At 41.6% G+C, this 103,791-nt stretch overlaps 7 protein-coding genes and 1 long non-coding RNA gene across 8 annotated transcripts; 3 read left to right on the forward strand and 5 right to left on the reverse strand.

Annotated features, from left to right (window-relative positions):
• Window positions 1–1,164: 1,164 nt before the first annotated feature.
• c15h21orf91 (chromosome 15 C21orf91 homolog) lies at window positions 1,165–16,741 on the reverse strand. The gene is made up of 5 exons (XM_062406770.1): window positions 16,623–16,741; window positions 14,780–14,910; window positions 6,239–6,730; window positions 5,101–5,163; window positions 1,165–3,704 (listed from the first exon to the last, which is right to left on the reverse strand). The coding sequence occupies exons 2-5, from the start codon at window positions 14,904–14,906 to the stop codon at window positions 3,529–3,531; spliced, it is 858 nt and encodes a 285-aa protein (XP_062262754.1). The 5' UTR covers window positions 14,907–14,910; window positions 16,623–16,741; the 3' UTR covers window positions 1,165–3,528.
• Window positions 16,742–23,638: 6,897 nt separating this feature from the next.
• ripk4 (receptor-interacting serine-threonine kinase 4) lies at window positions 23,639–32,588 on the reverse strand. Its single transcript, XM_062406250.1, has 8 exons — window positions 32,249–32,588; window positions 29,668–29,959; window positions 28,327–28,475; window positions 27,928–27,977; window positions 26,761–26,919; window positions 26,183–26,298; window positions 25,497–25,737; window positions 23,639–25,355 (listed from the first exon to the last, which is right to left on the reverse strand). Exons 1-8 carry the CDS (start codon window positions 32,428–32,430, stop codon window positions 24,106–24,108), a joined length of 2,439 nt encoding a protein of 812 aa, XP_062262234.1. The 5' UTR covers window positions 32,431–32,588; the 3' UTR covers window positions 23,639–24,105.
• Window positions 32,469–34,995, forward strand: LOC133969647 (uncharacterized). Its single transcript, XR_009924233.1, has 2 exons — window positions 32,469–32,882; window positions 34,553–34,995. It is a non-coding gene; the product is annotated as an uncharacterized LOC133969647 (long non-coding RNA).
• A 2,109-nt stretch (window positions 34,996–37,104) lies between these two features.
• On the reverse strand, window positions 37,105–55,863 carry prdm15 (PR domain containing 15). Its single transcript, XM_062406963.1, has 24 exons — window positions 55,765–55,863; window positions 55,195–55,234; window positions 54,751–54,844; window positions 53,598–53,751; window positions 53,018–53,170; window positions 52,836–52,938; window positions 52,668–52,751; window positions 52,244–52,438; window positions 51,233–51,424; window positions 49,592–49,686; window positions 49,422–49,509; window positions 49,114–49,281; window positions 48,022–48,116; window positions 47,759–47,890; window positions 46,650–46,796; window positions 46,211–46,374; window positions 45,208–45,287; window positions 43,820–43,939; window positions 43,585–43,716; window positions 43,397–43,480; window positions 40,355–40,530; window positions 40,162–40,242; window positions 39,285–39,506; window positions 37,105–38,159 (listed from the first exon to the last, which is right to left on the reverse strand). The coding sequence occupies exons 1-24, from the start codon at window positions 55,861–55,863 to the stop codon at window positions 37,623–37,625; spliced, it is 3,435 nt and encodes a 1,144-aa protein (XP_062262947.1). The 3' UTR covers window positions 37,105–37,622.
• A 1,940-nt stretch (window positions 55,864–57,803) lies between these two features.
• On the reverse strand, window positions 57,804–73,395 carry LOC133970128 (C2 domain-containing protein 2). The gene is made up of 13 exons (XM_062406964.1): window positions 72,619–73,395; window positions 72,118–72,213; window positions 70,643–70,762; window positions 68,315–68,416; window positions 67,804–67,920; window positions 65,555–65,663; window positions 63,566–63,674; window positions 63,419–63,480; window positions 63,195–63,310; window positions 62,918–63,086; window positions 61,430–61,671; window positions 60,914–61,181; window positions 57,804–59,918 (listed from the first exon to the last, which is right to left on the reverse strand). The coding sequence occupies exons 1-13, from the start codon at window positions 72,901–72,903 to the stop codon at window positions 59,698–59,700; spliced, it is 2,016 nt and encodes a 671-aa protein (XP_062262948.1). The 5' UTR covers window positions 72,904–73,395; the 3' UTR covers window positions 57,804–59,697.
• Window positions 73,396–73,426: 31 nt separating this feature from the next.
• Window positions 73,427–75,205, forward strand: atg101 (autophagy related 101). Its single transcript, XM_062406966.1, has 2 exons — window positions 73,427–74,185; window positions 74,275–75,205. The coding sequence occupies exons 1-2, from the start codon at window positions 73,934–73,936 to the stop codon at window positions 74,677–74,679; spliced, it is 657 nt and encodes a 218-aa protein (XP_062262950.1). The 5' UTR covers window positions 73,427–73,933; the 3' UTR covers window positions 74,680–75,205.
• Window positions 75,206–75,895: 690 nt separating this feature from the next.
• zbtb21 (zinc finger and BTB domain containing 21) lies at window positions 75,896–83,261 on the reverse strand. The gene is made up of 2 exons (XM_062406448.1): window positions 83,140–83,261; window positions 75,896–81,022 (listed from the first exon to the last, which is right to left on the reverse strand). The coding sequence occupies exon 2, from the start codon at window positions 81,018–81,020 to the stop codon at window positions 77,949–77,951; it is 3,072 nt and encodes a 1,023-aa protein (XP_062262432.1). The 5' UTR covers window positions 81,021–81,022; window positions 83,140–83,261; the 3' UTR covers window positions 75,896–77,948.
• Window positions 83,262–85,115: 1,854 nt separating this feature from the next.
• umodl1 (uromodulin-like 1) lies at window positions 85,116–102,772 on the forward strand. Its single transcript, XM_062406474.1, has 17 exons — window positions 85,116–85,191; window positions 85,450–85,692; window positions 85,969–86,127; window positions 86,623–86,750; window positions 87,024–87,210; window positions 89,344–89,484; window positions 91,073–91,258; window positions 91,861–92,118; window positions 95,447–95,559; window positions 95,661–95,871; window positions 96,442–96,579; window positions 96,656–98,052; window positions 98,153–98,292; window positions 98,472–98,708; window positions 100,940–101,096; window positions 101,380–101,464; window positions 101,925–102,772. Exons 1-17 carry the CDS (start codon window positions 85,116–85,118, stop codon window positions 102,110–102,112), a joined length of 4,044 nt encoding a protein of 1,347 aa, XP_062262458.1. The 3' UTR covers window positions 102,113–102,772.
• Window positions 102,773–103,791: the final 1,019 nt, after the last annotated feature.

Here is a 103,791-nt window from a genome sequence, read left to right on the forward strand (position 1 = left end):
TTTTGAAAAGAGGCATTATATTTTTATGATACGAATTACTTATCACATCTATTTAGTTTGTCTTGTCATTTGTCAATCATGTATTTTTAAAAGGATTTTGGACTTGAACATGTAATAAAGATTAAAAAATGGTTGCACCTGATGTTGATGTCATTTTATCATAAACTCATCTCCAGATAGTAATTATTGTTATGCATTAGTGTAAAGGGTGTGGGGTGGTTATTTCAGAGGCTATGCCATTCATGTAATTAATTAGCTAGTTTAACTTTTGGTTACCATCTGGGAAATTGTCAACTGGGTCAAATTCATCGAACACAAAAATTATAATATCTTGCTGCTTTGGTAGTCATATCTACACCATTCTATCAAATTTCAAATTTTTTAAAGTCACGATGTTGATATTTCGTTTTCTCAGGATATTTTAAAAGCTGTTTAATCCATGTGAAGTTTAGCCTTGTATTTTCATTGTTATTAAAACCCTTACCACATCCATTAGTTAACCACGCAACAAACACACAGGATCATTTGCTGTTAAACTTGTAAACCCTATTTGACCACAGGGAGGCACTAAACCTCTATGCCACAGTGCAGCAAGCAAACGCCTCATACATTTTTTTTCCATTGTAAAAAAACTTAAGTCAACCTTGGAGTCATAATCAGAAGAAATGATAGTGAAACCTAAAGTTTCCTGAATGTCTCTAGTCATTTTATGTTGACACTGTTGTCAGTAATTTTAGTAATAATTTCAGTTAGATCTTTAAGTCTACAGGGGTGTAGGGCCAATACCACACAATGTGGCTGATCTCTGAACATTATATTCCATCTTCGTGAACATTGGATATTAAATACTGTGTAGTCAATTACATTACATAAAATTAGCATCCATTAGGGGACGTTTTCGGGGTTCGACATCTTGCCCAAGGACACCTCGGCATGGATGGGGATTCGAGCCGCCGACCTTCCAGTTGGAGTACAATTGCCCTACCCCCTCAGTCACAGCCACCCGAATAATAATGTTTTAAAATAATAAAATACATAACATAATTTAAGCTGCTGCCTTATCTTTTAAATCACATTTTTGATAGGAATCAGTTTACTGAAGTAGCATCTTTCTTTTTCCATTCCACTATTGGGAAAATAACCTCATATCTGAGCAGGTTGTAAAAATATTTTTCACTTTATTGGAATATCTTTACAAAAATTACAAAGTCGCTTAAGCTTAAATCACACAACCTGTGTGATGTCCAAGAACACACACAATAAATATAATATAAAACTTCACACAACACAAATAAAAAGCCTTGTTCAACATTATAAAAACAAAAGATAAAAAAAAGTCAAGTGAGTCCAATAAAGAAGGAGGTGGAAGCCAGACAGGTATGTTTATATTTCCGGGAAAAGATCATGAAAAAACAGAGGCACAGGCCTAGGCATGTTTCCACTGTAAAAGAGAAAACAAACAGCATTCATATTGAAAGCACAAACAGAAAACACAACTGAAAACTTCTCGTCACACCAATTTCAACAGTGAACAAAGTGAAACCAAAACTGAACAATTTAAATCGAGGAAAAATGTTAAACTTGAAACCCTAATGGGCTCAAATACATTAAATCTCTTACAAAGAGAGCGCAAAGAGATATACTGACATAGCTGAGTTCTTCTATTTATCAACCTGTTTATAAACTTGTTTTACCTCCAGCTTATTATACACCGGTAGCTCTGACCTCCTCTGAGGAAAACTCAGATAACCAATAGTCTTTATCATAGTTTCAACTTAATAAGGCTTCTGATTTACTTGTCTTTCTTGCATAGGATTCCTGAATAATAAACTACTGTAAGCAGAACTTCAGGTTGTTAAAACCATCCCTACGTCCTTTTTTGTCTCCTTTTGTTAAAAAATAATAGAGTTGTGGAGGCACAGGAGACCAAACTGTCCTTTCTGTATTGCTGTGACCTCAGCTGGGATTCCTTCAATTTAGAAGAGAGGGCAACAAATGAGATCACTGAATATGAAAATACTCAACAAGATTTATAAATCAAATCATAAAATGCACACATTGTGTTCGGGAGAACAAATCGTTTCCACATCCACACCTTTTAGACTAAAACCTAAAGTTCATTATCATACAGTTTGGTATTTCAACTTCCTCTTATAATATGATCAATTATTCAAAGCTTAAAATTCAAACGCGAAACACCACAAAAACAGACTTTGGTTTTTTCAGCTGGGTTTCTCTCTCAATAGCTTCCTCTTTCACTAGTGCTTTTTCAGTGTAAAGCCAGACATGACTTGTGCTTAACAGCTATACCACGGACAACAAGCAGCTCTGCACTAAATGTCAAGTAAATATCACCAACAATAAAAGGTTTGATTAAAAAAATACCTCCTATCTTTGAGATTTGGGGAGGGTATGTTACTGATATTTCTATGTGCTGCTTGACAGAATTAGTTCATGGACAATCACAAAATAGTGAATAAACCCACAGTCAGAAACCTGCTCAGCTAGTAAAGTTAACATGACTCTGATGTGTTTTTGTTGCACAGGGGCATCAGGGTACTTTTGGGTGTTGTCTTATTCCTGCACTTTTCCAAATGTAACTTGATTTCAGTTGCCATCATCTTTGTGTCGCAATTTTTTTAGAATACTTCTTCAATTAAAAAAAAAGACATTTCATCTTTCTTAGTATGTATACTTATGTGCATTTTCTCCAGCATTCTCTCCAGCAGATGAAGTTCTCTACCATTGAACCTACCTGATCTATATCACATTTCAGAGGACCACTTTTCATAAAGTATCATGACAACTTTGGCAGTTGGAAGAGAACTTGTGTTTTCAGCCATGATATTGCTAAATTTTGCTTTAAAAAATACTAGTAATTAAACACTACTGCTGGCAGTGGCTGATGGTTAACATGATGGAAACCATCAACATAATGTTCTTCAGTATTCAAGTAGTCACCCACGCCTCGTTACAAAATACTGTAGCTCACTTCTGCAGAAAGCCACCAGATAACATTTGAAGGAGTGTTTCACAGTGCTGACATTAAATGAAAACTGAAATGGTTGACATCCAACTCATTAAAAGGAAGTAAAACCAACATAACATGTCAATGTAAAATTATGTAGACAAACCTTTTTTTTGTTTGATAAGATAAAAACCTTGAAAGTTATTCTTTAAAGACCATGTAAGTACATTTTCTGACCATGTGCAGTAGCCAGGACTCTGAGCCCCACCTGGTGTCAACATACATCAAAGGTATTTTTAGTTAAGTGATGTTCAGCTGTAAGTCCAGCAGCAAACTGCACCCCACCATTAATCCTTGTATCATCCACGAACCATGCAAACATAGGCCTTGTCAACCCAGCCCTTATTGTTGCTCTAATGCAGAGCTCACAGCTCAGTGTCACCAAAATGTCATAGCAGTCACTCAGTATAGATAGCGGATATTTCCACCTCATTGCAACCAGCATGCTGACGTGTCTGTCAGTTTCCTCCTAGCAGCAGAAAAGTATCAGGTTTGCCACCTCACTCCACAGGGCCGCTGCTGCTGCTGCTGGCTTTGACCCCGGCTCTGCTAATTTGCAGCCAGGGCAGTTTGGCACAGTTCTTAAAGAGCTGCTCGATGGCAATGTGCCGCACGTGCAGCTCTGACGCCAGCGAGTCTTTCTCTTGCACGGCCAAAGTCAGCCCCTCGAAGACCTCTGTGGGGAGACAGAGAGGAGGAAAATGGGATTCAGCATTTTCATTCTCACATAAGGTCAATTTATACACAGCCAAACAAATGGTGCGATCTGGAGACACACATAAGAGAAACAAACATGAAAGAGAAAAATCGATACTAGTGATTACTGAAGGAGCAGAAGCATGCAGTAGACACTGATCTGATTTCTCTCTTGCTACTGGCCAGAATGACCATTTGACTCATCTGATCACTCACACGGAAACCCTCAAATGACTGGGACATCGTGTGCCAACCCTCTCAGAACAACATTCCATGATGGAAATAGTACATGAGCTACCCAAGACCTTAGTGAGATAAAAATAAAACTACTGTTGATTCAAATAAATTGTTTCTAGCATAGCTGTTGTATGTTGTTGTATGTAGCAAATTGGGCTGCACCTCTCGCTTATTCTTTTATCTAAAATACAATTTAAAACTTCTCATTTATATTTATTTAATCATCTTATTCTCATCATTCTCTTAAACACAAATATGACGAAAACAAAGTATGCACTGCAAGTCATTATACCACAACAAAAAATAGCCCAGTCAGAACTGCTATTCTGCCTTACAGACCCATACAAAATGAGTTCCATTAAAGTAGAATGAATATATCAATCTACATTAGGCTGTCAAACAAACAAAATGAAAACCAAAGATAAGTTACTTTCTGGAGGAATATCAACACTGTGTAAAATCAAGGTTAGCAGTCTATCAAACATTTTAACAGGAACAGGAATTTCTTCTTTTCCTTATTTATTTAACTACATTACACATATAAACAATCTAAACAAATATGAAGAGATAAACAGCTTTAACTTTTATCTTTCTTCTCACTTTCTCTGAGTGAGAGATGTAAACTCTACCGTGAGCTGCCAGGATTTACTATCATTAAGTCAAGAAAAGCAGCGCAGGTTAAAATAAGACTGCTGTAAATGTGAGAAAAGTTTTGTTGTATATATAACGTATATAGCTAATAGATGATGTTGATTATGTTTTACCAGCCCTAGTAGCAAACAATGGGCTTGCCTGATGAATAATGGAGTCAGCAGACAGGTAGGGTGTGCATGAGCAAGCACACTGCACGATCCAACACAGCTGATGACATGGAAGGAGATAATGTGTTGACCAGAAGACTTCCATTGGGAATTTTGTCCCAGCATCATGGAGTCTGATGCTCTGAATCTATGAGCTCACACTCAGACTGTGTGCGTTGATTTAAAACACTCTTCACTAATGCAACTTTCATTTGGAGATTTCATAGAGATGAGATTTACAGAGCGCAGCAATTACATTTTTTTTAAGTTGAGAATATTGAACGTGTTAAACTCGTTAAGACGTTAAGAGTTCGATGAATGCCAGTATACGTCACTTACTTTGAATCTGCATCAGTAGCTGGGAATTCAGCTGATGGAGCTCGTCTACACTCATTCTGGTCACTAGAAAAAGGGGAGAAAAAAGCCTTTTTGTATTTGTATGAGAGGTAAAGACTCTATAGTGACGACTAAGCCACAAGTGACTTATCAATTAAAATGACAATGGTTACAGTCAACTCGTGTAACTTCTTAATGTCTCAACCTGTATAATATGGTACAACTTCGGGACTAATGCCTTGAATTTGTTCACAACCTTCTTAGAATTTGAGCATACAGGAATATTGTGAGAAATGTGTTACTACACGGAGGAGCTCCAAGAGAAGTTTGAGCTGTTTACGAAAAGAAAAGCATCATCACAGACTGGCACGGACTCTAACCAGCTATTTAAAAAGCATTAAGAAACCTGATGACATAATCATCAAAACATCTAAAATGATTGACTCATATATTTGTGCAGGTTTAAGATATTCAGAGCAGTGAGTGCGGTTGGTTATATGATGAGCTAAAGTAGATTTACACACAAATGCATGCAAACTGCATACCTGTCATCTTTTATTTTGATAGTAAAGAATTTATAAGTACAGTTTGGAAGGCTCTCTCACATGATCTGTAGTCCTAAGCAGATTTAGTAGTGATGAGACATGAGACAGCCCAGGACAAAATATCAAGGTTATAGGAAAATGTATTTCTCTCTGGAGATACCTCAAAGGAAGATAAAGGAAGGACCAGGTAAATGTGTCTCCTGGTGTTGTGTAACTGGTTTGTCTGCTGCCCTTTAAAGAAGAACTGCTCTAAAGCTTTAGAAATCTCAGGAGAGATCAGACAGAGTAGTTATCCTTTTCTGTGGTTGTATTGTGCATACCAGGGATATTCTATTAAAATTCAGAGAGGTCCAGATAGAGAAAATTTGCTCAAGCAAAGGGTCCAGAACATCATAATGTTCAACTACTGTTATGATACAGGGTCAATATATATTGAAATATTACAGGCATGTTAAAAGTTTGTAATGTGTTTAAAGTTTATTTTTTGCTTAACTAATTTTCAATTAACCATATCCAACAACTGTTTTTTCTCAGTCGTTCTCCATCTTCTACTAATCCTATCAAGTGAAAAGACAATTCATCTTAAATGGGCTCACGTTCAGCTCTGCTGGGACCCTGGTGGCCCCCTCCTGATGGCTGGTTGCGCCCATGCTGGCCTCTCCTGCCGTCACTGGTCCAAACCTTAGGTTGTGACTCCTGTAGGAGCCCAAGCTCCTCCACTGTGTGGCACTCCAACATCCCCATGGTGTAATCAGGCAGGCCCGTTGCTTTGCCCATGTCCCAGCAAGGCGTGTAGCGGGGGACCTGGGCATCTGACTGTGGCAGCAGCTTACAGTCACTCTGCTGGCTGTAACAAAGAAGCTTGGTCCCTCGTCTGCTGAGGCCATTGGTGGAGACAGAGTCTTTGTTCTGGGCATACTGGATGATGCGGTTCAGTTTCTGGCTGAGAGCCAGCTTCATGCCCTCGTAGGCACTTCGGGAGACCTTGGAACGTGACAACTTCTGGTTGGCGATGAGATGACATTTCTCAAAGCAGTCTCTGTGGCCACGTAGGGACTTTGAATGTAACAAGGTGGCAGAGGAGACACCTGCATTCACACAGACAAAAATCAGTACGTCAATATTGTCAAAGGCATAAGAGCAAACAAGATCTAGGATTCCTAATCCATATAAAAGTACCTAAATAGATGACAGAAAATTCAGCAGTGATCCCAAAAGCTGACCGATTGATCTTACCACCGCAAATAAATGTAAATGAGAATGAAAGCTCACTAAAACTGGCAAACTGACTTATCGCAATCTCTCTTTGAAAGCTGCTTAGTGTGCAATGGATTAGCCAGTAGTGTTGAGACAGTGGGTGGATAATACATCATCCCAGTCTCAACACAAACACATAAATCATAATTTTACTGAGCAACAAGGGGGGAAGGTGCAGAGAGTTGTCTCTGTTCACATTTATTTCAATTACAATCATTTCTAATTAACCTGTACTACTAAAACAACATAACATATAATTAACAGTTTGTAAAAGAGTTTCCACTTTGTCTTTTGTTTATCTACTGTAAGTACAGACACAGGATACAAGTATTCCCAATTCAACAGAGGACGAACCTTAGTCCCAAAAACAAAACAACCGTTCTCATTTAAAAGGGGAAACTGAAAAAGCTTCTTCAGTACTTGGGCTGATGTATGCTGACGGATCCAGCCAAAACTGGTCACACTGTTACCAATTTAGCCTGGACTGACAAAATGAAGACAGAGCAGGTGGACTAAAATTAAAACAAGCAAAAGTGGGTCAGATCAACAAAGGGAAGCTGAAGGTGAAAAGAGGATAAGAGTGAAAAGTGTGTATGACCGACAGTAAATAGGCCTAAAGTGAAAGTGTGCTGAATAGGGGTTTAGGATTCACGGCAGACATTTCTCATCAGACGGACGGACTTGTTGGAACCTGAGGTGAGGAGATTAGTCACCATTGTTCATCTAGATATAAGAGCTCACTTAGGTAGGTTTACCTCAAACGCCTCTTTTCAGCACATTACCAGAAGACAACATGGCCTGGTCCTAATGTCATCAGCCCAACACCACCTGACCACAGTACATACACAAAGCCTAACAATTAGTGTGGTCTACAAAGGATATGCTTAACCTTACAGACACAGCACACAAAGGGGAGTTCTGCCGATTTCTTTGAAGGAGTATTTCTTTTTTACTCCTGCAAGCATCATTAAACAAAATTGCTCAAGGGAGAGTTAAAGAGTTATTTCCTTTATCTAATTTGGGGTGTTACAAAAGAGAATGCCGTAGGTTGATTGTAAAGCCTGTTCGTGCAAACTCATTCTTTTTAGCTAAATAATTAAAATTGTCTTGGCATGTCATGTCTGTTCTCAGTTCAACTTTGCTGTACGACTTCTGTGTGTGCATACTGCCTAATGAATAGCCAATGAAATGCCTCTCTAGTAGCTGCAGGAGCTTTGTGCTTGTCATTCTATAATCTGATCAGTCTCTGTCTTTAGATCACCAAAACACACTGGCTACCACTTGCCTAGCAGGAAAATCATTGGCCCACAACCAGGGCAGTGCACTGCCAGCCAAAGACCTCCCTCACAGCTAAGCAGCTTAGCACTACTGCCTTTCATGGCTGCACACATACGTAAGTGCAGGCACACACACTATTCACTGGTGGAGAATCCACATTGTTCAGCAGTCTCAATGAGAGACATGGAGCACAGCAACCCTGACAACCAGTGAGCTTGTTCTTTCCTGCCCTTTCTAAGGAGGGAGTCCCGGAGTAGAATCCTGCTATTCAGTTATACAACTTACTAAGACACAGCATAGACACAAGTGCAGGTCTGACAGATTTTTTTTAATATATTCCTGAGCGCAATGAATAATTATACATCAATAGAAACAGGAGACCCCAATCCTCAGTCAAACCAGAAAAAAGTATGTTGAATGAACTCATACAAGAAATAATACTCCTGATGCTATGTTCATACTACGCTTATAAAAATCTGATATCTAACCAGGATCAATAAAATCTCTTATTTGAGGTGAAATTAAATATTTTAAAAAGGTGTGGAACAGCCAACCAAATCAGAAGTTGTAGTCCCAAAGGAAATCCGAGAATTTAGGCTCAGAAATTTTCAGAACTAGAGGAGCAGCATAACTCAGACACATTCATGACTTTGAGGTTAGATATTTATTTATGGTAACACAATTCAGAGAACTCTCCCAATATGACGCCATACAAATCCACAGGGTGAGATAGGACATCTCTCTGTTCCAACTACTTCTGCTCTCTATTTAGTGGTCGCGGTTTTCCAGTTTTTACTCAAACATCCTCTTTGTCAACTTGGTTTTGCCATCTAGGAAAAAGCTCTGCCTAAAGTTTCAAATTTGATTTATGCTACCAGATCATAATACACACACTGCTGTGCTTTACTATAAAGTGTTGTGAACAAAGTTACATGTTTTTATCATGCCTTGTGCAGCCATCTACAGACTTGTGGTTTTGCTCTGAACAGCATGCGAGTGTCAGGACTGTTTGTTGCACACTTCTGAGCTGACAGTTGAGAAATGGTACCAGTGTCAAGTGGGACAGGGGTCATCGTTGGTAAGGTGTCCAACAGATCAGCATGATAAAGCTTAGAGCAATATGTTGTTGGCAGCTGCACGGGCCAAGTTGGACACTGACATAGACCTCACACGGTCAACTCAGCAAGAAGTGAATTCAAAACCAGCTGTTGCCATTACAGAGTTGAAAAGTACAACACAACAGTCACTATCTACTACAGTCTGGAAGAATAACCCTACTCAGTTTTCCTTCGTTAAATTATAAGAACCGGACGGCACTGGCACAGTAGAGACACCGCCAGCACAGATCAAAAACTCCTGAGATTAATTTCGTAAATTCTAATGTCAGTGAGGTCAATGGACCCATGCAGTAGCAGGCAATTCTGAAACATGATTAGAGTAATAAAAGGAGGAATGAGCAACTGGATCAAGAAAAGAGAATCCTACACCACACACAGGAGAAAAATACTGTCAAAAAAAAAGGCAACGATCTTTGATAGCCATGTAGCCTGTTATATAAATATCATTCTTTAATTTATTCATTCTTTACATTTTTCCAAATCATTCCGAAAAAGAAAAATAAGTCAGTCATTTTATAATGAGAGACAGCATAGGAAACGACTGTGTTTGTTCTTGATTAGTTTCAATCTTAATATTGTAAAAAACATAATGAATAATTCTAATTACAATGAAAATAATCTTTTATGGAGTTTAAGCATAACTACCCAGACATTTATGAATATCTCTGTTGTAAACAAAAACAAATTATTCTGCAATTTAGAACTGACAAGTAACAGTATGTGCTTGTTTAAGCGCGCTTACTTTGTAAATAATTGATATTCTGCAAAGCATTTCATGAGCATGAGTGTTTGGAGAAAATATAATTTATAATTACAGCTATATTATCATTCCTTTTCCAGGATGATCATCTTCATTTTAACTTTATTGAAAGCAATCATTTATGTATAAGTCACACTTTTCTTCCCTGGTGTATCGTCCAGGGCAGGTATGTGTGGTATTGTAAACTGAACTGTAACAGAGCTATACTCCTCTCCTCTGCAGTGGCTGCTGTCGGACATTACAACCCTGAATGTCACTCTGGTAAGAAAAGTAGTGGCTAACATTGGCCAGATATCACATTCAGATGTTCACTATGTAGTTGAGTTAGTGTAGAACTTGAATAAACTCCATGAGTTTACTTATTTATATATACTGGGGGGGGGGTCAGCGGTGTGGACCATACAGTAGGTACAGAAAATATCAGGGATTTAACTGTGTTCAATTTCACAGCTACCGAGCCTTCCACACGCAGCAGCATATTTGGGCCTCTCTATACATCCCAGGGTGGATAGTTCACTGACAATGAACGAGCTGTTTACAATAGTCTCTGTAGAGCAACCACAATCAGCTGCAACTGCATCATTCCAGTCTCTGGCTGTAGGAACTTTCTGTTTTTGTTTCACTCCAACACACAGCTGAGCACATTATCAAGCCTCAGCAAATATTCAGTCTGCATTATGTAACAGATAAAAGAGGATTTACTGAACCGTGTCGCTCAGCACACGTCTTGTCTGAAAGACCACTGAAGGAACGTGTGAGAGGCTAAAAGGTCACAGTACTTTCTTACTATAGCTCCACATCACTTGTGTGTTTAACAAAGCACAACTCCAATCCAATGAGGCCAGTTCACCAACAGTTACAGTTCTGATATTAAATTCTTATTCACTGAGTAGCAACATCTAAACCTTTAAGTCTGATGAAACTAAGACACTTAATATTGATAAATAATCAAATACAATTTTGATGCTTTGAAAACTGCAAAGAGACCAGGACTTATAACTAACTGTACCAGCTAGTTTACTGTACGTTTCTGTAAACACACCGACTTCATTGGTGTTTCGACTGATATGAGTTTATACAGATAATAACCAAATTGTATGGGTCAAGTATTCCTTTATAAGACTTTTGCATATCAGGTATAGTATGTCTGACCAAGTCATATTTGAATCGCATATCCAACTAAATAAAGTCACACACACACACACACACACACACACACACACACACACACACACACACACACACACACACACACACACACACACACACACACACACACACACACACACACACACACACACACACACACACACACACACACACACACACACACACACACACACACACACACACACACACACACACACACACACACACAGACACAGACACACACACAGGAATCCCAAGCCTGGTTTGGAAAAGAGGTAAAGTTCTCTTAGCTACTTTGCAGAATTATCTGCAGTAGTGGGACTGCAGTAGCCCCTCTTGTTATCTGCTGAACTGTTTTGATGCTCAAGGCTGTAAAAACAGGACTAAGCTCAGATGGTGTGGGAAGAAAAAGAAAGGAAAAACCAGCTCTGAATGTGAGAAATCCCATGTTAGGCAGATGTTGAGCAATATATAAACAGGCACATTTCTACAGTATTTTGTGCTTTGTGAAGAAACCAGCACATACACAGGCCAAAGCAGTTTCCTCAGGAAACAACCACTTGGAGGGACAACAAACGCTGCACATCCTGAATGTTTATCCCGTTTCAAAAAGCCTTCTCTTTTACTTCTGTTGGTACTGTGGGCAAGTTAGAACCCCCCCACTTCATGTAGACCTACAAACAAAAGGTACGAAAAAAAGAAAGACACTTTAAAAAGGCAATCCACTAATTCCAAATATGAAATATAGTTTACTCGTCATGATTATTCCCTTAAAACTTTTGTTCAAGTATCACACCTCGTCCTTGCATTAACATTTGTTTTGGGTGATCAGATTGCAGTCTTAAAGAGCAATAGAGCTACATATAAGTAAAAGGCATAAACGGCCCCAAGATGCATTGAGGACAGATTGTAAATCAATATACCAAAATACATTCGTTGTCAGGGACACACTGTGACAACACTGAACACAAATGTTAATGACACTCTCTGACCGGCTGACCGGCTGACTGGCGCGGAGAAATGCGGGTCCGGACCCAATAATGGAAATTTAAATTTCGATTAATACAGCAACCCTACGACCATCTTCTTCTATTCTCTTTCTTTATGTCTGCTGTTTTGTGGAGCTGCACAGACAAGACAAGGATGTAATATGAGCAGGGCAGAATGATCAATGTGAAAACTGGAGAAACATTAATACCAGGTGTAAATGTAATCAATTGAAAATCACATCTAGATACAATCTGGATATGAGACGTGTTAATGCCAGGTGTAAAAAGAGTCTATGAAGCTAGATGTGGACAAACACCCTGATGTCATGACGGTTGAGTTCAGGTTGCGTTTGCAGGTGTGCAGACTGTGGAGAGGCGGTGGTCTAGTGGTAGAAACTTGGACTATGGGCAGAGAAGGTCTCTGGTTCGTCTCTGGTTCGACTCCACGGAGAGACAACAAAAGACGAACCTGGATTGATCTGTCCAAAAATCCAAGAATCTCCCTACCCTGTCTAGTGCCCCTGAGCAAGGCACTTTACTCCCCCAACATCTGCTCCCCGGTCGCCGTACATGGTCGCTCACTGCTCTGTGTGTCCTGCACACAGATGGGTTAAATGCAGAGGTTAAATTTGCCTGCCATTGCATGAGTGTGTTGTGCATGTCTGTGCATGTGTTTGGTATAAATAAAACATATCTTAATCTTGAAAGAGTGGAGTTTGAAAGAAGACTGTAATAAGTGTAGCAACAGTCAAATAAAGCAACTATTGAGTGACATTAGACTATAACAACTAGATAACCTTGGAGCTTGTCCCACACTCTAGATTAAAAACAGGCTCATTCAGCCATGTGTCTAAAACTGTAGGGAACCATTTTAATGCAAAGGCATACAAGGTCACACACGAAGATTCTGAATCAGTGATGACATTTCCTTAACAGTTTTGACCAATTTACTTGATCATTTAATTAAAATCATGCAGACAGAAATAAAGACAAAGGGCCATTATGCAAGACACAGCCATAATATGTGCATTGCAATATATTCTCCTTGTTAAAGAAACAAGAAGCAATTCTACCACAATTGCAGCTGATAAATATTCGAAACCAGCATAGATCAAGAAGGCCATGAATATTCAGTGGCAGGAATTTACCTTTGAGAGAGCATGACATGGTTTAGAACAGAAAGACACTGGGAGGTTGTGTGTGTCTGTGTTGTGTGCAACAGGAGATCATCCTTGCACTATATATTTTTTGTATTCTCCCTGTGTGGTGATTGGAATGCTTCTCTCTTCTCATTTAATGGAGGATTGCAAAGGATGAATGAGTGTTGCAGCAATAAAGTCTGCATGAGCAGTCAGCCGCCACACGGCCTGGCCCGAGGTTCATCAAGCCTAATGGAGGCACATGCAGCTTAGCAGGCCCCCCCTCCCACAAATGAAACGCTCAGCCGCATCAGATGCACAAGCTCGTCTGTGACCACCCCCGCACCCTCTTTCCCCCCCAGCCCCAACAGTTACATAACCTCCCCTTTATTGCCACATATGATACATCAACCCCGAGAAGCACATGACTCTACCGATACAGTATGAAGTCTTGTCTGAGAAAAGCTTTGGGGACACTTACGTAAAAGGCCAACGAGCTCATTGTGTCCTACCTGAACATAGCATCATGGCTGAAGCATTAAATGGAGCAACCCTTGTGGCATGTCAATATTTTCCTAAAAATTTTGACTGAATATATAAATAGTATAGGAAGATATAGCAAAGGGAAAATTCTACAAGGACCCAGAGAACTGTATGTGCAGGATACGGCTGCTGGGGGACGAAATGTGTAAACAAGTCAAACTAAGTCAACCGAACGAGATACTCCTCTTGGAGAACTCACACAATCATACACCAATAGCATGTGCACACTCACTGCCTCCTGCGGAAAATAGCTTATATATCTATGAGACAAGTGCTGAATAAGAGGCATATCCATCCCCTTCTGATTTCCATTCTTCTTCAAATAGGCCACCCATTAATTAAGGGATGAAAAAAACTTCAAACACACCCTTGAGTTGGAGTGGAACATCAAACAGTCGGATCACAGCGGCCGGCTGCAGCGAGGGCTTTTGTCCGACAGGCCCATTACCCCTTCACATACATGTTTTACGTTGGTACTGGAGAGGATAAAAGCTGTGTTTGTAGGCAGCAGTCGATTGAGACATCCACAAATCTGAGCGGCTCCTGGGCTCTGTTACAGCTCCTAGTGAGAGCACAAATCTGCCATGATGGGAAGTGATGATCAAAAATGTTTTTCCAGATGTGATTTACTCTGTGATCTAGATACCAGTACTGATCTATCCACTGAATACAGTTTAATGTGAAGGTTATGAACTGCTGGGGTTGAAGACAGATTTCAATTCTGAATCCCAACAGACAAACATGAGTGAAGATGTGGAATGTGTGTGTGTGTGCATATTCAGAAGTTAAAAGGATGGCGCGGTCATACAGTAGTTAAAAAGAGCAAGTTATTTTCCTTCTCGCCACTTTTATCTTCATTCAAGTGAGCAAACGACCAACATGTACCCTAGAGACTGTTTCTTACCTTCAATGCTGAGTTCAAAGCAGACATGGCAGAAAGATAAGGTCCCCGTCACCGTCTCTAGCTTGCAGACGCTGCAGATGTTGTCATCGTTCAGATCGATGTTCACAAACTGCTGCTCTTCATCCATGGTGCTTCAGGGGAAAAACAACAAGTGAACACAGCTAAACAACATGAGCATACACAACCACCAAGATCTGCTTTGCCAATTAGGTCATACTTTCAAATACACTTATTAAAAATGCAACTTTGGTGGTGCCAGTTGGGGGTAGGGGTTCATACTGTCTTTGGCACATAATACAGTAAATGAGACATGGCAGTGTCCCATTTTAGAGATTTATTTAAATTTTTGACATTTACTCCTTAACTGGAGGGAGAGATAGAGAAGAGGCGTCAGGAAAGAAGGTGGGAGAGAGGTCCCTGCCTTAAATTAAGATGTGGAAGTTGTGGGTATGAATTGTGACCATTCAGTTACCAGATGCTCTGTCTGTGTCCGCTCTATGTTTTCAGTCAGTGATGTTATGTATACCCCATGAGCTGATGAAATAGTGCAGCTAACTGCAGATTGAACCGATAGACTGCTTCTGATCACTGTAGCAACAAACATATCAAGAATTTAAACAAGATCTGACATCATCTGAGTTGATAAGAAATAATCAAAGAATCGGCAGTCACATCATAAAAACAGGAAGAATATATGTTTCAAGACTGGACTCACTTTTAAAATTGGTGCTAGCTAACTTTGGTTTGGACACAAACAGCCAGAAAGGATCCCTTTCAAAACATTTCGAATGTCTATATTGTCATGCTCCCTTAACAAGACTTCAGCAGATATTAACTCTTTGTTGTTTTGTATGTATTTATTCATTTTGACTGTCTGCTGTTTTCAGGTCTCTTTGAGAAGGCCTGAATAACTGACGATTTAAAAAAACAGCTGTCGGAAAAAGCATTTGATCAACTGTTTACCATCCACACCTGATAGAGACTGCTCAGATGTGGCTTCCCCCAGTAAACACTTTAGTGTTAGTGTGTCATTGTCAAGTCTGTATCATTCATCTTTTTCTGTCACGAATCAGAATATGCAACAATGCACCTACAATGCTGTCAATTGCATTTGTGAAACTAGGCATCCTAAGGCCTCCATCTGAAGTGTAAGGTCCACAAGTTCTGTCCTCCAACTTTAAGAGGTCAAAGTTAGTTGTAGAAGAAAAAGTTAATTTAAGTGGAAAAAGGTTTCACAAACAGAACACCTTGACACGCTCCGCTGTGAATGGCACAGATGACACAGGAAGGTTTCCTACTGCTGATGTTTTTGAGAAGGTGAAACCAAAACAATAAAAGGGAGTTTTTCAACTGTACGTAACTGGGTGTTATTGTCCTTACACGATATCTAAGAGATTATAGTAAAGACACAATTATACAGGGCTGGGTATACTATCAAAAAATAGTCGGTGGCTCAGGGGAATAACCATTGGGAATGAACACGGGGGGGTTCACAAGTGTAGTTAACCTTCGCCACTGCGTATATTTCTCATTGTCCCCAGTTCAACTGCCTCCAGGCCTGTTGAATGCTGCTTCGCCTATGAGCCCTCTGAAGTACACCTACATCCATGTGCTTAATGCTAACTAACAAGTACACGTGCAGCCTTTAATATATAAACTACTCTCAACTGTATTCCTGTCAACAAACGCTTGCTAACAAGAAGTTAAGCTAGCAGGAGAGTGGCATCCTCCTCCGACCGCTCGGGCTGATTCGTGACCGTTATTTGACGCTGACAAACCCCGTGGTGTGGAACCGGAGGACGGCGCCACCATGTTTGATGACAGCACTTCTAACGGAGCTCACCTTCGTGGTCGAGAGTTCCGTGGAACAGCTTCTTGTTGAGCGCGGACTCCTTTGGTCTCCTTCGCCTCAGTGGGCGCACACACAACACTCAGCGCCGCGCGTCCGCGTGAATCCACAGAGAAGCTACAGGAGGCTGTGAGCAGCTCAGCCGACTAAACCACTGACGGACCTGAGGGGTGATAGAAACCAGCCGCGGTCTAAATGCTCAACATCCCGCCCCCGATTAAACACAGAAAGCAGTACACGTTATTTACTATATTTAAATACACTAAATTATTTCATTTTAATTAGTTAATTTCCTTAAACCATCCACTTGTGGTATTAGTAGCCGCGTGAACACCACTACATTAAACCGAAGTAAATCCTCCTGGCGTCATCAAAACAGTTCCACATCAGAAGCAAAGGGAAGTTAATTGGTTTTGACTAAATTAATTTATAGTTACACAACAAAACAGCGGTAACAGTTTGTCTTTGGTTTATATAAAACATGAAGCCACAGGCTTTCATTGTTGTACTTGAACATAACATGGAACCACACGTGGGGGATTCCCGGTGAAGCCCTGAGAGGAACCGCCATTAATAGCTTTAGGAGAAATTGAGGAAATCAGCATTCAAAGTAAGATCTCTTCTTTGTCTCTCCAATATATAACTGAACTCATTTCAGGATCATTGTGGGATTTGCTCCTACTTCTTAGATTAAGCTCCTGAGAAATATCCGTGGTCCTGTCTTATTTAAGATCATACAGTGCTCCCCTGTCTGTCTCCCTCCACTCATCTTTATTTGTGTCAAATGATTATATTCTTTAGATAAATGATCCAAAACAAAACTTGATTGGCTTAAAATGAGTCTATGCAATATCTGAAAGTGCCTCTATGATCAAATTCTATACTCGTTACTCTGTCAAATGCTGGCCATCAAAGGTCTGTTAACACAGATAAACGTCAAAGCGGTTCATACACTTCACAAAGGCAGTACTACATGTGGGACATTGTCAGAGGTTGTCATCCATCCAATAAGGATTTATGCTGACTCTCCTGGCTCAAGTGACAACACAAAGGGATCACAGGCTTTACATTTATTTTTATATGTTATATATCCTGTATTATAAACTCAAAATGACATATTCTAATGATAAGTGAGAGGCAATTTTATTAGGCCATCCATATTATTTGAAAGCAAATGCATCTGTATGCACTCACACAGTGAGGCCATTTTTGTCAGGCACTGTGCAAGCTATGCAAACCACTGAGCAACTGTCATGTAAATTGCATAGCCACAGTATAAGCTCTGGTATGGCTGTGGGCATCATTACTAACAAGTCAGGTACAGTTTCATACAGTTTGGTTTATTCTGTGAATATTATGTATGTTCTGTGTCATGTGCTGGTGTGTGTTAGGGCAGTCTAACAGACAATAAGACAATAAGAACATTCTGCAACTGCGCTTTTTCAGTTTTTCTTGAATGTTTAGACATGCAAAGAAAAATAGCTCCTCACATGATTTCACATATTTTAATAACGTTTGTTGTTGTTAATTTACACAAAAAAATGCAATTGATGATTGTTTTTTAAATTTGTTCTGTCACCATAATACTCAGAGCTGTATGTAACTTGGTAACAACAATCCCCTGGATATAGACTAAGCAGTTACAAAGACTTTGAGCCATCTCCTGGCCAAATAGCAGTAGTACAACTGCTACCAAAACTGCTGTTATGTTTCATAAACATAAGGACTCATAACAATGATTATAGACCTCAAATAAACCTGTTTGTTTAAAGGTTTGTCACAAAGAAAAACGTAATCTCTTTCTCTGTGCATTGGATCCACCTCAACATGCTAACAAAATTACAGCCGTCTATGAAAACATACACCATACTGCGATACCCCACAGGTTACACACTCTAAATGTTGTGCACTCACTTGGCCTGCTGTACGTCCTGGAGCAGCAAGCAAAAACTGAGATGCTTGTCAGGCCTTGTGTCCACAATATGCCCCACAGGCCCTTTGCCTTGGCAGCTGTACACCCTCTTTCATTGTGTTTTAATTGCTCAGTTACACAGAGGCCTTGTGTGTGCGGTATGCCAGAATTAAGATGCTATCAAAAGAGTTTGCAGTTAATAAATACGCTAATGGGAGTCTAACTGGACGTCTGAGCAGTAAAACGACTCGCAGAAGTCATGCTGCCAACAGAACTCACAAACAAACCACTGCCTGGTTTGAGTGCTTACTTGTGGCTATAAACACGGACAGTCATAGAACACAATGCTGCGTCTACAGATCAGCCTTCATTTGTAATCGCAATCACGTCAATTTATTTCAAAGGAATTGAATCAAGTTTGCCAAGAGTGATGTCACCTTGAGACAAATCCAGACATGTCCCCAAGCTGCTCCATTAACACACAGCAGGGACACATGTTGACACAGTGGCTGTACACACTGGTTATTGTCTGGTGACAGAGGCTTGGTTCTGCTGCTCAGATACTTTTCTCTCACTGTGGATGTTAACCTCAACACATCCAGTTTTAATTCTCACCCTAAGACTTTCAGGAAACTACTTTTCCCTCTTCATGAACTTCAACCAAAGGGCAATTAGAAAAAATGCGATGAGTAATTTGTTATGGGCTGGGTAAGCTCATCTCTAAATCTACAGTATAATAATAATATCAAATGTTTTCCTCTACTTAATGGATTTAATCTAGCTGCCCTTCATTTCGGTTCAATCATCTACTTTCTGTGACATGGCAAATGGTATGTTCACCTTCAGTTAACCATAAATCTTCCAGGCTTCCTCGTCAATGTTGAGTGTGCCCACATACATATTTTAACCCCGAGGCCGTGCGCATGTTGCTGCTTGCCTAATATCTTGAGAGACGCAGGCTCAGATCTTGTCCAGCAAGTTCTGCGAGGTTAACAACAGGGGAGAGGGAGAAAAGTGTGGGTAGAAAAACAACACTCATGAGCATGAGCTCGATTCTCTCAACATCCAGTCACAGAGTGGAGAACAGATGTTACTGTGTGGCAGTTTGTTTCCTCTCAGATCATCTGTAAATGAAACCTAAATGAGTAAAGGGGGTTGGGGATGAAACAAAAGAGACACAATTGGTCTGAAATATTTGTCATTTTAGAGCTCATGGCCATTGATAATCCTTCTGTATTTAATACTATACTGATCATCTTGATAAGGGCCTTGCATCAACTCTGTAAATGTTCACTGGTTGTGCTTTGTCATTGGCCTGACAGAGCAGTGAGCTGTGACTCAGCCAAACTGAAAAGGCCCTAACATAATCAAACAAAGGGGAAACCAGACGCCTTGTCTGACAAGAAGGAAGAAATCTTTGAGACACTCATCGATCACTGATCTGTCCAGATAACCGGCCACACTGACTGAGGAGTGGCTGAGTCTAGCAATGGACTATATATGGATATAGCAACATGTTTGATGCTGCAACATTGAGAAGAAAGCTGTAAAGGTTATTAAGTCAGTTAAATTATTGCTTCTTTTTTTTTTAGATTGAAATAATCTTACAGTTTACACCTCATAACTGCTTGACCCTTGTAAGAGTTTGTGGAAGAGAGTGTTGAAGAGTACTCACCAACTCTCTTTTATGAACTTCCATCTACCTGCTCATCAATCCATGCATAAACCCATCCATACCTGTATCGCTTTGAGGTCCAAATCCCAGCTGACAGTTGACTTGAGGCTGGCTACACCCTGGACAGTTGGCCAGTTTCTTGCAACCTATATATTAAAATATTTTTTTTTAATAAATCGTCATTATTGTTTGTACACCAACATCCACTTATGGCTTCTCAAATTATACGATGAGTTACAGTTACAAAATACACTTAAGTCTGCTTACAACTGCAGTATGTGTATGTTATAATGCTAAAAACATGATTTAATGTAATCTTAGGAATGTTTTTTTTATTATTACTTTTTCCTAGGACTGGAATAATGTGTATACAATTATGTAGAGACCCCTTGAAAATGTATCCCATAAGAACTGCAATATTTCTGAAATGTAGTGGAGCATAAAATGGAAAAACTCAAGTGAAATACAAGGAACCTCAGAACTGCTCTGAAGTGCAGTGCCTCAGTGAACTTATCTACTTTCCTCCTAGAATTCCTAGTTTGAGATTGATTTAGAAAACATGTTACTTCTCGTTTTCATACTAGCTGTCTTAGATTGGCGTGAAAACTAACAACACTTTTAGTAAGTGAGTTCACAGCCATCCCAAATGAAATAACCTTTCTGGACTGTGATGGATATTTGAATCTTTGAATGTCAAATATGCTCCCAGAAAACTGACAGACCTGTATTTTCTATTACTGACTAAAATAAACTCATTCATTTTGTAAGGAATGAAAATATGGGCGGTGTTCTAGGGGGTAGAGTAGTCGTTCTCCAACAAGAAGGTTGCCGGTTCAATCCCACTCTTCCCCATCTGCATGCCGAAGTGTCCTTGGCAAGATACTGAACCCCCTTAATGGGCCCTCACAAATGTGGAGTGTACTAATTGTAAGTCGCTTTGGACAAAAGCATCAGCCAAATGACATGTAATGTAATGTAATGTAAAATGATCCTAAGTACTACCACTCTACAGTTTACAGGCCAGAGGTTTGGACAGCAGGTTACGTCCCATCCGATCAGAGAAAGAAAACAGGCAATCAGAGCTTCATGTCAGAGCTGGAGGTGACGCCTGTTGGGCTCCTCCTCAGCATAAAGGAGTCACGGCCCCCCGGCCGGTTTCCTTCCCTGGAGCTCCTATGACTCATGTGATGGTAGGGACTGAATTCATCCATCAGTTTACACTGTGAGGTGCCAGCTGAACTCTGAATTCAAGAGAGCCGGAGAGGGGAGTAGAGGAAATGACTCATGTCTGTACAGTGCAGTGGTTAACTCTAGAGATATATGTACACCACAGGTTTACAGTGGGTTGAGATATCGCTATTTCTCAACAAGAGCCATAGATTCAGTCATAAAGAGGACTCGTTCCCATTTTTCTGAAAATGACACGATGTTACACAGCCACAAGACTCTTTTGAGAGGAACAGATGAAAAACTAGTGTTGTCCAAAACTTTAAGAAGTGATGCAGACTGGAAAGCGAGAGTGTATGGTCAAAAAAGTTGGAAGCCAGTCTCTGCAAGCTGGCACATCAAATTAAAATAAGTTATCCCCGTTAATGAAACAAAACATTGATTTCACAAGTTTAAACAAAGAGACTCATACATTATACAACATACTGATGAGAACACGTCTGAACTTCCTGGCACTGATGAAGGAATCATTAACCGCAAAAGTAAAGAATGCACACAGTGAGAGTATGTATAAATTGATGTAAACACACTGACCAAGGGCTCACTACCTAAAATATTAGAAAGGTGTGTTAAAGAGGGCTCACATACTCTTGGTAAGGTAGCTACCTGGAAAGTAGATGTCAGTATTTTTTTATTTATAAACTGAAATCAGAGTTTTTTTTAACAGTACCTGTGAGGTTCCCCAGGACTTAGTCTTTGGCCCATTTATGTCATAAATTTAGCCTGCACCTAAAGGTCTGTAGAAGTAATTTCTCTGCTGAGACATGAAGTACTGGTAGTGTTTGATGTTTTTCCACTTCGTTTGTGTCATTTTTGTCCTGTTAACCGAACATGAACTAACCTGTGGGATAATCATGTTTTTTTGGGGTTTTACTGTAGGTACAGATCATCTTATCTGTTTGTTGTGTCAGAGTAAAAAAACAGAAATCTGGTGATTTAAATGATAAAGACAATTGTAGCCCAGAGGGAAGAAAAACTCACACACATCACTCCGTGTTACTGCTGAACATGAAGCTAACACAACTGTCTTTCAAAGACAACAGCAGTCTTTACAGGGACATAGAAGCTGCGATTGGGCAACAAGCGCACATTATCTTCCCCAGAGCCGGAGCTGAGACAGATCACCCGGCAACAGGCATGGAAAGAGCCCTGTGTACACAAAACAGAGGCCTCAGATTACACACTTTTCACCACTCATTTTCCGGGTCTCAGCAAACACTGGCTATAAAAACAGGACAATTACAACAGCAGCAGCCGCACTATGTTTCTCAGGTTACCAGAAGCCGAGCCCTTGAGGCGTCGGGGGTGGCACGTTGGCTTTAGAAAGTGATGAAAACCTTAAGTGGTCTGAGGAATTAGCCAACAGGCGGGAATTGTAAGTAGAACTTCAGCGCCCCTTCTCAATCATCCATCATCTCACAGCCTGCGATCCCCCTTGGGGGCCGTTCCCATGGTCTGTGCCAACCTGAGCACGCTCCGTGGGAGCCGGAGTAGAGACATAAAGATAATAACAGAACAGGTGAAGCTGCAGATGCAGACATGCCAAGTCTGGTCGACATCAAGGCCGATAAATCCTGCACACATGCAGGTGGAGCAGAGACACTTACGACAAGAAAACACTCTCCCACAAGCCTGCTGCAACATGAGGTGATGGAAGAAAACTTGTGCTTACTTTGGACAAGTACAACATTAAATAAAGGAAGAAGACAAAAATAACAGTTCAGGATTGTGGCTCTCAGTGTCAGGCTTGAACTCAAATCGCTTCAGCATCTTGTTGAAAGAGTTGGTTCCTTAAATAAAATACGAATATAAAACTAGAAAACCTGATGATAAAAGTTGCAAAGCAATTTATAGCTGTATAGCTTTTTGAGTGTTATAGATCTGAGAGCAAAGAAGTTTGCCTATCACGTTCAGAAAAGGATCTTATCTGAACATTTCCTTGGAAAGGATGTGTACTGTGAACATACTTTTCATTTTTACGTCAGCTTTAAAACAATTGGGTGTGATGTTTTATCTCACAAAATCTTTTCCTACATATTTGGGGCCTTAAACAACATTTTGTTATCATGGTTATATTTTGAGATTTTATAGCTCAAACTTGATGTTACTCTTTTACTCATATCTGGAAAGAAAACAACTTTAGTTTATTAAGTTTTAAATAACGTTGCGAAAAAATCAACAAGGTCAAACAAAATAAAAGGTTTTATATGTTTTAATGGATGATGAAGCACCGATATGTAACAGGTACAGAACACTGAAGTCCAAAGTTGTTTTTTTTTATGCAAACGCTGCGATGATCTACAGCTTTCGTGACCAAAGCTTGTGTTCTGATAAACGTAAGTCACAGGGATAACCATCTGCAGAGCAGTGTAGAAAAAGCTTTCCTGATCATGTCTCTGATACACATGCTTGTTACATCAAATAGGCTTGTTATGTAAAAAAGTATACAAAAAAACTAAAGTCAAAACAAAGTATTTAAAGTCTATTTACAGTGTACATATTTACATTTAAGTTTTTTGGAGACTGCTCAAAGGGCCTCTAAATCCAAAAATCTCCCTTAAAATTGGACAAACAATCTCTCCCTTGCTCTGAGACATCAGTGGAGAACAGAAATGACACATGAGATAGATGTGAGCGCAGATGTGACAGTGTCTTTGCTCCGGTTAGCAGGATGCTGTCGCACACTGTGAGCTGGTAGGTTGTGGACAGTCTTTATTGCTGTGTTCAGTCAGTTTCAGGATGACAACCTTTCTCTGGAGCAGCTTAGCATCCAGTGGGACGGACTCTTCAGCTACTGGCAACACTGTGCTCTCTGTAACTAAGTCCTGACAGTCCTGTGGTAACAGCATAGTAATGATATCCGAGTAGCCGCCCTGCACGGCCAGGTGTAGTGGGCTGAGCCCCTGTTTGTCTGACAGAGCGCCACCATCAGGACAGTGAAGGAGCAGCTCTCTCAGGACTTCACAGTGTCCGTTCTCTGCTGCCAGGTGGCAAGGAGTGCGTAGGGCGCTGGTGGACCTGTAGGGGTCTGCCCCCTCTTCTATCAACATCTTGACAGTGGCCAGGTGGCCCTGCTGGGAGGCGAGATGGAGGGGAGTGTGTCCGTGGGCGTTCGGGGCTTGGATATCTGCCTGGTGTTTGATCAGGAGGCGAGAGGTGCTGGTGTGACCCGTCTCTGCCGCCACATGTAGCGGAGTGTTTGACCAATCGGCAAGAATGTGAACGTTTGCTCCTAATTCAATCAGGATCCGTGCCACTCGGTACTGCCCCCTTTTGGATGCCAGATGCAGCGGCGTACGGCCGTCTGTGGTCTGCCCGTCCACCTCAGCAAAGGCCTGCTTGACCAGCAGCTTGACGATACCCAGATGTCCTTGCCAGGCAGCCAAGTGTAGCGATGTCCAGTTGTCCTTGCCCTTGATTTGAACATCAGCACCTCGACTCAGCAGCACTCGGATAACATTCTCCTGACCATGTTGGCAAGCAACATGAGCCGGGGTGCGTCCCTGGCCATCGGTCTCGTTGATCGCCGCCCCCCGGTCCAGCAGCAGGCGTGTGATGGCCTCGTCCCCATTCTGGGCAGCCCAATGCAAAGCTGTGTACTGGTCTTCATCTTTGGCATTGATGTTGGTGCTGCGGCGTCCGAGCAGAAGCTCTGCCAGGGGCTTCAGGTGCTTCTCAGTGGCCAGGTGGAGGGGTGTGGAGCCACGGGCATTGGCGAGGTTGGGATTGGCATTGTTCATGAGGAGGAACTTGAGGGCCTCTTCATTGTTCATGGTGATGGAGTGGTGGAGGAGACTTCCTCCTCCCTCGAGGAGAAGGTCGACATCCTGAGGCTGGAGGATCTTCATCAGCTTGGCAGTGTCTTTTGTCCTGATGGCCTCACACAGCTTCCGCTTCTGGACCTCAGCAGAATCTGAACAGCGAGGAGGAAGGAAATTAGAACCATTATTAGCTGTGGTTCTTTCTTGCGTTTATTCTGATAATCAGGATTGCCCAGCCCTTTGATGTTCAATCATATTATATTTCCAGTTGTAGGTCTGTAATCAGCTCTTACCATATGTGCTTTCTTTTTCAAATGACAACGTGATAGAGTCTTGAGAGGAGAAGGCTGAATCTGCAGAGGAGATACCAGACAGTCTCTTGCAGGTGTTCTCTTTGCTGTGGCAGCCATCTTCCTTCACTCGATCAAAGCTCCTGGAGATCCCAGAATCCACCTGGCTCAGAAGCTCTGACAGGCTATAATCTTTTTCCGGCAACATGGCAGACTTTGGACGCACTGGCTTGTTGTCTTTAACCTGTGGAGCAAAGAACCTGATTAGTTTATTTGAACAAGCTGTTCTTTGACACACATCACATTCCATGACATCCACACTTAGGTATGTGACTGCCTCTCACATCCAGAGCCACTTACTGTGAGATGGATAGTGAATCATTTGCTACCTAAATTAGTTCAGGCCCAGATGAACACATACAGAAGTTGAAAACAGTGGCGGTAGCTATCACCTTTCATAAGCGATTTGTTCCAGGTCACGTACGCAACAACGAACGCCACGTAGATGACCAAGCAGACCACAAGTACAACCATCCCATCAGTCCACATTCCTCATCTGTTGTGTAATTGTTGTTCAAGATCAAACATTTACACAACATATGACTTATAAAGTCAAGTCTAGAGATAAGCCTGTCATAGTCTGGGTGGGTAATTATACGTTAATGAGTAATGCTGCATTGTCATCGTACCTGATCACTAGTGAGTGCATTGTGGGATTCAGACTCTGGCTCGGATGTAGACAGGGTTGGGGTCCTCGGCTCCTCTTGAGGTTTGGAGCAGAGCTCCTCGGCTTCAGATGTGATTTCTATAAGGACGACAGCTCTGGGTCAGGTTTCAGTTATGGCAGGGATGGGATAAGTGAATGCAAAAGGGAAGAACAAGCAGCATTAAAAGTAGGGGGTAGGAGAAAACTTCAATTTAACAGATGGCTGCACTTTTTCTTCTCAGCAGTCTGTGTTACCCAAGAGTGTGTAGTTAAATGAATAGGTTAGATTAACATAGGGATTTGCTTGAAGTGATCATGATAGTAGAACGTTTAAGAGGCATATCTTACAATTAAGAGAGAAATCCAACAGTTTCTCTCTTTATCAAATTTAATATAAACCTTTGCATGTACTCTTTTTTTGTTGTGTGTGTTTGATTGGCAAGCCTATATTTTACTACTGATTAGATGTGTTTATTATGATAAAAGATAGTAAGAAGGAAATTAGCTCTTTTGTCATTTGTTTAATTTATTTACTTTTGTGAGTACAGAACAACAACTCACCCTGGAAGCTGGGTCTGGACGCTGGGTTAATGGCCCAGCAGCGCTGCATGAGGCTCAGGAAACCTGCACAGGCCGTAGGTCGACAGCGTGGCACCGCAGCAAGGTCTGGACGCACCCCCTTAACCACCTTCACCATGATCTGCAGGATGTTATTGTCTCCTGGGGAACAGAAAAAAAATAGGTCCACTTTTCAGTTTCATCAATAACAAGCCAGCTTTTATATTTAATCAACCTCGGATCTGATCTTATGTTCTAAAAAAGAATATGTTTGAAGGCAAATACAACTAATTTTTGAATCATAACCTGACTTGTTGCAGGACATGACGATGTAACCTAAGGTGCTAGTTGGCGCCAGTACTCCTACAGATAGTCATGCATGGTTTTATCGTCATCTTCCTGTGTGCTCAGATAAGGAAGCTGTTTCCCATGGGAGCAGAAAGGTAAAAGCTCTCTGAGCTCCTGCTCTGACCTCTTTCTATCTTACTGTGGGATCAGCAGAGTCAATGAGTCAGAACAAACAGATAGAGGCTTAAATCACAAACACTTCCTCAGCTTTTGAAACCATAATACCCAGGTGGAGGAGGAGAATGGGAAGGGACGGCAACCAGGCTATTTCTCACTTTTTAATTATGCCCGAATCCACATGGGCAGAGCAAACCTGGCAACCCTCAGGCACTGGTCTTCAAAAGAGCCAAACTCCTTGAAGCAAACTACTACCTGATATGCCTGGGAATAAAAATAAACTGTGGCCCAGTCCACCTGACTGCTCTGGAATTGAGTAAACACAAAGTGCAGCTCTTGTAAACACACACAACTTGTGTAGATGTAGTGTTCCCCTTAGTCTACTGGAAATTAGGAAAGCTTATTCCAGTAACTTATTTTGTTTACACTCAAGTAGCAGAGTGGTCCGTTTATTACTATTGGATGGACTGGCATTATGTACTGTACATACCCAAGTGAAATAATTCAGTGGTCAATCCATGAGACATTCATAAATGATAATATTGTTAATATGGACTTACAGTTATCATTTTGAAAGAGCGTCTGTATTTTCCCATTTAGCATTTGTTCGAATGTTTTACAACTTTATTTTCTTGTAGTATCCCATCAACCTTAAAGGACACTATTAATTTTCACACAGGATTCCAGTGAGCACATAGGTCTTACCTTGGTAGGGTTTCTTCTGTGTGAGGACTCCCCAGATGACGATGGAGAAACTGGAATGGGGGCAAAATAAAATTAAAAGTTGTCAGAAAAGAAAAATATCAAAGAGTAGAGTTGTTGCAAATATGGCACCTGAGGAAGTGCTGTTAGATGTAAGTGAGCGGTTAAATCGATTCAACGGAGAATATTGAAATAACTCCTATGCTAATTTGTTCAATGCACAGTTAATAATTTATTATTCACTGCTGAGATTTGATGGATTACAGTGAATGGTATGAGTCAGGGCTTAACTGATCATACAGGAGGAGCAGGAGAAATCCAGCCAGACAGCTAACACCGATCCCAAACTATAACCTACATTGAAATAAAAAAGTTTCAAAGCAAAATGCTGAAGAGGCCAACCTGTAGACGTCGTGCTTGGTGTCTGACACCCTGTCCTTCTCGATGATACTCTCAGGTGGCAGGTAGGCGATGGTGCCGCAGAAGCCATCTCTGCTGATGTCATCAGCCCGTGACAGGCCGTTCCAGCGGGCCAGGCCAAAATCTGAAATCTGAGAAAGAAAGTAATGAGATAAGACCCTCAAGAAGAACAAACCCGCTGCCTTTCTCATGAAGCTCCGTGACCTTGATGACTAAGTTTACCCGCTGAATATGACAGGCTGCTAAGCTCTTATTATGTTCACTCAGAGGTAGGATGGGAGCAACATGGCCATGTCCCGGCCTGTAGGAGAGGAGAGGCCTGTCACGTTTGTGTTGAAGGAGTGCACACCCACACACTCACCAAGCACGCAGTCACAGAGGGAGGTTTAAAAGGAGCAGAATTAATCCTGTATGGACAGGCCCAGGTGAGGTGTTTACATCCAGGCATTAGACTCAGATATGACAGTTCTCACCCATCGCTCTCAGTACTGTGGAGCTGCTCAGAGGTTGGACAGTGGCTGAGAGACATCTGTCTGCCCAGAGCGTGTGCAGGGTTTCATTTCAACATGAACGAAAAGCAGAGGCAAAGCACCTCACGGTTGAACCCCCTATAACCAAGACTTTCAATAACATGCAGCTGTGATCTGACTTGATTTGAAACGACATCAGTACACATGATATGTGATCTCAATGGAATAATTGTTGATCAATTTTCTTAAATATTGTTACGGCCATAGAAAAACCTGCTGTTCTCATGAAATCATCTGACATTAGCCCAAAATGTATTTTATTACAACAGAAGGATTAAGACCCTTTTTTAATAAAAGATACGAATTAACTAGCTGTATTATGTATCTGTTCTTTACTTAAGTTGATTTATTTTAGGGTAATTTTTACTCTTGCACATAAGCAAATATCTGTACTTTCTGCTCCATTACATTTTTACAAAGCACCAAGTTTGTTTAAATTTTTTTTAGAAGTAATCAATGATGAGATCTGGATCATGCAGCTAAAATAAGTCCTGTGTCCTGCAGCAGTAAAAACCCTGGTGAAGAAGAAACACCTGACATGGATTCTGCTACCACCTGGACCATTGCATTGGGGAATAGGCTACATTCAAGAATTACTTTAGGTTTTACTTTAGGTTCATCAAAAAGCAAGTACTCACTTACTGTTACTCAAGAAAAGTTAATGTACTTTTACCTGATACATTTATGTGTATATTTATTTATTATATATATGTACTTGTACTTTTACTTAAGTTTGCGTACTTCCCCCACCACTGGTGTTCGCACTATTAATTTGACAAAATAGACCCTCTACCTTGACATGATAGTGGGCGTCCAGCAGGATGTTGGCGGGCTTCAGGTCCAGGTGGAGCAGTGGTGGATTCATGCAGTGGAGGAAGTTCATCCCCACTGCAGTCTCATGGATGATGCGGAAGCGGAGCTCCCAAGGCAGCGGCTCAGTGGCCAGCAGGGTCTCCAGGGAGCCGGTCTCCATGTACTCCATGACGAGGCCTTGAGGATCCTCACAGATCCCATAGACAGGAAGGATGTACCGGAACTTGGCCGCCTCCATCTTCCTCGCCTCCTCCAGTAGCTCTGCGCGCTCCCTATGTAAAACGTGATGTAAATGATTATGTTATATTGTGACTTATCATTGCGTCTATGTTGCATTTGTATTGGCCCCATGAGTCCGGCCTCTTTGCCGGAGCATCCAAGCAATTTTAAGTGCAGCTGAAACATTACACATTCCATAGTGAGCAGATTTATCAAAACTCTCCTCATTAAAGATTTACCAAAAGCTTCTGAGGACACGCTCTGCTCAGTGGGCTGTTACACTTGGCACAGCGTTTGTCCTAACCCAAATTCCTGAACATTGCACATCGTCCTTACTGAGCTGCCAGCTATGCAGAACGTTCACTATTAACTGTGGCCGCTGTGAAAATGTGACCTCTGAGGACGTCTATAATTAATTTACAAATCCAAGCATGTGGATCGCGCTCCGCCACTGCCCGGCGGCTCATCCGGGGCCTTGAGGACATTCTGGTCGAGCCTGGAATGCTTATGGAGAGCTCTCGTCCTCTGTTGCACAACCTTTGCACAGCTCCCTTTATCAGTGCGCCGGCCCTGCTGACATACCTCAAACACAACTGAGCAGGTCATTCATGAGCTCAGTGCACATGTCTCCTGCTTAAAAAAAATGCAAACTCTATAATGAGGGCAAATGAGAGCAAGATTAATCACTAATGATTGTACTCATAAGGAATGTGCTTCAAAGGCAGCAATAGGTGGGCACGACTGGGGATTCAGTGTTATCCACCATCAGTAAAAGGAAATTAGATGCACCTAAAGAGACTTCATGTGGCTCAGAGGACACTATTATGTGCTCAGTGTATCAGGTTACTAAGAGAGCCCTGCTCTGTTGGAAGGAGCCTGCCTATAATTATCCTTTATCATCTGTACAGGCGAAGGAGGTACAAGCCCCCGAATCCACCAGGAGAGAATAATCAAATATGATGTAAGAGAATGGGCGAGCACTTGTTTGCTAGATCCATCATCTAATCCAAAGGGCTCCTCGTCAGCTCCTCCGGACCAAACAATGTCCCTGCTTCAACAGAGAGGCCCTGTAAGACCGGTTATACAGCTTGTCTGCAACCCGGCAGACAAAGGTGGCTTTGAGCTACTGCTGTGGATGCTATGCGTGGGTCAATGCAGACTTCAGTCAAATGATTGTTTATGCACTTTGCAGGTGTTTGGAGGAGATAACATCTTTTGGTTCAGGTTCAGCGGATGCATTTAGTTGCACTACGGGTTTTGGGGGGAGGGTGTCATTCCTCTTTTTTCTTGGGCAATGCCGAAGGGAAGTTAGTGTCTGTTGATGAGTTTGTCATGTTCTGGTGACGGTGACTCGGCGAGTTGTCATAATGTGCCGTTAATCCAACGCTGAAAGGAGAAGTCACGAATTACAAATTCAGAGAGCTGTCTCAATCTCTGGTAAGGCAGGTGCAGCCCTGCCGGTTCCTTCATGTCTCTACATTCCACTACATTCTCAGGGTATTTGTGAGGTAACATTTACAATGTCTCACTGATGAACCCCAGTGTTTGTTTGTGTGTGTGTATGTGTGTGGTTGTGTATATAGACTCAGACTCTACATGAGTGGAAACTTCCACTGACAGACAGGTGTTGGCAGGTAAAGCTTCCTCAGAGGTTGGCACCAGTCACTCAAACAGCAGGGACACACTTGTCCACCCTCACACCACACAGAGCATAAATAAGATTCACTGATAAGCAGCCGAACTGTAGGGGTGTCTGATCTAACACCTCGCTGCCCTCAATGAAAAGGACATTTATTCACATCAGCCCCTCCCTGAGGCGTCTGCATTATAATGTCTCTGTCGATTTGGGGAAAGCAGCGGAGAACCTCTCATGTTTGGCCTGGTTGGAATATGTAAACAAGTGGGTCCCTGAGCAATGTGGCTGTACTTCTGCCCCCAGGGATGAGTTAGCATGTTAGTGCTCCCTGCAGTTCAACTTAACGGTGTGTCTAAAAATCGAAAGGCGGCCGGCTGTGTGCTGCCCAGGCTCCTCTCCAGCTGCTGTGTGAGCCCTGACTGGCAGCCGGTGAGTCACACTTCTCCCTGGTGCTCACCTTTAAAAAGGACTCTGAGGCACTGAGGGACTTTTTTTATAAGACACAATCTGACGTCTCTCTATCTACTGTTTAGTCATTAACACAGTCATCACCATGATCAGGCTGAAAGACAAGAAGTTAGATTGTTAAGGAAGCCGACACAGAAGTGAAGCAGCCTGTGAACTCAATTCTCTCCCACTACTTGAAGTCAGTCCGGCTCCACATCTGTACAAAGATAATCCACGAGGCTTAACAGCTGTTACTTACTTTTCATCCATATGAAGGCAGGGAGGGCACTTGATAGCCAGACATGTTTTCCACTGTACATGCCGGACTTTGTATACTTGTCCAAATCCACCTGAGCCAATCTTCTCCCAGCTGCCAAACTCGGAGGAATCAAAGGTCCTCAACAGTCCCATATTCCAGTTGGGAGACTCCGGGACGTCCATATCGGTGCTGAGAGACCCACCACCTGGGCAAACTCCTGTTTTACTCGTCTCCAAGGCTCAGTGTGGGGAAGTGAGCACACACAGCGACCTGCCTGCTTGTGAGCTCTTCCTTGTTTTTCCCCTGGTCTAGCTCAATGTGGCCTCTCCCTCTCTTCAGGTGAAAAGAGGGGCTGGGCCTGGTGCAGTGACATCACTTCCTGGTTTGGAAACTCAGGGAAGAGGTGGAAAAAGGTGGTGACATTATGCTTTTCAGACAATCGTTCTTGCAGGTGCCCTGAAGTGCCCAGCTTTCTCATGTTTCTAGGCACAAAGAGCAGAGGATAATCTTCACCACGAGCCGGACACCATGAGCCCAGGAATGTGTCGCTTCATAAACACACCTTTGTCCTACTGTAGACCATTATCCAACCGAGCCCCCTGGGGCAGGACGAGGGAAGACGTTCTAACAACAGGTTGGTTATGTGATATTGACTAAATGGTTTAGAAAACCGTGGACTCGTGTTTTCAGCACAAATCTATTCATGAGAGGAAGGATATCATGCCATCATGCATGTCATAGGCTCAGTTATACCAGTGACACATCTGTGTCTTCAAATTGTGTGTGTGTGTGGGGGGGGTTAGTTGAAATTAGCCCAGTTGTTTACTTTTCTTGGAGGATTTTATCAGTGCAATCGCCGTTGTAACTTTTAAATAGATAACTAAAATACATCACCATTTGAGCCTTAGTCATGCTAAATCTTTTTTAAGTTATAACAATTATTTAATACTGGCTAATGTGTAACACTAAAATAGAAATCTTAAGCCCCTCCACTACTTAATATTTACATACTTGAGGAAATCCCATTATATTGATAAAAAAGAGTAAAACCCTTTTATGAGACACAAGCTTCTGCTTAACTGTGCCTAAACCTGTGGAAAAAAACATGAAAGAAATACCAAAACAGGGTAAAACTAGTTAAATTATTGAATGATATTTCCAAAGTTAGAGGCACAAATATATATTCATATTTTTTTTCTCTACGCTTTACCTTTTAGACTCTTTTCTTTCCTCATGTTGTAGTTGTATCAGGTGTACATGTTCAACTTTGAATGAGCAAACTGATTGTTACGAAATCCAAATAAATGCCGTTTAAATAGCTTGTAGCCTTTTCTAGCTAAATTGTAAGTATATAATTATAGTAAAATATGTTTTCAGAGTCAGTTGCAGTTTTTTTACCGATGATGAATGTTTATATCCTGAACATACCGCAGTTTAAATTCAGAGTCAGGAGCAGAGTTACAGCCCTGCAGCAGATAAAGGTTCGGCTCAAGGACACGTCTCTTGCACAATGAGCCTTGCAGCCGCTGTTAATGATTTATTTTTCACTTATCATAAAACAGCAGATTTATGTAGGTTAAACCAGACTTGTCTCAGACATAAACACAATGAGGCCGGTCCCTCGAAATGCGTCATTCGCATAGTTCAGAGAGCACTATACCTCAAACTGATATGAAATATGAAATGATGCAATACTACATTAGCCCCTATGTGACAGAAATCATCCTGTAATTAAAACACATCAAAAATGCTCCATAACTGTATGGCCCTTGCCCCCAAATTCGCTGACATATTAATATTAGTTTTTGTAATTGGTTAATTTATTTCTCATTCAATCATTATTTTTAATAATTTATTTATTTTCTTACCCTTTGATTTGGATGTATATGGTGTGGATTTGTGAGTACATGTGTGGTAATTTTTTTTACTGCATGGTGTAAGTTCCTCTTTGTTTTTTGAGTTTCCCTTTGTGGCTGTTACCAAATAAAAACCATATCATGAAAAAGGAAATACCAACACAGTTCACTTTCTTAAAATATTCTCCCTGAGTCACAAGAGACACAACACTGATAGCACACAAAACAAATAGGGAAATATTTCAGCCACTCTGTTGATCTTACCTTAGCCCTGCAACCCCCCCCCCCCCCCCCCCCTGAAGCCTGATATTTAAATTTGTGACTTCTTGGTACCCTGATGCAAAAAGGCACAAGTCTCAGCACAGCACAACAAACATAATATATATTTTTTCTCTCTCTTTCTGGAGAAACGCACCTGACAACCCTCTATTTACCTCTGCTTCAACAGCATAACACATGATCTCATCACATCGCCCTGCTCCACCCTGCTCCCCAGATTTAATTAGGAAACTGGAAGGACGAGGTATAAAGTCAAAGTATAAATAGTTTGTCACTGGGAACGCTGTGGAGACAACGCAGGGATCTTATTGGATGGCGTGGCACCTGGCTCCATGTCAGCCTGCAGGATTTTGCCACCGCAGCAGGGATGAGTGTTTGTGCCCCGAGGGCTGCAGCTCTGAGGTGGAAGCTGAAAGACAGTGTGGAGCCCATCAAGGTGACAGTCCTCCCCTCATGTAACGTGTAAATGTATTCTCTGGGGTAGCGTCACGCCCGCTCTTCATTAGAATGACAAAAGGAGCTTTTATCAGTGTGCTAGTAACATCGGCTTCTTTAGATCTGCTTCACTGCTCTGATTTAAAACAAGATAATAAATCAGGACTGTCCATTTTCCTCCGCTGTGTGAAAAATGTTTTTTTTGGGGTTTTAAATTCAAACGGGCTTTAGAGGCCTGAGATACTTTGTAATGCATCCGTGAGCACAAGGTATTGACCAAGCTCTGTCAACAAAGACATTGAATAATTAATAATACAAATACTAAAAATTATGATAATAAATAAACTTATAAACTATCAGTCCATTTATCGTGAGATGTTTAAAAACGATCATATCTTGGTTTTCCGAGTGTTCTTCAGTGAGTCTCAGCTTGTGACAATTTTTTAGCTGCCAGTAACTCAGGTACATGATGCCTCATATTTTCATACTGGATCCAGTGCAAAGCCTTCACAGTGTATTCAGTTCTCTCCATCCTTCAGGTGAATGTAGAATGCGATAGTTTGTCTGAGTGTTCAAATCACTATTGCTATGACCTCATGTAGTTCTCATACTGTGTCACATCAGGTGTAAAGAATTATGGGTGAACAGTTTTTATAAAAAATCTTGTTTTGATGAACTGGGCTTATGAGGAACTACATATCAATTAGTTGACTAAATCAATTGTGAATATTCAGAAGTACTTATAGCACTAAAGTGCGTGATGACGCTAGACTATATCGCCATCTGTTGGTAGTTTCATGTTAATACGTTCAACTCTGTAAATTGGATAAAACTTGATTAATGTTTGACAGCATCAGTGTTAATTTTGGCAGCTATTTTTGATTTAGTCTTAGTCTTTTGGTCATTTTAATCCTTCTTAGTTTTAGTCTAGTTTTAGTCGACGAAAACTAATTCCATTTTAGTCTAGTTTTAGTCACATTTAATAGCCACATTAAACTCCTTTTCTATTAAAACATATAGCTGCAGCCTAATAGCTTAAAAATATATATTTAATTTTAAATGTGAAAACACACACAGACACAGTCACTCGCCCGCTCCTGATACTTCATGACGGCCTGATACGATGATGTTTTAAAAATGATTGTGACTTAGTCAACCACCAACATTTTCGTCTCGTCTCGTCAACGAAAGTTAAAATAGATTTCGTCATCGTTTTTATTTTCAAAGATTCGTCTTCGTCTCGTCTTCGTCATGGAAAAAAGGTCGTTAACGAATATATTTCGTCATAGTCTTCGTCAACGAAATTAACACTGGACAGCATTTAGGAAAATATGTGCATAAATATGAGTTGAAATCATAAATGTTGGTAAAATAAGGTGCTGGTACCCGAACCCAGAGTGGGAGCTGTATCCACAGGAGGGGAGCCTGGTAGCTTAAGGTTCTACCTCCCCTCTTACAGAGCACCTGTATTTTGCGAGCGAAGCGATCTATTAGGATAATATGGGGATATATGAGCTGTTTTATTTTCAAGGGTTTTCGTAAATCTTTCTTTTTATATGATATTATATTTTACAAAAGCCTTGAAACCTCAACGCACTGCAGTCACATGAATTGAATGCAAAACAGACTAAACTCAAGGAAATGTTTACTACCAGCCATCTTCAATATCCTCAGTGACAAAGTAGTACTGAAGCCACATTAATGATTGCCCCAGCTCAATGCGTTTCACCTGTGCCCAGTTATCTCTGCCTCTCGTTGTAGATTTAGACTCCACACTCTGCTGTTTGTTCTGGTTCCCTGGTGTATCCCTATACAGTTTTTTTATTTGTTCCTGTTCTTAAGTTTCTCCCCGCTTTACAGCCTGAGCTTTGTTTTTGGAAGTTTTGAGGTTCTCTTCACTGCCCATAGAGACTGTGAGTGTGACTAAGTGATCAAATAACATATTATTTTCTGCATTGCCTGCATTTTGGGTTCTCTAAACATCTTCCACCCAACAGTGTCATAACACGACAAGCAGGTTATGTTTTTACCCCATTAGATGGGACGGGTATATATGGGTGTGTGGAAGTTTCTGCATATTGATTGGCTTTAAGGGGACTGTTTGGCCTTGGTTGAGGTGAACTCACTGTGATGCAGTCATGAAGTGCTGGCCTGTCAGATCTGATCAGCTGAAAAGCAGATGCTCATAAATGGACCCACAGAAACCAGGTGAAACCTCGCTGCTGAGGGAATGTGAGCCCTGTTGACCTGAATTTATCTGAAGACACACGACAAGAACCATTTCAAAGAGGTTTTTTTTTTTTTGTTTAAAAATAGTACAGTACAAAAATGATTCCAGTATTTTTTTCCCAGACAATTAAACAATAACTAGTTACAGCATTTAAAAATAAAGACTTTTGGGAACATGACCACCATCATTTATCACTTCACCTGGTGTTTTCATTTTACTGTAACGTTGGGTCTTTTCATGATTCAGTTTTCGAGCAGCAGATTCATCTAGACGACATGCACGTGTTTATAAAGGCTGATAAGGCATTTGAGAACTCAACATGTTGCTTTGGTTTGAAATGTAAATATTCCAGAGGAGTGTCATGAAAGTCATCTGGGTGAAGGTACCGTCTCAATCTTTTTCATAATATGTTAATAACAGTCACTATGTTTTGTCAGTATACAAAAGAAAAAAGTGTATATTCATTCACTTCCATGAAGCTGGAGAGGCATCTGGTGACAGTTCAGTCATAAAATCGACTCTACTATATAACAATGTTGGGGAGCGTGAGGCGACCAGCACCTCTAGTCTCTGCTCAGTAGCCGAACATCTGCTGTGCTGAGCTGCTCTGGTGCTGGGGGGTGGGCGGTTGGCTCTGTCCGGGTCGACCCGGCTGATGATTCTGGTTCTGGGCCTCCAGACCCTCCCCCTGAGTTCCCTCCAACACAGGGCTGACCTGGCTGCCCTCAGCTGCCGGTACAGGCCTCCAGGGCAGAGTCGGCGCCTCCAGCTGGTGGCCCATGGGATTGACCAGAGTAGTGAGGTTGATGAAGTGGGTGACTGACTGAGCCGCTGCGCCTCCACCGGGGCCCACCGTTTCTGGGTTGAGTTCGGCGGGACGGTTGTGGAGCATGGCGGCGCCGCTGACGGTGTCGAAGGTGACGGTGAGGATGGAGTTGTCCAGCGTGAGGGGCCGGTCGCTGGCTGTCAGATGGCCCACAGCTACAGGCTGCAGGCTGGTGAACTGGGCAGGGGCTTGACTGGTGATGGGCGTGACTGTGATGTTGGTCAGCCCCACTGAGCTGTTGGGGGAGGCAGCTGATTGAGCGCTGGGGTCGGTAAGAACCACCACCTGAAACCGCAGGAGCAGAACAATTAGAGTAACAACGTAAGAAGAGCGACTCATCTGCTGCCTGAAAATGGTTGTTCGTTTTAATTTGTTTCTATGTCCTTAAATGATCAGTATCATTTTTCCAGGGCTAGATGATTTTAAAAAAAATTAAAATTACTTTCAAACAAGCGGAATGTCCATGTAAACAAGTCAACCATGATGTTGTACTGGTTACATCATGTGGATCTGTCAACCAAACATTGTGTGTAAGGGGGCGTCGACCTGATCACTCAAAGTTACCACCCTCACTCGACCATCCAGCTGAGTCTGGACAGTATCTCTCTGAGATGACGGAGATTCACATCTAAATCCTACATGACATCCCATTACTTTAAATGTCACTACACATTTATTATCCAATGATATATATTTATCTTCTTCCCTCAGATATGCTGCATTAATAACCATCATGATTGTTTAATTAATTTGCTATAAAGATTCTACATAGCTTAAAGTAAGTGTTCTGCCAAATTATTAGATCACAGGTTCTATATTATCAGCCATTTAAGGGACTTTTTATTGTAGTTAGATAATTGATAATATTCAATAGTTGAAAATGATCATTTCTGACCATCAAAAGATTATCCATCTCATCTAGACACCTATGTGAACACAAGAGTAGTTTTACTCTTGTGTTCACATAGGTGTCTATGCCTCCATTTTAACCTTGGCTTTACTTTTGAACTAAATTGTATTGACTCTGATTTGATTGCTGAGTTTAATTTTAATTATTCATGTATCTATTTATGATCTATTTAAAGGTGTCCTTGGGTGTATAGATAGGCACCATGACATAGTATGTATTATTCAAAAGAGATACTAGTAGCAAAGAGAGTGAAAGCAATATTTTACTACTAATGTAAATCTAGCTTCTTTAGATTTGTATTTATTCTGCTTTCCATCAGCAGTGTGTAGTCGACTTCTTTCTCTGGCTCTTCAACAATAGCAGGCTCGGCCCCTAGTTTCACTTCTAATCAGGCCACCTGCCTTTTCAGAGGTCATTTGTTCTGGTTTTAGAAAGAAACGTATGTGAAATGTGATTGTAAATAAAAAGCATCAACTATTTCAGTAGATCTTCATGTGTACCTGCTGGATGCTCTGCACAGCAGAGCTGGTCTCAGTTTCTTCACCGACGATGACGGTGTTGTATTCCGGCAAAGTTTCATGTCTCGGCTCAGTGAAGTCCACAAACTCATCGGACTCCGAGAGCTCCGGCTCAACTGGAACCCTCTGCTTCTTCTTGGGGTGTCGTAAATGTCGGATGGGCCTTTCCTGACACATGCTGTCCTTCTCCAGGGTCAGAGTGGGCTGAGGAAAGAGATTCAAACATTAATGATGTTTATTCAGTGAAACGTGTCATGGAAATGAGATCTTATTCAATGTCTTTCTACAAACGTACATATCACACAGGATGCCCATCGAAACAAAAGGTCCCTGTTTTCCTCTGATTATGCAAATAAAATCTCAACTGATTTTCATTACATTAACACTAACCCAATACAATTTGGAGTGGATCTTGACGGCTGGGCAGATCCAGGATTTAAAAAAAAACCCATAACATTGTGAGATGTTTTTCAACTTTTTCATTTATTTCGCAAAGAATTTTTCAAGGATCTTAATGAAAAACAAAATCTGGCATGTTTACAGGACTGAGATCTATGAGTGTGTGTAATTTGGTGCAGATCCAGATAGAGTTAATTTAAATGTGGTCTCATTAAGGGACTGTTGAGCCACGGTGCAGGTAGGTGCTCTACCTAGTCCCATTCTTTAGATATAGTAAGTAAACTGTTAATCTGAAAAGCTCATGTCAAACATAAACTGGCTTCTCCATGATCAAGATGCTGAAGTTTCCTGTTTTCACACTGCAACAGTTTGTCAGAGCTGCTCCATTATCGTGTTTCACTGTGGAGTGCGGAGGGACGTATGCTGCATCATTAAAGAAGCCTACATATTTAACTCCCACCTGCGAGATGCTGATAGACGAATCATTGATTGTCGAAGTTTCCTGAAGTTCATCAAACTCATCCAGTCTCATCGACGCCACCTGGAGGCAAAACGAAAAACAGTGGCAGTTGAACTGGTTTGCTTTGAGGATTTGACAACAAGCTACTGGCCTGAGTGGTCACAGACTTGGGCCGTGTGCTCACAGGACTCACCTCAGGGTGTTTACGTCGCAGGTGGCGGTTCATGGATGCTCGGGTGGACACCTTTGTCCCGCAGAGGTGGCACGACTGGGCCTCCACCTTCTCATGGGTCAGGTGCACGTGTTTCTGCAGCATGTACTCTGTCAAGTACTTCTTATCACAGGTCGCACACGTCCACGTCTTCCCCACTGCAGGGAGAAAGAGGTCAGTAGGGTCAGTCCAGCATACTGAACTCACTAATGTAAACACTAACATCAGATGTAAACTTCTCAAATTAAACCACAGGATATGTGATGACAGACCAGAGATGCATGATGTCATATTTTGACTGATGGGAAAGTGAAAGTAATTATGAAGCTTCAAAATTTAGCCTCGAAGGAAGAGTTCAACATTTTGGCAAATACCTTATGTGTCATGAAAAAGATGATACACACAGGACGTGGAAAAACACACGACCCAAATCAGGGAGGAACACGGAGGCTAACGTATTAAAAAATGTTTTACACTGTACACCAATTAAAAAGACAAGATGTGTTATTTAGTGAACATTAGAGTTGCTGTTAAAAGTTTAGTCTGTTTCCACGGTTATAGACTTTGCGTGAAGCTAGGTTACTTGCTGTAGCTTCATGTAGGGTGCTCCGAATGATCACTATGTAAACAGTATATGTTCATATCTAATAAACCAGAAATACATCATTACAGTACAGATATAAGATTAGGAACAATTTGAACATTAACCTGCTTGGTAAGAAAAAAAAAACATTTGACTGCCATGAAGCAAGTGACAAAGACATGGAAACAACCCAACCCACCAAAACTTTCTTCATGGCTATCAACAATAGATATATTTTGGACATTGCTAAATTTACTGCAAATTAGATACCACATAACAAAATGGAGTAAAACTTACCCTAGATATAGACTTAGTAAAATAGCAATAAAAAATGAATAGGTAATCAGGGAAACGGGTGCCTTCCATGTTTTTAATTTTTTTGTTGGTTGGTTGGTTAATTTAGTTTTTGCTGTGTAAATAAGTGAATGAATGCATTGAAGACTATAATGGAATCATTGCAAAAAGTAATTAAAAAATAATTATAATTTTTTATATCTGACTATACAAGAATTTACATTTCCAAATGTCAACATCCCTTTAAGCTGCTTGAATTAGATAAGAAAAAAGCGATATTTTTAAAATTTAAATTCCTGTCAGTTGTTTAAAATTAAATTTATATTCTTCATCAATCTTTAATTATTTTTCTTTAATTCTTCAGGTAGCTAGCTGCAGTTTTCATCTTTGGCTAATTTGAGCTGTTTTCAGTTTTAATTAACTTTCCTGGTGATTTTTACAGAAAGATAATTACATGAATTTGTTTTGTATATTATATTTTTTCCCCTCTCTGGTTTCTAACAAAACCATCTTCCGTTTCCAAATGTTCAGGGTTTTATAGTGCAGTGATTCTCAAATGGGGGTACGCGTACCCCTGGGGGTACTTGAAGGTACTCCAGGGGGTACTTGGGATTTTTTTTTTTTATATTTAAAATTAGCATCCATCAAAAATCCTTGAAAAATTGTTACTTAACAAATATTCATACAAGTGTGAGTTTATGAACTAAATTTTATATTCAGTAGGCTTTTCAATTTAATTATCCTAAAAAACAGAATCTCCCCCATACCGATGGTTTGACCCAACCTGCAACCCAACATGTCATCGCCTGTCATCACCTGCCTTGAAAACTTCAACAATGGAGTCGAGTTGAAGTGCAGCAGCAATACTGCTGAAACACGGAGGGAAAAGTACCACAGAAGGCGAAACCAGAGCAGAGAGCCTTCCCTAAACAACACCGTGAGAGCTTGTGCCTCTTCGGAGGGGCGCTAAAACGTAAAAGTTTTCCGTTGGGAAGTTAATGATTCATAACAAGAAGTCCGCGTCTCTACCGGTACCCTTTCAAAATATTGAAATATTTCTTATTATGTAATACAAAAGCGGAAATGAAATTGTATGACCTTAAAGCGAACAAATATTTCACAATAAAATAACAAAAAGACACTTCACCGATATTAACATTAACATAGATTGGGTTATTTACACTTTTTGTTTTTTTCTGTGGGAAAAGATTAGCCAACAGTGGCATTAAGCCACCACATCTTCAGCGGTATCTCCAGACAAAACATGAAAGTCATGTTGCTAAGCCACCTGAGTTTTTTAAGAGGAAACTTTCTGAATTCAGGTCATCTCAAGACACGATGCGAAAAGCCTCCCAGAAGCAAGCGGAAACAAGCTACCTGTCAGTATTCTTTTCGATCCTTAAAGGAGATATTTTAAGATGATAATAATTAAAAGAATATGTTTTGAGCTAATCTTTTATTTAAAACCAAGTTAATGATTTATTTTTTGGGAAGGAGTATTTAGCTATAATTAAGTTCATGAGTTCAGTTTTTACATTACATTACATTACATTACTATTATTATTATGTCATTTAGCTGACGCTTTTATCCAAAGCGACTTACATTTTTAGAACACTCAGCATTTATGAGGGTTTGAGAGCATATCTTTATTATGATCCCAAAAGAGGTCACTTTAAGTTGATAATTATTTTGATGTGCACAAATCTTTATTTATATTGAGGTAATAATAAAAGTCTAGTTATTTTTATATCTTTTTATTTCCAAATAGTTCAAGAGAGACCACTACAAATGAGCAATGTTATGGAAATTGATGGAGTTTTAAATTTGAATGTGTCTAGTTACAAGGATTAATAAATCACATTACATCTTTCTTTCAACCAAAAATGCTTTGCGCTGGTCAGGGGGTACTCGGCAGAATTTTTTCTTCAAAGGGGGTACGTCACTGAAAAAAGGTTGAGAACCACTGTTATAGTGAACAGGGCCTTTAATTTCTGACTGCTGGTCTTGTATTTTATGTATTCACTTCTGCCTCTGAACATGACGACATTAAAGAACCAAATTACTGGCTCCCATGTTCTGCTTGTTGCTAGTTTATATAAGTAACCGAGTTGTGTGTACCGGCCCAAATTCTACATGAGTAACTTGCCTGTGTGGATGAGCTTGTGTGTTTCTAGAGTGGTCCTCTCGCTGAACGTCTTCCCACACAGCTCACACATGAAGTCCTTCACACCTGCAGGCACAACAATGACAACAAAGTTACATTACATATTTTTTGTGAATATATAGATATAAAGAAATCCATTTCTTTCGAATCTGTAACACATTTGGACTCACCCGTATGTCTCTTGTAGTGTTTCAGCATGTTGACCTTTTGGGCAAACTTGCGGTTACACGCCTTACACTCATACTCTTTGATGCCCTTATGAAGCTTCATGTGGTGCCTCAGAGCGTGTTTAGTCTTCATGCCTGCACAGGAAAAAAAACATTTCCTCAATATGACAAGGAACCAACATCCACTACTCCACGCCGATTCTGGCGTTTACACAGTAAGGTCATGAGAGACCCTCACCTTTCCCACATTCAGCACACAGGAAGTCCCGGATGTCGTCATGAACCCTGAGGTGCTCCTTCAGCATGTCCTTCCTTGCGAATGATTTGTTGCACTTGTCACAGCCGTGGCTCTTTACCCCTGAATGATCACATAAACACAAAACACGCACATTTAATCATCATATGAAACGATAACTTGTTACATTGCGTGTCCACATGTAACTCTGCTTGTTTTATAATTGTCAAAATATATGTACAAATTGTTTTTAAAATTCATCCAAAATATCATCCTTTTTCTTTAAATTAAACCTTTTTTTCACTCTGGCAATTTGCTGCAGTTACTAAACAACATCAGGGTGTAGCCCAGAGTGAACTCACTGACTAAACCATCACTACTCTTTAGATCACACAGTACAGAACGCTGCAGCCAAAGGCTCTAGATCAGGAGGAAAGATCCCAACTGGGACCCACAATGCTTGGGACACACACCCGGTCTGATCAACCTGCGGGGGGACTGCCTAAGAAGAGGGTTTCTTGTGATTAAAAGGCCGAAGCCCCCTATGAAACTAAGTTACACAACTGAATTTATATCCCCAACATCCGCTGGTGACTGCTAACACCTTCTTACAACTACTGGTAGCCAGGAACTAAAATTGTGCAGGAAAACTTCAGACATACAAGGGATTTTCGCCATCTTGTCCTATGTTCTTAAACCTGCTTGCTTCCCCCAGAGCATTTAGGGAATTGAAGTTCTAAAACTCAGGAAAAGTTTACAAGTTTTAGAAGAAGTAAGAGGTAGGTTGTTTCATTCATAACAATAATGCTAAGGCTCAGAATGTCTCATCAATATGGGGGTAACGTCCCTGGAAAAAATCTACTTAATCCATCCAGTCAGTTCCATCCATACAGTGCATGTATGTGCAGCACTTTCTCTATCACACATCACTACCAGGCCCAGCTGCAAGGGATAATTTGGGGTTCAGTCTTTTGCCTCTTGACACTTCAACAGGCAGAATGGGAGAGACTGGGATCAAACTGCCAACCTTCTGGTTTGTGTACGACCTGTTCCACTTCCTGAGCCAAATCCAGTGAATGACAGCTGAGCAAAAGGCCTCAGTCTCACAGGGTCACAGGGACTGGGGGAGTTATACGTATGTTTAGCAGTTTTTGAAAAGGAGTATGATAAATTCTTGTTTGGTAGTTTTCCCTAGTCTTGATGAGGGTTAAGGGCAGAGGAGTCACACCTTGTTAATCCCATGAGACAAACTGTGATTTGTGAATATGGGCTATACAAATAAAATGTAATGATGGCAGTAGTAGCTACAGGCCACCAAGGGGATGGCTTTGTTCAAATATCTACCATAGAAAAGTGAACATTGTGCAGAGAGTTCTCAGAATGCTGCTCACCTGTGTGGATGATCTTGTGTCGTTCCAGGTTACCGATGCTATTGAAGATTCGGCCACAGATTTCACATGGGTGGATGTACCTTTAGGATGGATGGAAAGATTTGACAGCTCGTTAATTTGCTTTTCTTTAAACAACAAGGTTCATTGTGTAGAATTTAGTGATATCTAGTGGTGAAGTTGCAGGCTCTACAATGCATTCCCTATGACTTCCGGGAGGGTTCGCACAAATGTGATTTCGTCAAGTAAAATTTTTCTCTGAGATGTATTGCAGTAGGAGTATAAAGTACCATGAAGTACTGAAGTACAGTACTTGTTCACACATACTTAAAGTATGTAGCCTAAGGAACAATCCTTGTCTTATGTTGCCATCTAGTGGATATTTTGTGATCTGCACTGCAAGCTGAAATAAGTAGAAGGCGATGCCTACATTCATTTCTGTGTTTAATAACAGAGAGCTAGAAAATGGATATTCTTGATTTGCTGAACCTTAAATAAAATGTTATCTGATGACTCACCTATTTTATCAATGGCAAAACAGGTTTCTTCATATTCAAAGGTACTGATGGATGACATTTTATCTGTTGACCACAGTAATTTTAGAACCAAATTAATTTGAATGAAGACCTGTCTACAAAATTACTATACAGTATCTAGCCTCAGGAACAATCCTTGCCTTGTGGTTAATGGTGGTATTGCTATGTGAGGTGACCAGAATTTGTTTTACGTAATGCAATGAGACAACGTCTATCTGGGTTTATTTACGAATTAAACCCAAGCCATCGTAACAATTGCCCTCCCGGGGCCGCCACTGATATATCTAGATATCTTTATATACATGTATCTATCGTTTTGTACAGTCAGCACAGAACAGAGCTCTGCTGACATTCTTGTCTCTATCATTATCAAGTATTTCAGCCTTGATTCGACGGAGCTAAACTAACACAACTGGAACATATGTTCATATGTCCAGAACATATGAGCTGAGGGATGCTTTCTCTCTTACTTCTGCACTGAAGGGTCGGGCAGCTGCTCTCTGTGTATGACCAGGTGAGCGTTGTACGTGGCTTTCAGGGCGAAGCGTCGGTTGCAGATCGCACAGCCATACCCTCTCTCCTTGTGCTGCTCCATGATGTGCTTCAGGTACTCCCTCCCCTTGGCAAACGACAGCTAGAGACGCACATACAGAAGCTCACGTGTTTGTCTGTGGTTGTTAGTGACAAGTAAAGATATGTGCGCATCCATGATGGAGGTTACACACTGCAAGTTTATACTACATCATCTGCTCTTAGCTGAGGCCACCTGTCGCCATAAGATAACTTGTGAAGGTGTAAACATTGCATTTTTTTTGTGTTTTCCATACCAACCCTCTGGATATTGTGTTAGTAAGCGGCTTCAGATAAAGAGTCTGCAGATGTCTAGATGCCTTTTAAGACGAGACCTACCTGACATTTCTTGCAGTTGTACTTGTGATGCTCAGGATCGTCCTCATCCTCATCATCTTCTTCATCTGTGTCGTCGCTGTCTCCTGCCGAGATGCCGATTTTCTTGATGAAGACTTCTCTCTCCTGCTCGTCCATTAAGGCGATGTCCTGAAAAACAAAAAGCAGCTCTTTACAATGATTAAAGTCAAAGGCAGCTAGGATCCAGAGGGCTCTGGGTGATTTAATGAAGCACGTATCCAAGGTGCTAATTGAAAACCTAGGTGACATATATGCTCTCATCTACCACTATTTTCATCTTGCAGAGTGAATTATACAGTGCATTGGTTATCATGCCTTATAATGTATGAATGTTTAAAAGCTACAGTAGCTTGTCTGGGATAGTTTTCAGCTTGTGAGTCTGTGTGTGTGTCATTATGGTCAAATGTGATCACAGCCATGTTACAGAAGTGGTTTGGAGTACTTTGGCAGGTGTTCACATCGACTGTGTGTGTGTGTCTGACAGACTTTGTCATCGCAACAGAATGGCAAGAGTTCAAAGATGGGTGTGGTCAAACCCATGATTACTGAGTACTGTCATATTGTATTAATGACTTGAATGTCAACATATCTCTATAAGGATGTATGTCTAGCTGTTCCACCTTAGTATTGTGAACAGTTTCCTACAGTTTAACTGCAGAGGAGCTGCTAAATAGAGCAAAGCAAATTGCCCAGAACAACAAAACAGCACAGAAAAGTGGAACACTTCTTCATTTAAAATGTACCACAAAATAAACAAAACCAGGATCCAGTCGGTGTTGGTGACACAACAATATCATGTGCATCTCTAATGCATTTGTGCAGAATTGACACCAGTGTCTCTCTTTTCTCCTGTAAACCCTGGGTTGAATATTAGCGTGTGACTGAACAGAGAGCTGCACTGACAGCTGCTGATGAGACAGGAGAGGCATCCCATGAAAATGTGATGCATCAGTATGACCATGCTGATGACCACAGCACAAAGGACGGCAGTATGTGCAGTTAAACATCTTCTGTGTTGTTACATGTTTCCCTGCGGGTCCCGGTTCAGCTACAGACTGAGCCTGCAGCAGGACTCAGGATCACTGCCTCACCTTGAAGTGAACGTGGATGTGATCTCGCAGGACGTCCACGCGGAAGAACTTGCGGCCGCAGATCTCACAGGTGTACTTCTTATCGCCGTGGGTCAACAGGTGCTTGTTCATGTTGCTCCTGCAGGAGAACACCTGCGCACACAAACGCACACATGCACACACTTTATGCACGTCACTGCACCTGTGGTCACCTGGACTCTGTGTGAAGTCAGTTGGCCTGCTGCTGTCAGGACCATGAGACTGCTGCTGTGCAGAGTGCTCACCTTGCCACAGATGGGACAGGGTGACGGCTCCTTCCTGTACTTGGTCCCTTCTTCCCCGTTGGCCTCCAGGTCCTCTCTCTTCAGGTGCTTTGGTCCTGTCCAGGTGCAACACGGTTGTCGTTAAGCAAAGAGCTTGATATAGAAGAAATATGGTGACGTGCTTTCTGCTACTAATACATCAGTATTTTGTTCTGTGCACCCGTCTGTGAAAACTACATTTTCTTCAGTAAAATTGGATAGGTATTTTTATATCCAGTCCCATGTTTTTCTCAAAGAAGTTCCACAATTTAATTAATTAGTATTAATTAGAGTAATTAAGGAGGATAAATATCGAATTAGCTTTTGTGAAGGCACAACTGGTGCAGTGCTCAAGGGTGTGGAACAAATTGATGGCAGAAAAAAGGTACCCCAGATTCACATCTCTTTCTGCCACAATAAGGAAAAGGGTTTTTCCATTTTCCAGTTTCAATAGGTATAAAATATCAATTCTGATGTATGATGATGTTTTTGCAGGATCACTGATAAATCCGTCTGCATTGCTTCATAACATAATATGATCTGTTGCCCACAGCTGCTTTACACTGTGTGAAAATCTACAGTTCATTAAATGCTGCATTGTGAAAGCAGCAGGACAAACACTTTATGTTTTGAAATCCATTATGATCTCATTACATTCCATGTAACTACTGAGCTTCTTTAAATCTGTGCCATGGCAATGTGAGGCACAGTATAATTATGACTATGAGCATACAGGATAATTGTGATCACCTAACTATTTTCAATAATTTTTATCCAGATTGTACATGTCAACTGTTGAAGACATCCCACACGATCTGCCCCAGGCTGCAGCTCTGTGTGTTCACATGTAGCCCTGCACCATCCAGAAAACAATATATTTTCCTGGAGAAGTGTCTTTATGTTTATTTAGTCATTGTAACCATGCTCCTCTGTGATTGGCCAACATGTTGCACAGTGCTGAGACCATGATGAAACTCAACACAAAGTCAATATTTCAACAATTCCTCCAGATAACAAAGCAGCGTATGAAGTAACCTGTGAAAGGGCCTCGCTCCCTGCCTGTGTGCGACTCACCCACACCGTGCCTCCTGTGGTGCTCCTGCATCACGTCTTTGCGGTAGAACATCTTGTTGCAGATCTCACAGGAGTACAGCTTCTCGCCGTGCTTCTTCTTGTGCTTGGAGAGGTTGCTGTTGGTGGAGAAGAACCGCGAGCAGATGTCACACTGGAACGTCTTGTCATCTGGAGAGAGAGGAAGATGACATCCATGAAAACCTAACATGATAAGACCTGGTGGCAGTGAGATCATTTCAATGGGGGACAAAAAAAGCAGGGGTGTGATATTAAAATCCAGATAAAACAAATTCTAGAATTTGTGCTACCTGTCCTGCAGTTGTGGAACTTTAAGGCATTTTCCAGGCGGAAGGATTTCTCACACGTGTGGCATTTGTATTTGTAATCCTGGTCGGGCTGTTGGGTTCACATGAAAAGAAGATATTAGCCGGCGCTGGGAGTAAAAACCCTCGAGGTGGCAGGTTGGCGTGTCACTCACCATGTTCTTGCTGTGCTTGTAAGAGATGTGCTGCTTCAGACTCTCCTTGCGGCTGAACAACTTGTCACATTCATCACACTTGAACAGTTTATCACCTGCGGGGGTATACAAGAGAGACAATTAAACACTTTGCTCCCAAGAAACATTTATTAGCCTGGGAACCGATGTAACTGGGGCACGGTCTGGTTTTGGACCGTGTGTGTGTGTGTGTGTGTTTGAGAACGTACAAAATAACTTAGATGAAAGAGGAGATAATAATATAAGAATAATAATACGTGACATCATCTTGACATTATATTGGTTACGTCCAATAAGATTTGAAACATAATCGACATCTTATTCAGACTAACCACTGAATGTCAATATAGCTGTCTTCAGAAAGGGGGGATGGAGAATAGGAAATATTCCTACTCCCTGTTCAGGGAATGTCAGTTCAGTGGACTTCCCATTACAAACTCCTGGTAACGTAAACAAATTGGATACCTGTTGCTGCTACTGTGGAAAGATAACGCTACACTGGGTCTGATCCAATAAAACACAGATTATATGGCCTTCTGAAACTAAAACTGATACCATTAGTAGATCTGTTGTTTTTGAATGAATGTAACTTGTGAAAAAAAAATCATTTGATTATTTTACAAGATGTAAGTTGTCATTCTGAATTTTTTTTTTATGTTCTAGTGTAATGAATGAGGGCTGTGCTGAAGCATGTGACAAGTAGCTAATGTTAAACTTTATATTGAATTAAATTACACAGCTGTGCTAATATAAGCTTGCTAAAGCATTTTTCAATGTTTTAACCACATGTAAATAATTATACCGTAAGTTACAACAGTAATTACATACATATGTAAACTCCTTTGGGATCTACATAATAATGTGAGCTTCGATCGTGTAATGGCTGATCCACAATTCTTTTTAGCGCACCATTGAGGCGCGTTGACTGATTGGTATTTTTTCTTGTCAGCTTCTTGCTAACGGATGAACTGTTCTTCCCTGTAGTTCCCTTTGAACTGAGCATGATTGCTCTCTATGGTTTGATATGTCACTAAAGATGGCTGCATACCCTGCACAGTCCACTTCGCACTACTGAGCAATAGGAGCGCAACCTTTTTCTAGGTCTCATTCATTCACAATCTTTTACTCTCCCCACCTTTTTTTATCAGCTGGCTATTGGATGTTTACAGTCATCCAATCAGATTTGGTCATGCTCTCACTCAGCCAATCATTTTGTTGCAGTCAAACTTTAATCTATTCTCCTCTCTTTCCCGGAGTTATTCATCTCAACATATCCACAACATTTTGTTGGTCTCATCAACCAGCATCACTATCTAGTGCCCAGGGTTTTTTCCTTTACTATGCAGTCACACCCCCTTTCAATCTTGATTACATCACAAGGTGCCTAAGAGCCAAAATACTCACATATACTGTTTATCACATCAATTTCATTTCTTATTGTGCATGTAGATAAATCTTCAAATGAAGTCTTACTGGTAATGATGAAATTTTAAAAGCTGACTAGGATAAATACATCGTCTCTCCACAGCTTTTCATTTAAATTGTGTAATTTTGCAGAAAAATAATTGTATAAATTTAACACTCTTTCGAAAGCTAACGTTGGCTTTTCAGATCTCCGCGTACCATGAGATCGGATGTGCCTGTTGAGGTTGCTGCTGTTCTGGAAGACCTTATTGCAGAGGGAGCAGCGGTACACCCTCTTGTGCTCTCGGACTTTGTGTCTCTTCTGCACAGCTGCGCTCTCTGGTGCACGCACAGCCGCTGCTGCTGCCCCTGAGGCCGCCGGCTCGGACCTTTCCACCGGGAGCTTCACATCTGCACACATCAGGCAAAGAGAAATGTGTCATCCTCAGGTGATATGATGTTTACCATGTACACATTCTTAGCTTAGTGTGTCAGCATGCCAACATGTATTATTAGCACTGAACCCAAAGAGCAGCTGATACATAACTAGTCTTGCAGCTATTTGGTTCATAAACCTGCTGCCTCTTCTTCCATTCCAGGCAGGGATTTGCAACATTTTCCCAGAATGCCCTTCACCAGCCTCCACAGAATGTGCCTGAGCCTGCTGAAACTTGCTCAGCTCAGAATGATGTCATATACAACACATGTAAATTGACAGTGATGGTGATAGTGTAGAGAACGCGAGGGAACAACTCATAGGGAATAAAGTAGGAGCTGCGTGTGTTACATTAACCATAGTGGAAGAACTATTTACTTGTGGCGATCAGCGTTGATATTGTGGCTACAAACAAATAAATGTACGGACATTGAGGTTCATAAAAATAAGTTTGATTCGTTGTGAAGCTGTAACTGCCAGTCGGTTCTTTATGGCCCAAGATGCAGGAGTGATGGAATCTCCGGATGCATCTGGGTGCGTTCAGACCTGAAATTAGCTCTGACCACTTGTGATCGGATCACACAGGGCAGATGTTTAAACCAGATTTATAGAAGCTTGCTCTTTCATGGGCAAACACAAATCCTGTTGTTTACAGATTTCAGATCCATTACCACTGTTCAAACATCTCTCAACATTACACCAGACACGTTTTCTAATAAACTGCTCCAAAATATATAAAAATAATATACTGTAATTCCTAAATTGTTTCCTCAAACCAGGCCGTTTGCTCTCACCTTTGTTTTTGCCTGCCCCCGGCCGGCGCCCCTTAGGTCTCCTTCCTCTGCGGCCCAGTTTGGGGACCCGCTGTACAGCGGGGGGACGGGTCTCCCCCTCTTCAGGCCCCACCAGGCTCTCTTCTATGGGCAGGTGCTGGTCGTCTGGGGGCTCACCTACTGTGTTCACCTCGTCGAGGTGACTCAGCGTGTTGCCTGAGATAAACAGAAGCAATAGAGGATTCAGAAGGAGAAACCCTGACACAGCATTTCCTCAGGTGAGGTGTTCCGAAGGTCAGATTTTTGCTCCTATTGAGTCAGTATGGAGGACACACAATCAATTGCAACTGAAAGCTTGATAGAGATAGAATTTCCCTAAATGTAATTGAAATAAGAGTAAATATTTCTAAGAAGCAGTGACTTAAGTGATGAATGTTATGCTGACCTATGTTGGGCTTTTCAGCCACTGACGGCACGTGAGCTCCACTATTCTCCGAGGTCTCTGAGTTAGCAGATAAAGACGTCACATCTGAGGAGAGGAAACAAAAACTATAAGATACTTTTCACACTATTGCCTCACTAATCAACCAACAAGGGCTGTAACACCATCTACCTTGTGCAAGTGGCTGAAGTGGAGGCCTCAGCATGGGCTTCTCCAACTTCTTGGCATAGAAAGCTCCATACCAGACCCTCAGCTCTGTGCCTGGAAGCACATCCTGGGAAACAGACAGCAGAGGGGAACGTCAGAACCACTTCCTGTTAGAAACGACCCAGGTTCAGGACAGACACATGTACCTGGGAGGTGTTGAAGTACAGGTCATCGTCCTGCTGGTAAGCCGTCAGGTTCTGGTGGTGGTGGTCGGCCGCAGGACGCACCAGCATCATCCAGTTGCAGTCTTCTTCACAGCTGGAGTCAAAACACACCACCAGGCCATCCCTCTGGAAGATCTGTGCATTGTGGGGAGGGAGGACGTTAATATAGCAACAATCACGATTGACACAGAGGGGCAAATTATATGTCCAAAATCCATGAACAACTCCAGATTGAGTAAGATGGACATCAAAGTTGTTCATTGTTTACTGTTAACTTTGAAAAATGTGCTTGAAAATTATTCCGAAACTATTTAGTTTTTTGGGAGCTTTTCTAAAGAACACCATTTTTCAAAAACTCTAACAAACGGTCTCATTTACTATTAGAATTGTAAGTGACTACTTAATTAGACAGGACAGGGCTACTTCAGGGACCAATCAGATTTTAGCGCCTCATTGGCACCATCCCTTGATCCGCTACTGTAATAACAGCTATTCACGTAAAATAAAACAAGCACAAAATGTGTCCACTCTACAAGTACACTCAGGGTTCATCAGGCTCCACCTTCAGAGGAAACGCTCCTTCCTTCTCCAGGTGGTGGACCCTCTTCGCCTCAAAGGGGCCAAACCGGGTCCTCTTGACCAGCCGCCGCAGGACGAACACGCCCTCCTCCCCGTCATCCACCTCTCTGATCTCCAGGCTGTTTGGTAGAGATGACCTGATCCAAGACGGGGACAGTAAACGTGTTATGAAATGTCAATAACATCAAAAATTATGTTCTCAGTAGTACTTCACATGGTGTTGTGTGAACACACATGCTCCATGATATTTTCTGCACCATTTCAAAATAAAATATTTTATGATATGATATAAATGTAGCAGTTGTAGGGCGGAACTTAGAGAGCCAGGAAGTGACACACTCAAATTATCCCTCTGGAAGGTCTAACAACATGACACTTGTAAAGGCTTTTTATTCCCTCCTCTCCCTCTTCATCACATTAAGCTCTCATCAATATATGTTACAGACTTAACTTCTATCCAGGAGTCCTTGAGCTTTATCGCTGCAGATCCAGGATCACGGCTGCTGCCAGATCGTGGATTGTGATCATGGATAATGATTACAATCAGATTGCTTAGATATACAATCTGCCTACTCACATATACTATAATACTGGTAATACCTCCATCCTTACAATTATCATAACTGCTTCCTTTATCTCTTGTCCTTTTGCTTTTGTTTACATTCTTTAACCATTGATACACCTCTTCATTTATTGAAGACACTTCTTATGAATGTTATATTGATTAATTAATGTTGATGTGCTCAGTTACATGCAACCTTTATTGCACTTCTGTCCATCCTTGGAGAGAGAGCCCTCACTTGTGTTTCTATCATAAGTTTCTACATTTATTTCCTTGTTTGTATTGTTTCTCCTTTATCTTTTTTAAGGGTTGAGGGCAGAGGGTGTTGCACCTTGTTTAGCCCTATGAGGCATATTTGTGATTATAGAATATGACCAATACGCATCAAATTCGATTGATTTTCAAACCCCAGAGCCCATCCATCAGCCTCCTGGAGGAGGTCCGAGGTCTGCATCATGTTTGAGGACATCCGAGCAGGCCTGATGTCAGTACCAGACATTTTTTGAATATTATAGCTTCTATGGATGGGTGATGTCAATAGTTTGGTTGCACTTATGAGCTGCAACTCACTCACCGAGCTCGGCTGAGGACGAAGGAGTCCTGGACGGTCACCAGTGGTCCCAGCTCAGGACACTCTGTGTCATGGTACTGGCCACATTCCTCGCACCCTGTGAACACACATCACACCTGTCATCACAGCCTGCAGGTCACACACACACATACAACCACATACACAGATCAAATCAAATTCATTCTTTCAGGACAATCCTAGGAAGGCCAAATCACTACAGTTTTAAGAACACCTGTGTGTTGTTGTTGTTTTTTTAAACTATGACATTCAAGCTAATTTCAAACCAGTTTAACCAGCAGAGGAAGTGCACACCCCTGGTGATTGACAGGACACAGGGCGAATATCCTCAGGTACTTGGCAGTGCACATCATAATCTGACACACACACACGCAGGCACACACAAACACACACACACACACACAGAATGACAGTTGGATTCATACTCACAGATGAACTCATCTGGTGTTTGCTCAGCCATCACTGGAACCTACACACAGGAGAAGCTGCTTTATAAGTGCTCATGAAAAGGGATCAGGACAGTGGAGGTGTGCAGTGATACGAAGGAACTACTTTCGACTGGATCTAACTGAACTTCAGAGCCTGTTTAACCGGGGACACCTGAATGCATCGGGCCGCTGTCACCACACAGCAGCGCGTTACAATAACACCAAGTGTTTTTTCTGGTGCGCGGGCCACACAGCTGGAGCTTGCATGTTAACGCGCGCAGTCCGTGCAGGAGACGGGATCCGGGATTTGAATCGCTCCCAAACTGTAGCCGGGTTTTAACTCCGATCTGAGCGGCTTCGCTGCACTGTAACAAAGAACAGGCGGCATGGCGGATGGACCGGAGACGCAAACCTCCAAACCGGAGTCGAGGCTCTTCAGCGGGCAGCGGAGCGCGGTGGAGGCGGCCCAGGAAGCCGGGGAGCGGATAGGACGAAGCGGCTGCAGCTTCTCTACAGGACCGCGGCTGAGTTCGGGAGCAAAGCGACGCGTATTGAGAGGAAAAGCCTTTACCTTCCCTGCAGGAGACCCTTCATTTATCCAGTCCTGACTCCGGGTTCCAATCCGCTCCAGAGACGGCGCAGGACCGGAAACCAGCCGCGCCCAGTGCATTATGGGGGCTGTAGTCTCACAATTCAAGATATGTTAACAGCCGTAGATAACAGCGGCATCAAACTTGAATTTGGCAATAACCGATTGTATAATAATGATAAATAATACTAATGTTAATAAATAAACAATTCAATTATGAATAACATGAACAATAATACATGTACTTAATTTATACAGCACCTTTCAAAACAGATTCAAGATTCTTATATATCAGTGTTATTATAGTGATAACAATTCCTTCCTTTAATGTTATTTGTTTGAGCAGTGGTAGGTATTGGCTTCACTGACACAATATAGATTAACCCTAAATCTTGACTGATTACAGTAAAAGTTATATTAGGGTTGTTATATCAGTGTCATAGAGACCTCCAGAAAGTTGATCCTTGAGTTGTTGAGATATCATTATTTATCTGAAGTGACATCATTCATAAGTCCTTACAAAGTTGAACAGCAGTTAGTGATCAGTGCATCGCCAGGCACATGCAAACTACTTATGTACTAGTTTGCTCCCAGGTCAATGGATAGTATCCTCAAAGACATGTGTGCATTTTTTATTTTAACAAAATGTTATAGGGTTCATTTTTAAATTCACTGTAGCTGTTACATCCACTGATAATTATTATGAGGATAACATATAGTTTAGATAACTATGCAGCAGGCAAAAAGAGCTTGAAAACAATATTGGGACAATTTCTCTGTGACGTTATGTTTAAGGACTTATGACCAGTCAAAGTCACATGGGTTTCTCATTTGATTAAATCAGCAAGCCTAATATCACGATCTGTAACGGTGCGCCCCAAAAAGTGATGATTTTACACAGTGACCTGAGCAAAGGCTTCCTAAATTCAAGCCATTGATCTTCCTTAAACTGGCTGACCTCACTGTACAGCACATTAAGAATGGAAGCATTCTCCAGATCCCTCACTTTAAAATATATATTACATTAATATGAACATACTCCACTACAGATAAAAGCCATGTATTCAAAATCTGGTAATCTCTGTAAAGCTGTATAAGTATTACCAGCAACATGCACTTCCATAATGTTATGTATGATGAGACCACAATCCATGATGTATCAATGTGTAAGCACCATGTCTGTTGAGGTGGAAAAAAGTCAAACCAAAATTCACCCTCAGTAAAACCATCACTCTTATGAATCCACTTCTGACTGTGACTTAGTCAAATGCATTAGGAATATTTCAAACAAAAATGTCAATAACTGTTTCAGACTATAGATTTCTATTTCTCAGGAGTCAATACATGTCAAACAATTTTGTTTATTGATATTAGGGTTGGTTTGTTTTTATTGGGCTATGAATGCAATTGTTAATTAGCTGACGGTCATATTACTTTCTGCATGCTACATGACAAAATCCTGTCTAAAAATAAGTTCTTGAAGTTGATGTCTTTATCTTTAAAAAATATTAAATTATGTAATTAGCTGCATTAGAATTATATGAAAATGTTTCTATGACACATGGTCTCTGTTTATTGATTAGAAAATACAATTTTGGGAATAAATAAAAAAACTAAAATAAATACATTTCTTTCTTCACTACTTGTTTTTGAAGATGTTCGTATAAATGTTGTGGACTAGAGTATAAGTCCCTCGGAAATGTACCGGAGCAGAAGCATCATACCATCAAATAAAGATAGTTGAAAACACGAGTACCTCAAAAAATGCATTTGTTCTTTTTTGACCAGCAGAGTGGGACAATGTTGACTCTTTATGAATGTAAAGCAACTGTAAATTAACAGGAGCAAAAGAGCATATCAACATGTAGTGATTTACATTAGCACAGGGCTGACTCCACCACAATCTGTTATTGCTGAAAATGTAAATAACTCGATATGTATAATAGCTGCAATCCCTGCAGAGAAGTGACTGAGGCTCTGCACCAACATTGAGGTCTCTGTGCACAAAAAACAGATGCCAGTGAAGAAAACATCAGGAAGCAGTTTATTAATCACAGACAGCCCTACTGAAAGCTGAACTGCACCCACAGCTTGCACGAAGCAACGGCTCGGAAGCCGAGCATGATTAAAATGACCCGTTTTATTTTGATAGGATGTTAATCAGCCTGAATCTTAGCTTTTATATATTTCTATGAACAGAATATGGTCGAGGATGGAGAGCAGGCGATGAGATGTCTGCCTTGTAAATACAAAGACACAACTGTGTCCGCAGGAGAGAGCAGTCATGGTCAGTGTTTTTAATTCTCAAGTCATCTTCTTGATGACAACACTCCATTAACAGATATGTGCATAGGCTTTTTGATTATAGACATTGCTGATGGAACTCGGCGGCGCGCTATTCCAACAGCTCGCTGCCGTCCCTCAGCTTTCTGCTGTTCGATGGTGCATCCAGCCTTAAGACCAGAAAGTGACACTGAGCCCAAGTGTAGACAACATCTGTAAGGCAATCTGTTGATTCGGATTCTGAGCACATTACCTTACTGAAGAAACAGTAGTACAGGATGTGCAGAAATGTCTTCAATGGAAAAACATACAATCATTAGCTGGATTAAAAAAAAAAGAAAAACAAAAGGAGTCAAATCAATCTGGTTGCTCCCAAACATGCTCACACTATCTCTTGTTCACGTGTTCAAAGTTACATCTTCTAAAAAAATTGAGAGATAAAGAATAAAGATTTCATTCAGATGAAAACCTGGATTGAAGAGCGTAGAATGAGTTTGATTAGTGCGTAACGCGGCAAGTGTGGCCAAATGGAGCATCACAGTCCACAGATAAAGGTTCATTCTGTTCCCTTTTACAATCCTGCTGATAAGAGAAGTGTACAGGAGGAATCATTTGGGAAGACAGACAAAAGTTGCATATATCATAATTTTTTTTTACTGCAGAGGGAGGAAACATAAAAAGCTCATATATAAATTTAAAGTTTTCTTTAGATGGGTGGTGGTGAACAATCAAACGGCCTCTGCATAAGATAATCATATTTAACTTATGACTGGTTTGATATGTTTAGTTAACACAAGGCTTCTGTTTTTATTGATAACTTTGTAGAACGTATATGCTTATAACTTTTATATGCAAATGACATACAGCTTTTAATTATTGATTTGGAATAAAACAAGAATTTTATATGATTTAGTAAAAAGAAAATGTTTGATTTAAATACCCTACTTCATAGTTTTAGTGTCAATAAGTAGTTCTATCACTATCTCCCACTTGCACTAGTCATGCAGTGAACAGATCAACTCCCTTTGTGAATGTTTTCAACACGACTCAGACCTAAAGAGGAGTCTCTAACACAAGAGCAGCTCTTGTCATTGCACTTTAAATAAAAGGTTTTCTAAAATTGTGCAAATCATACAAACACCGCTCGGCTCTTCGTCTTTGGTCCTGTTGGTCCACCGTAGGAGACGGTACGGTTTACAGCAGGGAGAGCTAACTCTCTATCTTCATTGAGGTAAAGAGCGATGGCCCGCACCAGTCCCGTCTGTCCGTAACAAGGCCGTAAAAGCACTTAAAACGATTTCAAAGTTTTGCATAAAATCAGATAAACAGAAACATGCAAAATGATATCCTCTGAAATGCCATCAATCCAGGGCAGGATACAGTCATCCACACATGCACACAATTGCTTTTGGTGGAACATCTGCTTCTTGTAAGAAGCACTTATGCAGGATATGGCAGTAAAAATGGATATTTTTCCATCTGCACAGCTCTCCCATTCACAATGCAGGAGCCCCAGTATGCAGGTTGGGCATTAGGGGGAGTTGGTTAGCCAGGAAGTTTGCCGATGCAAGTTTTAGATGGGGTGGTAATGGTTGTTGTGGGAGTGACTGAGGTGAGAAGAGAGTGGAGGGGTCACGCATGTGGCTCCCCACCGGAGGTAAAGCCGTTGGCTTTGCTCTTGTTCTTACTCTTGCGGCTGAGCATGCGGCTGAGTGTGGCTGTTCGGCTGGCACGCTCCACTGCGGCCGGAGACTCTAGGTAGACCAGGTCATTGTGGGACTGGCTCATCCCCGGGTCCTTGCGCTGGTGGCGGCGCCGGAAAAAGAGCTTGGCACTCTTCCGTAGGAAACTGCCTGTAGAAGAGAAGCAGAGGACATTCAAGATACCTCAAGACAAGTGCTGCATTTCAATCTGTGTACTTACTCATACTTATGCAGAGGTGCGTTCACAATGACAACATTAGCTGAGCTATGAATAGCTGGTATGTGCACTAAAAGCAGTCAAAAGAGAGCGTAGGAACAATAAACACTTCTCACCCTTTATACCTACTTTGAATTTACTGAATGGTTTAATTGTTGAATTGTTTTCTTTAACCTAGAATGTGCCCTTTATATATAATTACTATATATTTACATGGGTCATCTCTACGGAGCTGCCATGTTTTTAACAGTCCTTCAGACTGGACAAACTAAACACCTTTTGAGTTTTTATGACAACTGAAGGTTTCCACTGGTTCTGTTTCATGTTTGGAAAGGGAGGTTGAGGGGTATTCACTGCAACATGCAACTTGACCACTAGATGTCACTAAATTCTACACACCGAACCTTTAAGTAGGCAAGAATGGACAAACAAACACTGACTCTAGAGAAGGCAGAGGAGTTTTTATGTTACCTGGAGGTCACCATAGATTCTCCAACACATTTTCAAGGGGAGGGGTGTTCAGGTGGTTATAATGCGCAACAATACAAACAAATGAGACACACTGAACCTCTACAATATTCTACACTACTGCTAGCAGAAGCGACACATAACTAGAGTACCAGAATACTGCAGGTAACTTGTGAAGTAACTTACTCATCCACACATGTGTGCTTAGCACTGCATTCCTCTAAGATGGCAGTGAAGTTCAGAAAGGAAGTTATATCAGAGTAGGAAGGAAAAAGAGAAAGAACCAAAAAGCAAACCTCATCACAACAAAAATATTTGAGTTTTGCCTATAAGTTAATGTTTTCTGAGGATATTCAGTAAATATCTACAGTATAGAACACTAATACAAAGACTGACAATGGACCATCTCCATGCACAGTCACACATGGCTCATCAATGAGTCCCCCCTGTGCCCTCTTACCTCTAGTCTTCTTGCAGTTGGCCTCAGACACACACATGGATAGCGAGCTGTGGTCCATTTCTTCTCCGGTCTGGCTCTCCCACTCCTCTGGGGGCCGGCCTATTCCACTGGGCCCCTCCTGGGGCTCCGACACCTCGGGAGTGCTACTGGTCCCTGATGCAATCGCCACGGTCACATCCTGAGTGGAGCTGCTCTCTGACATTGAGGCGTCCATCGCAGCAGCGTAGCCCGCCATCAGAGCCAGCTCATCATCCTGGGACATGGGTGTCTGGAAGCATATTCATCTATTTTTAGAATCAAGTTCTAGTAATTTCGTGATCAACCACACAGGAGGCTAGGACAATGGCTTAAAAAGCATTTCTGTAAACTGGCAATCCTCAGCTTCTATGCAGTTCCATATTATTTAAAACCCTGTTTATGAAACAAGTGACACGCTTCTACTAAAATAAAATAAGTTTAACAGTACGAAGCACCAGTAAAGAGTTGCTGAGATCTGGTTGGTGAGTTAATCCTTACTTTGGCGATGCCAGAGATGATGATGGTACTCTTCTTCACCGGGGACTTGAGCTTTTGCTTAGCCGACTGGTGGAGTTGTCTGATGGCGGCCTCGGCCACCGGGTCTGTGCCGTTGAGCATCAGCAGCTCGGTGTCAGATGAGGACAGGGCCTTGCTGACGGTGGTCCCCAACATAGACACCTCCTCTGAAACACGCCGCTGAGACAACTTGGGCTTGATGATCACAGGTTTCTGCGCAGGATCTGAGTGGAAGTGAAGATTTGTTTAACATTTCACAGTGTGCATTGCAGAGGTAAAAAGAAAAGAAAACTCACAGTAATGATTTCCGAATCCATAAACCTGTGCAGCTAAATTATGTTTAACATTATTATTTTAACCTGGTCTTCAATGGAAAAGCCCTATACACAAAATCATTCTATTGTCGAGATCAGCACATTTAAATGTCTGTCATCATGCTAAGACCAAATTGCTGAACCTGAGATGAAGTAGTATTCATAAGGTGTTAAGGATCACGGACACAGTTCTATTTACCACTTGGACATGTTATCTAAAATAGAAATTGTAGGCACTTTAAACGTATTCAGTGATAGAACTGCTCTAACAGTGTATTTGAACATTTGAACAAGTAATCAAGTAAAAGGTACATCATGCGTAACTGTCCCATCACTGTATGCTCTACATTGTTTTGGTTTCCAGGGCACTTGGTCACAGCTCCAGCTGGAATTTATACAGATAATAAGATTCATGCACTGTACTGAGGCTCAGTGGTGCTTTGAGCTAAATCCTAATATGTGCACAGTGGTGATGTTTAATATGTTAAACAATGTTAAACTTGTGCTGATCAGCATGACACACAAAGTGAGCCAGAGGCTGAGGGGAGTGTTATATATAATGTTATGTTATACAGATATTTCTATGGTAACCATGGTACTGAGCAATTTCAAATTTATGGCATAAGACTCAAAGTTTTCACAAAATGGAGGAGCCACCAACAAATCCATCCAGTGAGGGATGGCATGGATAAAAATTGGTTTTATTGATTGGAATGGTGATTCAATTTCAAGGGTTATTGATACAAATTATTTAATTTAAATACTGATATGAATATATTTACTCTGAATTAAGTCGATTCACGTGGAACAGTTTTGATTGTTTAGAGAAGCTCATTTAAAAAGGGACAATTATATTTCCAATGCTCAGTGATATTAAAGCATCATCATATTGTATATAAACAGGAGTAACAGGCTTGTTGCCAATTACAGTGACTCTACAACAGATCTAGTAGGTGCTAAGACTTGAATGTTGGAATTTCAAATTTGATCTATTGTTTTGATACAGCGACTCACATCCATGGAAATCTGAACAAAGAATCTCAGTGCACTATTTAGATTTTAATCTCCTGAAACTGCTCAAAACAAGCAGTACTAGAATCCAACTGAATAAATAAAAGAGGTGCTTCTGCGTCAGGAGTGTGGAGTGTCACTGTACCCATGTTGAGTCCAAGTGGGAGTAGTCGACCTGGCTTGCTCTTCACTGCAGTGACGGTGGTGACCACAGTGCCACAGGGCATGACCGTTCGGTCCATCTCCACCCTCTTATTAGAGGCCGGGGTCGGCGGGTGCCAGGACCTCACCTCGCTGGGCTCCAGGTAGGTAAACTGAGGAATATAATTCAACACATTGAATACTGTAACAAACTGTGAGTGAAAACCTGAGATGCAGAAACAGAATCTAACTCTTTGTATTAACTAGGATGCGGGTGTTACCTCTGTAGTCAATGATCCAGTCACCGTATCTTTGGTCATGAGTGCAAATGTTTGCTGTCCTTTGGGATGTTTTTTCACGAGATCAAAAGGCACTGACACCTGACCTAGTAAGGAATCTGACAGACAAAAACCACCGGATTTAGTTGGGTAGTGCCAAAGCACATGACAGTCAAAGCTTGTGAACAAAATTACTTTGTAATCAATAGGACTGAGTTTTTCCTTACTCTGAGGTTCTCCATCATTCATCAGCTGAATAATGAGCTCTTTTGATCGTCCATTCAATTCACTGGTGAGATAGAAAAATAAAAACCATTTGTATTAAAACAAAAGACGAACTCCATCTCAAAGACCGTGGTGGTTTGCAGACTTACAAGATAAATGGCTGGTCCCAGGCAGGATTGGTCGTGTTCTTCAAAACAGACGTGTTAAACTTCTGTGGAGGATCATCTAACTGCAGTACACACAGAGGATTCATGCTGCCTACAAACACGACAAAAACAGCTCAGTTTGCATCACAGGAGACAAACAGTGTGTGTTTGTCTGAGAACGAACTGGAAATTCCGTTAGTTGGAATCATGACAAAGTCTTTTGACAGTTGATTAAACCAAATCTGCTTTTGCATGATTACATTTTGCTACGGTCACTTCCACAGCTTCACTTTAATGGACAGAGGGAAATTCCACCCACACTGCGTTTGATGAACTGTGCACATGTGCAGAAGTGAACTTTATCAGCCACAGGCACTTTCTCCTAAAAGACAGGAGGTGTCAACTGAAGCCAAGTATAGAGGAAGGAAAACAGAGTGTGATGCTGTGTCATGTCTCTGCTGCACAGTATCGAGCAGAATACTTAAGAAGACACTGACTCATAGTTAGAGGATGACTCATCACAGTAACTAACAAAACAAAGTTGTTGTAAAAGACAAAAATTAAATAGCCTCTTATCAGCTGAAAACATATTTTTCTCTTGTGTCATGGCCGACAACACGAAGTTCCCTTTTGTCCGTAGTACCACCATGCTGGGTGAGGTGACACTGATGTGAATGTATTATGAACATGATCTGCTTTGACCAGTAGATTACCAACTCTTACCCATAACCCTTAAAATGCAACGTTAACTCGTAAACTACAGGCAGAAATGACCCTTCCCACAGGCAAGCAGGATGAAGTCATCTGATCCATGTTTGACTTGTTTGTCGTTTTAGTACTGCATGCTAATATCTACAACACTGAGGAGACATTACAAACTAGACATGCAGGGTAAACATTCCTCTTAAAAACATTTAACAGCACAATGGAAGTATTTACAAGGTGTTAAGGATCACTGACAGTTATATTTACCACCTGGACATGTTATCTAGATTATAAATTGTAGGCACTTTAAACGTATTAAGGGATAGATTTTGTTAAACTGTATTTGAACAGTTAAATAGATGTAATCAAGTTTCCGGTACATATTGCAGAACTGTCCCATCATTCTATGATCTGAATTGTTTTGGTTTGCAGGGTGTTTGGTCCCAGCTCCAGCTGGAATGTATACACATAATAAGATTCATACACTGTACTGAGGCTTAATGGTGCTTTGAGCTAAATCCTAATATGTGCACCAGAGACTGAGGGGAGTGTTATTTATAATGTTATGTTATATGGACATTTCTTTGTTAACCATGATACTGAACAATTTCAATTTAATGGCTTTAGACTCAAAGTTTTCACCAAAAAGGAGGAGCCACCAACAAATCCATCCAGTGAGCGATGTTACTGGCATGGATACAAATTGGTTTTAATCGGTTCCATGTTTGACATTTGTTTGTAGTTTTAGTACTGCAAGCTAATATCTACAACACTCAGGAGACATTACAATCTAATCATGCAGGCAAAATATTTATCTTAAAAAACATTTTACAGCACAATGGAAGTATTTATAAAGGTATTTATAACTGGTCTAGCAGTGTATTTGAACAGTTCAAAAGATGTACACCTGAAATGATCTGCCGTACCATTACAGGAATATTTACATTGATAAAACAGTTGACGCTGGAATTTGTTTTCCTGGCTTTGACTCCGATTTAACAAATGCATCTTTTCTTTACGTCTCTAAAACCATTTATCTAAATCCAGATGTAATGAATGACAGCGCTAAACATTTTGGTAAATACACTTATTAGTGGAGAGATGATGGCGTGAATAAAATTGTATCCACGCCATTGTGTCTTTTTAACCCATTCCTTCTCAGTCAGGTCATTGTGACCTTACTGATATGTAGGTTTGTGGAAGCTGACTCAGTGAGCTCATGACACTAAGTCACATTTCCAGCTTACAGTTTAATTTGAATCTAAATGAAGAGGACAAACATCCAACCTGCAGCATCTTCCTCCTGTTTGAGCATCACACGGATGTTTTTCACCAGCAGCTTCCAGTCATGGGCACGGGGGGGTTTTGGGGGCGAAACCACTTTGTTCTGGGCTTCCTATTGAAGAAACATTAGTAGGTGAAGAAGCAAATCACAATGTTGATTTACTGACTGCACCTGCAGCAATGAAAGCAAAACACTCCCAGGTTTCACCACAGAGCTGTAACATACATCATGGGGAAAACAAAGGTCTTGAAAAGTAAATCACAAAAACTGATTTGTCTGTTTATTTGCTGACATTATACTTCAATTGCCTATTCCTGCAATTGACTCATATGGTCGTTGTTGTTCAATTTAAATTTCATGATGCAAGTTCTGTTTATTCCTCTCACTGCAGCCGTTGACACCTGTTTTGTCCTGGGGGGAGGCAGCGCCTTTTTGTAATTTCAAGGGCTCCACACAATTTACTGAACAGCCATATGTGTAAACACTGCGCGGCTCTTTTTAAAGAAAAGGTGGACGCTGCGCTGCCTTTTAAGAGCAGCCTCTGTTTTCCCACTGCAGTGTTTGTATCCACAGGTTTTTGTGTAAAAAGGGCGGATAAAAAGCTTTTGTGAACACGCCGTTAGGCTAAATTAATATTTGAGTTTGAGTGTTTACCTTTAAACTAGTCTTTTCTACATCTCATGTTTTCATACAGCTGCTGGGCTCATGGCGTCACAACCCGTACCATCGTTTTCTTTTAGATCTTCTACACTGATCTCATACATGGCCTCTGTTTTGTTTTTGTTCTCTCTTGCTTTGAGAGTTGGATTTGACAAACACTTCTAACTTGACTCAACATGACAATGAAGAGTGTATGCATAGTCTTCACTGTCGAATAAATAAAAATATATATATATATGGGCACGGGCGGTGGACCAGGACCGCAGTGGTGGCTTGTGATGGGTCCTCCTGGTGGGCGGCGGTGGACGGTGACTGAGGACTGAAGTGGCGTCTGGTCTGGATGGTGGATCGTGGTCTAGATGGTTGCTGAGCATGGACTGTGCTTCATCAATGCTGCTAGAGACTTTGATTGTTGCTGATGTTCTCCTGCACGTGGCATCTATTGCACTTCTGTCCGTCCTGGGAGAGGGATCCCTCACATGTGGCTCTCTCTGAGGTTTCTACATATTTTTACCCTGTTAAAAGGGTTTTTTGTAGTTTTTCCTTACTCTTGCTGAGGGTTAAGGACAGAGGATGTCACACCCTGTTAAAGCCCTATGAGATGAATTGTAATTTGTGAATATGGGCTATACAAATAAAATTTGATTGATTGATTGATATATATATATATAGCATTAGTTGATACAAAATTAGGAAATATAACGTGCTGACAGAATGAACTATATTCATGATTTGAATTTGATTTACATAATGTGGATGATTTACATTTTTTATCTTGAAATAGAGAAGATATTAAGTTCAGACCAAATTTGAAAAAAAGCAGATGTGTTGATTAGACCACACTGAGATAAATGGTCTCAACCTGCTGACTGAGGTGTCTAGTCATTCAGTATAATAAAACTTTAAAATCACATCAGGAGGTGGTTAACACTGCAACACATAGAACACACATTTCATGGTAAAAAAAAATCTAAAATGAAACTATTTGCATGATTAGGGAGATTTGGACTCTGGTGAGTTCCGATACACATGATTTTTTTTACATTTAATGAAAAAAATAAGATAATCTACAGTTGTGACCTGAGACTCAGTACTCAGTCATTATCTTTACCTCCTTAACATCACATTGTATTTTTATACATAAAATAAATGTGTTTCACATTAAAACTGAGCAGCTACTCCAAGAATACCAACTCCAGTTTATGAACATGATGCATGGTCAAATTAGAAACACATGACTTGACATCGTGCACCGCATTAAAAATGTTTCTCATGTGAATTTTGCTGAGGTTTCTTAACACAAACTGTCACAATGTTTAATTTGTCAAACTTATACACTTTTGGGAAGAGAGAATAACTAAGCAGGTCTAAAATATTTGTAATAATACTCGAGAAGAATCACAACTCTGATTCATGTTAATTCAACTGTAGACCTGTGAGGAAGTATACTGTAGGTTATAGGCTGGTTTTCACCTTGCAGCAAACAATGACCTGGAATAACAGACATACAGTACAAACACACACACCCTCATTGCATTCTTGTGTGGCTGCTGTTAAGACGTCATGCATCAGGCATGACTCCTCCACTCACCTTGATCTCTGAGGCCTGAGCGGGCCTGCAGTTCAGCAACACAGAGGGGCGCGTCACCGATAACAGCTGCCTCAGCTGCTCCTTAATGGCTGCTACACTAGAAGTGTTGGCATTGTCCTGACAGAGAGAGATGGTGATATTATATGAGTCACACATATATATTTTTTTTTTAACTGATTGTGGAGGAACGGAGAATATAATTCCTCCGTGCCGGCGAAAAACACAATTTCCACCTGACTTTGACTGTTAAATTTGTATTACCATTATTTTAACCAGACGGATCCTAAGAATGTTTTAATTTACGATAATTCAAATCATAGGCCAGACTACTTTAAAGATTGTCTCCAAAAAAAACACAGGTTCTGATAGGACTGTATCCTTCACCAGAACTGAAGATGAGTGAGGTTTTGGACTAATGAAGGATACAAACTTCAGTGATAACACACAATGTAATATCTATATCAGATTGTGATATAGATATTGTCAAACTTATAGAGGGCACTGAAATTACCTGGCTGAAAGTGGGCGTCACCTGCAGCTCCCCAGTCTCCAGGTTAGACACTCCCCAGCTCACCTTGATCTCATCTTCAGCCTCCTGCATCTGTAGATCAAGCTGGAGAACACAGTACAATAACTATGAGATGAAATAGATTTTCAAGATATTAAGCAATGCACCAAACATGATGGGTTTCATTATGTGCACTAAAAACAAACCACTTAAATGGCAGGGTTTACAGAAACTTAAGGTTTATTGTTGCTGATTAAACCGTTAACATGTGGACTTGGATTTATCACCTTAAAATAAATCATAGTCTGTTGTTGTGTTATGTCATTTGATGAGGAAATATCCAAATACCAAACAGGCATTAAACTGTCACCACTGCACCAGTTCATACACATTTGAAATAAGTCATCCCAGTGGATTATAGTTGTTAATTTGTTGAATAACTTCCAAGGACGTAACGTTTGTTGGTTTGATTAAAGCAAGATTACGACTACTGTACGGATTATCATAAAAACTCTGAGGAAGGAAGCAGTACGGGTCAGAGAAGGACACACTCAATTTTGGTGCAGAACTGGATCAGGGAACAGATATTGGCATTTTCCAAGATTTTCACGGTTTTCCGGAGAATAGTTCAATAATCTTGATGACAAAAATAATTAGACATTTTAGGGAAATTAAATGTATGAAATTTGGTGCAGCTTGATTGTTTCTTAAGAAACGGTTGGGGCCTGGTGAAGGTAGATGCTTTGCTCAGTGCCATTCTATTATGAATCTGCCTTATGTCTCTGAAATCATGTTCTGCATACAACGTTTAATAATAATAAAACTTTGAAAAAAACACTGCTGCAATTGTCCAAACCATACAGTCTACAGCAGGCATATTACATCAACGTCACAAACCCAAAACGGATTTCCTAGAGAAGGTCAACAACACGAACATAAACACCAGGCTCATCTGAGAGAGAATGACCAAGGAAGAGTGTAAAGAGATAGAAAACAGAGTGGGCAATCCTGCCACAACATGCCTGGATTCCAGTGTAAGACTGAACAGCTCCTTAAATGATGCCAAACAAAGACCAGACACCAGATACAAATAACACTCACAAGACATCACAGGCTGCGTTGATAAGAACTGGATCAAAGAGAATTAACTCTCCATCCACATGAATTGAAGATCAGAAATAGTTTATGAAGGTTACTGCCTTCACTTAAGATATGGTCCTTTTGTGTTGTGGACTCATACAACAAATATGTAAATACAGCATTTACAAGTCAGACGAGTACTGCATTAGCACGACAAGTGTGTGTCCCTCATCACATGAAGTGGGCCATGTGGTGCAGGAGTGTGTTAAAGGACACAAGTACAGGGCATACTGGAAACGTGTGGGGCTTATGCTGCACATGTCACTCCACTCATAACATAATGAGCCAGGAGCATTCTAGCCTGGACCTCTGTGGAAAGCTAACAAATGTACCAGTGGATGGAAGGAGGCGTTTGAAAAGGCTTTCTGACTTTTCCAGACTAAAATGGAAACAACGAGAGTGAACAGGGGACAAGCGGCTTCCTTTATGTTCCTCTGACAACAACTGATCCACAACCAAAACAAAAACGCTCCCACTCTAATCCTGACTTAGGCTTTGTAGCCTCTCACTCTGGTTGTATTTATGGCACAATGAGCTAAAGAGTTGTTACAAGCACCTTATTAGTGTAAAAATAGCCTTAATACAATTGGGTTAACTTGTATAGCTGCTTGTATCCATACATTTAACACTGGACCTAAGAAGTAAAGGTAGGTTAAAAGACAACCACAACCTAATACGCTGTATTCATTAAATGTCCAAACACATCCAAGTCCAAGGAGGGAAGAGTGTCAGTGAAGACCGGACTTTTTTCTGAAGAAATGAGGGCTGTGTGATTTGAAGATGGTATATCAAATAAATGTCTACAATCTCTGGAAAGCAACAAAGGGCCATTAGTGTTCGTGACATAATTCTAAAGCTTCACCAAATCCCGTAAAAGACCTACTGACAATGTAGAAGGAGACAAAGTGGACCTTACTGGAAAGGGGCCGTGGAGTGATTTAAATGACGTCTTCAGGACATTTGCCAAGAACAGAAAGATGCCAAACAATTTAATCTTATGCTGGTGCCAGCAAACATCCAGTGCCGGGCAGCAGCACATCATGTCTAATAAAATCTAACATTAAACTAAACCATAATGACTGCCTGAAGGATGTAACTCTTTTCTTCTGAAGCTTCAGTGACAAGTATTGCACGAATACATTTTTTGTTTGCTTTCTTCATATTCTTTACTTAAATATGTAGAGCATTTACCTGCAGCTCAAGTGGAGCTATACACACTGTGTATGTACGAGGATCTGCTGTAGCCATGGCTGACAATGCCGCACATAGAGAGAACTGAAGCTTCTCCCCAACAACACTGCAGCAAGAGGCCTGTTGGGAAGACAAGGTGAGACATTAGTGTTATGTAAATCTACTGACAATGCAAGAGCTACAGCAGGGCCAGCATTTGCACTAAGTTGAACCATGTGTTGACTTATGCATGTAAAACAGGACTCAAATGGAAAGGGAAAAAAATTCGCTGCACAGGTACTGTGTGTAAAGACTCACTGATAAACATTTACGTAACCGTGTGTGTAGATTGTTACACAAGAAACACATGTATGACATAAGCAGACAGAGATAAAAGCAGTGAAAGCACAAGAAATCCAAATGGGGGAGAACATCTGTGCTGGCTTCTCAACAGATTCAATAATGTGTGAGAACAATAGATCACTTTCACTGCAATGGAACACAACTTTCACAGAGTAAATTACCACACAATGGTACAGTCCCCGCTCAGTAGAAACACATTCATTCAGTGCATGCTTTCTGATTTCAGGGTAGAGGGAATGGGTTGGTCCGGTTTGGTGTAAATCACTGTAATGGGAAACCAAGACATAAACATAGGTGCTGCGGCATTCCTGTCTGCCTGTTCCTCCTTAGTGCTGAGCTTGACAGATATATAAGCTTCTTAAAGCACACACACACACAAGACAGCAAGTCGGTAAAAATAAGCCTCTGTTCATTAAACTCCCCACATTCATCGACAGAACACCTGCTATTTTGCACCATATCATGGTGATCACAATGGAAGAGCTGAGTTTGCACTGAGAGCTCAGCACAGCCCACCCCACGCCAGTGACAGAGCAATTTGTCCCTATCTAACCTCGCTAAAAAAATGAAAGCCTGATGGTGGCAGTTTGCTTTACGCACATTCTGCCGCATGTTGGCACATAATGTGTTTACTGTTAAAAACTAAATGCAAGCATTGTGTGGACTCTTTCATTTGCATCTCGGTTTATGTAATGAGCATGTGGACCCCAGAAAAGAAATCACAGCATATTATCTTGCCAACTGGATAATATTGGGGGTAATGTCTGTACCCAAGTTAATGAGTTAGTGTTGATCTGATGCAGGCCATAATGCAGCACTGGTTGCAGAGTAGTTCCCTCTGAAATGAATTAGGGGATAGCATATTGATGTGAGGGACAGGCTTTGTCAACAGCACAAACAAGGAAATAAAAAATCTATAAAGTGTCTGCAGCTATGATCCACCTCCACAGTGAAGCGACCATGGAAGACAAATGATGATTTTTCCAAACACGACATACTCACTCAACAAGAGCACAGCCGATCTAGTTAGCTCCCAGAACCGTATATCGATTGATGACACACAACGACCATAAGCATGAAGCGAAAAGCCCTGCGCTGCATTCGTTACACACTGACGTTAAGAGTAAGTGTACCTGGCTCCTTGAAGACTTTTTGAAGCTGGACACACGGCTGACAGTGAGCTCTGACGCTTCAACGTCATCCTCTTCAAATGTCAACAGAACAGCACCCTGGTGAGGAGGGAGAAGATAGACAGACAGACAGATTAGAACAACAACAACATATCACACAACTCCTAGATCATGGCAATTACGTTGGTGCCAATGAATCAGCATTGATCTGGGCTGTAATGAATCCCATTGGCATCTGCAGTGAGTGTTATCCCACGGACTAATTCTGAGAAACAGAAAATGAAACTGCATGCGATCCATGTGGTGGTTCTAATGGTGCATTGAACATTGGACAGAGGGTTACAGGGCTGATGTGTCCTATGTTGAAGGATGGTGTTGACATTTGAAGTCCTTAGAGGCTAAATGTATGAGTGTAGATGGGGGTGATCTGTTTGCAGGCACTTCCTCAAACAATGTGCTGCCTTTCATCAAGTCACCTGTGGTGGATCAGGTCATGAGACTCACCCCACGCTTCCTCGACTCCTCGTTCAGAGCCCCGCACCACGCTCCTCTCCATTGACTCTTCCAGCTCCTCAGCGACAGCGCCCATTGCAGCAGCGCGGCGGCTTCCTCCTCCGTCGCCGCATTGCCCCCGGCTGTCCTCCGCTTGTGTCCCCCGGCCCTTTGTTGGAAGTACTGGACAAAATACAGCACCAGAGTGACCAGGGACGCGGCGAACAGCGTGACCATGCACAGCCACTGCGGATCCTCGAAACCGAAACGTGAAGTGGCGCCTTCCAAGTCGGACATTCTTGGCTGGATGAAAAACGACGAGCTGAGCTTAACACACCTCCTCTGAGAGACAACCTGGAAACCTCATAGTATGAACGTGCTCCTGGTCACTGAGGGCAAACTGAGCGCAGCTCCGCTCTCAACTCCCTGTACACGCTGTGATCATTGTCCCCCATGTTGCAGAGGTGGAAAGCGGCTACACGGCAACACACAGCGTCCGCAGGGACCCGGTGCAAAGGTTTCTAAAGGTAAACTCACAGCCACCCGCAGAGGAACATCCCGTCCTCCACTCATTGAATGTGCTCGTTAGCTTAGGGAGCTAATCTTCGCCTCACCTCGCTTTAACTAGCTGTTCCTCGTTAGCCGATAAAGTTTACCCCGCACAAAGAAAACGAACTATTTCCAAAGTTCAGCGGCTGAGTTCCAGCGGACAGCATCCAGACAGAGAGAGACGAGCCCCGGGAAAGCATCCCGGGAGCTGAGAGGGCAGTCGCGGCCGCTGGACTCGGTCTGACTGGAATGAAGTTGCCTATTCGAAACGGATATGTGGCACAAACTGTAACTCCCAGAATGCACCGCGAAGGATGCCAAAGTTTGTTGTTATTCGGGTAGAAGCTTGAACCGAGACTAACCCATTGTGAAATTAGCCCTTCAATTGACTTGCTTTAATGTGGAATAATATCTAGTATTTTATTTGTTCGATTAATTACCGCGTATAGAAAAAGGAACTATAACGACTATTTAGAGCTACGCGGCGTGCCGTAGATCGGGTGACGTCATTGTTAGCCCGTCATGTTTGTAGCAAACAGCTAGCTACCTGCTGCTGCTATGTACCTGCTATAACTGCTCAGAAATAACAGTAAGATCGAATTCCCTTTCATACGTTGTATGTCATTTAGAGCTATTCTGTATTTGAGTCCCTCGTAATACGTTGTGGAGAGACGGGGCCGTCCGTCAGGAGAGGTAAACAACTAGCCAAGCTGCGCTCAGTAGCCACCATCTCCTTTTCGTTTCGTCGCTTGTAAATGGAAACATCTCCTGTTCCGCAATGAACTGTCGCTCAGAGGTTCTGGAGGTGACAGTGGAGTCGAGGCAGGTAGAGGAAGCCATGCTGGGTTTGCTGCACACCATCTTAATGCACCGCAGCACCGGGAAGTTTCACTACAAGAAGGAGGGCACCTACTCCATCGGTACAGTGGGCACACTTGACTTCGACTGTGACTTCATCGACTTCACCTTTGTGCGGGTGTCCTCAGAGGAGCTGGACAGGGTGATCAGGAAGACTGTGTCAGAATTCAAGGTGACTGGTGATTGTGAGATGCTGTTGTTAGCTATACTCCATGTCTAGACCTGTAATCTCATGCTTTAATAACAATGTTTTGGTTACAGGATGCTTTGAGCAACTCTGGCAGCGACGGCATGGGGCAAATCTCCCTGGAGTTCTACCAGAAGAAGAAATCTCGCTGGCCCTTTTCTGACGAGTGTATTCCCTGGGAGGTGTGGAGCATCAAGGTCAACGTGGTCAACCTCGCCAACGAGCAGGAGAGACAGATCTGCAGGGAGAAAGTGGGCGAGAAGCTGGGGGAGAAGGTGATCAACGTGGTTGAGGTCATAAATCGCCACGAGTACTTGCCGAAGATGCCCACTCAGTCGGAAGTGGATAATGTTTTTGACACCAGTCTCAAAGATGTTCAGCCGTACCTTTACAAAATCACATTTCAGATCACTGACACTCTGGGCACCTCCGTAAGCACCACGATGAGGAGGCTGATTAAAGACACCCTGGCCCTGTGAGGATGCTCCCACACAGAGAAGAGAAATTTACGGATGACTTCCAATACTCAAAAAATATCTGTAGTAGCCTCTGTCATCTCTTCATGTAAAACAAATAATCCGTTTTTTTAGCTCCACCCCTGCTACAGTGAAAGTGTCATAACTTTTCAGACTTCTCTGCCATGACTCTGGTATTGATTGTACCTCAATATTCTTAATTACACAATGTCTATTTAAGGATAATTCGTTGTAACAAACTTTGTTTTCAAATTATCTTTACTTACCACCATATAGAAATGCAACTCGAGCACATTGCTGAATAACACACTATATATATATATAACAGGATATAATATGAAATCTGTAAATTATTGTAAATTTCTGACATAAATGTTGATTGTAACGAAATGGTATTTACTGTCAATAGGCAAGTCTCTGTCAAACTTAAGTCTGCCTCTGTAAATTCTGTCAAAACCTTTGCGACTAGAGCAACTACTGGTAAATATTAATTCACAAGATTCATACAATAATAAAAAATGTAATCTGACCTCTGTGTGTGTGTGAGTGTGTGTCTGAAAAACATATGGATGAGATGGGGACACATTTCCTCTGTTATGTGAAAACTTCCTTCCTAACTTTTTCATGGAGAGTGTGACCTTACACATGGGTAGGACAGGATTTCCAGTTGGCCAGTTTTCCATATTAAAGCAAACACTTCCTAAGTTCACTCCCAAATTTTCCAGCCAGTAATTGTCACAGTGGACCAGAGCGTGATAAAAACATCTTGAGGCTCGGGGTTGTCTGCCAACAGGATGATGTGTGTGCATTTTCACATTATTAGTTCTACTCCTGGATTAATAAACAAAGGACCATTTGCCTCACACTCATGAAACTGACAACTGGGTGATAATTGTCCGTGTTAACTAGTTTGTAAAAGGAAGATGAAAGCTTTAAAATATATTTAACTGAAAGTTATGTATTATCGTGATCACAGATAAAATGTTGGGACAGAAAAAGGCATTTCTGGGACATTTTAGAGTCAGAACATTTGTAGGAGAAGCCCCGGACTGTTTGAAATGCAACAAAGATTAATATCATTGAGTTATTGAAGATCTAACAAACATGGATAAAGGATGTCAGAATACGATCTACATTAGCTGAGGTGCCTGGTTACATAGACCTGAGGTAAAGTGAACACTTGAAGCTAAATGATTCAAACACAACATACGGTTGCACATGGTTTCTCCATTGTTACTCTTTATTACAGAAATTAAGCACAAAAACTGTAGAAAAACCTAAGCACAAAACGACTGCAAAATCTCCAAAAGCAACAATAATGCAACCGATGCTGATACAAATAGAACAGTAATCATTATTGCAGTGAGAGCACAGGAATACTAAAAAGATAAAACTTTTCTTTACTAACAAAATTGGTACAAAATCGCAGATACAAACACTTCCATAAACACAATTCTAGTCGTTTCTGTGAAACCTTAAAAGTGTTTCTCACAGGAAATTAAGAGCACTATTTCGCAATACAGAATCTCTCCAATGAATTAAACATCAAAATGCAGCTAGAGTGACTCATTTAGAGGAAAAACAATAGAACAAATTTTGTTGAGCAATCAACATCTTCCAAATATAATTAATCTTAATAATTTAAGACAATCAGTCAAGCTAAAGCGAAAGCAGAATATACTAGTACGCAAATACAACTGTGGAACAACTGGAATACAATCAAAACATAATCTTTAGTAATAAACCTTTAGGAAGCAGAAACATTCTCTCACCGTTAAAGAAAAGAAAAAAGATCAGCCTCTCCCTTCTCCACTATACCACCAATAATCGAAATGCCTGAGTTGTAAGTCGTCTGTTGTGCTTTCATGTGAAACAATATCGACGAAGCATTTGAAAATTTGCATAAGGCCACCAAAGCATTGTAAAGCTCGGTTCATTACCACCTGTTCGATTGCACAAATCTATCAGTGTATGAGTATTTACATAACACTGCTAATGCTGCACTGGGGCAGGAGACTTTATTGAAGCAGGAGCAGAATTTAATATACACATATTAATATTAGAAGTTTCATATTCATTAACTGAGTTCAACCATATGTTATATTATGATACTGCAGTGTGCTTTTATCAAAGATGTCTGAAAGTTTGCCCGCTGCGGATATTTCAGATTTCTAGAAGGTGAAGTGATGAGCCAAATACTTGAATGATGTAATGTAGTATTTAGGATACTATCAAATCAACCCTGCCCATTCTCTTCCCATTCTCTTCACTGGAAGATATGACCCCTTTTTTTAAAATCAGCTGGTCTGAGCATCTTCTTTTTTTTAATTTACACTTGATTTTCTTCAGCAACATTTGGAAACATACGTATTTACCTGTGGAGAAAAAAAAAAAATGTTCTAAAATCTCATGACCGTTGATTGCACTGACTTAATCATTTGTAAAAAAAATGATTCACCAGCCTGACAATGAGGAAGATACAGTGACCTTTCAGAACTGAGTGTAAGCAATTAATCAGGGCTGCATACTGAGAAGCAATGTTTGAAACCAGAGGTGTCTGAGGTGATTCTGATGTGCCAACTGTGTGTTAGAACATCTTTTTTTATACTGAAGGTCAATCAGTCTGAGGCTCAAATATGAGACAACAAATTTCAGAGGAATGCTAAGTATGAAGAAAGAAAACACATACTGCTGGGCCTTTTAACTTAAGCAGCCTAAAACCTCTATAGCTACAAGTTTGGATTAAACAACCCCATATAACAAGTGTTAAACAAAGTGCATATTTAGTACATTGTTGAGGCCACCAATATTACCTAAAGGGGTGTGACTCACATCAATAGATAGATCTGACACAAAAGCAGAAAAGCACTAATATTTAATTCAACTGCCAGCTCCAAAACTTTAAAGCACTTTTTTCACACTCTGAGACAACAGTGTATGTAGTTGTACCTCCGTTTGCCGACTGGTGCAACTCTGTACCTTGTTATCTCAAAACACCTAGGTAGATAAATACTAGTGTACAACTAAAAGAGGTTTTAAACAGATCATTTTGAAAGTAAAATAAACCATTTATGATCATTTCATCTCACACAGGGATCTAGCACTTGATTGCACATTCACGTTTACACCTCTAATGAGCATGGCCACTTTAACATATGACATTGGAGGCAAGCGAAAAAGCTATACATTCAAAGTCTTCCTTTTGTAGGCTGAGGTGTGTTTATTCAGATATTCTGTATCGTCTCTCATGAAAATGCACCGCCACACCTGGTCTACATGTGATTGTGACTCTGCTCATGGCTCCAGAGACTAAAGGCCGTCTTGAAGGTCCTGTGACAGAGTTTACACATGTACTGCCTCTTAAACGTCAGGGCAGAGAGAGACGGTGCGTGGTAAAAGAGTGTGTCCGATTCCTGAGTGCCACCTGGGTTCTCCATGCTGTCTGACCTTGACAGAGGGCTGTGGCTGCTGGGTTGCCGTTCTAGTTCGGGTCTCTTCGTCTTGCTTGCTGATGAGCTGCAGGGCTCTGGGCTGCTGGAATCCTCGGCTATCTCTGCAGCAGCTGGCGCCGGCGGCTGCGTGGATTTCAGCACGGTGGCCTGTGGAGAGTGGCGCTCAGGGTTTTGAGGAGTCATGGGAGGGGAGGGAGACAGGGGCGAGGGGTGTCTGTCGAACTCTTTGGCTCCAGGTTCGTTTGCAGTGGACATGTGGGACTGGAAGTGGCTCCAAAGGCGGAAATTGGTCCTGAAGGCTTTGTTGCAGATGTGACAGATGAATGGTTTGATGTGGCATAGCAGCTCCTGGTGTCGTTCCAGGTCTTTGCGAGAGCTGAAAAGATTTCCGCATTTCTCGCATGGCCACACACCAGGCTCCTCAAACCCACTTTTGGCAGCTTCTGTATTTTCCATCTCACTCACAGCCTCCTCTAAAGGCTCCTCCTTCACCACCAGTTCGCCATGTTGACCCATGCTCAGGTCCTCAGGCACATAGGATGACGAGTCTTCTGAATCATACATGTATGGCCCTGAGGAGTCACTATAACCAATGTTCTCTCTCGAGCTCCCAGTTGCCAGAGGCTCATCACTATAATGCTCCTCTCTGAGCATCTCCGACGCCTCCTCACTGTTCTCCTCGTGCTGTAAGTGAATCTGGTCCTTCACCGTCATAATATTGTGGTTGTGGACCTCCACCTGGTGGCGCCATATGCTGAAGGAGGATTTGAAGGTCCGCATACACTCCAGGCACGTCAGTTTCTTGTACTTACAGTGAGTCTCGTGGTCCCTCTTCACAGTTGGACTTGAGAATCGGAGGCCACAGTACGGGCATACAGTTGCATGTCGACAGCCCCTCTCATGATCGCCCTGTTCAAAGAGTGATGACAGCTTCATATTACAGAGTCTACAGGAGTAAACACCAGTGTCTGTGTTCTTCTGCTGAGTGATCTCATCCTGTTCCTGGTAGAGGATGCTCTCACTTGCTGTGTCCTGGTCAGACTTGTCTGTCGGATGTGTTCTTAAATGCTGTCTGTACTGAGACTGGAACACAAACACTTTCCCACAGTAAGGACAAATGTAGCTGGGCCTCAATCTCTTCTTGTTAAGTACCGGAGACTGGAAGCCCTGCTTATTCCTCTTTAACTTCCAAAGCAAAGCTTTCTTTATTTCTCTCTCCCGCACAATATCTATCAACTTCTTTTGAAATTTCTCATCCAGTACAGAGGAGCTGGAGGACGAGGCTGGGTTTTGTACGACACCATGCTGAGTTTGGCAGTGTGTCCACACTTTGAAGTTTGTATGAAAGCGCTTGTGGCAGATGTCGCAAGCATACGGCTTTTCGGGATTGTGATACATATTTACATGTCGATGTAGTCCAGCACTAGACCTGAAAACTTTCAGACAGTTCCAGCATTTGAAAATCTTGTTGTTAAACAGCTCTGCACTGTTCTCAATAGATTCACTGCTGACACTCTGAGGTACTGTTTCTGACATGTTCTCATCAGGTGGGAGGGTATGTTCTTTAAAAAGTTTGTTCTTCTTGAAAGGATATCTTCTGTTGTCTGGCCTCTCCTTCCTTTTCCCCAGATGATTGAAGTCTATCCTGGATCCTTGGTCATAGTTGGTTTGTAAGTCTTTAAGATTGACTGGCAAAGAATCTCCCACTGTGATCCGGATTATGTCCATGGGGTCGCCGAGTGGACTGCTTGGCTCAGCTTTCACACTGACCTCTCTTTCTACCTGAGTTTCTTCATCACACGTGCTGGGGTACTTTGACCTGAGAACCAGAGGGGATGCTTTTTTTGAATTACCATTTTGAGCAGATGTTTCTGGCCCACACACTTTTGATGCCATTTTAACAACCGACTGTTCTCGATTCTGCAGCTCCTTCAGCTCCAGAGTGGGGGAGAAGACTGGAACAGGGCTGTCCATGGATAATGATCTTCGGAGTAGGCTTTTTATCAGTGGCCCGCTCCTGTCAATGGTCTGGCTTGGCTCACTGGTTTGACCCTCAAAGGGCACTTTGGTGTGGTAGAGCTGGTCCTGGTCCTTATTCTCCTCTTTAGTACCTGGGTCAATGCCAGACTGCATCCTTACGTGCTGCATTTCAGCATCACTGAAAGAGACAGATGATGTCAGCTGAGGCCTCACAAATGTGATGTGTGATGAATTCCCTTTTAATATGGAGGAGTAAGGATTGGTGGACTTCCTCTCAGCAGCTTCCCTCTGATCAGTGGATTTCCTTTTGATGGATTCAGATTTCCTGACTGATTCGTGCGAGTTGTGTTCTGATGGTGGGTGAGCAGCCCCCCGAGTGGAGTGGGGAGATAATGATCTCTCTGATGTTTTTTTCTGATAATTTGAGCGAGAGGGATGGGTTGTGTCATTCCGCACCCGACGCACAATGACGCTCCTTGTTTGGACATCATTCTCATCCCCTTCAGAGAACGAAAGCCTTTTTCTAGACACACAGTACGATGCATGGGGTCGTGCTGACACAATGTTGGTGAGGAAAGGGATTCCGAGGCTGTAGCCCAGCTCTTGAATGGCTGCAAGGCTGCCTTTGTCCACAAAGAGTGAGGAGGAGTAAATGTAATTCAGAACCATCTCGAAGGCATCGGGCTCACAGAAGTCCAGGTTTACAACCTTCTGTGACTCTGCATCCATCCGTGTGAACAAGGACTGGAAATACTCACTGCAGGCAGCCAGAACACACTTATGGGCCTGGTACCTCTGGTCTGCCACGACCAGGACTACATCGCACATCTTGCCCCGTAGTCGCTGCTCATTGAGAACCCCAAACACTGAGAGGGCATGGGAGGGGTTACTGTAATGCACTAGGCTCTCCATGGCTGAAAAAAAAAAGGGGAAAAGTATTTTATTTGAATGCAGGAATGGAAATAAAGATTATCATTTAGTTTGCACTTGACATATTTGTTGTACATTTTCCCAAAGACAAGCATCTCCAGATGATTAACTTGTGGAGCTGATCGGTCAGACATCAAAAAGAATGTGTTCCACAAAAACATTTTTCCAATTTTTAATCATAATTTTTTTTATTGACATTGTAAAGAATGTCCTAATAAAACAGATTAAATTATAGGTTTTATCTCTAGTAGTACTTGTTTATGATGATCACTAGAAGTCAGATGAAACTGTTTCTTTACCCATACAAGGTGCACAATGACACACAACGAAAATCACAGTTACACTGAGTATGTTTATGGGCCCTGCATCAGGTTGGTAGTCAGAGTGCATGGAAATTGAACTCTATCAAATCAGCTTCCATAACTAATGCAGTAAGTTTACATTTAAAGTAAAGGCTTTTCACCGCTGACTGTTTGTTTAGTCTCCCCCAGCTTATCACCCCCTGTTGACATCAACAGGCTTTCACACCCCGCCAAACACAACCTGCACTAATATTATTTTAGAATACAGGACAAGATGGTGAATGTCCGTTGGAACAGATCGTAAAGACTATATATAAGACATATAATATAAGTCACTTTACTCTATTCTCCTAAGGTTAACTGCACCCTCACTACTTCAACTTGTATTGAATTGAAGAAGATTATCTTTTACATGTTTTGCTTATTTCATATTTGTATCATATTGTTGCTCATATCCTATATTTGTATGTTTTCTGTAGAAAATCTTTAAAGCAGGTACAATTTGATTTGATGATTGACACTTTTGTAATTTCGTTGTGAATCTTGAATACCCCCCTGTGTCTACTGCTGTTAAGCAAAGCATTCTAGTGTTTTAATATGATGTATATTGTAAAGGCAACATAGTCATTATCATTATTTTAATATTCCGGACATTACTGCAACATGCACAGAGTTACCACCTTAAGAGGTGCGCCTGACTAAAAGTAATGCAGTCTAACGCAACAGTCATGCAATACCTCTTCTCCTTGAGGAATATCATAGTGATAACCTAGAGAGTAGTCTGTTTTGCCGTAAGAACATTCATATGGATAAGGTCATACTGGGAATGGCATTAGATTTAGGTTAATATACCTAATAAACTGGTAATAACACATTATTTATTTATTTATTCAAATTGTTGCATTGATTTGTACACAACACAAGTCACAACATAACAAGTACTGGGCGACATGGTCACAAACAGATATTACACTGAGAGGCACCTATTGGGTGTTTACTTTAGAACTCAAATGTACTCTCTTTTCTATTATTTATTTTTTTCCACACATAAAGCACGTTTATTTTGAAAACTGTGACCGGAAGACATGTTGACAACAGTGTCAGTTTCTGTGATCGGTTCATTCATTCAGCAAAAACAAACAAGCAGCCTGTGGCCTCTCTCTCTTTCCTCTCTCCGCGTGAACCCAACTCGCAGAGCAGCGGTGATGGCGAGAGCCGCGTCAGACATGAGGAAGTCGAGTCAGGCTTTCAGCGTTAGGTCATCCATGAGACGTGGCTCCGCTTCTCAGGACATATGACTTCTCCAGCCCGAGATGTGGCAGCGAGGTTGGGAGAACAGCCCGGCACTTGTGAGCTTTTAACGGCCACGGAGCCGCCTTCTCTGCCTTCACGTTACGCTGAACGGCTGTCTGATCGGTGAGAACGGGGGAAAAGTTGAGCGCGTTCCCTCGTTGAACACACAGCGCGCGGAGCTGACTGACTGCGGGCACGCGGAGGAGCTGAGTGGGGCGGGGGGGGGGGGGGGGGGATTGAATTAGCCGTTAAGCCCTGCTGGAAGTGGAGGTTTCTCTCCAGGTTGCCTGGGTTCAGCTCAGAGTCCGCTGCTCCTCGCGCGGGTCCGTCGCTGGCTAACAGGTTGTATGCGCTCAGGTTTACCAGCAGCAGCAGCACAACCCCCCCCCCCCTCCAGTTACGTCAGGGAGGAAAAGGAAAGAAGCTTCTTCTTCTCAGCGCTCCGTCAAACTGCGCTCCCCCCCGGCCGCGTCAACCCTTAAGTTCCCCGGTGTGTCCGCACTTACCCTGCACGTCGTGAACACGCTCTTTCCTCCGCGCCGCCGCCACTTTCTTCACTGTTGTGGAGCTTTCTGCGCACTGGTCGTGATTCCATCCATCTTGAATTTGACGTCATCCCACACCAGGGATGAGGTCATCGCAGTGAACGCTCGTCACGTGCGCCGCGATGTGATAGGCTGCTCGGGGAGCAGGAGGCGGGACTAACGGAGGAGTCGACACTGGAGCTCGTTTAAAGGGATAGGTCGTGTTTTTGATTTAAACCGTCACTCATCTGGTTTTAACCAACCTATTTATGAAGGGAAAAGGAAACTTACTGTTAGAATTATGTAAAGTTGTATTACGTTGTCCTCGTTCCTGCAACACATCTTGTACTTGACTGTTCCTTTGAGATTATTTGTACCAATACTTCAAATAAAGTGTTACCTGTATAACTATATTTTTCTTGATGCTAAATCACATGTTAGACCAATCTGCCCAAGAGTGGAGAGTCAAATTACAACTTCTCGCTGGGAAATAATGTTTGTAATATTAAAATACTGGACTATTTTCAGTATTTTTTATTGTCATGATCCTAACTTAAAGTCTTGTTTTCTTGATTGATTGATTATTGGTAGATTAATAACCTTTGTGCATGATATTACTCTTCATTATAATTTTTTACTCTCTGTCTCTCTCTCTCGCTTTATATGTGCATATGCACATGTATATGTATGTGTATATAGTTTGAAATTGTGTAAGCTGTGAGTTGCAGGTATAATACCGGTGTAACTACATGCCCCCCCCCCCCCCCCCCCACCCCAATGAAACTTGATAGGTCGAGACTGAGATGAAGTCCCTCTAGCATGGTAGTAGATTTGTGTCATTATTGGCATCCAGTGGGGATTTGTTGCCATGTTTATTTGGCCTACAGGTCTCATCCTGGAAAGCAAGTGTTATCAGTACCTGACAACAGTCTTGTGGCCCAGTCAGCAGCAGCACTTGAATGCACCAGCCCTCATGATCTTTATTTTCATAGAACAACGTTTATTTATTTATTTGTTGTGCAACCATTCAATCTGTCCTGACCTTAGATTACTTCTGCCTGTAGCCCTGCACCTCCCTACATCTACATGCTCCAGTGCATCAGCTACCCAGTCACCATGGCACGACAAAGTACAATTAGGCACACTTTCACACCTCATTACTATTTAATTAATCAGTGATTATATTAATCACTGCCACTACAAAGGATACAAATATGCTAGAAACGTAATACAGAACCGTAGAGGACCTGTTATGTTATTTTTAATCAAACATGCACATAGGCATACACATTGATGATGACGTGATGACAGAATCTTGATTCTGCTCCTTCATATCATGACAATGAAGACATGTGGGAAAATGGCAGGGAAGTTCTCACTCCTCCTTACTTGACATTAATGGCTGACACAGGCTGTTAGTGCCAGCAGCATAGCGAGCACTGCCATGGTTACCTGTGTGGAAACCAAGTCATTAGGGACTTTGACTCCTCCCATGCCTCATCTCGGTCTCCCTGGCATCATAAACATGTTTACTGGCCATAATACTGCGAAAATCTATAAAATGACAACTTGTTCATACTACAAAAGAGAAAAAAGCCTTTTTCATTTGTACACATCATGTGAACCAAAGGCTTTTTCACTCTGATATACAGATATACACTAATTATTGAAATTATGGCAAAGTAGGATATTAAATTGTTTATATGCTTTCAAAAAATGAATGCAATTTCATAGCAAATAACTCCAGATATTAATACATATTAAATACTTACCCACTGGCTGCCATGATTTTGTTGTCCATCAGGGACTGATGGTGCAGCGAGGGGAGGAGGAAGACAGAGCCACAGAGGATTTGGTCTTTGAGTACACCCTGAACAGTTAGTTAGCGACATCTCAAAGAGAAACATGCACGTACAATGTGGTCGTTAAATATAGTTCTGAGATTCTGATCTGTGAAAATGAGTTGGACGTTCTCCATCTGGTTGGCGGCGGCTCTGATGGCTCTATGTAGAGGACAAGACATTGGCTATGAAGGTAGGCCTCTATGCAGAGGACAGATTAACATGTAACTAATGCATCATCATAAAATATTATGCTGTGTAACTATACTAGTAGTATGTATACATTTTGCTTTACCCATACAATTCATTTTTAACATATAGTTAGGCATGTGATGTAATACTTTCTGAATGAGTCAAAATCAAGGTGGAGTGTTAAAGAGATAAGATGTCGTTAGGCAGCCAGAGGCTAACTACTAAGGAAGTTAAATTGACAAAATAAACTTTATTCCAGGAAATAGTCTGTCTCCATCTGGCTACCATCTTTGTATTCACAACGAGACAAGGATTGTGAGTTACCTGGTGATGCACAAGGCTCCTTATACTGTGACAAACATTTGTGGCGGCTGGCTCCTCTGGAAGACATGTGAAGTGACTGTCTACAAGATGGTTCCTCAGACAGAACACAAGACAGTGACGGAGCTGGTCACCAAGTGCTGCGATGGCTACGTACAAGTCGGTCGTTACTGCGCCCTGCGTAAGTGTATCCAACACCATTTATCCATGTCTGCGTGTAAGGATGAGAGAAGAGCACTAATTGTTCTGTTTGCTCACAGATTTCAGTTGTTTTTGTGCTTGTAATATTTGATGATATAACATCATTTGATTTTGGGCTGTCAGACAAGCAATCACCGTGACCTTTGGGTGTGTGTTTCTGTGTGCGAGGCACCAGATGGAAGCACAGAAACTCCACTGCAGCAAATATCTCGCTGCTAATATATGGTCTGCAACCTGTCATTTCCTTTCAATGAAGCTGTAAACAGGACTGGAGAGCTCCTCGCCAAGCCAGGCTCATGTCCAACTGCAGATGGACTTTGTCCCATAGCAGAGGACTGTGTGTGGGACATGGACTGCCCAGGCTGGCAGAAATGCTGCCAGAGACTGGGTCTCTCTTTCTGCAGTCAACCTTCAAGTTAGTACACATTCGTAAAACTTTGTTATTCATTGTCAAAGTAAACCGCTTTGTATAGTTTCTCTTCTTCTCTTAAGGGGTCAGGTTTTACCCCAGTGGTTTTTAGCAATGCAGACAGTGTCAGACAGTATATCAGAGGTTTGCTGATTAATGGAATGTTAATGTCCATCATTTTATCTTAAAAACCAACACAAATTAATACCATTCATTGCTGCACACCAGCTACTGTACCTGGAAATGATGATGGTATTTTTCAAGGGCATAAAGGGAGAAGGATTTGTGTTTTTTTTGCAGCAACGACTGTAATTTCTTACTTCGTCAGCCTGGTTTATTTGCTGTAATGTTTGGGATGCAGTTTCTATATCTGGTTTTATTCCAAATTAAGTTTTTGATCATTTTACATAGAAAATACATCATCTCAAGTTCTTAATGGAAACTAAGTTTTTATGTTCAAACGTATTCTTATTCTTTGTGATCACTTTTAATAACTCTCAGGCTCAGCTAATCATTTTGTGAATGGAGGATACCGATGGAATGCAACAGTCACGGTGAAGACAGATCACCAGCAACTGTTGGCCCAGGATGAAGGACTTCTGAATCACACACGATTACTACATGCAATGGTAATACTACCTTGTATATGTTAAAACAAGCTCTGCCAAAAACTTTGTATGTATGATATCTGTGATGAGACTATATGCTATGAAGACCTCTTGCCAGTTATTACCACTACTAATGTCACAATACCTGGTCTAGTGATTCTGTTTATTGGGAGATTACACTATAGAACATATACCAAGGTTTCATCAGGGGTTAGGCTTTATCAGCCATATCAGGATAGGATTAATTTATACTCGTTGATAAATGACTTGTTTCTGTTTCTCTACCACTAATAGGTGACTGGAGCTTTGCAGCCTGATGAGGTTTCAGTCCGTTACCTCAGCTCATGGCCTGTGCATCCATACAGGACTGCAACGTCACTGCTGATCGTCTGCAGCTCCACTCTGTCACTTCACAATGTCACATCAAAGCTGCATCTGCTCCTGAAACACATACAAGAGGTGACATCTGTAACAGTGGAAGGTGAGATGGCTCGACTGTGTTTGTCTCTGTGAAGCTGCACAGGGCTTTTTTTTTTGTCCTTCAGAGAAATGACATTCTTGCCGAGTTGAGAATGATTCATTTTGCAGAGAACACAGTGTTCAGGAAGAAATGACTCAGTCACACCACAGTTTCCTTCTCCCACCACTTCTATTTGAGTGGCAGTCATCTGTGGGATGTTTCCTGCAGTAGCGGAAAACAACACAAGAGCAAGTGCAACACACAGACGCGCACACACCCGCACACACGCACACACACGCACACACACACACACACACACATGAAAGGACAACATATTAATCATGAATCTGGATCGGTCACACTTGTTATATTTGCACAAAACACAGTCACAAGCTCTCCATCACGCAGACACACAAACACACATGAAACTGCCTTCAAAAGGTTATCCTACAGGTGATTCCCAATCGACATACATTTTATTCAACCTTCTATGCCAAAATGATAATGTATCATTATTGTCGGTCAGTGAAGGAAGTTCACCTTGCTCATATTTACTTGAGCATGTATAATCGCAGTATAAATGTATTTCTCTCATGTTTCTGGCTTGTTGTTTATTGTCATAATAGTATGCATTATATTCAGTGTTAACATTACATCCTATAATTAGTACTCCTTATCCACACACAACTATAACTCTTCAGCATAAAGTTCCAAGTCTTAGGTTTGATTTTTAACACAAATTGCAAAAAGTTGATTGGACACCTGGACACTAAATATTTATTAGGCACCTGTAAACCACAGTCCTGTATTCACTGGAACTTTATGTATTGTGGTGCCTTATAATACTCTTGTTGCTATTACTATTATTATTATTATTATTATTATTATTATTATTATTATTATTATTATTATTATTATTATTATTATATTGTTTTAACTGCCCAGGAACGAAAGATAGCCAATAAGCTGCTCGCTTTTTTTTGCATATTGTCCCAGTAAAAATAACCAATTGAAAAAAGATACGTTTAGATAAGAAGATATGGAAGATAATCATTAAGCTTAGAAGTAAAAATCCATCAGAGAGATAGGTTCTGAGTTTGCCAAAGTTTTGTAATACTGAAGAGCCAGATGTGTAAAAATAGATATGGACAGACACGTGTCCTTGTCAATGATCAAGAGAAAAGTTCATGACCAGAACCTCAGAGGATTCACCACAAGATGCAAATCATGAACTGGTAGAATTCTATAGCAACGTCTTATGGCTGAAACTAAAATCAATCTTTATCAATATGATTGAAGGAGAAAACTGTGGAGAAAAATGGCAAAGTTCATGACCTAAAGCAAAATGATAATGAGCAGTCAAATCAACCAGAGCTTTATATTCACGTTAGCTGGGGTCCGATGTTATCTGAAGAAAGTTCAAATGTATTGTTCAACCTTTAAATATGGTTTCACATTCATCCAGATTTTAATGTCCTTTGTCTTTTAGTTGCAGTGAAATGAAAACAGTTTGTCAGATTCATTGTATTAATGACTTTTAAACCTGGATCACAGCAGTACCACATTGTTTTGTTCATTCAAGCATTTGAGCTTCTGACACTGAGCATGATGTCAGAGGAAAATTGCTGCCGTGTGAATATACGCTACACAAAGTGTCCCCTGATGTGTGTGGGTTGAAGACTTCAGGAAGTGATGACTGCGAGGGATTTTCCACATGTAGTGAGAATAGCTGTGTTTCTGTCAAGCCTCTAAACCCTGGGGTTACAGATCCCACACAGTTATACTTCTGAGACTTTATTTTTGGAAAAATCTCTGCAGTGCTGAATGAGAGACAGGCATGTCTGAGGGAGTTGCAACTGGAGAACAACGAGAAGAACTCCCACACACTGTCTCGTTTACTGCTGAAATATTAATCAGTTACCTGGATCAAGGTCAGATTAGCGGAAACGCTGTTACCAGTAAATATTTCAACAGCACGAGAGACAGTGAGAGTGTGTGGGAGTTCTTCTCATTGTTCTCAAACTCACAGGACTTAGCACTTTTATTTAGAACGAGGAAGAACAAAAAGGTGTTAATGTCTAAATGCCTATGATTTGTACTGTATGTATGTAACTGGAATTCCAGTCCACCCTCTTCATGTGTCTGTATTTGCAGATGTGGATGAGTGTGTGCAGTCTGCTCTCCATCAGTGCTCCCCTCAAGCACAGTGTAACAACACAGTGGGATCCTACCAGTGCACCTGTCACCAAGGATACATTGATGTTGAGCCTAGCAACCCTGGAGCCAATTGTACAGGTGAAACAGAGTGTGTGTGTGTGTGTGTGTGTATAACTCATGTTGTGGGAACCTAAATCCATTCACACAGTCACATTATAGAGACTCCTTTGCTCTGATTCAAGGAGACAGAAGTTCCAACATTGTAACTAATTACCTTTCAAGATAAAGACATATTATTAAGTTAAGTTTAAGTTCAGGTTTAAGTCTTTGGTAAGAGAAATTAAAGTATTTGTTATGCTTAAAGGTAGAGTGACTCTGTGTGAATGTTTTTTTGTCTGCGTATGCTAGCCCTGCAATACCCTTGAGACCTGTCGACCCACCTACCTCTCACAACATTTAAACTGGGATAGGCTCCGAGTCCCCTGACAACCCTCAAAGGATTAGCATGTAGATAATCGATGAATGGATGGATCGATGTGTGTGTGTGTCTGTGTGTGGAGAGATTAAAGAAAGGACAAGTTAGGGAAGTGTGAACATTTTGTGTAATTCTCACGTTCAAAGTGCAGTTTGAGATTAGATTTGATTTGAGTGGGCTAGGATAAGGGTGGGGTTTAGGCATGTAGCTGCAATGGTTAAGTTAAGGGTAGGGGACTATAAGAAATGTATTATATCGGTAAGTATCTTCACAAAGGGTATGTGATTCTTTATCATTCAGTATTTTCAGAAGTGTACATAGGTAACTGGACTTGCTGGTTGCTCTTGAAGATGTTTGCTTCTTGGATGAGAGGTGAAACAAGCAAGTCCAGAAATACAAGTTCAGCGGCCTACACATTTCTAGCTCCTGAATATACAAGCATGTGTGTGTTGACAATATATATTTACCATTCCTCTGTTAGTGGCGGAACGTGGGTGGGTGGAGCGATTAGCACCTTTGCCTTTCTGTGAGGAGATTGCACATTCTCCCCATGTTTGTGTGGCTTTTCTCCAGATAACCTGCCTTCCTCCTGCAGTCCAGTTAAATGAATTGGAGAATGATCGGTGGTCTATGGTTGTGTTCGACTCATCCTATACCCCCAACTCACCATTTATCGACATATATGTGGTACTATAAGGCTATATAGTGAGCTCATTTAGTAATACTACTTTAGCTAAAAGGTCTCTTATTGCTGCCTCCTCCCTTGTTTCTCTGCCATTTTCTGTCCTCTCATCGCCGTGAGCACAATGCATGATGGTATATATCGCTCAGTGAGTAACCATTGGCTTTACAATACTCTTCACGATGCACTTTGGGAAACAATGAGTCCACTATATAGGGTAGGAAAAATGTCCCTCAACATTCGGACAGCACAACACAATGGCTCACTATTTGTTGGATTAGTGAGAGGACACAGCCTACCTTTGTTTGTGCTGTGATGGGCTGGTGACCTGTCCAGGGAGCATCCCTTATCCTCCTCAATCTCAGCTCAGTTTGTCTCCAGCCCACTTGCGACCCTCAAAAGGAGAAGCGGTATAGATGGATGGATTTACCTGTTGGTTTTTGGCAGTAAGTTGATCTGCAGTGGCAAGTTTGAAATCAGCAATAATAATACACCTTTTATTTTAAAACTATGATGTATGGATCCAAGGAACATTTCTTATCATTGATCTCTGTGCTTTGCTCCTATAGCTGGTGATGGTGTGTGGACCAGCACAGAGACCCCGCTGACCCACCTTCCACCCATGACCACAACCTACACTCCAGCCCCCAACACCACACAGGATCCTCTAGGTAGCAGCACCACTGTTAGCTACAACTCCTCTGAGATCAGCATGACCACAACTGAGGAGTTACCACTGCCGACAACCACATGCTGTAAGAAATATTTATTTGTCTTCGTCAAGGTTGTGTCGACCTCTAAATTCATGTTTTATGAGACAGAGTAGGAATTGTTGTTTCCAAATGTAAAAACTTCCCCTAATGTCTCTCATTCTGTCTTTCAATCAATATTTGTCGTCTAGTTGATTTAAGTATAGCCTAATTATAGCCTTATATTTACTACACAGACCGGGGCGGGTCCAGGAGTGGGGTCAACTGGCCCCAGCTAAAATCTTATTGGCTTTTTTGAAGTAAACAATGTGGTTGAACAAGGATGAAAACATTTTGATATGTGCTTTGCTAAAAGCTATAGCAACAGTAAACAGGGGATATCTTAAATATGCACCACAATGTATTAGGAGTGGTTGGATGTATAATTGGGCTTTCTGTGGACATTGTGTCCACTTTGTGACCCCTGACCCAAGATCCGCCACTGCACACATGCATGGCAATAGTATAACATCATTTCACTTAAATCTGCATGCAAGTACACCAGCATATCTCCCAATAAATGTCAAACTTATTAGCTCCAATGAATAAAACATAAACCTGTTGACTGCCCCTATCTCTCCCCTCCTACCCACCCCACCACCTTTCAGCTCCTCCCAGCATCACCACCTTAACGTTGTTTAACGTTACTGGAACCTCCCTCTGTGTGTTCTGGTCCAGCCAGTTTCAGACAAACCAGACCTACCGGGTTGTTCTGAGGAAGGGGTCAGAGGTCATTCACCCTTTAGAAACTCATCAGACCATGATGGAGGTGAGGGGACTGCAGCCTGGGGGGCTCTACAACATCACTGTCACTCCTAGGGCATGCGGAAGAGAAGGGGTCTCCCAACATGTATTGGCCAAGACAGGTAAGAACTGGTTGTTCCAGTGGCTTCGACCTTCCAATGTCTTTATTTACTAAATAGGCTACATTGTGTCATGAATTCAAAACTTACAGCAAGTTATTGTTAATATAGATATTATTATATTAGTTATGGTAAATTTCAAACTCAAACAAATCCTATTCACCAATTCACACAGACATTAATCCGAGTTCTACTGTATGTTGTGCTTTACTATCACACGGGATTAATAAAGTATCCATCCATCTATCTATCTATATATCTATCTATCTACATTCACACTCTGACAGAGTAGCCCAAGAATATTTGACAAGCAGAATGAAGGAGCTGGGGATTGAGTCAACAACTTTGAGTCAACAAAGTTGGTGAATGATCTGCTCTACCTCCTTACATTACATTACATTACATTTCATTTAGCTGACGCTTTTATCCAAAGCGACTTACAATAGGTGCATTCAAACCCGAGGGTACATACCAAGGACGACAAGAATCAAGAAAATACAATTTCTTCAAATAAAGCAAAACTACAAAGTGCTATAAGTAAGTGCCATTTAAGTGCTAGTAAAGTGTTAGTTTCAAAAAGTTGTTAGTTTTTTTTTTTTTTTTTTTCATTCAAGGTAACGTCGGAGGAGGTATGTTTTTAGTTTTCGGCGGAAGATGTATAAACTTTCTGATGTCCGGATGTCAATGGGGAGCTCATTCCACCATTTAGGAGCCAGGACGGAAAACAGTCGTGTTTTTGATGATTGTTTAGCTCGCAGTGAGGGAGCAACGAGCTGATTGGCCGAAGCAGAGCGGAGTGAACGGGGTGGGGTGTAACGTTTGACCATGTCCTGGATGTAGACTGGACCGGATCCGTTCACAGCATGGTACGCAAGTACTAGTGTTTTGAACCGGATGCGAGCAGCCACTGGTAACCAGTGAAGGGAGCGGAGGAGAGGAGTAGTGTGAGTGAATTTAGGTTGGTTAAAAACCAGTCGAGCTGCTGCATTCTGGATGAGCTGCAAAGGTCGGATGGCAGTAGCAGGTAGACCTGCCAGGAGCGAGTTACAGTAATCTAGACGTGAGATGATCAAAGCCTGGACCAGAACCTGCACCGCCTTCTGAGTGAGAAGGGGGCGTATTCTCCTGATGTTGTACAGCATGAATCTACAGGACCGTGTTGTTGCAGAAATGTTGGCAGTAAGGGAGAGTTGGCTGTCGAGTGTTACGCCCAGGTTCCTAGCCGTCGGAGTGGGGGTTAACACAGAGTTGTCAAAGTTAATAGTCAGGTCGTGGATGGGAGAGTCTTTCCCTGGAAGGAAAAGAAGTTCAGTTTTGTCAAGGTTAATCTTCAGGTGGTGTTGAGACATCCACTGAGAGATGTCGGTCAGACAGGCAGTGATTCGTGCTGCTACCTGTGTTTCTGATCGGGGAAAAGACAGGATTAGTTGGGTGTCATCAGCATAGCTATGGTAGGAAAAGCCATGTGAGTGAATGACAGAGCCGAGGGAGTTGGTGTACAAAGAGAAGAGGAGAGGACCTAGGACAGAACCTTGAGGGACCCCAGTAGTGAGGGAACAAGGTTCAGACACAGAACCTCTCCAAGTTACCCTATAAGTGCGTTCATTGAGGTAGGAAGAGAGCAGGGAGAGAGCAGAGCCTGAGACACCGCGGTCCTGAAGGGAGGAAATAAGGATCTGGTGGTTCACTGTGTCGAATGCAGCAGAGAGGTCTAGAAGGATGAGGACAGAGGAGAGAGAGGCTGCTCTAGCAGTGTGAAGCTGCTGAGAGACAGCAAGGAGGGCAGTCTCAGTTGAGTGACCTGCCTTGAAACCAGACTGGTGAGGGTCAAGAAGATTATTGTGGTTAAGATAGGAGGAAAGTTGATTAAAGATAGCACGCTCAAGAATTTTGGAAACAAAGGGAAGGAGAGAGACAGGTCTGTAGTTATTTACTTCAGACGGGTCCAGGGTGGGTTTCTTCAGGAGAGGATTTACTCTTGCCTCCTTCAGAGAATTAGGAAAACAGCCAGTTGACAGGGAAGTGTTGATTAGATGGGTAAGAAAAGGAAGAAGGTCAGGGGCAATAGACTGGAGAATGTGAGAAGGGATGGGGTCAAGGGGGCAGGTGGTCGGGCGGGCGGAGGTTACCAAGGTCAGAACTTGATTGGGAGACAGGGGGGTGAAAGAGGAGAGCGAAGGGGACGAAGATGAAGTTGTTGGAAGTGTGGTTATAGAAGGAGGATCAGAAAATGAAGAGCGTATGTCATCTATCTTTTTGGTAAAGTAGTTGACAAAGTGGCTTGGTAGAAGAGAGGAAGGAGGAGGGGGACTGGGAGGGTTGAGGAGGTTGGAAAAGATGGAGAAGAGTTTTTTGGGATTAGAAAATGAGGCTTGAATTGCAGTTTGGTAAAAAGTGCTTTTGGCTGTGGAAATGGAGGCAGAAAAAGAGGAGAGAAGAGACTGATAAGATAGCAGGTCCTCCAGGTGTTTAGATTTCCGCCATTTCCTTTCTGATGATCGCATAGTGGCTCTGACGGCACGTACCGAGTCAGACAACCACGGAGCTGGGAGGGACTTGCGGACCTGTCGTGACGTAAGAGGACAGAGAGAGTCAAGAGAGGAGGACAGAGTAGAAAGGAGAATGTCAGTGGCAGAGTTAGGATGCATGAGTGAGAAAGAGTCAGTGGAAGGGAGGGCTGATAGAACAGAGGAGGCTAGAGAGGAAGGAGAGAGGGAACGAATGTTGCGACGGACAGGTACCGACTCTGTTGATGTGTTAAGGTTGTCAGTTCGAGATAATGGGAGAGAATAAGAGATAAAGAAGTGGTCGGAGACATGAAGTGGGGTTACAGTGAGGTTAGATGTTGAGCAGTTTCTGGTGAAAATATAGTCCAGGTGGTTACCAGCTTTGTGAGTAGGCGGGGAAGGACTGAGTGAGAGAGCGAAAGAAGACAGTAAAAGTAAAAGGTCAGATGACTTGTCTGTCTGGATGTTAAAGTCACCCAGAAGGATAAGTCACAGCTGTAATATAAAAGAACAGCTGTTTAGTTGCTACTGTAGAGTGAATATTTTAGATCATTTAAGTAAATTTTTCCTATTTTAGTAGTATGTTTTTTTAACAGAAGGACGATTTCCCTCAGCATCAGGAGAAGACACTGACTTTTAATTTCCTTTCCAAATGAAAGGATGCAGTCACAGATTCTTACCCCGAGGGGATGGAGACGCAAAGTGATAAATTACTAATGTGTGATGAAGGAAACCTTATTTAACCAACAGGCCCAAGGCTGGTGAGACAGCTGACATTTAGTTGTGGGAATTTTAACTGTACAAAGTAAGGCTTTTCTTTGTAGATGCTCAGACTCTTGACGCCACAACTCGCCTCACCAACATCAACTTCACTGATGACCTGCACAACTCCAGCAGCCAGGCCTACAAAAACCTCACTGCCAGTATCATAGAGGAGGTGGGTGCATTACAAGGCTCATCTAATGATGGAATGTAAGTTTTTGAGTAGAATTTCTCACGGTTTAATCATGAAAATTTTGGCTAATTTTATTGTAACAGATCTACCAGTCTCTGTCTGAGGAAATGAAGCTCTTGGTGAGGATTGAGATCAGGAGCTTTTCAGCGGGCAGTGTGGTGGTCAACTTCACCCTCACCCTCATCCTCACCCCAAGCCAAAGCCAAGACATCAATAATGTGTCCCTGGCTCTGCTGAACTCCTTGATGAACAGCTCCAAATACACTGTGGATAGAAACAGCACAAGCATAACTGGTACGTCTTTTTACTCGCTGTTCTAAAAAATGTATATTTGATTGGGTTGAGAATGACCTTAATGCAATTCAAAATTTTGATGACTATGGTCACTGGTCATAGGATACATTGGAACATTCTTTATGAAAGAGATATCAGTCAAATGTATTGATGATGCAGCCTTGTGCAGATCGATTCTCTTAGCATGATGATTGTGCTTATGAATTGTCTTTCACAACTTTCCTTGACCTCACAACATTTTTAATCAAGGTCAAGGAAATGTGTTGAAGAAAGGACACTCTTCTGACTATTCAACTGTAGCCTAAGTTTGATTTTACACCTCAGTATTTTAGATGAGTTGCTCCACATTAGTTATACGCATCTCTAAGTATGGAAAACACCTTAATGATGTCATCGTGGTCATCCTGTTAAGGACTTCAAGACCTGGATCTTATGGGGCAGTAGTTAAAAAGACTTAGGCATTTGCCAGGTCCTGGGGGTTTACCAAATCATGTCATTGAGTTGCAGTTACATTTTACAAGTCTAAAAAACAACATCCAAGTTATTGATCCAAGATCATTTGTTTTGTAGATTTTAATGAATGTGAATCAGGGGAAAACGACTGTTCCCAATGGGCTTCATGTAAGAACACCAATGGCTCTTACACGTGTGTTTGCAAGGAAGCGTATACAGACAACAACCCAGACAGGCCTGGGCGAGCCTGTAAAGGTATGAATTGATTTTATACAGATCTAGTGAAGAGAATATCTTTGTGTTTTGTAACGCATTATCTTGTCTTGTGCAGCAAATGCTTCCTCGGAGACAATCACACCATCACCAATACCTACAATATTCTCTACAGCTGGCACAACCCCCCTATCTCTAACGACGGCCTCAACCAGGGATCCAGCTTTAACCACAGTAACAACCACTCCAAACATAACCACTGTTATTATATCAACAAGTGAAATGGTTTCTAGTACAGCCACACCCACCACAGCGGGCTCAACCACCTCTACAGTCATAACTGTCGCCACTCTAGCTGCCACTACTCCTGCAATGACAACCACTACTAACCCAGCAACAACAACCACTGCTGCACCAACGACCACTACTGCTCCAGTAGCTACTGCTACAGCCGCAACAACCACAGATAGTGCCCCAATAACCATAACTACTTCCCCAATAACCATGAGTACTGCCCCAACAACCATGACCACTGGCCCAACAGCTATGGCTACAGCTGCGACAACAACCACTACTGCCCCAACAACCACTACTAATGCCACAACAGTCATCACTACAAACTCAACAGCCACAAATAGTCCCCCAATAACCATCACTACTGCCCCAACAACCATCACTACTGACCTTTCTACCCCAGCAACCATCACTACTGCCCCAACAACCACTACTGCCCCAACAACCACTACTACTGCCACAACAGTCATCACTACAAACTCAACAACCACAAATAGTCCCCCAATAACCATCACTACTGCCCCAACAACCATCACTACTGCCCTTTCTGCCCCAGCAACCATCACTACTGCCCCAACAACCATCACTACTGCCCCAACAACCACTACTGCCACAACAGTCATCACTACAAACTCAACAACCACAAATAGTCCCCCAATAACCATCACTACTGCCCCAACAACCATCACTACTGCCCTTTCTGCCCCAGCAACCATCACTACTCCCCCAACAACCATCACTACTGCCACAACAACCACTACTGCCACAACAGTCATCACTACAAACTCAACAACCACAAATAGTCCCCCAATAAACATGACTATTGCCCCAACAACCATCACTACTGCCCCAATTACCATGACTACTGCCCCAACAACCATCACTAATGCCCCAACAACCATAAATACACCCCCAACAAACATCAATACTACAAACACATCCATAACTTCTACTCCTGCACCCACTGTTACCAACACAACTGCTGCCGCTGCTACAACCACTGCTTTGGCCCAGAGAACCCATTCTGTGCAAGGGGCCATCTCAGTGCAGTGCAGGGTCACTTCCATCACCGTAACAGTTGCCAGAGAATTTCTTCTGACCACCCAAATCAATGAGAGCGCCCTGTACTTGGGCTCGCGGGAATGCGGCGTCAACGGAGGCAATGCCACCCATGCCCAGCTGACCGTGGCCTGGAATGAGTGCGCCACTATACTTACACATGTGGGTTTTTCTTTTCTGATGCATTTGCTCTTGCTCTTTCTTTGACTCTACAATTCAATTGCATTCAACCCACTCTGCCTCCACCCTTTGTTGTTTTTAGAATGAAACTCACTACACAGTGTCTGTGACCCTGTTCAACTCCATGGATCCAAACATCTCACCCAGAGTTCAGCTGGAGATTCCCATCATGTGTCCCTACATGAACAGCATGCTTATCTCTGCTGACTTTGGCTCTATGGGGTATGTTTAACATGCTGTCTGTCTGTTATGTTTTTAAAGGAATGAGGGACTCAATTGGCAGAGCACTGGAGAAAAGATAATAGTATAGTAAAAATAAGATTTTATGTGTCAACAATCAAAATATGCAAGCGTTATACTCAATGTATAGCTGAACATATGTTGTTCTCACCAATCTACAGGTATGAAATTATCAACGATATCATTATGGGCCTGGGGTCGTTCCAAGTGATGGTACGGTTGATGAATGGGACAGTCCCTCTGCCCCACAACTACAGCTTGTCGTCTGAAGACTCGGTGGTGGTGGAGGTCAGCCTGAACACCTCCTCAGAGCAGATTAAAGTAGTCATCAACAAGTGCTGGGCTACTCCCACCCTGAATCCTGCAGATACCCAAAGCTACCCCTTCATCGAGAACAGGTCTGTTTCCACCTCCAGCACATGTCCCTGCCACTGTCGCTATAAGGCCAACAGTTTCACTTAGATTAACAGTTTATATTATTTTATTAAATATATGAATGGAGCTGAACCTAAATATGGTCAGCTAGTGGGGCCCAGGGTCAAATCTAAATGATCAGCACAGTGCTGGAACCAATTGCCCAATGGTACTCGGATACATTTTTTAAATTAAATTGAATTATCTTGCATATTTTTTTCTACTTTATTTATATTTTTCCAATACTTTAACATAACTCCAACCTTTTAAATTTAAAGGAATCATTTTTTATTTATTCTCTACCTCTTTTATCCTTCTCTTTGTATATCCTCTTTTTAACGTCCCTGTACACCACCTATAAACTACATATGAAATGTGCTTTATAAATAAAACTACCATGCCTATAATAACTACAAATTATTTAACAAATACTATGCCTATTACAACTACTACTTAACAATTGTATTGTTATTTTCTTTAAAATATTTTATTTTTTTCGGCTTAAGGCTTGACTTCTTAAATTTTTTATTTTTAGATCATAATTTATTTAATTTGGTCATAGGAATAACAAATCAGAGAATACAATTATAATCACAAGAACTTTCAAATTAATATTAAAATAAATAAACCCACTGCTACGATTGTCTCTTATGACATTTCCTCATTTTAGTCAGTGTGAGGCTCCCTTCATGCTTTTCAAAATTAAATACCAATGGAACTGGTGCCCAGATTCCATGACAACGCTAATTGCTAAGTGGTCAATGAGACCTAAAAATACCTTCACAGGCTAAAAAAAGGTTAAGAACATGTTCTCGGCTTCATGATGCTGTAATCTGCTATATAAAATCTGTGATGTTATATGAAGACTCCCCCATGTTCTAATCATGATGAGTCAAACACAAAATTCAGTATTCAAGCTCAGAAAACCCCCACAGAATACTATGTCTGTTCCTTTTTGTCTTAAAGGGCACATATTATGCCCATTTTACCACAGTTGATATGGTTCCTTGGGGTCTTAATGAAATATCTGTAACATATTTTGGTCAAAATACCACAAAGATAATTTACACAGCACCCTTTTTACCCTGTCTAAATCAGCCCTCCTCAGATTGACCTGTTTTGAGTGCCCCGCCCCCCAACTTTTCCAGAGTTTTCGGGACGGTAGACATGCCAGATACCCAAATTAACATGTAGAAGCACTACAAAAGTGGAATTTTCATAATATGTGCCCTTTAAAGGTGTAGCTTGACATTTTGGGAAACACGCTTATTTACTTTGTTTTGCCAAGTCAGTAAATTGATACAACTTTCTAATATGTCTGTAGAATGTAAAGCCACAGATGCTGCCTGTAGCTGCTGCTGCTTTATATTTAAAACTGCAGCTCAGCCTGAAGAGTGGCAGCGGATCTTACCTGACTCATCTGAAAGTCAAGAAATCTGTTTACCAGCATGTCTAAACATCTGTAATTAACACATAATATCATGTTTGTTTTCTCCTTACAGACAATATTCTTTTGTCATTATTTACACTGCCTTTGTATGGACTATACAAACAAGATAATAACATATTAGGTGCTGAGCTGTAGACATGCATGCAGGTAGAAGAATGTTGTCACTTTAAACAGCCATTTACCCCTTGTTAACAGTTTTTATGCCAAGCTAAGCTAACAACGTCCTGTCTGTGGCTTCTTATTTAAGAAAGCACACATTAGACAGGCATCTACCCCCTGGTCTTCTGTTGCTTTAAACTTGAAGGGTTGCAAATGTATATACACATTAAAAAAATGCTCCACCCGGTCACTCTCCAATTGAAGTGCTAGTTTTGATAATTCAAATAAAAGAACAGAAGTCATCTACACATACCGGTAGGCAGATATATATATATACCAGTAAATAAAATATGAATATAGATTTAGGATGACTGGATTACAAGCATACAGTTTAGATAGCAAACCATGAGGAAACAAAAAAAGAGGAAAACAAAACCTTTGAGATAGCAAAGCATTTATTAGCACAGATCAATGAAGGAATGGAGGGAGGATCCTTTTCAAATAACTTTATACAAAATAGCAGTTTGCAATTGATTTCAATGCAAATCTCAAAAACCGTGTCGTGACAACAATAAATCCACAGTTAGACACCATTTCTACCAGCATCAGATGCAGTCACACAATAAAGACACTTCTGTTTCATCTCTGACATTCTTCTCTCCACAGCTGCTCCCTTAACACGTACACCAACGTGTTGATGAATGGGAACTACAGCACATCTCGAGTGTCTGTGCAGATTTTCTCCTTTGTCAAACTGGACGTGATCTATCTGCACTGCCAGGTCTACATCTGTGTCCAGATTGGATCAGACACCTGTGTGCCTGTGAGTACATCCTATATAACAACTGTAAAGGCACTATCTATGTATCTATATATCTATCTATCTATGTATCTATCTATCTATCTATCTATGTATCTATCTATCTATCTATCTATCTATCTATCTATCTATCTATCTATCTATCTATCTATCTATCTATCTATCTCACTATCTATCTATCTATCTATCTATCTATCTATCTATCTATCTGTCTTATTTATGCATCTCTTTGAATGTTGAGGATTAGATGAAGAGCAGAGAAGGATTCTCTTGTGTTTTCTTGCAGGACTGTGTGCATAGAACATCTCGATCTATGAACAGACTGGGAACATCTCACGGTTCCACTGGACCTCTACAAAGACTTTTTGATTGTGAGTGTTTTAAAAGAGAATGACCTAGTTTACAATTCAAAATGTTACTCTTCTATTATGACGGGTGAGTCTGTTAAAAAGAGGACTCCACCCGAAGTAACAGTGACCCTCTCAGCTCCTGCTCTGCCTCTGACGAGCTGAATTGTTATCAAAGCCTTCAAATGAATGACGACTGGGATGCTGCTCTCTCTAGAATCAGTCTGGAAGGGAGGAAAGTTCAAGTAGCTTGACGGAAATTATACAACGTCAAAAGCCAGGTTGATAAAAATAAATTTGCATTTTACTCTCATAATGGACTCATGAGATGATTTTATTAAAAAGCATGCTCAGCGATAGTTTGGTTTAATAACTAATCAAAACGACAGTATTTATATAAGGGTTTTGACCTTTCAAAGCCATTAATCTCTTGACTCTGTATTGATTGATTCTTAACACTCTTATCTTCCTCATGTTCTTTCAGACAACTTGGACGAGAAGTTTGACACTGTTCATATTATCGGCTTCTCCTGTCTCGGAGTCGGCCTGTTCCTCTTCTTCATCCTAGGCTTCGTCTGCCTTTTCTACTACCAGAGGAACCGCATCGGACACTACAACTTCAGTGTCAAACCCAAGCCGGAGAACTTCACCTACCTTGTCTTCAACACCTAAGGGTGCAGCAGCGGATGCAGCAGCAAGTGCAGCACCCCCCACAACCAAAGTCACAGAACTGGGAACCAACTTTAAACACACTCTATTTCTGATTTGTCGCCACTAGATGGCACTGTTCTGGAATTTTCACATTAGTTCTGATTAAAATATTGCAAATCTCTGCACATGGAAAAATAAATGAAGTACAGATGATGTTGTTATTTACCTGCCCACTTTATATATATATACATTGTAGTTGTTGTTAGTTTTACACTGAAATGTCAAATATATAGATGAATGTTTTAAACCAAAAATATAAAATATATTTGTTACATATTTAAAAAATGCAAAGCTTTAGAAGCAACAGATGTGATAATGGAGTTACAATCTAAGAAGGGAAAACAGGCAGACAATGTAATGACTATATTTATATATATATGTGACTATATATAACTACTACACATTTACAGTTCGTATAAATTATCATATTCATGTAGTCCAATATCCTTACACTGTGTTCAATAATGTTCATGCACTTTTCCTTTTAGCTGCTGTTTTTTGTTTTTACCATTACACGTTCAGTGAACTGTTTGTAACACATCTGAAATATTCATTGCGTGCTGCACCAGACAGACGGTACTTGTGCTGTGACAATAAACCTGTTCTGTATGAACGCCGACACTTGGTGGTGCTGCTGGTTCACTTCTTCAGCTTTAATAATCAATGCAAAATGGCTTCCATGATTCACAGAGACACGTTTACAGTGTGTACATGAGACAGCAGGAGGAACCGGTGTAAGAAGAAGTTTAGATCAGAGCCAGGGTTTGATGTCAATGCATACATGTATGTTTTGGTTGAGATTCAAGGGAACATAGGTTTAGAAGTCAATCTCCTGTATGTCTTTCCTAGTTTAAGCTAAGGACCCCCCCCCCCCCCCAATTCCCACAATGCCACGTTGTTGACTACAGAGTCATAGATGCAGCTCCCGGATCGACGTGGAGGGGGGGGGGGGGGGGGGGGGGGGGGGGGGTGAATACTAAACAGCAGAGGCTTTCACTTTTGAGAGGGGGTCCCTGGAGACCGCTTGCAAAGGACAGCTTTCAGCCGTCTGGAGCGCTGCGCACGCCCCCCCCCCCCCCCATAATTAACCCATTCGGCTCCTCTGTCAGATGCCTGGCACCTTGTCTCTATGGCAACAGCCCCAGTGTAGGGATGGAAGGAATAATGGATGGAAGGAGGAAGGGAGGGAGGGCATCAGCGATCAAAGTGGAGGGAAAGAGCGGGGAACCATTTCAGTTCAAACGCTTGAAATCTGCAGAGAAGTGATGTTGTTATAGAAGCAAAACGAGTTCTGTGTTCAGACTTTGTGAATCAAATTTCCTTCTACCTACTCATGCTTTGCTGATAGTCTACAGTGGATGTCTTTAGTTTTGGATCATTTATAGCTCCACAAACACGTGCACACACACAGTGGCCACAGTGAACAACAACCCCTCTTGTTCAAAACAATCTGGCGTCTGGGGAGTGATTCTGAATTCACAAATCAGCCCCTGGGGATCTGCAGGGTGCCCGGGAGGAAAAATTAGCTTTGAGACACGTCCATATTCTGGAAAGCAGCAGAGTCACGTCCCCTCATGGCTGCAGCATGATGTATGGGTCCACAGGTCTTCCTCTTACCTCCCCCTCTTCCTCGCATCCGT

Source organism: Platichthys flesus, chromosome 15 (genome assembly GCF_949316205.1).
Source record: "Platichthys flesus chromosome 15, fPlaFle2.1, whole genome shotgun sequence".
Taxonomy (NCBI): Eukaryota; Metazoa; Chordata; class Actinopteri; order Pleuronectiformes; family Pleuronectidae; genus Platichthys; species Platichthys flesus.

What these genes read in the sequence shown, in the direction of transcription:
- atg101 (XM_062406966.1), top strand. Translation starts at nt 73,934, where the DNA reads ATGAACTGTCGCTCAGAGGTTCTGGAGGTGACAGTGGAGTCGAGGCAG. An exon ending in AGACTGTGTCAGAATTCAAG is followed by an intron (nt 74,186 to 74,274) that starts GTGACTGGTGAT and finishes TTTTGGTTACAG; the next exon opens with GATGCTTTGAGCAACTCTGG.
- prdm15 (XM_062406963.1), bottom strand. Translation starts at nt 55,863, where the DNA reads ATGCACTGGGCGCGGCTGGTTTCCGGTCCTGCGCCGTCTCTGGAGCGG. An exon ending in ACTTCAGCCACTTGCACAAG is followed by an intron (nt 52,752 to 52,835) that starts GTAGATGGTGTT and finishes TCCTCTCCTCAG; the next exon opens with ATGTGACGTCTTTATCTGCT. An exon ending in ACACTACAAGAGACATACGG is followed by an intron (nt 43,481 to 43,584) that starts GTGAGTCCAAAT and finishes TTGTGCCTGCAG; the next exon opens with GTGTGAAGGACTTCATGTGT.
- LOC133970128 (XM_062406964.1), bottom strand. Translation starts at nt 72,903, where the DNA reads ATGTCCGACTTGGAAGGCGCCACTTCACGTTTCGGTTTCGAGGATCCG. An exon ending in TAGCTCCACTTGAGCTGCAG is followed by an intron (nt 68,417 to 70,642) that starts GTAAATGCTCTA and finishes TGTGTTCTCCAG; the next exon opens with CTTGATCTACAGATGCAGGA. An exon ending in TCATCTCTGGCATCGCCAAA is followed by an intron (nt 61,182 to 61,429) that starts GTAAGGATTAAC and finishes ATATGCTTCCAG; the next exon opens with ACACCCATGTCCCAGGATGA.
- ripk4 (XM_062406250.1), bottom strand. Translation starts at nt 32,430, where the DNA reads ATGGACGTCCCGGAGTCTCCCAACTGGAATATGGGACTGTTGAGGACC. An exon ending in ACGCCCACTATCATGTCAAG is followed by an intron (nt 28,476 to 29,667) that starts GTAGAGGGTCTA and finishes TTTCTTTCTCAG; the next exon opens with ATTTCAGATTTTGGCCTGGC. An exon ending in ACCAAGCACGACGTCTACAG is followed by an intron (nt 27,978 to 28,326) that starts GTTGGCCTCTTC and finishes CCCCCATTCCAG; the next exon opens with TTTCTCCATCGTCATCTGGG.
- c15h21orf91 (XM_062406770.1), bottom strand. Translation starts at nt 14,906, where the DNA reads ATGGATGAAGAGCAGCAGTTTGTGAACATCGATCTGAACGATGACAAC. An exon ending in GGGTCCCAGCAGAGCTGAAC is followed by an intron (nt 5,164 to 6,238) that starts GTGAGCCCATTT and finishes CCCTTTTTCTAG; the next exon opens with TGACCAGAATGAGTGTAGAC. An exon ending in GCTACTGATGCAGATTCAAA is followed by an intron (nt 3,705 to 5,100) that starts GTAAGTGACGTA and finishes GTCTCCCCACAG; the next exon opens with AGGTCTTCGAGGGGCTGACT.
- zbtb21 (XM_062406448.1), bottom strand. Translation starts at nt 81,020, where the DNA reads ATGGAGAGCCTAGTGCATTACAGTAACCCCTCCCATGCCCTCTCAGTG.
- umodl1 (XM_062406474.1), top strand. Translation starts at nt 85,116, where the DNA reads ATGAGTTGGACGTTCTCCATCTGGTTGGCGGCGGCTCTGATGGCTCTA. An exon ending in GCGCCACTATACTTACACAT is followed by an intron (nt 98,053 to 98,152) that starts GTGGGTTTTTCT and finishes TGTTGTTTTTAG; the next exon opens with AATGAAACTCACTACACAGT. An exon ending in GATCAGACACCTGTGTGCCT is followed by an intron (nt 101,097 to 101,379) that starts GTGAGTACATCC and finishes GTTTTCTTGCAG; the next exon opens with GACTGTGTGCATAGAACATC.